Genomic DNA, 144,179 nt, shown 5'->3' with positions numbered 1-144,179 from the left:
AACAAAAGCAAACAACAATAACAACAATAAAACCCAACATGGTATCTTCAGGGTCTCTTTTACTTTGCTCCCCGATCCAACCCTGCCCAGGCAATCCATTAGCTCCACTGTTGATTCCACTTTCAATATAAATCCTGACTATTCCAATTCTTCATGCTCCACCCCCCAGTGTAAACCATCATGTCTCCCCTGAAGACAACTGTGATCTCCTAGCTGCCTTTCCTACTTCCACTTTTGCTCCCTGCAGTCTTTTCTCCCAAAGAGAAGCCGGATCCATTCTCTTAAAACACGAACCAGATCATTTCCCTGCTTATAATCATTGACTAGCTTCCCATTGAACTTAAAATCCTAACCACCTACAATGACCTTCACAACTCCACGCCCTAGCTCTTACTTCCTCTCCAGCCACATCTCCCACTACTCTCCTCCTCATTCCTATGTTCCAGCCCCTTTCTGCTGCTCCTGGAGCTCATTCCTGTCTCAGAGTCTTTGCATTTTTGTTCCCACTACCAATGTCATGCTTCTTCCCATCTTCACCTGGCTGATACTTCTTCATCATTCAAGTCTCAGCACCATGCCAGCTCCTCAGAGACACCTCCCAGATACCCTTGCTAAAGCAACCCGCATATGCTCCAATCACTTTATCATATGACTCCATCTTAATTGTCTTCGTTGCACTTACCATGGCCTGAAATTATGTTATTATATATTTGATTAATAGAATGTAATCCCCATGGACAGCAGAGACTTCTGTCTTGTTCACTGCTTAAATTCCCTGTCCCTAAAACCACGCATGGAACATCCTATAAATAATATCAGTCTAAGCAAGTCTAGATTTCATGCTCATTTTCCTCTTTGAACTGAGGTATCAGCTATATGTCCTCACAGTCACAGGACTCTTCATTACCTGGTCTTCACCTTGAATGAATACTGGACATCCAGGAAAGAAAGAGAAACATTCAGAAGACTTGGAGAGTGTTTCAGAAATTGATTTTTCGTTCAGAAATGGAAAATGGGAAAGCAAAACCGATGAATGAGTCTGCAAATTTCTTCACACACATGGTGATAGAGCATAGGCATAGGCTGCTCTGGCCAGAGGAAGGGACATGCACCTAGTGACAATCATCCTTGCCTTTGATAATAGAGCTTGGAACATAGGTAGTCAGCAAGTACTGACTGGACTCAATGTCTGAAGGCTCACACAGTTATAAGCCATTTTGCTTTGTGCCACATGGCTAAAACTCCTTCAAGCCTATTTCCTCATTTGCAAAACTAGAATTATTTCCACCTCCTAGGGTTGTTTAGAGGATCAAAATGAAATAATCCAAGTGCTGTTAGCAGTGTCAAGCACATAGTATGTGCTCAATAAATTTGAGCTGCATTCCTTCTGTATGTGGTCCACGGGAACTGGAAGAGCTTCTGTTCTTACTTTGATGCCTCAAGCTTAACAAGAAGGCTGAAGTGAGAAATGACATAAAAGCTGAAATCCTATCCTTTGATGTACACTTAATGGCAACCATCTGTGCCAAACTTGACCTCCATCAGTGATGAGGAGATCCCCAACAAAAGGTCATAAGCATATTGGAAATCGTCTCATCTAATCGAGTGTGCCCCCTTCGAATGCCATTTATGCCTGTGGTCCTGTCTGCTTGGCTTCTTAGAGCCTGTCTCCCTGCATTCTCCACCTTTCCTCTTTAGATATTTATCCCAATCAGATTTCACTTCTTCATCTCAAAAGGAAAGACCTCCACTTCTTTCAGAAAAATGTCTTCTTCTGCAGAATCACATATCTGGAACAATTGAAGTATGTTCCATTAATGACCAAATAAGGCTTTTAAATTAAGCAGCTAACAATGGTTGTTTGGAATAAACTTGGTGTTATTCTTCTTCCTGTTGAGATATCACGTAATGGTCCTTTTGACATTTGTAGCAAGATTGCTAATGTTTGCCAATATCTGCTCTTACCTTCCTTTTCATGGTAATAGAACTCCTGATTGTTGGCTGAGTTCATGGCCATAAAAAATAAAAGTAAATAGGCTGGGCACAGTGGCTCACACTGTAATCCCAGTGCTTTGGGAGGCCAAGGCAGGTGGATCATGAGGTCAGGAGATTGAGACCATCCTGGCCAACGTGGTGAAACCCTGTCTCTACTAAAATAAAAAAATTTAACAAAAAATCAGCCTGGGATGGTGGCGTGCACCTGTAGTCCCAGCTACTTGGGAGGCAGAGGCTTCAGTGAGCTGAGATCCTGCCACTGTACTTCAGCCTGGAGACAGAGCAAGACTTCGTCCCTCTCTCTCTCTCAATATGTATATATATATATTACATATATATTACATATATAACACATATATATTACGTATATATTACATATATTACATATATATTACGTATATGTTACATATATGTTACATATATATTACATATATATTACATATATATATATATTACATTTCCAAGACCCTTTGCAGATAGATATTGCCTTGTGTCTAAATTCTGCATATGGGCAGATTGGATGTGGCTTCTGAGTGTGTAATCCTCTTTCTTGTGGCTGGAATGTGGATGTGGTTGTGCATCATCTTTGACTAGATGGAATAGGGTGTTGACCCTAAGGAAAGTGGAAGAAGAAAAGGGACCTGGATTCCTAGCACTGTGGATCTTCAGTACCAGCCTTGAGCTTATCACACTTGAACAGTTTTGTGAGACAATTAATTTTCTAAACTTATTTAACCACTATTATTTTGTGTATCTGTTCCAAAGCCTAATATCCTGCATGTAATTAATGCAACATAGATGTGCCAAGGTGTTGTGAAGACTCTGGGCCACTGTTTAGCTCAGTTGGTCAATGCACAGTATAAGATGAGGATTATCACCCCTGCCTGGGACAGGTAATTCCATACTGTTTTCAACCACCTCTTACGACTCTGGGATGCAAATGAGAATATGGATAGATCTGGGTAAATATATTCCCACTGCCATCAATGAGAAGATTTTAGTGACTATACCACCTACAAACATTGGAATTACATAAAAGACACACCTAAGAAATGGCACATGGTCCCACAACATAGTGAAAGTTGGTTAAGCTATTTTGGAGGACATTTTGGTGGAATATATTAAAGTTAATAATGCTCATGCCCTATAATCCATCAATTTCAATTTTCAGTATCTACCCTAGAGACAGACTCATAGGTGTATGATGAGGTGTTATAAAAGAGGAAGGTATTTGCATGGATAGTCATTAGGCAACACTGGTTTTGTAGCACAGTGACTATCTCTAGTATATAAATGCATACTTTGAAACTTTGTGCACCTATTTTTTTAATGAGGTGGATTCATTTGTACTGACCTGGTACAAGACATACATACATGAGACATATTGTTCAGTGAAAAAAATGTTGCAGAATGACATGTAAAGTATAACATCACACATACTTCTATGAAACACATACAGACAGAAATTAGTTTCAAAGCTTCATATATGTAAATACCTTAAAAAGAAAAAATAGGCCAGCCAGGTTCAATCCTAGCTGGTGACAATGACTCCCTCTGGAATAAAGATAGGAAGCTATAACTATTCTCTACAATGCCTAAATATTTCACAGTGGGAATTAATTAATTTATTACTTGGAAGTTAAAAATAAAAATATTTTTAGAAAAGAGGACACCAGTACCATGTGTCTATTGCGCATTGTACAGATTCCAAAAATATGTTGCTGCCTTCTAATTAGAATAAGTAGGGAAAGAAAAAAGAATTTTCAAAGCAAATATATACCTGAAAAACATAGAAATTTGGAAATTTGCCTCACCCAGTAGCCAAGCCTAATTTTTTAAAAAAATGTTTGTACATGTTTTTCTCTCAAAGCTAAGCTCTCCAGAATGATACAATCATCAGACCACAAATTATCATTTCAGTGTTTTTTCTAAACATACTAGGGTTTATGCCCTAGATTCCCCTGAGTTCATGTGGCATGACCTTGACTTCCAGTCACAATGCTTTGATACAAAGAGAGAAAAGTGAAGTCTGGCCATACGGTGAAAAGCAAGTGATTTTTGATGTTTAGAAATTTCAAAGAAAAATCCATCTACTAATCATCCAAATGGCACAAACTTGATCAACGGGTTGCATAACCACAAAGCCTACCTCAACTACCTAACTTTGACTCTCTTAGTCCAGCATTGACTGTTTTTGTATGTAAATAAAAATGGAAGCTATGGGTCCCTCAGCCTCAAATGTTCTCTTCCTCCCTTTGTTGTCACCACCTCATGTCATTCAGTTCTATTTCCAAAAATGTAGCTCACTTTCTTCTGGTAGTCATCCTGGAGATGATTTTAGATAGTGCACGGATGAACATTTTTCATTTTTTCAATTACATACATATATACGTAATTACATATATTATATAAAGTACGTATCAAATTTGTGACATATAGCATATCAAATAAGTAATTTTACAGGTACTATTGACTAGGACAAGAGTAAAGTAAGAAATTAAATGAAAAGCATGATTTGATATTACATGAATATGACAAACATAAGGAAGTGTCATTTGAATGAGTTATGTGTGAGAGAAACTGGCCTTTAGCATCTTACAAGTTTTGGTGCTCTGTACCAAACATTTTTCTTGTGAAAAATGTTTTTCATATGTCCATCTTCTCCATATTTTGGCATGGATTATCTTGCGTGATGACTACTGTGCATAGAACCTAGTGCATACAAGGTTCTTCATGAGATAATGCCTGGGAACTTGATGACAGTTACTTGGCTTGACTGTGTGCATTGTAAGGTCAGCTTTCTTAGGGACAAACAGCTCCCAGAAAGGTTATGGTGGAGCTGACCCACTGCTCTCAAGGTTGAGTGTTTCTCATCCTTGACTGCACAGAAGAAACACCTGGGAGCTTTGAAAGTCCTCCATGCCCAGGCTATGCCCCACACCAATTAAATCAGAATCTCTGGAAGTAGGACCCAGGAGTTTTATTTTTCTAATTATCTGGGTGCTTTCAACATGCAGCCAAGGTTGAAAACCACAGGGCTGGGTGATAAAGTCACCATCAGCTAGCTAAGTGACTGAGAGCCAGTTAGTCACAGAAAACGACAGCATCAGTGGTCTTATAGACCATTAGGGCCTTTGCTCTAGAAATGTTCTCCTTGCCTGAATGCTTCTCCGTCAGATATATGCTTGGCTGACTCCCTCATATCCTTCAGGTCACTGTCAAATCTCACTGACCACCATATTTCTGACTGTGTTCTGTCCCCAATCTCCACCTAATACCATTCCTATTTCCCCTTATTCTGTCCTACTATTTTCTTTTCCATAGTGCTTATTATCCTCTAACATATACAATTTCCTTATTAAATTATTGTTATTGTCAATGATTGTCTCACCCCTCTAGAGTGTGAGCTCCTTGGGCACAGGGAACTTTGCTTTCTTCTCTAAGTATCTCAAGAGCCTAGAAGAGTGCTAACTACATGGTGAGTGCTCAATAAATATCCGCAACATAAATAAAAATTCGAGCTGGAAAAAGCCTGCTAGATTGTTTCTAAATCCAACATTCTCATTGAACTGATGTGAAAACTGCAGCCCAGAGAGGAGAAGAAATGCATCCGGGGTCACAGAGCAGTGCAGCGACTGACCCAGCACTAGACCCCGACTCTATGACTCCCAGTGCAATGCCCTTCCACTCTAATAAACAATTTTACTGTTTAGAAGTGTGTGCACAAATAGTTCCAAAGAGCAAAACTTCAAGCAGAGCCTTTGTCTCTGCCTAGGGTTTTCAAAAATCCACTCTTTTTTTTTTTTGAGAGGCGTTACTATCATTAGACCTTGATGAATCCAATTCAAAATTTGGCAATACCACAGTGCTGTCTCTGGAATCGCTCAGAGCCTAGAGACCATATAGAGAGATTGATTTTTACCAGCCCATTTTTTTTTGGAGCCATTTTTGTTTGTTTTGTTTTGTTTTCCCTAATCTGGGCTTAAATAAAGAAGCTGCAAGATCTAGGCTTTGAATTTTGTAAATGAGCCTGCCGCTCATTGCACTTTTCAGCAAGATAAGGCCCGAATGGCATTTGCAGAAATGCCTCCCTATCTCTCCAGCAATCCAGCTCCTCTGCGGGGCCCTTGGTAACAGCTTGGCAAATCTGCAAAAGGAATGCGACTATATAGTTTGTGTGTGAACCGTGGAGTTATTATGGTTTCCAAATTGCCTAGCAGGTCATTAATCATAGGCCAAGATAGGCCATCGCAGCGGCCTGGAGTGAAAGCGCCCAGCATAATGCCAGCGAAATCATGTTTAACATGCAGCTCTTGCCGGCACAGATATGGAAGGGGAGAGGGAAGGAAAAAAATCATTCCCCTTTTAGGAAAGAAAACTTCTACTTATCTTTGATTTGCATTCAGTCCTCCCTCAATAGTCCTTAAGCCTGTTATTTAATTCATTTTGGTGCCAGGGTTCATCACAAAGCAAAAACCCTAAGCGAGACCTATGCAGTCTGTGACCTCCAAACCCCCTGTCTTTTCTTGTCAGTTCTATGTCATTTGTGCAGTTGAACTCCACCAATTTGAAATGCTGACCTCTTCCATAGACAACCTTATTCTCCTCGAGTGAAAGAAAGGCCCCAGGGCCGACAAACCACTCAAGCGGGAGATGGCAAGAAAAGAGAAAAGTGGTTGACTCGTAAATCAATTTCCACAGCCCACCCAAAATCCACACACACATTGAATTTGTATAAATTTTTTTTAAAAAATTGCTGAATGGGTTTATAAAGAAGGGGGCACCAAGAACAAAAATAAAAAGTTATGAATTGGGGCCAGAAAGAAGGGAAGTTAAAATCCTGCTCCCAGTGGGCCAGAACAGCTCTTAGGGCCCTCCTCTTTTTTTATACCTGGACTCCCTGAGGTTGTTTGAAAAGAAAAGTTGAAAATAAAATGCAGGAATAAAGTTCCATGTCACTGGCAAAGGCAACAAAAGAGAAGAGGGTGCTGAGACTACCAGAAAAAAAACAGGACTTAAGCTATAGAGTCTAGGAGTTTCTAGGCCAAAGCTTGGGATACATATGACCCATCTGCATGGTGCTGTACATGTGCACATATACTCATATTCCCCATTGCTGGGCCTATGTCCTGCGTGCCCAAAAATGTAAAACTCAACAACACTGTAAGACCTGTCATTTTACATAGCCAATGTTTTTTTCCTACCATGTCTGTCACCTCTCTTAGATTTTAGATTTTTTCCCATCAAAACCAGTCATCAACTATACAATTATACTACACAATTTTTCCCAAAAAACAGTCATCAACTATACAATTATTTAATTGAAATCTACATTTATTGAGCACCTACTATGTTTCTGCCCTAGGCATTGGGAATATTAAACACAGTACTTTTCCCAAAGCCCCAACAATCTAGTGTGAAAATAAAACATAAAAGTTCCCTCATATGGAGAAAAAAAACAAGAGAATAGACACACAAGTTTCTGCTTTCCCACATGAATCGGTTTTGCTTAGATTTTTCTCTCTCCACCCCCATTTTCTTGCTACCAAGATTTTTTAGACTGAGAAAAAAGTCCCAAATCCGTTTACATTTTGCTGTAGACTGTTCTTTCTGTTCCCTAGACCTCCTGACACCTAAAGAGAACAAAAAGAATAGTTCCCTTCTTGTGTTCTGAAAATTGAGTTTCTCCCATTATGAAGCACACACTAATGAACCCTTTTATTTCAGTTACTTTCAAGATTCATGAAACATTGTTAGACAATTAATGAGGATTCACAAATTGTCATAGCTGAGTGAGATAAAGCATCATGGAGTTTCCTGGTTACTTTTCTTTAGCGCTATTGTTCTCAGAGCTACAGAATGCTCATTGTAACTCCTGGTGGTCAATATGAAAATTTTCATCCTTTCTCTTTTTGATATAGCAGAGTCTACTTAATAAAAGTGATTCCAGGAATTCTTCTGAATTCTAAATACAATTCAAAGTTATTTTGTTTCAATAAGCTTTTTCACTCTAGGAAAAAAAGGAAGGACTATGCACAAATAAATAGAATATTGTGATGAGGGTAACTACATAACAACAGAATACGGTCATCCCTTGGTGTCTGTGGTGGATTGGTTTCAGGAACCCCTGGGATACCAAAGGCCACAGGTGCTGATGTAATAGAATCCCTGATATAAAATGGCATAGTATTTGCGTAAAACCTATATACATCCCCCCTTCTACTTTAAATCATGTCTAGATTACTTATAATACTTAATACAAGGTAAATGATATATAAATAGTTGTTATATCATTCAGAGAATAATGACAATAAAAAAATCTGTCCATGTTCAGTACAGATGTAATATTTTTTCAGATATGTTCAATCTGAAATTGGTTGAATCCACGGATGTAGAACCCATGGCTATGGAGGGCCAACTGTGTGCAAAAGTTCCAGAGAAAAGTGATTAATCTGTGTAAAGTGGGATCAAGGAAGGCCTCCTGGAGGAAGTGATGACTGAGACACCAGAGAAACAAAGAGGTCATATGCAAAGATACCAAGATGAGACAAAGCAGAATGTGTGCAGAGAAGACAAGCAGTTTGGCATTGCTGGGGGATAAAGGTCAACAGGGTGACTGGAGATCTGGGTGGGGCTGAAGACAGAGGCTAGGTCATCAAATCTCTTATCAAGCATCCATTAGAACAGAAGTTCCAGATGAATAGCCAGCACATCTGCCGTATTCAGCATCACGTTGACTTTGCCTATCATAGTGCTGGCACATTGTAAGAGCTCCATGAGTGTTTGTGGGGTGAAAAAAGTAACTGCTATCATGGGCAATGGGGGAAATGATACAAGTGTTTTAAACAGGAGATATAAGATCATACTTTTAAAAGATCACTTTGGTGGCAGTGGTGTGGTCTGTGTATTATTTTAAAAGTACTCTAGTGGCCACAGAGTGGAGGACGGACTGGAGTGACAAGAATAAGAACAGTATTTAAGAGGTGAAGGTCCAGGGAGAAATGATCAGGTCCTGAACAAAGGCGAAAGCCATGGGGTTGAGAAGGCAGGAGCTGAAATGAAAAGGGCATATAAAAGGTTTGGAAACAGAAAAAAATTATGTCTAAATTGTGCATCAGTTACATTTTCAAATAACATTCTCAGAAGTTTCCTCCAACCTCAGGACATCTTTACAGGCAAAATATCTCTAAATTTAAAGCTTTATGGATCTAATCATTAATTGGGGGAAATAGTTCAACAAATCACTCTAATATTTCCCAGTTTTCTAGACTTTTAAGACATCATATAGAATCTTTTAGATTTATTGATGCTCACTAGGATCTGGTAGAAGAAGATGAGGAAGGATACAAACTACTCTTGGGTTTCTGGTTGAAAATATTGTGGGGAGGGGGGGTGGCAATATCACAAACCAAGATTTGGAAAACAAGTTGGGCATGCTTTTTCAACCAACATTTTTTTCAGAGCCTAAGAAGCACTTAATGAGAGCTAGATTGAGGCCCTTAGAGGTTCTAGGAATGGAAAAAAATAGGAAGGGCTGGAAATGTAGTTGAAACACCAATGCCAGTGCTGTCAGCTAAAATGTAGATCCCAGTAATGAAAGGAACTAAATAGAGAAGATTCTGCCTGGCCTTGATGGTTTGAAATTTTTGCAATCTTGAAATCTAATTGAGAAAATGGCCTTTTGAGGGAACATACTTGCCATTCTCTCCACGTTTTTTAATCTTGAATCTCCCAGTTATGAGTGGTATCATCTTGGGTGAGTCGTTTAAAAATTTTTTTTTTTTTTTTTGAGACACAGTCTCACTCTCTCACCCAGGCTGGAGTGCAGTGGCACGATCTGGGCTCACTGCAACCTCCGCCTCCCAGGTTCAAGCAATTCTCCTGCCTCAGCCTCACAAGTAGCTAGGATTACAGGCACCCACTACCACGATCAGCTAATTTTTTGTATTTTTAGTAGAGATAGGGTTTCACCATTTTGGCCAGGCTGGTCTTGAACTCCTTACCTCGTCATTTGCCCGCCTTGGCCTCCCAAAGTGTTGGGATTACAGGCTTGAGCCATCGCACCCAGCCTAAGTCATTTAATATTTCTGAGCCTCTGTTTCCACCGTCTGTAGCTCAGGGGGTTGAAGAAGGAGACCCCTAAAGTACTTTTACTTTTAAACATTCAGGGATTCCATAAATGAAATTGATGACACCATGTTGGGAAATCTGACCCTACTGTTCAGAAAACTTAAAAGTTCAGACAATTAAGGAGGATGAGAAGTATTGGGAGCAAATGCCCAGCTCATGGGTGGGACCCACAAATTCTGGCTTAAAAAGTAAAACTCTAGCCACATTTTAGAAGACAGCAGCTTTCAGCTGGCCTGCTCTTTTTCTCTTTATCCTTCCCCTTCTTGCCTAGAAAGCAGACATTATCTGGAGATGGGGCAGTCATCCTGGGACCACAAGGCAACAAGTTAAACACTAAGGATGGCTGGGTGGAAAGCTAGTTAGCACCTGCGACCCTGAAAGCACTGAGAGCCATCATAGTAACCTCAGTACATTCCTACATCCAGACTTCTTGCTCGGAGAAAAAGGAAGAAAGGAAAGAGGGGAGGGAGGAAGAGTGGAAGGAAGTGAAGGAGAGAGGAAAAGAATAAGAGAGACAGACAGAGGGAGGAGAAGAGAGAAAGAAGGAGAGAAAGAAGACAGGCAGGAAAGGAACAAAGGAAGGAAGGAAGGAAAAAGGGAGGGAAAGAGAGAGGGAAGGAGGGAAGCTGGAGAGAGGGAGAGAACAGAGAACGGGAGGCAGAAAGTAGATAGAGGAGGGACTGAGAAAGGAATGAAGGAAGGAAGGGAAAGAGGGAGGGGGAAGGATGGAAGGAAGAAAGAAAGGAAGGAAGGGAGAGGAGGGAGAGATTGAGGAAGGAAGAGAGAGGAAGGAGGGAGGAAAGGAATGAAAGAAGAAAGAAGGGAGGAAAAGGGGGAGGCCATGGGAGGAAGGAAGGTGAGGAAGGAAGGAAGGAACAAAGGAGAGAGAAAAGAAGAAAAGAAAGGCATGAAGAAAGGAAGGGAAGGAAGGAAGGAAAGAAGGAAGGAAGGAAAGAAGGAAGGAAGGAAAGAAGGAAGGAAGGAAAGAAGGAAGGAAAGAAGGAAGGAAGGGGGGGGAGGAGGGAGGAAGGAAGGAAGGACGACGGAAAGAAGGAAGGAAGGAAAGAAGGAAGGAAAGGAGGGGTGCCTCCGTAATTTGGTTTTACTATCATAGGTTGGGTTTTCTGCACCATCAACCTATTTCTGATAAATATGATGACTGACCTCTTTCGTTTAGTGATGAATAAGCTCATTTCCCTGCAACACTTAGTATGCTTGGGAGCTACAGATATAATAAATGACTGCTTCCAGTAAAACATCTTGACTACAAAGAGGAACAAAACTAATTGTATGTCTTCCAGGACAGAGGCCACATTTTATACATCTCTAGCCCTATTGCCCAGTGTAGACATGACATACTTTAGAACCACAATTCCTATGGGTTAAATAAATGATGGAGAGAAGGAAAGTGTCTTTTTCCATCAAAGAGTTATTCTATCATTTTGACAGCAAACATTTACATGTGATGATTCATCATTAGATTAATTCTTCCTCCTTCCCAGGTCAACTAAACCAGTCTGTGGGAACATCACATGGAAACCATAAGAAGTTTCTGCTGAATTTCACCAGTGTGGCATGACATGCCCTCAGGAAGAAGGTAATACCCAGATTCCTCGGGTAGATGAAGTGCCCTTGTGCTACCATCCATGGCAAGGAAATATGAAACTTGCCCCAAAAGGTGTAATAATGCATCAGGGCTGAGAAGAGGAGCACTTGGGAGCCTCAGAGCAGAGCCTGGGTGGTCATGCAGGAAGGCATAAGGTAGGAGAAGGCACTTCTTCTCCCTGTTTGTTCTGCTACGCTCCCCACCTAGAGGAGGTCTCAACTAATGCCCAGATCTGAACTGAAATTATGTTTAAATGCAAATAGTTTACATATTGTTAACTCCCTAACTGGGAAACAGTTTTCACAACAAAACCAACAGTTACCAGGGGCAACATAACCGAATGAGAGAAAACATCTTGCTAGTGCACAGTTCAGTGAATTGCTAGTATCTCTGCCAGCATCTATTTCCAGCCACTCCTTGAAGGACAGTTTTAAAGTTCACCTAGTTGTCACCATCATCATCACTCTAGAGCAAGAATCAGCAAAGTACAATCTGGAATCAAATCCTATTGTTGTAGGTAAAATTTTATTGGAGCACAGCCACACTCATTCATTTACATATTGTTCCTCGCTGCTCTTGCACTACAGTTGCGGAATTGAGTAGTTGCTCATGAAGCTGAAAATATTTACTATGTCACCCTTTACAAAATAGTTTGCAGATTCCTGATCTAAAAGACAATTGTATTTTCTTGTTGGTTGTTTTGTTTTATTTTTGCCTGCCCAGTATCTGAGTACACTTCCCTTGGGTATTCTTAAGCATTTTGAGAAAAGTTTAAAAGCAGACAAGGCCACTCACTTTCCTGGCCTCCCTTGCATCTATGGCTCAACCATTCTGAAGCTCTCACCATAGATGTGGACCTGACGACTAGTGGCACAAAGAAGCAGGGGCAGAAGATAATCTGTTTTTGTCCCAGTGGTACCTGGGGCTATGGCAAACCAATTTCCAGGCTGTGGCACCATCTGCACCAGCAGGACATCCAATGTCTAGACCTGGGGATGGCATCAGTACAAACAGTGGGAACCAGAGATCAGAAGCAGTGGTGGTTGCAGCCTTATCCAACTATTCTGGGAAATGGTTTTAATGACGGTTTTGGCTACTTCTCAGCCGCACCTTTTCTAGTCCATGTTCTGATTCTGGAATTAGCCTTTTTAGTAATTTTATGAACTACCCAAAGCTCCTTCTGTAACTTTCTTTTTTGTTTAAATTGACCAAAGTCTATTTCTGTTGCTTGTAACTGAGAGCTCTGACTGATAAAACCACCTATTTTTTTCATTTGTACATCAGTTGGCAGTTTACAAATCACCTTCATGTAACTGTTTTTGTCTTGTGACAACCCTGCAAAGTGTGTTTACGCCCACTTAACAGGTGAAGAAACTGAGGTTAAGTGAGGTTGAGCAATCTCATTAGGTCAACACTGGGATCTCTTTTGATAAAAACAAGGAATCTCTTTCCACTATGCCAAGCAGGCAGAAGTCCTTTTATAGCATCACGCTTACTGGTTTTACTTATAAATTAAGCAAATTGCATCCCCTCTTCAAAACCAGCACAGTCCAGAGCTCTGTTAATGCTTACCAGCGTCTTGTCATTTATTTGCCTCCTTTATTCCCATCCAGGTGGCTTTATTTTTCATTTGAAAATGTCATTGCCAGGTCATTAGCAATGCACTGTTACCTGACAGTAGGAATAAGTGTCCCTAGGCCATATGGCTGAGTTTAATCTACATGGTCACGGTGTAATCCCATTGAAATGGTTTCCCTTTGCAATCAAAACCGAATTTCACACTTTACCAAGATGGGGGCAGCTCTTGTCTTCCCCAGAGTAATATAGATCTCCCCAGGCAGCCAAGGCCAATGGAAATGGCTTTCTTCTCTGGGCTAGCAGCAGGTGGGGGGCAGGGCTGAGAGGTCAGCACAAACGGGAAGAGACTGGAAAGGAGAAGCAAGACCACTGGGGGAATCAGAGTCCAAAGTAATCCTCTGCATTCACCTCCAGTAGATTACCACTGGGGACATTCAACCCGTGTAACTTGGGAGAAGTAAATTTAGAATAAGCCCTCTTTATGGAATTAGAGGCTTTATCTTATCCACAATTGTTATTTCTAAAGTTTTCTATCTGATTTATCTCCCCAGAAAGGCTAAAATTAAGAACGATTGTCTACAAACTAGCCTTATATCAGAGCAACCTCAGTTAATTAGAATCTCCAGAAATATGTATTTTAAGCAAACCTCTCTCCATTTATTATAATGCTACCAGTCTTAGTCCAGCGTATGATAATCATTGCTACAAATACATAAGAAAAGAAAAATTGAGTGTCACTAGTGATGTAAGCAGAATTTTAAATCTGAGAAATCACTTTTAAGAAAACTTACCAATTGGTAAATTTGTTGATTTAAAATATAATAAAACTTAGTGAGACCGTGCAGAAATTTATACTCATATCACTGACCATGGAATCATAACTGATTGAATCTTTCTGAAGGCAATTAAGAAATATTAAGCAAAAAGCCTCCAAAAGACACATTTCCTCGGGCAAAGCAAGTCTCTTTCTGTAGCTCTGTCCTGAGGATATAATCACGGAAGTGTGTAATTGTTTGGTTATAATGTTTTTCATCATAGAATTTATTCACTAAGGGCAACGTATTTTTAAAAAAGAAATTCCCTTGTTTAAAAATACACAGATTTGTTAAGATGTTATTGTACCTTCAACCAACATTTTAACATTTTAAATCATGTTGTAGAAGACTAATGATACAGAAACATGTAACTGCTAGATGTTTGAGTTTCTGTCTTATGGGATGACATAAACTGTAAGGTCTGGGACCATATTGGTCTTTTTCACTACTGTATCTTGAGGGCTTAAAACAGGACCTGGGAAAACATTTGTTGAATAAATAACTAAACTAATTAATATTCATATTTTAAGTAGAAAAGTGAAAGATCTGATGCTATTTTAAAAAAAATAAATAGATGAAAGATAGATGATAGATAATTAAATGTTGACTAATATTCTCTGGTTGATAGAATTATAGGTGATGGCTATTTTCTTCTTTTCATTTATGTATATCACAGATATATTTCTATGGTAATAAACATAAATCTGCATCGCCATTTAAAATTCTGCACAATATACTATTATATGAGCTTGCAAATATTAATCTATTTATCTATTTATTGAGACAGGGTCTCTAGCTCTACCACCCAGCCTGGAGTTCAGTAGCATCATAGTGGCTCGCTGTAGCCTCAACATCCTAGGCTTAAGTGATCCTCCCACCTCAGCTTCCTGAGTAGCTGGGACCACAGGTGTGCACCAGCACCTTCAGCTAATTTTTGTAGAGACAGGATCTCACCATCTTTCCCAGGCTAGTCGCAAACTCCCACACTCAAGCAACCCTCCTGCCTCAGCCTCCTAAAGTGCTGAGATCTCAAGCATGAGCTGCTGTGACCTGCATGCAAATACAGTATTTATTTGAACCAATACTCAAGATTAAAGTTTCGGGTTGTTTTGGCTTTTTCACCATTATCTTAAAAAAAAAAAAATACTACAACAAACACTCCTGGCTCTGTATCTTTTCAACTTGTCTGATTTTTTTTTTTTTTGCCTTACAAAAATCCCTAGAATTAGAATAGCATGTCTGTTTTCATCTATAGGGGATCTCCAGCAACAAATTAGCTGTTCGTTGAAATGTATACCCTGTTTAGACACCACAAAATAAATCCCCCTCATTTCTGTGTCCCAGTGAAACAGGGACGTTCCTGAGAAAGAGGAGATGGATGTAAAGCAGGCCTCTTCCTGGCCACCCCAACAGGAGAAAGAACATGCCCTACACGTGTTGCTCTCTCTTCCAAACACAGCTTCAATGTCCTCAGGAAGTGGAGACATGAGTGGTCTGAATGCTGAACCTGGACTAGTCTAGCCAGATCATCCTCCCAAGGCTGAGATATCTGGTATTATATTTTCATGGATTTTCAAGGGAAAAAATATCATCATTAGTTTACATGAACCACCATTGGCTACATCTCTGTGGTTATACCAACTCTACAGTTTTTATTTCAGCAGTCCGATATTATTTGCTTATGTGGGGCAGGCTTATGATTGTTTCTAAATCTGTCCTATGTATCAAATACTATTGCATTCTGAACATATTTAGACAATGTAATATTTTCATAAAATATCTGAAAAGTAGACCTTGTGTTTACATTTTTGGCCTCCATTATTTTTGGCCAACGGTCCATGAGGTAATTATTATATCTCAAAAACATAATCTGTCTTCTGGAAGATAAAGAAGGTTGCCCAGAGAAGGAAAAAAAAAACAGAAATGTGGGAAAGACAAAGAGGGACATATGGAAGATCATCCCTGCTCTCCAGAAACGAAAACATCATACAAGGACTCAGTGAAAAACTAATGACCAAGAAGCTGACCAACTTTTGCAGGATTATCAAACATTTCTGGGATTATCAACCATTTCTGAGATTATCAACAGCAGTTTTTCTTTTTTTTTTTCTCCATTTTTAAAAAATTGGTGTTTTGGAACTGAATGAGCTGATCTGTGGGTAGAAGCACAGGGAGACAGTGACAGCAATTCTTGGAAGGTTGAAAACTGAAGCAAATTTTAATAATTTCACTAGTGTCCCATGCAATGGAAATAATGACTATCCCATGAATATGAATGGTTTTGTGAAAATGTTCCTTCTAAGTCCTGAGGAAACCAAAGTTCTGAATCATTCTGGAAAGCTCAGAAGATATGTCTCCTGGAAGGAATCTCAGTGGCCAATTTTAACTTCCAGTGTTTATTTTTTTCCTAGCAAAGTAGTCACATCTTGGGGCTTCATTTTTCTGTTCCACAAAATGGGGTGATAATTTCCTACCTGCTTCATCAGGGAGAAGTAACGCCCACATCATTCTGCTCTTGCTGGAAGATGACGGCTCACTGCTTGGAACCCTGAAACTCTTCCACAACACAAGGCAGTCTTTCCTTTTTCCTTCTTTCCACAAGTTTAGACCTGTGAACATGATCTCTGCTTTACCTCATTCTATCTTGGTGGCATGAACACCACAGAACAACAGTATTAAAAATTCCCTGAGGACTTAGCTATGGCATAGCATTTTTGTTTCACAGATGTAAGGCATGTGTGATATATATTTTCTTGATACACAAAAATAAAAGACTAATACCTATTTCATTTTCAACTGGATTTTCTTGAGCATGTGTTGGATATCATGCTAGGAACTTTTGCAAAGTTAATCTTATTCTATCTTTATCATTACCATAGAAGGTAGTTATTATTATCTCTACTTATGCAGATGAGAAAACAAAGGTTCCACTCCCGAACTACTCCCGAACTAACTGATGGTACATAAGAATCCCAACCAGATCTCTTCATGCAAAGTTAAATATCTTCCAGAACAAAATAATGTTCAAAGGAAACCAAAAGGACCTTTCTAAGGAATTCCTCCCTTCCTCCTTTTTTTCCTTTCTTTGTATCTTCCTCTTCCCTTCCTTCCACAAGTTTATGAGTGTCAAGGACATGCCAGATAATGTTCTAAAAGAATATTCATGGTAATACAAAGAAGATGGCAAAGAACACACTCGAGTATTGGCAATGCTTTCAGAAGCAAGCAAGCATAGAGTTGGTGTCTGGATCTTATTGGAGAAACTAAGGGCTGGATTATGGTGGAAGGCAAATGAAATTTGGAGTCAGGCAAATCTGAGGTCCAATCCTGTCTGCCACTACTTAGCTGTTACAGACTCTCATTTTTATTCACCTATAAGATAAATATAATAATACACCACCTTGAAGGATTGCTCTGATTATTAACAATATAAGATCCCTGGCACTTGAAAAATGCTCAGCAAACAGGAGATAAGGATGTAGCCATGTGTATATATTTTACCCATTTCCATTGTAGGAAAAGGTCCTGCTATACTGCCCCGGTCTGGGTGGTCATTCATCTGCCCATCTGCAGTACTATCTTTTATGACCTTTCCCAGGCATCCAACACAGCCAAGCCTCAGAAAGCAGAAGCTGGGGGCATCTCGGTGCATCAGGACACTGCGGAAATTGCACTAGGGCAGGCTCCATCTCCTTTGGCTTGCAAATCCCTGCTCCTTTGGCTGGCAGGCACTTCATGGGGTGGAGGGCCAATTCGCCATGGCGGTTTGTATCTGCAGCAGGCCTGACAGGCTGGGAGAGGAAGGCGTTAATGTTTTCTGACAGGCGACCCCTAATTGTGGGAGCTTTTCTTTTCGGCCTTTCTGTGAAATTCTGACTTAGGCGAGCAGCATAACCAAGTGGTAGGGCATTCAGCATGGCTTGCACTACACTGAGTTGGGGGGGTGGGGTTTGGGGGGGTGGAGTGGAGGAGGGGGGTGCTGGCCCAACATTATTCATGAAGACTTTCAGCTGTTTTTGTCTTTTAACTAACCTTTGAGTTTGATCAGAAGGCTGGCTGGCCTCCCTTTTGCCAAAGGCCCTGCTGGCACCTGGACAATGGAGACAGACTGTTTTTCCTAGTAAAGAGAGATAGCTGGAGGAACCTAAAAGCTGTGTGTACTGGAGGGGGGTGGCTGGGGGAAGGACACGCCAGCTTTACTTCTGTCTGGTCTTCAGGAGAGGGGTGGTTATTGACAGAATTTCCAATTCCCCCAACAGAAGCAGCCGCCCTCTGACTGCTGACCCTGCAGGCTCAACAACTTCATCCAGGCAAATGCACACAGTGGGCTGGTTTTTTCATTCGATTTTCAAATGTCACTCTCTTCCCCCAGCAATACCTTTCTTCTGCTCTTTCTCCCCACTATCCTCCCTCTTTCCAAAGAGTCCACCGGCTGAGCAGAGCTCCAATCTAGAAGTGTCTGGGGTTTTGTTAATTGTAAATAATGATGACAAAAAAGAAAGAACAAATGAGTGAGAAAGAAGAGGGGAAGGAAGAAGAAAAGGAAGAAAGAAAAGAGAGGCGAGAGAGAAAGTGACTCAGATGACAGAGAAAGACAGATCCAAAGAAAGGCAGGCAGAAGTGGTTTGGTTCAGAGAGGATGCGGAGGGCGGGGCTATGCTGGGGTCGAGTCCGGAGGCGGTGGGGCTGGCTGCCCTGAACCCGGTAGTGCAGGCTTCCCGGGCCCGCGGGGGAGCAGGGAGCGGCGAGGGGGAGGCTCTCTCTAAGGTCTCGCATTTGGCAGGTGCAGAGCTTTTGTCCCCTACATCCACTTCCTGCTTCGACAGCCCGGACCCAGGGCCCAGTCCTCTCCAACGCACTTTACAGAAAGTGACTCCCTCCAAGGAGTGTGGGTTGGCGGCTTTCCCCCATCTCGTCCCCAAAATAGCCCTGGTAGCCAGAGCATCAAAGGCGGCTTTGTAAGCGGCCGCCCGCTGGCTGCCTAGAGGGGGGCGCACGCGGGACGTTCTGGGAGCGCGTCCCACTCCTGTCTCCAACCTCTCTCTATGCTCTCTGTCATTTATTCCCCTATCCTCGCCTCTCCTTTATTCTTTCTCCCTCTTGTTTTTCTCGTCTGCTTTCTCCATCTTTTCCTCCCTCCTCTCTCCCACCCCGGCAACCTACGCTCGAGTTTCTCTTCCCTTCTGTCTTCTCCCTCCTTCCTTGCCTTCTCTCCTCCTTTCTCTCGGTCTCTCTCTACTTTTTCTTTTCCCATCTCCTCTATGTCTCTCTTAATCTATCTCTGTTTCTTTCTCACCCCCTACTCCTACCTGTTCCTCCTTTTCACACCTCTCCCCTCGGGTCCCCACGCCTCCTCTTCCTCCTCCCAGCTTCAGGTAGCCTGGAGAGTTCCCGGCGCGCGCAGCTGACAGCGGACGCATGCCTGCAGCCAATCAACGCCCGGATGCGCTACAGCTTGAATAAATCATTAAGCCTGACACGCGCTCAGGACCCGCGCTCCGCGCTGCAACTTGCTTCCTGCCATTAACCTACACACCCTCTTTTGTAACAACCTAATCTTGCATACAAAGGAAGAAGGAATATAACTTCAACCTGCGCTAGATCCAAGCCATTCGCTTTCGCAGTGGGTAAACAACCTTAGTGTCAGCGAATCCACTTCCCTCCTTACCGTTGACTCCGGATAACCTGGAGCTTCTCCGGAAGTCCGAAAAGAACTATTTCTTGGCTCAGGAGTGGAGAGAGGGAGAAAGGAATTCAGAGGCTTTTCAGCAATAAGTAAAAGGACCTGAGGTTGCGGACGATTATTACACCACAAAAGCATCCACAGTGTTGTTGTTGTTGTTTTTTTAAAGAAGTTGCAATAACTGATGCTTCTTGGAGAGCACTCTCTAGAAAATACAAATTAACACAACTAAGTTCTAGAAATGTTGACCAGATTTAATACTTTGTCCTTCCCCTTTGAAATGAGTGCATAAATTGCAGAGCGAATGAATAGGGGAAAGAAAGTAGGGGTGGCTTCCAACAGCAGCAACAGCTTTGCTGATCTTAACGGCAAGTCCCCAGTACCACCCCACTACCTGGTTCAGAAAGATCTTAAGAAGCACGTATCTCTTGCATTGATATAGCCATTGGTTGCTCTAAAGCCCTTTCATTTTCTGTTCATCTGGTGATCTATAGTACCACCCCACTACCTGGTTCAGAAAGATCTTAACAAGCGCATATCTCTTGCATTGATATAGTCATTGGTTGCTCTAAAGCCCTTTCATTTTCTGTTCATCTGGTGATCTATGCAAAGGAAGGTATCATTTTTCCCATTTTTCCAGAAGAGAAAACTGTAATTGACTTCACTCCTGGCTCAAAAAGATGAAGCGATGTTTCTAGAGTTACATGTTGTATGGAGTTGGGTTCACCCATACTCTAGGATTTTTCTTACTCAAAATCCCAAGAGTCCCTGAAAAATCTTACACAAAACTAGTATATCCATGAGATCCTATGGGGAAATGGCCTGTGTAGCAGACAGAGTCGGCAAGAGACATGATGGCCCAAGGGTAAATGACAAAGTTTAACAGAAAGACAGAGATATTGGTGAGGTTAACAAAAATGATGCTGCACCCAGAGACTAGGAACAAGGGAGAGCTGTTACCAGCTCTGGGCCTTAATTAAGGGGCAAGAGAAGCGGGTTGTTACTAGACTTCAGCAAGAGCTGTATCTGCGGGAGAGAAGCCTCCTGACAAGAGCCCTAGCCTTAGGACAAGGAGTAGAGCCACTGTCAAAGCAATAGGGCCTAGGCAGGGATGCAGCAGGGATAAAAATATCCCAACCTATCTCCCCTCCTACTTTGCCAACTCCTGCTGGTGTCTCCCACTGGCCAAACCCAAGAGGAAGCCAGAAAGTCACACAACTCTTGTGATTAATTCCATAAAGATAAGCCTACCTCCTGAGACAGAGAGAAGAGCAGAGAAGGGTGGAGAGTGCAAGTGGAGGGGAAACGAAGAATGAGAAACACAACTTTCAGCGAAGCAGAGAAAACCATCCCCATTTGTCCATTTAGTCAACAAATACCTATCTTCCCAGGGGCAGAGGAGACAAGACAAGACAAGTAATGTCTCTAGCTTCAGGGAGGTTACAATGTAGTAGGGGATAATTGACAATAATCATATAACCAAACAAAGATACAGCATTTTCAGATAGTGGTAAATGCCAGGAAGGAAAAACAGGGTTAATGGACAGTGATTGTAGCAGATGGAGAGCTGCTTTAAAGAGAGTGGTCAGGAAAAGCTTCCTGGAGGAGGTGGCACTTGAGGTAAGGCAAACTGGGCTTCTTAGAAAAATCTCCCTTGATTCCACATCTACTATCAGGCTTTTTCTACGTGGTTTGTGGGTAAGAATCCAATTTGGGCTGTGATCTAGATGCATCTGACCAGTTCCCAGGAAAATGAGCTACAGGACTGGAAGATAAGAATAGCAACAACAGCAGGGGATAACATTTACACATAGCTTGTAATCTCTGCCATCAAGCCTTTTCTTAACTCCTTTACGTGGCTTCACTAGCTGCTGTGTATATCAAGGAACTGGTCTGTTACTTCTGTGTTTAAACATCCCCAGCACTGCAAGAACAGTGAAGTGGAAAGGCACGTTCTATTGCTCTTTCTTAAGACATCTCAGTCTTACTCCTTTGAAGTTCTTTGCAAACCACAGAATAGTTTCTTCTCTCTTCCTTGGTGGGTCCTGCCTGATGTGAACTTGAGATAGATTCTTCTTGATGCATCTCCTCCTACTCTCAATTTAAAATGTTAAAAGAACTGTGTCAGAGAGGTGAAACCTGTGCACCAATAGCTTTCTCCCAGCCTCTGATGATGTGTGCCATTCAACAGCTCTGCAGCCGCAGCAGGTCTGTATTTTCTTTCTCTCCCGCACTCTCCGCTCCTCCTCGTCGATTTCGGGCGTGTCTTCAGTCTTAACTCGGTGGTCTCCAAGCCTTTGTTGAATAGGTGAGATTTCTCAGTCAATAAAGTCAACGCAGTTTTCTACCCCAGCATTCCCCTCCTCTCTCTTTCTCTCAAAAAAGAAAAAGAAAAAAAGAAAGAAAGAAAGAAAAAAGGAAAAAAGAAAGAGAAAGGAAGGAAGAAAGAGAGAAAGAAAAAATAGAAAGAAAGAAAGAAAGAAAGAAAAGAAAGAAGAAAGAGAAAGAAAGAAAGAAAGAGAAAGAAAAAGAAAGAAAGAAAGAAAGAAGAAAGAAAGAAAGAAAGAAAGAAGAAAGAAAGAAAGAAAGAGAAAGAAAGAAAGAAAGAAAGAAAGAAAGAAAGAAAGAAAGAAAGAAAGAAGAAAGAAAGAAAGAGAAAGAAAGAAAAAAGAAAAATGGGTGGGGGCTAAGACGGGGGAGAGCTACTATTGCTAGCCTCTGGGGTCTACATTTTGTATTTCGCTGACAGCCCAGGGCCGCTCCAAAGCCCGCCGCGCAGCCAATGGGCAGCGGTGATTTATGGAGCTGACTAACGCGCGCTGAATGCGGCCTGTCAGAGCTCTGTGAATGGCTTCCCTCCGCCGCACAAGCCCCGGCTTTGTGTTGCTAAGCGATTAGAGCAGATGTAATGAGATTTTGCCCAATCCTCGCTTTGCCCTTTCCTAGCTTCGGCAAAATTGTGTGTGTTTTTGTGAAATTTTCGAGTTTGCATTGTGGCAAACAACGACTAACTTTGCCTCGAGTTTAAGAAGACTGGATATTTCCCATTCAGAAGTGAGTAAAGAACACCTGTCCTTACAGGAGAAGGAAAAAAAAATCCCCTTTTATGGGGGCTGAAACATTATCCTAATGTTATATTCATAGCCATAAATGACTTGCTACACTTTCTTTGCATACCTTATCTGGAAACTTGCAAAGGAGCTAAATTAAAGGAAAGAGAAATGGAGAGTGGGGGTGGAGCCCATCTCTGGTCCTACAAATGAGAAGATAAAAATAAAAGCAGGCATCACAAAAGCATTACTTCTCTCAAGTAAGCTCTAAATTGGCCCACTGCTGGCAGAAAGTCCGATTATTTATGGCGATGAGGAATTTACTGATTTTTTTTTCCTTAATTACGCTCATCTCTTTGAAAGGGACTGAAGCCTCAATGTGCATTCTATAGAGGGTCATTTAGCAAAATGACATCAGACGCTGTGGCGTGCTCCGCGCATCGTGGCTTTAAAAAATGATTATTCTGTGCCACTAAATGGTATAGATGTACCAACACAGACTAGATTTTTAACTCTGGAAGACGTGCTGGCTACCCGTTCTTTGTTGGGTTTTGTAAGATGCATTTTGCGCTCGGCTTTCCGCTTGGCTGGAGACACGCAAACTGAATCTGCAAGTAATGCAGGCGGCGAGCGAGGAGCCGGCGAGAGGCCGAGTAGGATTCTAATCACGTCCTTGCTAACTGACAAGAAGCAAGCCAGCCAAAAACCCACCAATTTCTTTTTGAATCTTGGTAATTGGGTACTTTTACACGCAGCTCACGCTATTCGGATAGAGTCACAAGCTTAGACCAGTGTCTCAAAGCGACCACACATTTCTAATGCGTTTTTTTAATTAAAATCTCAATCCGTTTGGAATGAATTCATATCATATGTGCCTCTTACTTAAAATCAATATAGCAAGTATGTGTATTGGAGAAAATGAGTAGAAAATGTATGCCTGGAAGTGAGGGAAGAGAAACATACTCACCACTAGGAGTTTGTATGTGGAGAGGGATGCCTCTCCAACCCCCATCCCAGAACCACCATCCTCCCTACCCAGACCTAGTCTCCATTATTTCATCCAGCCCTACCATAGTTTCACAGGGAGGAACTCAGAATGGAGTTGAGAATTGGAAAATGGTGGAGGACCCTCTCTTTCTGATTCACTTTTTTGGGGGATTTAAATTTTGATCAAAGGATAATGCAGCCATTAGTCATCATCTATTCTTTTGGTGGGCGTGTACATTTGCAGCATAGGATAGAAAGAAAACAGATATACATGCACACACACACACACACACACACTCATTCATCATAAAGTAAACATTTGGATGGGACTGGCCATAGCACTTATCATTGTCATTTCTGCCACTTAGCATGTTTTGCAACATTTTCTTCTCCATCCACCTCTTCCCTTTGACATTTTCATAAAAGTGGACCGGGACATCAGAGTCAAAGAAAGCTTAGAGTCAGCTGATTATTTTCATTTTAAAAAAAGGAAAAAAGTTTTATTACGAAACTAGTTTGTATAAAACAGGGTTATACATATTTTTGTAAGTTTGTAATAAAACAGTAAGAAAAAAAAGGCAGTAATAGAAATCTCCAAAAGGCAACCTATCAAAACCAACTGGCTGCCACTTTGAGTTTGGACAGTAGCTGCATAAACTTTGTTCTTCTTGAACAGTATTTAATAACATCATTAATACATTAACAACATTTCTATAAAGTAAGACACATTGGTGCTGAAGTACAACTGGTGGCCTCTTGATCTCACCTATGAGGAGAGTTCTTTACAAAACCACATAGGGAAAATGGCAGTTGTAAGGTGAACTACACATCTAAAATATGCAGAGGTAATAGCATTACATGTTAAAGTATCAAGATATACACATTTTAAACCATTTGTACAAAACTTCTATAAATTTTTCTCTCTCTTTCTCTCTTATGTACAAAAATATCTTAATATATCCCCAAACTGGTTAGGATAGATACAAATAGATTTTTTATAATAAAAAATTCACAAAAGATTGGAAGCATTCTATAATGAAAATGGTAGAAGAGACAGTGTGAGGGAAGCCATGGGGTTTGGGAATCGGGCCCTGGAGGAGAAGCAGGGTTTCAAAGGGCTGAGAATAGCATAGTTTCACTGTAAACCAATGTCTACAGCTTACTGGGGTGGGGGCTACTGAGACGAAAGACACCAACTCGTTTCTAGAGGGCTAAGAACTGCACTTTGAGAGAGGGCGGGGAGGTGAACGGACCCGAGCAAGAGCTTTCAGCTGTGCGTGTTAGAGGTGGTGGGAGTTACTATAATGCGTGTGCTGCTCCCTTCTGCCAGGAGCCCACTGCTTTTGCACACAAGCTGCATTTTGCGCGTTGACTCAGGTCCCAGTTGCTCTTCATATCTCCGTGAATGATTGGAGTGCAAAGATACTGTTCTGAGCGCTTCCCGTTTTCTGAAAGCCATGTCTCTCAGGCATGCCTCGCTTAGTTGGCGTTGGGGTTGGTTGACTGTTTTCGTTTTTCTCTTCTTCTCTTTTCTTCTTCTTCTTCTTTTTTTTCTTTTCCTTTTCTCCCCCTCCCAACGCCACTGGCAAGAAAGCACTAAAGTTGCAGGTTGTGCGATCACCCTATAACATAAGGAAAAGAAAAGGAGAGGTTAATTTGAACGTGTAGGCTAGTGGTAGAGGGAGATGGAGGTCTGGGGAAAGAGTCTGTCAGGTAGACATCTCTTTTGACATGTCCCAGTATTCGGTTCACCAGTATCTCTGCACCTCACTACTACCCTTCACTCCTTGGAGACCTGGGCAAAGCCATTTTCAGAGGCCAATGCTGAAACTAACAAACTAGGACTTGAAATCGACCAACTTTCACAAATCCTTTAAATAAAAATCCCCTTATCTCCTTGGAGACATCCCCACTTCCACAGACACTCAGAGGGAGGACGAAGGCAAGAATACCCACCTGCCCGCCCCAAAATGCAACCTACCTGCTTCCAAAGTCCATTCGCACCAGGGCCTGACCAGGCCGAGCCCCTCAGAACCAGTTGGTGAAGTCGAGCAGCTCCTGCTCCTCGGGGCTGAGCGGGTCGTAAGAGCCCTCGTCCGACGAGTAGGATGAGACCGGCGAGCCGGCCATGGAGTTCAAGTCGTTGGAGTAGTTGGGGGAGATGGTGGGCGACAGGACGCCAGCCTGGAAGGCGGCGCTCACCGCGTCATGCTCGTCCAGCAGCTGCTGCAGGGCGCGGATGTATTCGACGGCCGAGCGCAGTGTCTCCACCTTACTCATCTTCTTGTTGGCCGCGCCGTTGGGGACGTGCTCCCGAAGGGTGGCAAAGCCCAGGTTGACCAACTTGACGCGGTTGCGCTCGCGCTCATTGCGGCGCGCCACGGCGGCCGGCTGCTGCTGCGGGAGGCTGTAGCCAAAGCCGCTGAAGTTGAGCCGGCGTTTGCAGCGCATCAGTTCGGGCGAAGACGAGCGCTGTCGCTTGACTTGCTTGGGCGCTGACTTGTGACCGCCCCCTGAGGGCTGGCCGTCGGCCGCCTGTCTCAGCTGCGGCGCCTGCTGCTGCTGCTGCTGCTGCTGCTGCTGCTGCGCGCTTTGCGCTGCCGCTGCGGCTGCTGCGGCCGCCGCGGCTGCGGCCGTGGCAAAGAAACAGGCTGCGGGCGGCAGGAAGGGCTGCTGGGGCTGCGGCTGGGGCTGCTGGCCGGCGCCGCCGCTCTCCATCTTGGCAGAGCTTTCCATGCGCAGCGGCGGCCAAGGAGTCGCGGAATCAGAGCGATCCGGGACGCGAGGTGCGGGGTCCGCGAGGGGGACACAGAGAGGACTTGGGTGCAGGAACAGAGAGGGAAAGAAGAGGAAATATGAAGCGGGAGCCCTGAAGGAAGTTAAAAAATATATACAAAATCCCCGGGAGACTTCTTAGAGTGGGAGCAAAGAAGGTGAAAATGCTTTTTCTCCTCCCTGCACGCCGCCTCCTCCTCCCTCCCCTCCTCCCTTCGCGGGTTGGCTTCGGGAGCCTCGCGTGGCGCTCGCGTGTGAGGCTGCCGCTGGCGCCTTCTTGTTTCTAAGAAAAAAAAAAAAAGCAGAAGCAGCAGCAAAAGTCAGTGCTGAGCGCGCTCTGCCGCGTCTCGCGTTCCTCTCCTACTAAGGCTGCGCTCTCTTGCGCCGGGTCTCGGTCTGGTCTCTCCAGCCGTGGCTCAGGCTGTTTTTATTATTTTGTTAACTCCCTTTCTTTCTGATTTGCTTCTTTCACTCGCCCTCCCTGGCCGGATCCCTGTCGGTGCGCCTTCCACGTTCCCTGGCCAGAAGTGAGAGAGTGCTGGGCTGCCGGAGTGCGTCCGCCTTTTCAATGGGACACCCAGCCCCACGCGCAGCCCTGGCCCCGCCTCGCCCCCCACTCCCCGCTGCTGCAGCGAGCCGCTGCAGCCCCCACTCCCCCCTCCTCTTACCTCCTCCTCCCACCCACTCCCTAAACTCCCCCTCCTCCTCTCCTCTCCCCCCTCCCGTTCCTTTCTCCCGCTCCTTGCAAACTCTCCATTCAGCTGGGTTTGTTGTTGCAGTGCGTGCGCCTGGCGCGTGCCGGACTCCCGGCTGAATAAACAGGCGGCGCGCTCGGGGCGGGCTGCAGCCGGGGGTGGCTTTAGGAAGGGGGTGGGGGGCGTCACAGGAGGGACAAATAGGTCTAGGAATTGAGGTGTATAGGTGGAAAGATTTGCGGTGAAGCTCTCTTAGATTCTGCTAAGAACTTGAAGCAAAGCGCAGGGAAGGGTTTGGGCAGAAAAAATGGCACAGGAACGGTGTGGAGGTGAGGAGGGAGTGGGGCTCGACTTCTCCTGTTTTCTCCCTCTTCTCACTGCTGTTCTCTTAGCGTTCTTCGGTGACCCTAGGAATTGGAGCAAATTACGATTGAAGTTTAGAAACATGGGTGGGGGAGGGACTCCGTCCAGAACAGGGAAAAAATAGTGCTGGACTATGTGAAAACGTGGGTTCTAGTCCCAAGGCGTCCTCTCAATGCTCTGTGGCTCCTCGAAGTGGCATCCTCTCTGAGCCTTCGCTTCCTCGTCTGCAGCCACAGAACATGGTCTCTAATGTCCCATTCAGCTCTAAAAACTAGGATGTGCTCCCCACAACTGAGCAGGTGTGTAGGGGGCCGAGGGGAAGCGACACGGAGGAGTGGTTGTGAGCCGTCCTTTGGATGGGTGTATATGGCAGGGACGACCCCCTAGGATGACCTCTGGCCCCCTGTACCATCGCCCCCTACCGCCACCCCCTCCCCGTAAGGATTATTTCCGGACCAGCTTAGGGGATATCATAAAGAAGGGAGTGCTCTGGGATATTCCCAGACCCTCGGAGAAGTAAGATGCTGGGCGGGGGTTGAGTGATGGCGCTTAGGGCACTGGTGGAGCTTCCTGGTTGTTCGGCGCCGCCGCGGGCACCTCGGCGGCCTTGGCGCAGCCACCATCCCGCCCCAGGCGTGTGCCCGGCGGGCCGGTGGCAGGCGACTGGGAGCCGAGCCCGGCGGGGCCGCGTGCTGGCGCCGCGAGGGAGGGGGAGGCGCTTGCAGCCGTCGCTCGACCGCTTGGACAGCGCCTGCCCAGGCGCCCTTCCTGGGCCCTTGGCCCTGGCGCTCTCTGGCCAGAACCCCGTCCAGCTTCAGGACGTCTGGGGACGCGGCGCGGCGGAGAAAGCAGACCGAGCAATAGGCCCCATCTCTTTAAGGCTCTGGTCCGGAGAGAGGCTGGGGCACGTCTCGGGTCGTGTCTACATAGGCAGAATGAAGTGGAGGGCAATCATCCATTTGATTTTCCAGTAGAAATAATCCGAGATCTGGGTACAGGAATGATTGTGGTGAATTATCCGGATAATTGGTTCTAATTGAACTCCCCTTTGTGGAGGTGGATCTTTCTAAAGGGCCAGTGGGATGACCCACGGAGCTGCTCTTGGTATGTGGGCTGGCTGAGTGTTTCTGGAACAATAGTGATGATGGTGGGCAGTAAGGATGGGCGGCTCCCGAAGTGAATCACCTCTCTTCTCTGCCTCAGTTTCATCTTTGCAGAATAGGTAGGCTTCAGAGGTATAGGACCAAATCGTGCCAACAGAGGTCAATTCTGTAATCTTTCCCAGCCACACAGCCCCTTCTCCCCACAGTAACCTGTGGCTTGATGGCCTCACAGGACTGGCTGAACCCCGTGGGACTCACACCTCAGGCCTTTCTCCACATCCCCGACCAAGGAAAGGGCCTAAGAGGTCTCTGGAAGTATAGGAGGTGAGCACCCAAAAGCAGAGTCACAACACAGCCTGGGCACCCTGCACCTCCCAGCCAGAGTGAGCCTCAGACCACTTGCAGAAATAGGAATTATTCAGGCACTCCTTACCCATCTCCCACATGACCCAGCTGTGTCCAAATGCTCCATTCACTCTATTTCAGCCAAATAGTTGAGTGTTGGGGATGGGAGGGAGTGTCGCAAACATGGAAGCATCTAGATGTGTTTTCTTTTACATTAAGCTGAAACATGAGCCCAAGACTCCCTACCAACTTGGACTCACTTCACAAAGGTCCAGAGTCTGAGCTCTACCACAATGATGCCCTATAATCTTGAACAAGTCCCTCTGCCTCTACTGGCCTCAGTTTTCTGATCTACACAGAAGGGATGTACACTAGTTACTTTTGAAACTTGTATCTAACAGCTTAGAAAATTTGCTGGTAGCCAGCACGTGTTCTCAGTTTCCTTTTCCAGAATGCATACACAGAGATCTCAATACCAGGGATGTAGAGGACAGAACCTCCTCTCCTCCTCCCCCCGCCCCCTACACACACCATGAAATGGGTGCCCAAATGGAAGTGCATTGTAGTGGAGAAGCCTTGTCTTGTAGTGGCCTTACTCATTGGCCTCAGGCCAGGAGAAAAGACAGTTGTTGCTGGGATCCTTCTGGCCAAAACCGCCAGAACATTTGTCCCTATTCTCCCTATGCCAGCTCCGAGCCTGTCCTCACTCTTCTCACCCTAGTATGCTAAGGTGAGAAGCATGTAAGCTTCCTTACATGCTTTGCAAAGCCTTCCAAGAACCGAGGCGTTCTCCTCCCCCTACTCAAGTAAACCTGGAGTTTGCACCTCAACACTATCATCTCCACTTTCTCCTCCAACCCTAGGGTAGAACAGTCTATAATTTTTCTTTAGAGGTTTGCATTTCTATCCTTGGGGATTCTACCAAAAGAATTTTCCATTGATATTGGCTTTCTGGTTGTTTTCACCAGTGTGAAGCCAAAGATGGGAGGCTCAGGAGCCAAAATTAGAACCCTGCCTCTGACTCTGTGACCTAGATTATAATCCCTCCTCCCGACTTGAGAGAACTCGCCACATGTTCTGCTCTCCTAGGCCCATAGAATTCCAGGTAAAGCAGGCTGATTTGACTTCGTATCTAGGCCCCGTTACCTGAGAGCTGTGTGACCCTGAGACACTCTGGGGGTCTCTATTTCACCTATGCCAATAATTATAGTATCTACCTCCAAGAGTTGTGAGATTTCAATGAGATGTAATTAGAGCACTCTAGCCCAGGTCTAAAGAGAAAGGAATTAATAAGGAAGTCATGCTCACACAACCCACCCAGGAAAGGGTGTGTGGCAGGAGGAGCCTCAGCACTTGGCTTCCTGGAACCACTCTGTGATCATCACTCCAGCCAATGGAGATCCAGTGCCACTCTGTCTCATTGTCCCAGCACCTAGGGGTGAGTCATTCCTGTCATTTTTGAGAAATGGTGGTGATGCTGGCATATTAAGATGATGGAGATAGTAACCCGATTTTTAGACATGAACGGTAGCAAGTAAGACAGACTATAGAGATGTTCTGTGGCCTCCACATGCAAGGGGCTTCAGCAGAGCCACTGGGCCCTGCTTTCTGTGGCTCTCTTGCCACACATTAGGCCTGATTCTGAGCAAGTCCTTAGGGTTTAGTTGGCTAAGACACTTGAACAATGTCCCATTTATCTTCACATGAAGGGAGAAGTAAACAACTCGCAAAAGGGTTTGATACCTTCATTCATAAATGAGGTGGTAGTACTCCCTTTGCCTGTATGTCAAGGGTGTTATGAGAATTAAATCAGATGTTGTTGGGTAATTTGCTTTGCAAGTATCTCCACATATCAGAGATTGTCTTTTCGCTTTTTCAAATAGCAGCATTCGAACAGTGTTCTGTCTTGTCATGGGAGTGGGAGAGTGGGAAGGGCAAAGCACTGATCCCCTTTGGTGAGTATCACCCAGAGTACAGACATTGCAGAAAGGTGAAAAGGCTTCTCTTTCTCCTCCAATACAATAAGGGACTTAATTTCTGCACCTTCATGCCCCTTTCCTATATCAGAACACTCTGGAGCTGAACCATACTTCAGATTAGACTTTATCTTCATTCAGCATCAGGATCTGTAGGGGGAGATGGCTTTCCTAGTTGCCACAGGGGTCTGCTGCCCTGAGATCAGAGACCCTGTGCCCTGAGTCTCCTGCCACCTTAATTTCCATTCACAGCTGAAGGCCAGGCCAGTACCACCTTTGCTGAAGCTCAAGACCTATATATGTTCTCTTGATTGTGTGTTGTCTCTCTGTAAAAAGAAGATATGACTCATCTCTTTGAAAACCAATTTATGCTTTCTCTTTGGGGAGAGGGATTGATATTAAAAGTGAAACTAGGATTTTCATTGGACAAATAATTTAATAAAGTTATATTTTTAACTTTAGTTAGATTCTGAATCAGGGCAAAGGGAGTACAAAGATAAACACAAGTCTTGGATTCTGGATTTTGTTACAGGATTTTAAGTGTAATCCTCAATTTGGGGGTGACTTGAGTTCCAGAAGCAATGGATGCTTTGAGAAAAGTGAGTGTGCTTGGCATTCACAGCCAATATTCATCTTCCAGGAGCTATAATTAATACAGGGCCTCCGTCCTGCTGGGATGTGTGCTGCTCTAAGGCTGTGCTAGACACTTCTACCCAGGGAAAATGAAAAAAACATTACTGCACAATCTACTGCCTCTAAGAATACCCTACCCAAGGTAATTTCAGAAAGGATTGCTGCCCAGCCTGCATTGACTCTGCACCAGCCTTGGAGGGCCTGCTCAGGGGGCAGAATAGCACAAACCATGTATTTGGCTTGGCTCAGCTTCCTGGTCACAGCAGCCAGGCTTGCACCTGCATTAAGGAATTCAGCCTTCTAACAAATCTATTCACTTTTTCAATATGCTTTAAAAAGAAAAAAGTTTGAAAAAACAAAACAAAAAAAGCACAAACTATATTTTATTGTGGCTTTTGGGATAAGGAGGGAATGTGGGGTGGGGTGAGGAGGTAATTTGCAGCCACCCTCACAAGTCCTTTTGAAGTTCTCCAAATAAGGAGAAGTAACGCTAAGTCTTTATATTTTTCTAAAGCCCCATTTACATTATGATTAAATACCTTCCTTGGATGAGCATAAAGAAAGTCGTTAATCTATATAGCTCTCCAAAGAATCAATACATTCTAAACTTTTGTAGGATTTGTTACACTCTATTTTGTTACAGTAGGCCAGCTCCTCTCTGTCTAGGCACATGGCTTTCCTTCCCTCCTCCTCCCCACCTCCTCCAAGAATGAAAATAAAGTAAAGGTCTTTCACGGTAAACAAAACCAGCTGATTCTTCACAGAGAACCCCTGAATAGCTGGAGAAGAAAAAAAAACTTACAATAAATGGTGCATTTTTTTCTCTGCTGGGTATAGTATTCAAGGATCAGGGCAGTATTCAAACAGAGGTCCATTTTTTGCTCAGCAAGAGAGTTTAGAAAAGAAGCGTGGAGTCCATTCAGAGCTCTCCCCCTTCGCAATCGAAGGGCTCTATGAAACCTATCTTCCATGCCTTGTCAGAGTGCTTCTGAGGACCAATTAGTGCTTTGTTGCACGGCTTCCTTGCTGAATCTTTGAGCCGCAAGAAAAAGCGCTCTTGAGTCTCCCCTTATTTTGACCATTTCAGTCATTACTCAGTGTAATAATTAATATGACAACTGGACGCTGGAGTTTGTATAGAAACACCTCAGCTACAGGAGCAAGTGTGCAGTGGGTGGTAACGAGCCGCACATCAGCCGGAGAAGCCACACACACACAAAAGAATGAATGGCAAGAGAGAAAGAGAAGGAATAAAGATAAAATAGTTGGCACAACGCAGGGGAACATAAAACAGACTCAAATGAGAAGAAGGAGGGGGAAAGGGGGGACAATTAGAAGGGGAGGGGGAAAAACTCCCTACAGAGGTTAACTTATTTTGAAACTGTTTTCTGAATAGAACCCTGGACCTGAGTGACCGGATTTCAGGCCATCAAATCTCCCACCCCCACTTTGTGGATCCTCTTGGAACTCGGGGGTGGGGAAGAGGGCTCCAGCAAACTTTAGGTTCTCCCCAGGGTTCTTCTGGAAGGTGTACTCAACATGCTACTCAGCCCAATTCCCAACCCTTTGCACCAGGTTTGGCTTCTGTTTTTATTTTTGCGAAGTCTGTTCCTCTTGGCTCCAACTTCCGTCTTTGGAGTTGTTAATGGAGAAGTTAGGGCGCCATGTAGATTCACCAGGCGAGTGCAGTACTACTACCCTGGGGATGAATGTTGGTGAGAAGCCATTCCAGATAGACCCCCAACAACTCTGCTTCGTTGACCCTCAGAACAGTGCCCCGTGGGGTTCCTGAGCCGTAAGGGGTCTCCCTGGTAGCTCGCAGCCGGGCCAGGCGCTGTGCCCTGGCCCCCGTGCGGTGCCCAGCTCTGCAGGTTCCCGAAAGTGCGCCCCGGGGTGGGGTTGCAACCCGCCCCGTGACGGCATAATAAATAATTAGAGGGTTTAAGCGTGTTAGCCACAGCTCATGCTAATGAGCCAGATAAGGGCTCACGCTAACCCGAAGTGACAGTTTGCATATAGGAGGGAAGAAGAAAAAATCCTGCTTCCTCCCCACGCACAAACTTGATTGCTCCTTCTCAAATTCATGTCCCCAAAACCCTTCCCCCATTCCTCGGACTTCCCTCTTCTCACACGCCCCCACTTCAGCCACACAACACACACACTATCCGTTTTTGACCCTTCCTTTGCCTTTCACCGGGCCCGACGGCATTGTGACGTCACAAAACCCCTGGGTGCCTATATCTGACCTGCGCGGGAAGTTCATTCTGAGTGCGTCCTGGCCAGTCTCAGCCCCCAAGCGGGTGGAACGCACCAAGGGTCTCATCCACGAGGAAGTGCTTTAACGCTCAGGGTCAGGGACCTCTGAGAGCTCTTGGGGACTTGTGCGCCCTTGGATGCTCTTGCGTTCAACAGGGTTAGGGGACTACCGGCTGGGGCGAGGAATGCAGGCGCCTAGAGCCTTGGAGCTCCTGAAATGTTCCTGCCGCCTCCGGAAAGCAAGGGCAGTTTACCGAAGTGACTGAGGTCAGTCGTGTGTCCCCATTGTGTGGCCACGTGTCCTGTGTCCATCACCACCTTCCCAAAGTCCAAGCTCAGCCCGACTCCTTGCGGTGCGGCCTGGGAATGCTCTGCCTATAAATCAGCTTCGTGGCTGGAGCTGTCTCCACCACCGGGGCAAACCTGGACGCTGGCCCCAGGGCAAAGGGAAAGTGTACTCCTAACAGATTCAGGAGGAAGCAGCCGCAGCCTGAGCGCAGCATCTGCCAGGGAAACTGTGCGCCCCAGGTCAGCTAGTTAACTATTTCATCCCTCCCCACCACTCTTCCCCAGGCCAAGTATTTGCAACACGGGCAGGGGAAGAGAGGAAGAGAAGGATTTCTAATAGTAGATATTCACTGTCATGGACTCTTTAGGAAACAGCAACAAAGACAAGATTAAATAAGTTGATATTTGTAAAATGCTGACAACAGTGCACATAGTAAACACTGGATAGGTGTTAAATAAGTACAAACAGACAGAAATAGATAACAGGAGGTATATGCTAATCATCTAAGATGTTAGAAAATGCTGTTCAGATCTAAAAATGATCAAGGTTGACATGCTCATTGATTCATCAAATAACTATGAAACATAATCAGGAATAAGACACAATGAGTGCCTTCAATACATTTGCGACTTAGTAGACATTAAAGGAGATGTATAAGAAAGTCCATTAAAACATGCAGTGGGGGCAACCATGAAGAATCTTCTTCCACATGCTCCCTTCTCTTTGGACTCCCACCTTCCTGCATCTCCCACCCCAAATAAATACACAATCTAGGTAAAAGTGGTGGACTTGTTATGCAAACACATCCTAGTGTCATCCAGCCCCTCTTCCCCAACCAGATGGTCACCTCTAAGCTTCTCCTATATAACAATTCATGAGCAGACACTAATGATTTCAACATACACACACCCTTTGACACGTTACTGTTAGGTGCAATGAAAAGGCAAGTCACTTAAAGAGACAGATCCCAGAAAATCCTGGAACTTTCTACCTCTGTGACCTCTGGCAAGTTGCTCATCGTCTCTCAGGCTCTATAAAATGAGAGGGTTGAGCAAGATGCCTCCCCTCTGATTTGGACTAAATAGAGAATACAGGCATGGACCACATGATCCTCTAGTGGCAACCATTCCTCTCTTTGAACAGACAAACTTGTTTTGCTGTTCTTCTCCCACTGCCCTTCTGCCACAAGAATCTTCAGGAGGCAAATGATGTCATCAGTGAGACCAGTCCTTGCTGGTGCCAGGATTATGGCTCTTGGTAGCCAGAAGGCAATGTCATGGGGTCAGCATGACTTTAGCCCTGGGGACTAGGGCAAGAGATCCGCCATTGGCACATCAGGATGCACATGCAAACGGATGAAGCTCACCATTGTCGCCGACAGCACTGCTTGGGAAATAGGATTCTCCTCTACTCCTGGGCAGTTTTGGGTCTAGAAATTGGGACCCCGAGAAGCTGTAATTTCTGCGAGTTGTGTGGGTCGTTCGCCACCTGCCGGTTATTTCGCAAACTGCAGCTGGGACTGTGAACATATGCAACTTGATTCATTCAGGACTACTTGATTCTATTCCATTAATTCTTCTCCATGCAATTTGGTTCAACCATAGAGCATCGTGTGGACTTAATGACGTTCTCCCCTGATGCTTCCATTAGGGATATCTGAGATGTTTGTTAATATTCAGATTCTGAAGCTTTATCCCAGACCCACCAAATCAGAATCTGGCAAATTAGCTCTTTTAACAAGCTACTTGGTAGTGCTTTTGTATACTAAACATAAAGAACTATTTCTCTAGAGGTATTCTGGGTGATAAGACAGTCTACATTACTCGGGCTCATGAAGAACTAATATATTCTGATAAAGAAGTTAAACTAGCCATGTAAATATGTTAATACTTCATTTGGGTAAGAGGATGCCCTAGTGACTTGAGGGGGAGGAGAGGCTCAGTTAAGTTATTACAAAGATGGCCTTTGATACTGACCCTGAAGAATGGTCAGAAACTTGCAGTGGGAAGAAAAGAGCCACAGGAACAACCTACCCAGCCCCGGAGCCTTTCGCTTCCTTGACTTTCTCCACTCCAGTAGCCTTAGCCTCCATTCCTCTTCAGCCACCCCTTTCAAGTCTGCATCTTGGGCTTTGTCTTTACCCAGAAGAGCCTCACTTTGGAAATCTTAACTTTCCATTCCCACGTGTAGCCTCATCCTCTGATTCTTCCTCATCCTCACTTCTGCCCTACCTCTCTCCAGCCTCCTTTCCTGAGCTCTGTTTCTTCCCAATCTGGTCTCCCTCCAACTCAGGAAAGTTTGATTGATTAACTCATAAACCTATAACTTATAAAATGTGTACCTTCGCATCCTAAAAAAAAGGCCGATACACTCTTTGACCTTGTGACCACCTTTAGCCCTCTGCCAAATTTTTTGAACATTAGTCAACACCCACAGTTTCATTTATTTCTTGCTCTTCCCTCTGGAGTACCCAGAGAGTGTCTGTGGGAGTCTTTCTGGATGAGGGGGACTGAGTAAAGGTTGTGGGCAGGCCTCATCCAATCTGTTGAGGGACTGAGGATGAGTGAGGGAGAACTTACTCTCTCTGCCTGTCTTAGAGCTGGGGCACTAGTCTTCTCCTAACTTTGGACTCAGACTCATACTGGAACTGTAGTCAGGGTCCACAGTTTGTCAACTGCAGATCTTGGGACTCAGCCTCCATAACCACATGAGCTAATTTCTTGAAATACATGTCCATCTACATCTAATCTCTTCCTGGTTCTGTTTTTCTGGAGAACCCAGACTAATACAGTCAACCCCTGACTCTATTTTGCTACACCCCCGAATCTATTTTGCTAAAAGATACATCAGGTCCTACTTTATTTGATCATCTCAATGCATCTGGCCCTGTCGATCACTCATCTCTTGTTGAGATTCTCTCCTCCTTTGACTACCATGGTTCTTATCCTTCCAATCCTTTGTTTCTCAGTACTTAGTTTTTTTAGTTTCTCACCCCCAGTGCCAAGTTCTTTGATGACATATGCTGCCCTTAGAGTTTAGCTTCCACCTCTTCTGCTGATGACTCTCAAATTCTTCGTTCTGGACCGACCTTCCTGGGATCTGAAACTGGTGTGATCAACATTGCTACTGGAATATTCCATGGATTTATCAAGGGCAACATATTTGAAACTGAGATCATGCTTACTCCCTCAACTCGTTCCCTCCTTTTGTGTTCTATATTTCAGGGTTTAGCACCATCCACCCACACAGTCAAACCAGAATCCTGGGGTCATGCCACACTCTCACCACTCTCTCACAGCCACTCCACAACCACCAAGTCTTAACAATTATACACACATACAGACACACACACACATATACACACACAAACACACACATTTAGTATGTATATAATATAAACAAATGTACATAATGAAAAATCCATCTGAATTTAAATCATTTTCTTCCTCCCTATTACTATATCATTGCTTTACTTCAGTATTGTCCCAGCTGGTATTCATGCTTTTAGTTTAATCTCCCTCAAATACCTTTTCTTCACTGCCACCAGAATGATCTAACTAAATGTCACAGTCACACGTATAAAAGGCATCAGAATGTTAAAAAAAAAATGGAACTTTATATTACAGCCCCAGACAAAGTGATCTTTACAAAGTATCACATACCCTATTGCTCCTCTACAAAACCTTTCAGAACAGGGGAACAGGATGGCTGAATAGAAGCCTTCACCTATCATTCTCCCCACAGGAACACCAAATTGTGTGACTATCCACACAAAAAAGCATCTTCATAAGAACCAAAAATCAGGTGAGTGATCACAGTACACTATTTTAGTTTTATATCACTGAAAGGGACACCTAAGAAGGTAGAAAAGACAGTCTTGAATTGCTGATGCAACTCCTCCCCCATCACCCCAACACTCCAGCAGCAGTAGACGCATGGCATGGAGAGAGAATCTGTGTGCTTCGTTAAGGGACAGCAAAGGGATTGTGGGACTTGGCATTGTCTGCCCTGCCACAGTGGAAAGCAACACCAGGCAGAACTCAGTCAGCACCCACAGAGGGAGCATTTAGACCAGGCCTAGCCAGACGAGAATTGCCCATCCTAGTGTTCAAAAGTTTAGTTCCTGCAAGTCTCATCAACATGGGCTAAACAGCTCTTGGGTACTAAATAAACTCAAAAGGCAGTCTGGGCCACAAAGACTGCAATTCCCAGGCAAGTCCTGATGCTATGCTGGGCTCAGAGCCAGTGGACTTGTGGGCCACATGACCTAGTGAATCCCCAGCCAGGCTGGCCAAAGGAGTGCTTCTCTCACCCCTCTTCCAACCCCTGGCAGCACAGCTCACAGCTCCAGGAGAGACTCCTTCCCTCTGTTTGAGGAAAGGAGAGAGAGGAATAAAGAGGGCTTTATCTTGCAATTTGAATATCAGCTCAGCCACAGTAGAATAGGGTGCTAGGCAGAGTCCTGAGGCCCCTATTCCAGGTTCTAGCTCCCAGACAACATTTCTAGACACACCCTGGGACAGAAGAGACCCCACTGCCTTGAAGTGAAGGACCCAGTCGTGGAAAGAACCCTTGGGCCCTGAATGATCAGCAACAGTAACCAGGTAGTATATTCCATGGGCCTTGGGTTAGACGCAGACATGCTGGCTTCAGGTGTGACCCAGCATATTCCTAGCTGTGATGGCTATGAGGAGAGACTCCTTCTGCTTGAGAAACAGAGGAGGAAGAATAAAGGGGACTTAGTCTTGGAGCTTGGGTATGAGGTTGGCCGCAGTGGGGTAAAATAGCAGGCAGGCTCTTGGGTTCCCAATTCCAGGCCTTGGCTCTTGGATGGCATTTCTGGACTGCCCTGGGCCAGAGAGGGCCCACTCCTCTGAAGAGAGAGTCCTAGACCTTGCAGCATTCACAACAAACTGCCCAAACAGCCCTTAGCCCTTGAGTGAAGATCAGTGATAGCCTGGCAGTACTTCCTGTAGGCCTGGGGCAGTGGTAGCCAGGGTGAGACATCCCTCTGTTTGTGGAAAGGGGAAGGAAGAATGGGAAGAACTCTGTCTTGTGGCTTGGGTGCCAGCTCAGCCACAGTAAAAGAGAGCATCAGGTAGGTTCCTAAGGTTTCCAACTCCAGGCTATGGCACCTGGATGTTGAAGAGTTAGGTGTTTAATACCCTCCTTGCAGTATGGGCTTCCATCTCTGGACCAGCCTGGGGCTGGGGAGAATGTGTCACCCTGGCTGGCTTTGCCACCTACTGATTGTAGAGCCCTAGGGCCTTGAGTGAACATAGGCAGTAGCCAGGCAGTAGTTGCCACAGGTCTTGGGCTAGATCCAGTGCTGTGCTGGCTTCAGATCTGACTCAGTGAAATCCTAGTGGTGGTGACCACAGGGGTGCTTGTGTCACTGCTCTGCTCCCCCAGCTCCAGACAGCTCAGCACAGAGTGAGAGACGCTACTCCTCTGGGAGGAAGTAAGGAGAAAAAACAAGAGTCTCTGCCTGGTAATCCAGATAATTCTTCTGGACCTTATCCAACACCACCAAGGTGGTACCTCTGTAAGCTTGCAAGAAGCTATAGTATTACATGGTTTGGAGTTTCCCCTGTTGCAAATACAGCTGCAATGATCAAAAACTTGGATTACAATATCCAAATTTATTAGAATACCTAGAAATCCTTTCCAAAAAGGACTACTACAAACAAGCGCAGATGGTGAGAACTATATGAAATACTAACTCTTCAATGCCCAGACACCAATGAACTAGATGGCCAAGTATCAAGACCATCTAGAAAAACACGACCTCACCAAATGAACTAAATAAGACACCAGGAACCAATGCTGCAGAGATAGAGATATGTGACATTTCAGACAGGGAATTCAGAATAGCTGCTTTGAGAAAAATCAACATAATTCAAGATAACATAGAGAAGGAATTCAGAATTCTATTGGATACATTCAACAGAATTTAAAATAATTAAAAAGAATTAAGCAGAAATTCTGAAGCTGAAAAGTGCAGTAGACATACTGAAGAATGTATTACAGTCATAAGATAATTGACGAAGCAGCAGAAAGAATTAGTGAGCTTGAAGACAGGCTATTTGAAAATACACAAAGGAGACAGAAGAGTAAAAAAAATGAAGCATGCCTACAAGATCTAGAAAATGGCCTTAAAAGAGCAAACCTAAGAGTTGTTGACCTTAAAGAGAAGGTAGAGAGAGAGATGGGGGTAGAAAGTTTTTCAAAGGCATAATAACAGAACTTGCTGAACGTAAAGAACAATATCAATATTCAAGTACAAGAAGATTATAGAACATTAAGCAGATTTAACCCAATTAGGACTACCTGAAGACATTTAATAATCAAAAAAGGTCAAGGATAAAGGAAGGATGCTAAAAGCAGCAAGAGAAAAGAAACAAAAAATGTGCAATGGATCTCCAATACATCTGACAGTAGACGTTTCAGTGGAAACCTTATAGGCATGGAGGAAGTAGCATGGCATATTTAAAGTGCTGGAGGGAAAAAACTATTTTTTCTTTCCAACTTTTATTTTAGGTTCAGGGAATACACGTACAGGTTTGTTACATGGGTAAATTGTATATCACAGGGGTTTGGTGTACCAATTATTTTGTCACCCAGGTAGTGAACATAGTATCTGATAGGTAATTTTTCAATCCTCACCCTTCGCCCACCCTCCAACCTCAAGAAGGACTCAGTATCTATTGTTCTGTTTTTTGTGTCTATCTTCACTCAATGTTTATTTGGTTTTCTATTCTTGCATGAATTCACTTAGGATAATGGCCTCCAGCTCTATCCATGATGCTGCAAATGACATGATTTCATTCATTTTTGTGACATAATATTCCATGGTGTATATGTCGTACATTTTGTTTATCCAGTCTACCATTGATGGGCATCTAGGTTGATTACATATCTTTGCTATTGTTAATAATGCTGCAGCAAACTTGTCCACGTGTGTATCTTTATGGTAGAATGATTTATATTCCTTTGGGTATATAATATAATGCTGGGTCAAATGGTAGTTGGGTGTGTGTATGTCTTCTCTTGAGAAGTGTCTGTTCATGTCCTTTGCTCATTTTTAATGTGGTTGTTTGTTTTTTGTGTATTAGTTTAAGTTCCTCACAGAATCTGAATATTAGACCTTTGTTGGATGCATAGTTTGCAAATATTTTCTCCCATTTTGTAGGTCTTCTTTTTTCTCTGTTGATACTTTATTTTGCTGTGCAGAAGCTCTTTAGTTTAATTAAGTCCCACTTGTCAATTTTTCTTTTTGTTACAATTGCTTTTGGTGTTTTCTTCATGAAATTTTTGTCAGGGCTGATGTCCAGAATGGTATTTCCTAGATTTTCTTCTAGGGTTCTTAACGTTTTAGGTTTTACAAATTTTAGGTTTTTAAAGTTTTAGGTCTTTTAATCATCTTGAGTTGACTTTTGTATATGGTGAAAGGAAGGAGTACAGTTTCAATCTTCAGCATATGGCTAGTCCTCTATCCCAGCACCATTTATTGAACAGGGATTCCTTTCCCCATTGCTTATTATTGTCAGCTTTGTTGAAAATCAAGTAATTATAGATGTGCAACTTTATTTCTGAGTTCTCTAACCTGTTCCATTAGTCTATGTGTCTGTTTTTGTAACAGTGCCATGCTGTTTTGGTTACTTTAGCCTTGTGGTATGGTTTGAAGTTGGGTAGTGTGATGCCTCTGACTTTGTTCTTTTTGCTTAGGATTGTTTTGAATACCTAGGTTCTTTTTTGGTTTCATTTGAATTTTAGAATTTTATCTTCTTATTCTGTGAAAAACAAGTCATTGGTAGTTTCATAGAAATAGCAATGAATCTGTTTTGGGTAGTATGGCCATTTTACCAATGTTAATTCTTCCTACCCATGGAGATGGAATGTTTTTCCATTTGCTTGTGTTGTGTCTGATTTCTTTCAGCAGTGTTTTGTAATTCTCATTGTAGAGATCTTTCACCTCCCCGGTTGGCTGTATTCCCAGGTATTTTATTATTTTTGTGGCTATTGTGAATGTGATTGTGTTCTTAATATGACTCCCAGCTTGGATGTTATTGTGTACAGAAATGCTACTAATTTTTATACATTTATTTTTTTTATTCTGAAACTTTGATGAAGTTGTTTATCAGATCTAGATGCCTTAGAGCAGATACAATAGGGTTTTTTCTTGGTGTGGGATCATAACATCTACGAAGAGAGAGGATCCTATACCAAGAGGATCCTAACATCTATGAAGGATATAACATCCTCTCCTATTTGGATGTCTTTTATTTCTTTCTCTTGCCAGATTACTCTGGCTAGGACTTCTAGTACTATGTTGAATAGGAGTGGTGAGAGTAGGCCTCCTTGTCTTGTTCCAGTTCTCAAGCTTCCAGTTTTTGCTATTCAGTATGATGTTGGCTGTGGGTTGATCATAGATGGCTCGTATTATTTTGAGGTGTGTTCCTTTGATGCCTAGTTTGTTGAGGGTTTTTAACATGAAGGAATGTTGAGTTTTATCAAAAGCCTTTTCTGCATCTATTGAGAAGATCATGTGGTTTTTGTTTTTAGTTCTGTTTTTGTGATAAATCACATTTATTGATTTTCCTATGTTGAATCAACATTGCATCCCAGGAATATAGTCTACTTGATCACTGTGGATTTGCTTTGTGATAGTTTCCCACTATTTTTGTGTGGCTTTCTAAGTCTTTTTGTAGACCTCTAAGAATTTATGAATCCGGGTGTTCCAGTGCGGGGTGCATATATAGTTAGGATACTTAAGTCTTCTGGTTGAATCGAACTCTCTATTATTATGTGATCCTCTACTTCATTATTTTTTATCATTGTTGGTTTAAAGTCTGTTTTGCCTGAAGTAACAATATCTATCCCTGCTCTTTTTTGTTTTCCATTTGCTTGATTTCTCCATCTTTTTACTTTTAGCCTATGGATGTCATTCATGTCAGATGGTTCTCTTGAAGACAGCATATAGTTTGGTCTTGCTTCTGTATCCAGCTTGCTATCTGTGTCTTTTAATTGGAGGGATTTAGCCTACTTACATGCTAGTTTAATATGGAAATGTTCAGATTTGATCCTATTATTGTGTTATTAGCTGGTTGTTATGTAAATTGTGTAGTTGCTTTACAGTGTCAATGGTCTATGTACTTATTGTCGTGGCCAGTAATGGTTTTTTGTTTCCATGTTTAGCACTCCTTAAAGATCTGTTGTAAGGCAGGTTTGTTGGTAATGAATTCCATTGGCATTTGCTTATCTGAAAAGAGTTTTATTTCTTCTTTACTTTTTGAAGCTTAGTTTGTCTGGATATAAAATTCTTGGTTGGAATTTATTTTCTTTAGGAATGCTGAATATAGATCCCCAATTTCTTCTGGTTTGTAGGGCTTCTGCTGAAAGGTCAGCTGTTACCCTGATAGGGTTTCCTTTGCAAGTGACCTGCCCTTTCTCTCCAGCTGCCTTTAATATATATTTTTTCCTCACTGACCTTGGAGATTCTGATGACTATATGTCTTGGGGATGGTCATCTTGTATAGTATATCAGAGGTTCTCTGAATTTTCTGAATATGAATGTCAACCTAACAAGATTGGGAAAATTTTTGTGGACGATATTTTCAAATATGTTTCCCAAGTTGCTTGCTCTCTCTTCCTCTCTTTCAGGGATGCCAGTGACTCACAGGTTAGGTCTCTTTACATAATCCCACATTTCTCAGAGGTTTTGCTTATTTTAAAAATTTTGTTTTTCTTTATTTTTGTCTCACTGAACTAATTCAAAGAACCAGTCTTTGAGCTCTGAATTATTTCCTCAGCTCAGTTGATTCTGCTGTTAATATTGTGTTATGAAATTCTTGTAGTGAGTCATTCAGCTCTATTAGATCAGTTTGGTTCTTTCTTAAAATGGAAATTTTGAATTTCATCTCTTGAATCTTTTACTGAATTCCTTAGATTCTTTGGATTGGGTTTCAGCTTTCTTCTGAATGTCTATGATATTCATTGCCATCTAGATTCTGAATTTTATGTCTGTCATTTCAGTCATTTCATTCTCCTTAAGAAGCATCACTGGAAAGCTAATGTGGTCTTTTGGAGATGAGAAGCTTTGGCTTTTAGAATTGTCAGAGTTGTCATGCTGGTTCTTTCTCATCTGTGTGGGATGATGTTCTTTAACTATGGTGTCATTTCAGCAGTCAGTTGGCTTCATTTCTAGATGTTTTCAGAGGGCCAGGCTTTGTGCAGGGTCTGTCTTTGTGGCTGAATTCTTGCTCATGGTTTCACAGTGGGGTGTATTAGCAAAGTATTTTTGCTGTTGTAATTTCAGCTGCAGTTCAGTAGATGGCACTTAAACATAAGGGCCATTAGATAGGTTCTCACTCAGTTGCATGGCTCCTCTGTATTTCCTCCTGCTTGCCTCCATCTTCTCAGTGCTCTGACAGTGCAGGCTCCTCTCCCAATCAAGTGCTGGCCACAGATCTTGGCTTGGCACTCCCAGGCTGCACACTGCAGCCCTGGGGCAAGCTTGGGCTTTTGTTTCCTCCCTAGCTTAAGGTCTGCAGGGGCAGAGACCTTGGCAGTGGCAATGGCAGAAGGCCTGTCACTTGTACCTGGGAGCTCCACCCCAGAGAAATGCACAACCATTGCCAATTGGAATCATCACCTACAGGTGGGGTGGCTGCTTTGTAGTCCCAAACTGGGGGCCCTGCATGGTTAAGAAGAGCAGGGAGTCAGGGTCTCACAGTGAAGAGAGACTGGGCTCCTGTCTATATGGAAGCTGCATAATGAAGCTGTGAGCAAAACGATCAGGGTCTTTGTTCACTCCCCAGCCCAAGAGCAGCAAGGGCAGGTACCATGGCAGTGGTAGTGCCAGAGGGGTTGTCAGTTGCTTCTAGGAGCTCTGCCCTAGAGAAACACAGAGCTGCTGCCAATGGGAACATTTAGCTGAAGGTGGGACAGCGGTGTTGCAGGCCTAAGCCAGGGGGCCCTGCCCGGTGAAGAACAAGGTGTGTAGAAGGCTCTGGGGGAAGACAGTCTGGCCTCTTTTCCACAGGTCTTCTGTGGTGTGCTGGAAATGCGAGTAAAGCACTCAGGCTCTTTGTTGTTCCTTTCCCAGCCAGAAGACAGCAGTGGTAATGGCAGAGAGGCTGTCAGTTGCTTGGGGGAACTCTACTTGAGAGAGACACAGGGCTGTCAGTGGAAACGTTCAGCTGGAGGTGGGATAGTTACTCTGCAGGCCCAAGTGGGGGTTTCTGCCTGATGAAGAGCAGGGTGTCAGGAGCTCACAGGGAAGAGAGACTGGGCTCCTCTCTGTATAGTGGCTGAGGCATGTTGGATATGTGAGCAAAGCAATCAGGGTCTTTGTGCGTTCCCCAGCTCAAGGGCAGAAAGAGTTGATATGCTGCTGTGGCAATGGCAGAGAGCCCGTTAGCTGTCTCTGGGTATTTCACCTCACAGAAATGCACAGCCACCACCAACTGAAGTGAGAAGATGGCTGTGGTTGGAGCCCAGGTTGGGAGGCCCTGCTGAGTGAAGTGTCGCAGGGGCAGGGACCAGTGTCAAGAATAATCTGGCTCCTTTTCTGTATGGCATCTACTACGGCATGTTGGAGGCTTGAGACAGTATTTGGGCTTTTCACTACCTCCCTAGCCTGAGGGAAGTAGAGATGAGGGCCAAGACAGCAGACAGCATGCAGCAGCAACTGAGGGTCTGTCATTTACCTCTGGGAGTTCTGTCCCAGAGAAATGCAGAACTGCTACTGGCCCAAGTGCTTAGGTGGGAGTAGGGTGGCTGTTCTAGGGTCCTGGGCCAGTGGGCTTTGCCTGAAGATATGAAGCAGAGGTGAGGCTTGCAATCTGTCCCTTCCTCAGCACTGCGGACACAAGCCCTATCCTGGGGGTTAGCAAGAGAGCCTGGCATTCCTTATTGGTGAAATACACACTTACAGCAGGTGGTGTCAGGGTGCTCAGGGATCCAAGACCCTTGGGGATCCATGTGAGCCTGAGTGGTAGCTCTGCCCAGACTCTAGGCAGCTGTCCATGTCACTTTGGAGGCCTGGGAGGGAGGAGTTGTGGGGAGGGTCACAGGGAATATCCTGTGCCCAGAATTGCAAAGATCTATGGGAATAGTGTGGTCACTGGGGCCTCTTGCTCACTCACCCCTTCCCCATGGTGGGGAGACTCCCTTGCTTCCATGCCAATCCTTGGTGGGCAGCTGTCCTGCCTCATTCCTCTCTGCTCTCTGTGGTTCACTGTTGCTTCCTTGATGAATTCCAACATGGCTTCCTGGACAATCTTGTTGAAGAGCAGTACTAAGGAAAATTTATCGTGTTTACTCACAACTTTATCTCCATTCCATGAGAGCGGTGCACAGTAGCTGCTTCCAGTCAGCCATCTTGGCACCTCCCCTCTGGAAAAAATGTTTATCCTAGAGTAGTATATCCAGCCAAAAAGTTCTTCAAACATGAAGGAGAAATAAAAGTTTCCCCAGGCAAACAAAACCTGAGGGATTTTATCAAAACCAAACTTATCCTACATGAAATGCTAAAGGGAGTTTGTTAATCTGAAAGAAAATGATGTTAATGAGCATTAAGAAATAATCTGAAGGTGAAAAACTTACTGGTAATACTAAGCACAGAGAAAAATATAATATAACAACATTGTCAATATAGTGTATAAATTACTCATATCTTGAGTAGAATGACAAAAAGATGAGTAAATAAAAAATAATAACTACAACAACTTGTCAATACATTGAAAGTACAATAGTATATAAATAGAAATAATAAAAAGTTAATCAGGGCAACAAAGTTAAACTGCAGAGTTTTAAAATTAGTTTTCTCTTTGCTTGTTTGTTTATGCAATCAGTGTTAAATTGTCATTGGATTAAATTAATAGGTTATAAGATATTATGTGGAAGCCTCATTGGTATCCTCAAATAAAAAACCATACAACAGATACAAAAAAAAGTAAAAAGCAAGAAATTATAACATACCACCACAGAAAACCACTTTCACTAAAAGAAAGACAGAAAGGAGGGAAAGAAGAAAAAGACCACAAAACAACCAGAAAAATAAGCAACAGAAATGGCAGGAGTAAGTACTTACTTAATAATAGCATTGAATATAAATAGACTAAACTCTCAGTATTAGTTCTTTCTCACACTGCTAATAAAGACATGCTTGAGACTGAGTAATTTACAAAGGAAAGAGATTTAATTAACTCACAGTTCTGCAGGGCTGGGGAGGCCTCAGGAAACTTACAATAATGAAGAATAAGCAAACACATCCTTCTTCACATGGTGGCAGCAAGAAGGAGTGCCAAGCAAGAGGGGGAAAATCCCCTTATAAAATCATCAGATCTCCTGAGAACTCACTCTATCACAAGAATAGCATGAGGGTAACTACCCCCAATAATTAAATTACCTCCCAGCAGTTCCCTCCCACTACATGTGGGAATTATGAGAGCTACAATTCAAGATGAGATTTGAGTGGGGACTCAGCCAAACCATATCACTCTCCAATCGAAAGACATAGGCTGTCTAAATGGAAAGAAAAAATAAGTCTCAATGATCTGTTGCCTACAAGAAACACACTTCACCTATAAAGACACACACAGAATAAAAATAAAGAAATAGAAAAACATACTTCATGCCAATGGAAACCGAAAAAGAGAAGGAGTAGTTACATTTAGACAAAATATATTTCAAGATAGAAACTATTAAAAGAGACAAAGAAGATCATTATATAATAATAAAGCGGTAAATTCATCAAGACAATATAATAATTGTAAATATATATGCACCCAATGATGGAGTACCCAGATATACAAAGCAAATATTATTAGAGCTAAAGAGAGAGGTAGATTCCCATACAATAATAGCTAGAGACATCAACACCTCACTTTCAGCATTGAGCAGATCACTGAGACAGAAAATTAACAAAGAAACATCAACGTAATCTGCACTATAGACCACATGAATCTAATAGATATTTACAGAACATTTCATTCAATGGCTGCAGAATATACATTATTCTCCACAGCTCATGGATCATTCTCAAGAATAGACCATATTTTAGGTCACAAAAGCATCTTTAAAAGTTCAAAAATTGAGATTATGTTAAGTATGTTCTCTGACCATAATGGAAGAAAACTAGAAATCAGTAACAGGAGGAATTTTGGAAACTACACAAACACATGGAAATTAAACAATATGCTCCTGAATGACCAGTGGGTCAATGAATAAATTAAAATAGAAATTGAAAAATTTGCTGAAACCATTGATAATGGAAAGACAACAAAGCAAAACCTTTGGGTTACAGTGAAAGCAGTACTAAAAGAAAATTTTATACCTGTAAGCATCCACATCAAAAAATAAAAAAAATTCAAATAAACAAGCTAACAATGCATCTTAAGGAACAAGAAAAACAAGATCAAACAAAACCCAAAATTAATAGAAGGAAAAAAAATAAAGATCAGAGTAGAAAGAAATAAAACAAACAAACAAAAAACAATACAACAGGTCAACATAACAAAAATTTGATTTTTTCAAAAGGTAAACAAAATCAGCAAACCTTTAGCCAGACTAAGAAAAAAAAGGGAGAAGATCAAATTAAATAAAATCTGATATGAAAAAGGAAACATTACAACCAATACCACAGGAATTTAGAGGATCATTAGAGGCTACAATGAGCAACTGTATACCACTAAATTGGAAAACCTAGAAGAAATGGATACATTCCTAGATACATAAAACCTACCAATATTGAACCATGAAGATATCCAAAACCTGAACAGACTGACAACAAGTAACATGACCTAAGTCATAATGAAGTCTTCCAGCAAAAAAAAAAAGCCTGGTACCCAATGGCTTCATTGCTAAATTTCACCAAACATTTAAAGAAGAGATAATACCAATACTACTCAAACTATTCTGACAAATAGAGGTGAAGGGAGTACTTCCAAACTCATCTACAAGGCCATTATTACCCTGATACCAAAACCAGATAAAGACACATGAATAAAGGAAACTACAGGCCAGTATTCCTAAAGAACATTGATGCAAAAATCCTTAACAAAATACTAGCAAAAGAAATTCAACATCACGTTTAAAAGATCATTCATCAAGACCACGTGAGATTTATCCCAGGATACAAGGATGGTTCAACATTTACATATCAATCAAAGTGACACATCATATCAACAGAATGAAGGACAAAAACCATACGATCATTTCAACTGATGCTGAAAAAGCATTGGATAAAATTCAACATCCCTTCATGATAAAAACTCTCAAAAAACTGGGTATAGAAGGAACATACCTCAACACAATAAAAGCCATATATGACAGACCCACAGCTAGGGTCATGCTGAATGGGGAAAGACTGAAAGCCTTTCCTCAAAGACCTGGAAAATAAGAAGGATGCCTACTTTAACCACTGACGTTCTAGTTAGAGCAATCAGACAAGAGAAAGAAATAAAAGGCATCCAATTTGGAAAGGAGAAAGTCAAATTATCCTTATTTGTAGATGATATGATCTTATATTTGGAAAAACCTAAATACTTAACCAAATAACAGAACTGGCTAAACAAATTCAGTGAAGTTTCAGGATACAAAATTAACATAGAAAATCACTAGCATTTCTATATGCCAGCAGCAATCTGAAAAAGAAATCAAGAACATAATCCCATTTACAATATCCACAAATAAAATAAAATATCTAGGAGTTAACCTAAGAAGTGAAAGCTCTCTACAATGAAAACTATAAGACATTGATGAAAGAAATTGAAGAGGATGCAAAAAAATAGAAAGATATTCCATATTCATAGACTGGAAAAAATAATATGTTAAAATGTACATACTACCCAAAGCAACATACAGATTCAATGCAATCCCTATCAAAATATCAATGACATTCTTCACAGAAACAGAAAAAAAAATCCTAAAATTTAAGGAACCATGAAACACCCAGAATATCCAAAGCTATTCTGATCAAAAAGAACAAAACTGGAGGAATTGCATTACCTGGCTTCAAATTATAATACGGAGCTATAGTAACCAAAACAGGATGGTACTGGCATAAAGACAGACACATAGAGCAATGGAAGAGAATAAAGGACACACAAACAAATCCATATATCTACAGTGAACTCGTTTTTAACCAAGGTGCCAAGAACATACACTCAGGAAAAGACAGTCTCTTCAATCAATGATGCTGGGAAAACTGGAAACCCATATGCAGAGGAATGAACCAACATTCCTATCTCTCATCATATTAAAAAATCAAATCAAAATTTAAGGCCTAAAACTATGAAAATACTGAAAGAAAACATTGGGGAAACTCTTCAGAATATTGAACTGGGCAAAGATCTCTTGAGTAATATCCCACAAGCACAGTCAACCAAAGCAAAAATGAACAAATGGGATCACATCAAGTTAAAAATGCTTTTGCACCACAAAAGAAACAACAAAGTGAAGAGACAACCCACAGAATGGGAGAAAATATTTGCAAACTCTACATCTGACAACCAATTAATAATGAAATATATAAAGAGGTCAAACAATTGTATGGGAAAAATTCTAATAATCCAATTGAAAAATGGGCAAAAAATCTGAATAAACATTGTGAAAAGAAAACATATAAATGGAAAACAGGTATATGAAAAGATGCTTGATATCATTGATCATCAGAGAAATGCTAATCAAAACTGCAATGAAATATCATCTCACCCCAGTTAAAATGCCTTATATCCAAAAGACAGGCAAAGGGGAACCCTTGTATGCTGTTTGTGAGAATGTAAATTAGTAAAACCGCTATGGAGAACAGTTTGGAGGTTCCTCAAAAATTGAAAATAGAGCTACAATATGATCCAGCAATCCCACTGCTGGGTATATACCCCAAATAAAGGAAATTAGTATGTTGAAGAGAAATCTGCATGCCCATGTTTATTGCAGCACTATTCACAATAGGCAAAATTTGCAAGCAACCTATGTCTATTAACAAATGAATAGATATGCAAAATGTGGTACTTATACACAATGGAGTACTATTCAGCCATAAAAAGAATGAGATCCTGTTGTTTGAAAAAACATGGATGGACTGGAGGTCATTATGTTAAATGAAATAAGCCAGGAACAGAAAGACAAACTTTGCATGTTCTCACTTATTTATGGAGGCTAAAAATTAAAAACATTGAATTTTTGGAGACAGAGAGAAGAACAATGGGTACCAGAGGCTGAGAAGGATAGTGTGGTGGTGAAAGCGTAGATGGTTAATGGTACAAAAATATAATGATATAGAATGAAAAACATCTAGTATTTGACAGCACAACAGGGTGACTATAGTCAATGATAATTTCTTGTACATGTTAAAATAAAAGAGCATAATTGGATTGTTTGTAACACAAAGAAAGAATAAATGCTTGAGGTACGGGATACCCTATTTTCCATGAGTATAAGCATGCAATGTGTAACGTGACTATTAAGCATTGCATGCTTGTATCAAAATATATCATGTACTCCATAAATATACACCTACTACATACTCACAAAAATTAAAAATTAAAATCATGAAAAACCTTTCAGTAGCCTCCCATTGTTCTTATAAGAACCCACTGCCTTTGAAGTTCCCATAGGAGTGAAAAACCTGCTTTGCCTCCTTTCATGAACTCAGCACTCATTGTGGTGTCTCAAAAAAGGCAGATGTTCTATACACACTTGTTGAAGAAGTGAATTGAGTTGGTGGTACCAAAGCTGCTTACATAATGTAAGATACATGTATATGTAATACAGGAAGTGGCATGCAAAACACTTAATTTAATGGTCTCAGAAAAACTGTCCTTCTCCTCTTGTCATCTATGTAGCCTCATTTATTCCTTGGCATGGGCTCTCTAGGATCACCAGCGATCTTTTTATGTGAATATCTTCCTAGCCTCAAGCAATTGGGTCTTCTCTCCAAGGAGCCCACAGAGTTTGGTGCTTATTTATTGAATAGCAGGCATTTAATAAATGTTCATTGTAGTTGATATTGATGGTTTCACATAATCAGGTTGTTAACTTGTCAAAGTCTTGTGCCATTTCCTTCTCATAAGCTGTAAGTATAAGAAGGGCACAGTGGGAAGAGCAGAGGCCCTGTACTGGTGGGTCCTAAGGGTTTGGGATGGTTGGGCAGGGTGGGCTTGGCTTTGGGAAGCCTTAAATGACAGACAAATGGTTTGGTTGGGATGTCCTGGGAGATTTTTAAGCAGAGAGGTAACACAGATGATAAGTCTGAAGCAATGGAAGGGGGATTGGAGGAGACAGACTCTGACTACCTCAAACCCCTTTCCTAACATCACTTTTTCTGAGCTTGTTCAGCACACACACCACCATTCATTTATTCTTTCAACAGACACTAGAATGTAAGCCCCCGGATGGCAGGAGCTGTGTCTGCTTCCTTTACCAGTGGTTTTTTGGTGTCTAGTACAGGGGCTGCCAGATGATAGGAGCTCAATAAATATTACTGCATCAACATTTATTGGATACTATGTACCAACAATGTAGTGGGTTCTAGGATGCAAAAATTGAAAAAAGACTCAGTCTCTGTATTGAGGGAGTTAACATAATATTCTTTTTTGCAAGAGGGCAAGGAAAAAGGCTGAATGCAAAACCAGAATATCAACAGGGTGCTGACCAAGACCAATGGAAGGGGCAACTGACTCTCCCCAGGGAAGGTAGGCAAGGAGATTGAGGGAAGTAGCAATGAAAGGAGAGCGTGCAAAATGAAGTCATCAGAGCTTTGCATAAGAAACAATTCATGGACCTTAGATCAAGTAGTGAGGATTAAAACTATGTTTATGTGAGGCTTTGGCTAGTCTTTCTACCTAAGACATCCTTACCTCTCCTTTCCACTTGGGAATAATCTTCCTTTCCTAACCATCATCATCAACCCTTAAGGCAGTCAGGGGCATCTGTGGTGCTTTCCCACAGCACTTGGCCCCACATAGCCAAGCTCTAACACCTACCCACCCCACTGCCATTTCCCTCTCATAAGCTTTAAGTTGTGGGGGAGCAGGGTATTTTGTCTGATTCACATAGTTCCTGTGTGGGAGTACATACAAATTTTGGAAGCCTGTGGCTTATAAAACTTTGGGGCTCTATTTAAGGAAAGGAATACAAAATTTTGAATATAAAATTTGATAGAAAAATGAATATGTCTTTAGAACAAAAACCCAAGTAAATTCCACCTTATTGAAGGCTGGCAAAATGCCACAAATTCCAGGTAAATTATATACTATTTTTATTAATAAATTATCTAATCAACCTCTAGAGTAACTGTTTCTGTATTTTTGGTGTACACTGATTATCTCATAATTTTTACTTTCATTATCTTCAGAGAGAATAAACAGATAATTTTTTTCTATAACATGATTGAAATTTGTTTTTTTATTATTGATACCATAGATACATAAGACATATCACTTCACACCCAAATATACTGCAATGTGTAGTTGTAGAACTACTAAAGATTTGTGCCTTACAAACACAGGAATTCTCATAAATTGATTTCACACAATTCTCAACAGAAATGGGGAAGAAAGGGTATGTGATTTTGCTTTATTATCAAGTATATTCCTGACAAGGAGAGAAATTCTGTTTTGATCAGGCATTAAAGAGAACTAGACCCCATATAACATGATAACATGCTCTCCAAACTTCTTCTCAAGACCTTAAGACCCAGTAACTCAGCATAGTGGACAGCAGGGGTGTTCCTGGAATCTCTTCTTACACTTAGACAGCCAGCAAAACAACTCTTATAAAGGTAGGTGCAAAAAGATGTCAATATAACCACTAACTATGCACAAATTAATTTTCATCCTACCTTGTTCTTATCTGGATCTCAAAGATGTCTGTGGCCACTGGCCATGAGAAGAAGCATGATGGAGAGGATGTTAATGTGGGAAGAGATGGCAGTCATACCTAACTGTGGTTTAACTATCTTTGGCAAATTAAAAAAAAAAAAGATGAAAATATGTAACCAGACAAACTCATTTCTAGGGTTCCTTTAAGAGCCTCAGAGCTTATGTAGATGTGAGGCTCTAAAGCTTTAGTTCATTAGCTACATGATGAATCTGCCTCTGCTGCCTCTGAGTAGGTGGTAAACACATACTGAATGAATGAATGGCAGAAATAAAATAAAAGAGCATTGAATTTGGACTCAGAGAGCCTGTGTGACTTTGAGCAAGTTACTTAACTACTCACTTTATTTCCTCATTTTCAAAATGGGGATAGCAATCTATATCTTACAGATAATATATTTGAAAATACTCTGTAAATCAAAATGTAAAATACAAATAGAAAAATAGTTTTTAGAAACATAACACATAATAGAAGGTCCCTAACTTAATATCTCAATGAGTCCCAGTTCCACAGGGATCTTCTCAATGATTAGACTGAAGAGCACAACTCAGTAGATCTCTTTGTTCCTTCAAAAGCAGAGATGGAGCTATCTCTGAGAATGGCGTTCTCTCCATCTACTTAGCAGCCTAGGAGTCATCTTTGACCTGTTTCTCATGCTGGCTCATATCTAAACTGACTCCTCTTTTTAAAATTTCTAAATTTTTCTCAAATTTATCCTATTTTCTTCGTCTCCACCCTCAGTACCACTTTAGTTCAAGGCATTATGGCCATTTCTCACCTGGACAAGTGCAATCACCTATTAACTGCTTTTGATCCCCTCCATTCCACTCTCCACCTTGCAGCCAGAGTGGTCTTGTCAAAATGCACATTTAATGGAGCCACCTCTGATTATACACTTCAAGGGCACTCCACCTCTCAGGATAAAGATAAAAGTTCCTTGCCATGGTTGACCTGGTCTACCCCAAGGAGCTTTCCACTTGCATCTTCAACCAAGTTCCCCATTGCTTCTGCAACATGACCTTTGCTCATGCTATTCCTTCTGCCTGGAAGGTTCTGGAAGTTTCCAGGTTCTTCCCTTCCCTTTTCATCTAGATATTTCTACTTTGCTCTCTGAGATTGTGAAAACTTCCTAAGGAAAAGTTCTCAGAGCATTATGTATATCTCCTTCATGGCACTTGTTAAGATTACAAATTTGAATTTATTCCTGTGATTTCACTAATGTCTGCATTAGTCTGTTCTCACGCTGTTAATAAAGACATACCCAAGACCAGGTAATTTATAAAGGAAAGAGGTTTAATTGACCCACAGTTCTGCAGGGCTGAGGAGGCCTCAGGAAACTGACAATCATGGTGGAAGGGGAAGCAAACACATCCTTTTTCACATGGTGGCAGGAAGGAAAAGTGCTGAGCAAAAGAGAAAAAAGCCCTTTATAAAACCATCAGATATCCTGAAAACTCATTTATTACCATGAGAACAGCAGCATGGGGGCATGAGAACACCCCAATTTGGGTGGTGGCACAGCCAAACCATATCAATCTCCATTTCCTAAAAGAAACATAAACTCAGGAAGGCAGTTATAACCATGGAACCTAAAAGAGTGGCTCTCTTGCGGCAAAAGCTGAACAAATATTTTTAGATTGAGTGGATGAATCTCACGTCTAGCCCCCCAAGTGTCTCCTTAGCCCTAGACCTCAGCCACCTTTTTCCCCTGGTGAGACAGACACAGAGGAATTAGCAAAAGAATTTATATCCACGATCAGGTCTGTGTCTTAGTAGGAAACTGAGCACCCCATGGCCTAATGGACTGTGTACCTCAGAATATGTGCCTCCAAAATTTTTTATTAGGTGAGTAATGACTGCAGTCTCCAAAACTCATGCTTTCAAATGGTCAAACCTACCAAGTCCCTGCAAGGGTCAGGGGTCTCTAAGTCGATAGGAGTGTTTAGACCACGCCGCTTCCACTAAACATTTTGCTTCCCTTGAGAACCAGAGGGAAAAGATAGTGGGGACTTTCTCCAGCCCTGACATCACCATACCTGATATTTTGCTTTGTATCCCAGAAGACTACAATATCTCAGACTCCTCATCCACACAATGAGAATACTAAAAACCTATCAGTCAACAGTAATTTATTGTACATTTAAAAATAACTAAAAGTATAATCGGATTGTTTGTAACACAAAGAAAGGATAAATGCTTGAGGTGACAGATACTCCATTTACCCTGATGTGATTATGACTCACTGTATGATTCTATCAAAATATCTCATGTACCCCACAAATATATACAACTATAATGTACCCACATATATTAAACATTAAAAAAATTAAAATAAAAGCATATCTCATTGGACTGTAGAAAGTATCAAGTGAGATAACCTTTCCAGTGTGCCTGGTACTGAATAACTAAGTGCTGAATTAATTTTTGTTTCTCTCTCTTTCCAGAAGGAATGAAATAGAAAGAATAAAGCTGAAGGATATTTCATTTATGTTCAACTAGAAATCCAATATAGTTTTAGGCAAACTATATTTTTCCTTGCAACTGTACTTCCTTACATACATGTAAGTGAGAAAGAATAAATGTGACAAACAAAATATCACTCCTGATTCCACAATCTAAACAAAACACTGCCTCTTTCTAGGTTTTGTTTTTTGATTTTTGTTTGTTTGTTTGCTTTTTGGCATAGGGTTGAGGTGTGTGCTTCTTGACGTACCTACATAATGAGGAATACAAGGCTTTATATCTTTTATCAGTAATTATTCATAGCTTAATTGTGTAAATTGTAAAATATCACACTTTTATAATCTTAATTTTTTTGTGGCTGCAGCTATTATTTGAATAAACTGTAATTAATTATTTTCCCTGTGCTGAAGATTTCATTTCTCCCCACGTTATCTGGAATCATGTTGCCCTGAACATACTTGTGCATATTTTTCTACATTTCTGATTATACTAGTAAGCATTGAACACATAATGTGCATCAGGTACCATGCTTAGTCCTGAGGATTTAGAAATACTAATATTTGATCTCTGTCCTGAGAGTTCTTAGTCCAGGAGAGGAGACAGAAGAGTGGAAGCAAAATCACAAGAGAGTGTGTGAGTTTGCAGAGAAAACTGCCAGGCAGTATCTGGGCCAAGGAAGGGTGCCCACCTCTGACTAGGAGCAATGAGTCAGAAAAAAAAAAACAAAAAACTTTTTTGAACATGTAGTGTATGAATTGACCAGGTGAGTGTTGATCCTTACTCGTAAGCCTTCCATTTTGGCAGCCTCCCCTAGCTTTCACCTTGAATTTTTCTTCAGACCAAGCATACCCTGATAACCTTGGATTTGATGTCCCTTTCTCTGTTATCAATGGCTGAGCCTTCTCTGCCCCTAAGTGTCTTCTATTCCTAATGACATTGTTGCTCTGTCCTCTGAGCCATCAGACTTCAATCCAGTCCTATTTGTGACTTTGCTACCATAATAATAGTCAGTGAGGTTGCGGTAAATGTTTAGCAACCCACCCACCCAAACAAACAGTGTTTGCTAATTATCATGATGAAAAGACTCACTCTATGACTGACTTCAAGCTACCAACATCATGTGACTGAACACAGAATTGGGAAGAGAGGTACAGTAGCATATTATGTCATATTTCTGCCACATAGATACAATGGACGTAAAATAACACTAAAAGCATAGATAGTAATAAAATGCAGTAACATAATTAGAAGTAATCTTCTTGGAGTATTTATTACCTTTGTTTTTAATACAATTGATTCAATCACAAATTTACATAATTTAGTTTTTAAGTGTGGTTCTGTTTAGAAATATGCTCACAAAATTATTGATAAGTTCTTGAAAAATAGTCTCTGGAATGTCTATGTGAACTATCAGGTTGGTGCAAAAGTAATTGTGGTTTTTGCATTTTTTTAATGGCAAAAACTGCAATTACTTTTGCACCAACCGAATACTTTTAGCTCACAACTGGCTATGAACCAGTTACATGAATTTGTCCTGCCTACTTCTCCAGACTCAGCTTACGCCTCTCTCCTTTTCACTCTCTTTACCCCCACCACAACTGGCTTATGTATGCTCCTCAAAAAAGTCTCATTTACTCATATATTAGAGATTTTGTATAGATGTTTCCTCTACCAGAAATCCCTTCCCCCAGCTCTTTGCATTTGGAGCCTTTCCATAATTCAGTTCTCGGCTCAAACATTACCTTGTTGAATAGATCTTCCCTCAGCACCCAACTTAAACCAGTATCCCCCAAATAGTCTCTTACCTCTTTTTAAAACTCAATGTCTTCTTGGTCACTGTAAGTACTGAGTTTATCTTGCCTTTTTTGTCTATTTATTTAATGTTCATGTTTCCTAATAGGATGTGAAATTACTTTGAGTAGACTGTCCTGTTTATCACAAACAGTGCCTGGCACTTACTACATCTTCAACAAACGTTTGTTGAATAAATGTGTGCATGAATGACAGCACCTCAGTGATCTCACTCTGATGTTGCCGAGAAGGGATGCTAATGCAATGGCTTCAGAGTCTTGAGATCGAACATATAATGTATATTATATATATATATTGGTTTGTACTTAAACTTGGATCAAATGCACTTGATTTACTAACTGACTTTATTATGACTCAATGTAAAGTCTAAATTCTGCTAAGAATTCCTGGAATAGCCTGCCTGAAATCTTATTTTGATGAAAACCATGACTTCATACCTTAATTGCATTGGGTTTATGTGGGCTTTGGCTGATCTTTAGATTTCTGGGTTGTCTGTGAGGGAAAAGTTAGACTAAAAAGAAGGATGCCATAGAAACAAGGTTCTGAAGAAGTTTGTGAGCCATGCTGACTTTTTAGGAAGTCTCCTTTTGTGTTTGCAATGAGACATTGCATTTTTCTCTGAAGTCTGATGAAGAAAGAATAGTTTTAGGACAAGTAAATCCATCTTAAATATCAATCCATGTCTCTTAGATTGTTGCGATTAGATTTGATTGTGAGTGACAGAAACGTCAAAAAAAATGAGTTTAAAAAAAGTAGAAGTTAATTTTTCTCATCAAATTCTAAGTCAGCAATCTAAGGCTGCTGAAGTGATGCTTTATGGTATCAATAACCACAAATGCTTCTTCTATCTTGAACCTTTCCTCCTTTGCTCTGAAAAACATGTCTCCATTCCTAAATTAGCCTTATAATCCAATATGGCTGCTCCTGCTCCAGTCAGCATATCTGCATTCCATCCTGCAAGAAGGAGAAAATAAAAGGAGAGGAGTGTGCCTCCTCTATGGGCACTACTTAGATATTGCACAGACTACTTCTCCTTGCATTTCTTTGGCCAAATATTAGACCTGTAGTTACACTCAGCTGCAAGAAAGGCTGGGAAAGGCAGTTTTTTTTCTATGAAGGATTGGGGAAAACTAATATTGAGTTTCCATTTCCATGAGAAAGGAAAGAAAATGGAGAACTTAGCTGTATATGCCACAGGTCCCTTTCTTTCCTGTCAAGTTGCCAAGCAATTCCTGAACATCAGTGTAACTTCTAGGCAGACTTTCCACACTTTCATAACATTGGTAAATGAGTAAACCAGGAATCCAAATGAATTTACACAGTTTATTGTTCAGGGCACAATAGGCAACATGAGGTCTATATTTTCATTGATTCTCCTTGTCCCCCAAGTCCATGGGTAATGCAGAGTGGATCCAGGTGGATGCTGAGCATGCAGTTTCACAGCCGAGGAACACTGAGCTTAGGACATTCTGATCCATACAGAAGCTGATGGCAACTTCCTCATCCTCCTCTTCAAAGATAGGCATTATCTTTACCTCGGCATGGAAACAAGTTTTCTTCTGGTGAGAGGTTGAAGACTTTATTATTATGGAATGTCTTCAGAGATGGAGATGTTCTCTCTAATTATTTTACTGGTCAATAAATAATTCTGCTGTCTGGCCCAAAGGGACAGACTAGCCTCTAAAGCTCTTTGCTGTGCATATATCCTTGAAAAGGTAGTCCAAGACATGTAGAAATGCCATGGAAATTGTCTCTAACATCCCCATTTCCTAAATTCTGTACAAATGCATAAAACTGGTTAAATATTTAAGGAAACAGCTTAATTAAAAAAAAAAACCCATCAGTCTAGTTGCTGCTAATAGTACATTGAATGTGATTGTTTTGTTTTTGCTGCTTTGGAGTTTGGGACTTTCTATACAGGACATGCACGCTAAGAGATGGAGAATCCCATTTTGCAGCATTAGATTCAACACTCACCGTAAGGATTTATAAGGACAAACCAGAAGACTAAAACAAATGGCTGGAAAGAGAATTTCACTAGAGATGTGTCAATGTGCTGTGACATTTCTCTTTCGTTTCCACTGGAAGGGGAGAAGGGTTCCCTCCTCTTTACCTTACACCAAGTTAGGGAGGTTAAAAAGAACCTACCAGAGAGCTTGGCCTACGTCCTGTGGACTTTGCAGGTGTAGAAACTGCCTAACTCATGTATAAAGGCAAGAAACTGGATAACTTCTTTGAATATTGAGCATAGACAGAGAAGAAGTCCAGAGAAGAAGCTGGACTCCACCATTGGCAGGACAAAGGTATGTTTTTCTTAAAATAGGCTGCACGGTGAGATAACCCCAAAAGACAATTGATTGCAGGATGGACCTCTTTAAGTCAGGTGGTATTACCTGGACTGTGAGATCATGTTGAAAAGCCTCTGGGAAATCCCCAAGACAGGTACAAAATATCCCATTAGAGAAATAATCAGAATTTAGACATCTTAGGTATACATGGTTCACAGAAATGACAATAGAAATTACTTTTAAATATGTAAAACATTGCTCAAAATAAGGTACATTCTAATTTAAACTATAATAGGTTTTTCCCCCTCTAGAATGGTGAGAATCAAAAATTTTGGTAAGTTCTCATGGATGGTCTATAGGCCACATGCCTGGGTACCTAACATTTGTTCTGGTCCCACAGCAATAAATTTATAAATGTTCTTGGTTCAAGCAGTTTACATTAGCATGAAGAGCTTGAATATGATTAATGAGAAATTTGTTCAGGCATAAGCGTACCCTGTGCTATATCCATTTCACCAAACTGTGCAATGTGTGATTAACGTGTTATGCTGAAACCAAGTGTGTTGTATACAGTCAAGCCCCTGTCCAGAACTGCTTTAGTCTCATGCTCATCAGGCTGTGTGTGAAGGAGGAGCTGAGCTTCCATAAGGTCTAGCATATCTCTCATTCACGCAGGCATTATCATCCACAAGTGTGTACCCCCTGCTGTAAACATATCCTGCTTGTTCGTAGGTGATACTGATGATCTTTTTGCTGTGAATCTTGACTCAGCAGACCTCTTGATTTACTCAAGTGATGTCTGGTCTTTCTGTAAATCTGAACTTACTTGTTGATATTTGCCCAGTGGTGAAGTATACAATGTCACATTGGGTTGAAAACTATAGGGAAAGTGGACATTCTTATATTTTGTTGGTAAAGTGTAAGTTGGTAGAACTCATATGGATTGATAGACCATACATAACCGTTTAACGGAGACAGTTCAATTTATATCTGTTTTTTTTTCTGTGTAATTATAACTAGTACCTCCTTTCACTATCAAAACATTCCAACATGGATAATAAATTATATGGTCATCCTTCTAGAGGGTAATTTGTCAGTATCTACTAAAATGATACATTCTTATGTCCTTTGACTCATACATTCAACTTAATGTATTATTTCACATAGATATCTTCTGACATATGTGTGAAATGATACATACGAAGTTCTTCATTAGAGCATTACTTGTAATAGTGAAAAATTAGAAACAACATAAATGTTAATACTTACCAACAGAGTACTGATGAAATAAATTATGATAATCCACATAAAAATACAATGGAGCCATTACAAAAGAATAAATAAGGTCTTCATGTAGTAAACAGTGTGACCTCAAGAGATATCATTAAGTTTAAAGTTTAAAATGGCAAGGTTTAGGGCAGGGCGCGGTGACTCACGCCTGTAATCCCAGCACTTTGGAAGGCTGAGGTGCGTGGATCATGAGTTCAGGAGATCGAGACTAACCTGGCCAACATGGTGAAACACTGTCTCTACTAAAATACAAAAAATTAGCTGGGCATGGTGGTGCGCACCTGTAGCCCCAGCTACTAAGGATGCTGACGCGGGGGAATCACTTGAACTTGGGAGGTGGAGGTTGCAGTGAGCCGAGATCACACCACTGTATTCCAGCCTGGCAACAGAGCAAGACTTCATCTCAAAAAAGAAAAAAAAAAAAAAAGGTAAGATTTAGAATCATGTATAGTATGCTACTATTTGTGTAAGAAAAGGAGGGAAGGAATATATACATATACACTATCATAAATATTTGCTTAAAAATCTCTAGAAGAAACTGACAACATTGGTTATCTTTGGAGAAGAGAATCAGGTGCCTGATGAACAGGGGAATATGAAATAATTTTCACTAGGTTTTACATTTTGATGTTTGAGCCATATGAGTGCTCACCTCCTCAAAAGTAAATGAAAAAAATATATCTAAAAGGAAAAAATTATATAACCTGGAGCAAAAAAAAAATATAGCAAAAAAAATAAAATATAAGGGATAACTTTCAAATCAGAGAAAGAAAATTTGACCTTTATATCTAGCAGAAAGTTAAAATAGGCTCTATGGTGAGAAAATCCCAAAAGACAATTGATTGTGGGATGGGCCTCTTTAAGTTAGGTGGTATTACCTGGACTGTGGGACCATGTTGAAAAGCCTCTAAGAAATCCCCAAGGCATGTACAGGTATATCTACAATGCAGGTAGATTAAAGATCTAGATATGAAAGATCTAGATGATAGACAGAAGAGCACCTCTTTGGAACTTTGGGATGGGGAAGGACTTCTTAAACAATATAGTAAAAACCACAAACATTTTTAAAAGGATGGGCTTATTATTTCAAAATTACTTGTTTTATTGTTTAATCAAGGAAGGACACCAGTTGACAATTAACTGACAGTGATACATTGGGAGGCAATGTGTTCAGTGACTGAGAAGGGCACAGAGCTAATATTTGGACACAGAGCTAACAGAAATTATTGCAACAAATCTACAAGACAGGAATCCTAGTAGAAAGTGGGTAGAGAATATGATGATAAAGTATTCATAGCATGGGAAATCTAAGAGGTATAAGTATATAAAGAGATGCTCAAACTCATGAGTTCTGAGAGAAATTCAAATTAAAAACAACAAGACACCAGCTTATGCTGATCAGATTGGCAAAAATTCTGACCTTTGGAGAATACCACATATTAGGTATACCCACCAATAGGAACTCTTTTGCCTGCTGGTTGGTGTGTAGACTGGTCCAAGCCACTCTAAAGGGCAATCTGGCAGCACTTTGTTAAAGTAAGAGTGCATATTCCCTGTGATTCATAATAGCCCCACTCTTCTATCCCAGAAAATTTCTACCCCAGGCCTATAAGAGAAGAAAGATAAGGAAATTTATCACAGTATTTTTTGGGGTGGTGAAAAATTAGAAATGACTTAGATGTCCACAATTGGAAAATAAAGAATTCAAATGTGGCAGATACACACTGGGATATTCTGAACCAATTAGAAAAGCAAAGAACTAGATATATATATTCAGCAGCATGGCTAGATCCTAAGAACACAGTTGAAAGAAAAAAGAAACTATGAAATCTATACTACATCCATAGATAATAGTAAATCTATAGTGCCACATCACGTATCCATGAAAAATACATATATGTACAAACATTTCTACGTATTTTACAAGTTCAAGGCTAAACACCATATTAGAGAAGTTGCCTCTGGGGAAAGGCAATGAGAGTGAGGAATTATGATAAAAGAGAATGAATAAAAAAGCAAGAGAAGGGTCAGGTAGGTTCTGTTTCTGTGCCATGAACTCATGGATTATGATTAACTCAACCTTCTGCACATGAAGATAAACAAGAAAGAACTGATAAACCTGCAATGGTTGGGTAATCTTCAACTTCCAAATCAGTGAAGGTCAGCTCTAAGTTTGCCAAGTACACAATTTCTCATCTTGCGACATGTTCCCCACCTCTGTGCAACGTTAAAAAATACCTCAGTGGTCTACTGACTGACTGTGGATCCTTCTTCCAGAGTGCCTTTTTTTCCTCAGTTTCCTTAGCACCCAGCACTGCTCTCATTATAGAAGCACACTGCATTCCAACCAAATTGAACAAAAAGGTAGCTTGAAAATCATCTGCAAGTTTAAGACACAAGCAATCTCTTATTTTTATCTTAGTGCATAAATAGATTTTTCCTTTTTGCCAGAATAATTTTTTTTAAAGAAGCGATTAGTTTTTCTTCTCTGAGGTAGCAATGATGTGCTTTCCTCTCAGCCTAGATTTAGGGCATTTTTATGTGAGATAGGATTAAAAATTCCATTTTTGTACAACCACTATGGAGAACAGTTTGGCAGTTCCTCAAAAAACTAAAAATAAAGCTACTATATGATCTAGTGATCCCACTGCTGGGTATATACCCATAAGAAGGGAAATCAGTATATCAAAGAGATGTCTGTTCTCTTATGTTTGTTGCAGCACTGTTCACAATAGCCAAGATCTGGAAGCAACCCAAGTCTCCATCAACATGGGTTTTAAAAAAATGTGGTATTTTAATACACAATGGAGTACTATTCAGCAATAAAAAAGAATGAGATCCTGTTATTTGCAATAACGTGGACAGAACTGGAGGTCATTATGTTAAATGAAATAAGCCAGGCACAGAAAGCCAAACATCACATATTCTCATTCATATGTGGGGCCTAAAAATCAAAACAATTTGATTCACGGAGCTAGAGAGTAGAGAGCTAATTACCAGAGGTGGGGAAGGGTAGTAGGGGCCTGGAGGGGAGGTGGAGATCGTTAATAGGTACAAAAAAATATAGAAAGAATGAATAAGACCTAGTATTTGATAATATAACAGGGTGAATATAGTCAAAATAATTTAATTATACATTTAAAAACACCTGAAAGAGTATAGTTGGCTTGTTTGCAACACAAAAGATAAATGCTTGAGGGGATGGATGCCCCATTTTCAATGATGTGATTATTACACATTTCATGCCTGTATCAAAATAATGCACATACTCCATGAATGCATACATCTACTATGTTCCTAAAAAAATTAAACATTAGAAAAAAGAATTGCATTTTCAGCTGTTATGGGGAGAAGAAAGAAAAGCTATCATTTAGTTGTCCTAAAAATTATGTTGTCCTCATTTCAAACAGGAAAGCAAAAGTATTTGAGAGCCAATGCAGTGCCTTGGTGTTGGGTGAAACATAGATTGAATTTGGGCCATTTGTTTAAACTTCCTGGGCCTCAGTTTCTTGCCTATTAAGAGGGAGTGCATAATTCACGGGATTGTTAAGAAGAAGAAGTGAAACCATGCACGTGGAGAGCATGGCACAGTGTCTAAGACAGAGTGTGCATGCAAATAAGTATATAACATTCTTTGCTTTTCTTTATTGCATGCCTGTAATATTTTTGGAGCTGTCACATTCATTGCCCTCAAATAGCATCAAGGGATGAAATGATGTTTGTAAGAAAATCCTGAGGCTGAGGAATACAACATGTTTTATGTCTACTACACTGAAAAATACCGGAGTCAGATAAAGAATACAGATTCTCCTGAAGATGGAAATCAAGATCTTCGCCTTCAATATTTAACAACATTGAGCTTCCAACTTATTATGGGAAATATTCATCAGGCCCCTAATGGTTCCTTTTGTACAGAAATTGCACTTGCTATATCTGTATTCTTAGCAGACAGTAGACAGCCTGGCACATCATAGAGGCTTAAGGAATCCTAAATATCCCTTAAAATTCTCATTTTAAAGACAAAAAAAAAAAAAACAAAACTGAGGCATGGGCTTGACCAAATCAGTGGTAGAACCAAGAGTTAAACCACTTGTTTTGAATCCTAAACCTGAGTTTTGTTTTATATTTATTTATTTATTTATTTTTTGTCAGATGCTTGGTCAAAGAACAGTGGGAGGAGAGGGATGGGCTTCCAGCAACCTTTATTATTGGCTTACTTTCTTACAGCCCATTAATTTCTCTTGGGAAAATATTAAGCAGGCACTCAAGGCTTGAGGCCCCTGAGTTTTCACATCCTTTCTGAACCTCTGAACCTGCTTTCCAGCATTCTTTTATACTTTGTTTTACCTGCTGGTCAGTAATGCCTCACCCTCAGTCTTCTCTAAAAGTGTGGTCAATGACATTTTCCTGACTATTTGAAGACCACTGGCCAAAACCCACCAACTCACTCATAGACCATCCCCCTACTTTACTTTCTTCAAAAGACTTAGCCCTACCTAAACTTATTTATATATTTATTTTCTGCCCACCAGAATGGCAGCATGGCTGGGGAGGCAGAGTCTGTTTTGTTCATTGCTGTATTCCCAAAGACTAGAACACCACCAAGCACACGGTACAGGTCTCAGTAATTATTGTCAAATTTATGTGGATTTGCTTTTAAACAATATCTTCCATTTACTGAGTGTTTATGTGGAAGAACTGTACTATATTTTAATGCATTTCTTTATTCCTATTCTTAAAACCTTCCAGCAAGGTGGCTCTACCACCCTCTTTCCGAGCTTCAGGAGCAGTTTTGCGAATAGCTGGAGAACACCAGGCTGAATTTAAACCCAGATCACTTTTACATTTGCTCTTTACCTGCTGTGCTCAGCGTTCACGTGCCCTCTAGCTGTAGTTTTCTGAAGTCAGCGCACAGCAAGGCAGTGTGCTTAGAGGTTAACAGAAGGGAAAACAACAACAAAAATCTAAATGAGAATCCTGACTTTCAGCTGGGGGTAAGGGGGGCGGATTATTCATATAGTTGTTATACCAGTTGGTCGCAGCCTTAGTCCAATTGCAGAGAACCCGCTTCCCAGGCTTCTGAGAGTCCCGGAAGTGCCTCAACCTGTCTAATCGACGGGGCTTGGGTGGCCCGTCGCTCCCTGGCTTCTTCCCATTACCCAGGGCGGGCAGCGAAGTGGTGACTCCTGCGTCCCCCACACCCTCCCTCAGCCCCTCCCCTCCGGCCAGTCCTGGGCAGGTGACCTGGAGCATCGGGCAGGCTGCTCTGGCCTCCTGCGTCAAGACAACGCCCACGAGGGGCGTTACTGTGTGGAAATGCACCTCGCAAGAGACACCCTTTGTAACTCTCATCTCCTCCCTAGTGCGAGGTTAAAACCTTCAGCCCCACGTGCTGTTTGCAAACCTGCCTGTACCTGAGGCCCTAAAAAGCCAGAGACCTCACTCCCGGGGAGCCAGCATGTCCACTGCGGTCCTGGAAAACCCAGGCTTGGGCAGGAAACTCTCTGACTTTGGACAGGTGAGCCACGGCAGCCTGAGCTGCTCAGTTAGGGGAATTTGGGCCTCCAGAAAAAGAGATCTGAAGACTGCTGGTGCTTCCTGGTTTCATAAGCTCAGTAAGAAGTCTGAATTCATTGGAAGCTGATGAGAATGTCCAGGAAGTCAACAGACAAATGTCCTCAACAATTGTTTCTAAGTGGGAGAACATCTGTCCTCGGTGGCTTTCACAGGAATGAATGACCATGGCTTTAGAGGGTTGGGGATCTGGCCTCCAGAACTGCCACCAATTAGCTGTGTGTCTTTGGACAAGTTACTGTCCCTCTCTGTTGTCTGTTTACTCTTCTGTACACTGAAGGGGCTGGTCCCTAATGATCTGGGATGGGATGTGGAGTCCTTCTAGATTTCTTTTGTAATATTTATAAAGTGCTCTCAGCAAGGTATCAAAATGGCAAAATTGTGAGTAACTATCCTCCTTTCATTTTGGGAAGAAGATGAGGCATGAAGAGAATTCAGACAGAAACTTACTCAGACCAGGCGAGGCAGAAACTAAGCAGAGAGGAAAATGACCAAGAGTTAGCCCTGGGCACAGAATGTGAAAGAACCCTAAATGTGACTTGGAAATAATGCCCAAGGTATATTCCATTCTCCAGGATTTGTTGGCATTTTCTTGAGGTGAAGAATTCCAGAATACATTCTTTAATGTGACCTATATATTTACCCATGGGAGGAAGTCTGCTCCTGGACTCTTGAGATTCAGTCATAAAGCCCAGGCCCGGGAAATAATGTGAGTCTGCAGGCCCCTGTCATCTGTAGGATTAGAGAAAAGAGTTCTCAGTAGAGAATAGGGAGGCTGGAGAGAAAAGAATGGTTAATGTTAACGTTAATATAACTAGAAAGACTGCAGAACTTTGGACTGATTTTTTTTTTGAATCCTTAAGAAAAAAAAACTTCTTATGAAAATGGTGCATGGCTCTTAGGAGACAGAACTTATTGTACAGAGGAACAGCGTGAGAGTCGGAGTGATCTCAGAACAGGTCCTGGCTCCATCCTCCACATAGTTTTGGTGCTGCTGGCAATAGGGTCCCCACAACTGTGGGAAGGGGTTAGGGGTAGGGATCTCATCAGGAAAGCATAGGGGTTTAAAGTTCTTTATAGAGCACTTAGAAGATTGAGAATCCACAAATTGTATTAATAACAAAAGTAATGTCTTGTTATATAGTAAATGTGAATTTGCAGACACGTTTAGGGAAAAGTTATAATTCAAAAAAATAGGCTGTATATATATCAATGGTTCCAAAATTTTCTATGGTTAAGAATCACCTGGGATGGTTTTGAAATGGCAGATTCTAAGACAACCTGATTCAATAGGTTTAGGTAAAGCCCAGAGAACTGCATTATAAGAAGGAATCACCTGTAATTTTGGAGTCAAGATCCAAGGAACACTCATTGAGAAACACTGATTACAAAGTGTATGGAGAGAATGGAGCAAGTGAAGGGGGATCAGCATGGTGAAATATAGGCTGTTAGGAGTGGTATTGACTAACTGTCTGGTGACTGGACCAGAGTAAATCTTTTTACTTTGCAAGAAACGGAGGACTAAATTCCCATATTATGTCCATAGCAAAGGGAATTATATAGAACAATTGATAATTAGGAGCCTGAGTTCTTGACCAACCTCCACTACCTATGTGGCCTCAGGTGAGTTATTTTCTCCCTTTGGCTCTAAGTTTTCCCCATCTGTAATGTGAGGGAGTTTAACTAGATGAGCACTAAGGACAAATCAATTTCTGTGAGTCAATTATTATGAAGTACCATGTGGGCATCAAATGCCAAGCGGAAAGCACAGATAAAGAAGTGATTGTGCACCTGGGCTGAGGGGAACAAACATTTCCTAAGAGAAGTGAGACCCAAAAGAGCCTTTAAGGAAGGTGAGATCTTGGAAAGGGAAATTTCGTGAATACTCTAATGAGGAGCTAAAAAGGCAAGAAAGAAAGCAGCTTGGCTGGAAAGGAGGTTCCTGTAGGTGGGCCTCCAGAGATTCGGTACCACAGAAACTGCCAGACATCAGCAAGAAGCCATGGGGATGGAGCATTTGAGGGATTCTAAGTTGAAGGACACGAGTAAAAATGTCAGGCTGGATCGATGCAGGCCACTAAGAAATGGATTCAGGTGATGGCAGTGGGAAGAAAGGACCTGATGCCCAGAGGCATTTCTGGAGAAGACGAGATCAGACTCGTGATTGGCTGAACACACACTGGAGTGGGGTGGGGGTTGGGGGGTGACTCAACTTCAAGCCCAGGTACATTCAAGTCTGAATTGCCCTAGTCAAAGGTAGCATCTGTGGACGTGTATCAGAAATATCTTACTTTTCTTGGAAGCCAACAGGAGAAAAGAGTGCTGCCAAGTGAACTAGAAACAGGAATATCTTTTGTCATTTCAAGGAAACTAGAAAGAAGAAGGCTCAGTATTCTTTGGTAGGAAGAAGACTTAAGTCAGAGGCTCATCTGTACCTCTCTGGCAGGGTTTAAAAGGGGGAAGAGGAATAGAGGCTGCAGGACATTGTGATTCATGGACAGTATGCAGAGATCAAATGACCTGGGTTCAGATACTGGCTCCACTGCTAACTGTGTAACTATAGGCAAGTCACTTAACCTCTCTAAGCCTTAATCTCGTCATCAATAAAAGGGGGCACTTGGTGCCTAATAAAACCTACCTCTTAGGTTGTTGCCAAATTACATGAGATAATCTAAATCAAGTGCTTATTATAATACCCAGAAATTATAGGCTGTAAATAAATGGTACATTAACAGTTTTTTAGGAAGATAACATCATGATCAAAATAGGGATATTTAACAGTTTAGTCTTCCATTTCATTTGAAGCTCCCTAAAATTACTCTTGCTGATAAATTTGTTTTTTTCTTCACACCTCAGTTTCATGGGATGTTTTGGCAAAAATCTGAATTTTCTGAATTGAAAGAATTTTTTGCTAAGGGTCATCAGTATTCATGCAGGGCTTGTTATTCTGAGTCACTAAGAGTTTCCTAACACAGCCTTCTCTCATTGCGATGATGTAACATCCATTCCATTAATTTCATTAACTTGCTTACAAGAGAGTAATTGTTCTGCAAATTTTTTTCTTCCCAGTTTTAGGTACCTGCTGCTTATTGTGGACACACATAGAATTTTATGTATTATTTTTCAACTTAGGCTAATGTTTTAGCAAACTCTGGAATGTCAGCCCTAACCCCGGCCTTGGTTTTCTGTCACATGCATGTAGTAAGTGCTAGATCCTGGACATTCTTTGAGATTTAGTTTAAGACTAAGTTTATTTTCCGATAGGTTATTTGTGTACTTTCATGGATTTTGTGACTCTTTTTCAACAATTTGATGTCTTAGATCTCAGCATACGGGAGCAAGTTAATGCTTCCTGAGATCTTTGCCAAAGGTCAAGAGGTCATTTTTGTGTATTTATAATATTTCCATCATTTTCATATATATCTCAATATTCTTTTTAAACTGTTCTTTTCCTTTTTTCATCCTCTGAATACTGTTTTGACAGAGCTTGTTATGAGCATGCTTTCACGGATGAGAAAACTAAGAAAGCTGAGTGATTTGCCCAACGTAGTCCACCTGGAAAATGAAAGCGAGAGGATTCCAATCTAGGTCTTAGGATTCAAAAGCCTGTGCATGTTCCATTTTTCGTACTTTCCACACTGTATTTCTCAATGTCTTTCTGGGACATTTTATAAACCATATTATATCACCTCTAAGGATCTTTCAGTTTGTTATATATGTGTCTATTAAGTTAGATTGTGAGCTCCTAAAAGATAGAGCATTGTCTTATTCATCTTTAAATTTCTCAGAGCCCAAATAGTGCCTGGAACCTAGTAGGTGCTCAATAAAAGGCATTGAATTTACAGGATTGAATGCTGACATCAATGAATAATTGAAGATTCCTTAAGTTGATAACTGACCCAGTAGCATCATTGATCATTTAATTGCCCTGGACTTACTTATTTTCTACCACACTACATATTTCTGTATAGAATATATATAGCTCGTTGTATTGCAAGATTTAACTAGAAGAAAGAGTTCATGCTTGCTTTGTCCATGGAGGTTTCATAGGAATGAATTGCTAAACTGTGGAAAATGTTTTAACCAAATGCATCTTATTCTGTAGGAAACAAGCTATGTTGAAGACAACTCCAATCAAAATGGTGCCATATCACTGATATTCTCACTCAAAGAAGAAGTTGGTGCATTGGCCAAAGTATTGCACTTATTTGAGGTCAGTGCTACAATCATGTTTGTCTTGGATAATGTCGTAGCAAACTTCCATATTCTTTTCTAGTTAGAGGCAATGAAAAGCACACAGGATCTGGAACAGGCAGATTTGAATTTGAGCTCAAGTTCTTACATTAACCAACTGTGTGACCTTAGCTAAGTCATTCAATCTCTCTGAGCTTCAGTTTTTCCATTCATAATATAGTGCTGATAATATGTGCCTTGTCAGTTTCAACAGGAACTTTGTAATGAAATAATGTGTTTTGTAAAATGCCTAATCATATGTGTGATTAGGCATGATTAATTATAATCATGTGACACATGTGATTACATTTCACATAACATGTAATTACATGTGTTACATGTGATTACAGTTAAAGACTAGACAAAACAAGAAATAAATATTATTTTATTCACTAAATTAATATTGTTTGTCTTCTATGTGTAAGTGTAAAATAATATGCAAGACACCGTCCCTTTCTTCAAGCAGCTTAACCCAAAACTATATTTTAGAAAATAGCTAGTGTTCTTCAAGACATTGGTAAATGTCTTATGATTAAAATGGTTCCATAATTAATAAACTTGGGGAACTTGGGCATATTATTTTACCTGATCTCTTTATTATAGGACTTTTAGAGTCTCTAAAACTAATTATACTAAGTTGTTTAAAGAGAGAAATGTATGTATCATTTTCCAAACTTACTTGACTGTGGATCCTTTTTATTTTAAGAACATGTATTCACATCTCGGAACAGAGTTTAGGAAATGTTGATTTGGCTGTTTTCTGGGCAGCCAAACTTCACAGAACTCCAAATAGGTTTCCTCATCCAGATTCCTCCAGAGTACTATGCTAATATTTTTGCTGGGATTTTGTCCCACCTGAAAATGCATTGCTTTATACTAAGATTCCTGTGACCTCTCCAGCTGATTGGGAGGCAGGGGTAGCACATTGGTCAGGGCTGTGCACATAGTTAGTACTTAGTGTGTTTGGGCATGCAACCAACAAATCCTTTTGGGGCATGACTGGATACGATTAGATACCTTGTGAAAACCTATGATGTTCTCAGCACTATGGGTGTGGAGGAAGATGGGGGACACATAGAAGTTGTAAGGAAGAGAAAGTGCCTCCTTTAGGATCTATAAGAGGAAGCAAATATTCTGAGTAGCTGGGGAGGGAAGGCAGAGCATGAGAGGTTATCTCAGTAAATGGTAGCTTTATAGACATGATCTTATTCAGTCTTATGAAAACAGCATAAGGTAGGAGCTATTTCTGCCCCCATTTTTCAGAGATAGAAACCGAGGCTTAGGGGGTTAGGTAAATGTGCCCAAGGTCAAACAGCTAGTAAATACTGAAGAAATCACTTAAACCAAGCATTCTGAGTCTAGAACCTACATACACTCTTAACTGCTATTCAGTACTGCCCCAGATAGAATGGGCTTCATGGCTTGCAGGGCCCAGTGCAAAATGAAAACGTGGGGTCTCTTCCTCAATAACAGGAAACAATGCTGTTAAAAGTACTAAAATATATAACTTTGTCCTTTCTTGTGTGGTCTCCTCATGTCCTGTTATGGTGTTTTTGATTTGCCATTTAGTTGTGCTCTCCTCCCGTGGGCACCTTGGCCTTCTAACTGCTGGGTTCCCTCTCCAGCCAGGGCTGGGCTGACAGCCAAGCCCCTACCAAGGATGGGGAAATCCATCTTCCATTTCCGTGGGCCTGCTGCACCAACCACAGTGATGAGCTATCCCCCAAGAAATTGTAACCTCTGGTTGGAGAATGGAAAAGAGGCTTGCCTGAAGCCAAATCACCCGCCAAATCCCCTGCCAGATCTCCCAGGGTTAGGGGAGAGTAGCAGCAGAATATGAGCTTCCCCCCAAAGCCCATGCCTCCTGGTCATGACTCTGGGCAAAGGGCAGTAGTGGTGGTGAGGTAAGACCAGGGAGGGGAAGGCTGCGTGGGTCCAGAGGGCCAACGTGCTTGAAAGCAAGCCCCTTAAAACCATGGCTGAGAAGGTAAGGAGAGGGCAAATGGTGTGATTACACATGAGCTGAGTCTCCAAATACCCAGCATGTGCTTCATTGTCCCATTGGACTTTGCTTATCAAACACAAATTCAAAAGTTGTTATTAAGAATTTCAACTCACGCCCATAATCCCAGCACTTTGGGAGGCCGAGGCTGACAGATCACAAGGTCAGGAGATCGAGATTATCTTGGCTAACATGGTGAAACCCCGTCTTTACTAAAAATACAAAAAATTAGCCAGACTTGGTGGCAGGCGCCTGTAGTCCCAGCTACTCGTGAGGCTGAGGCAGGAGAATGGCGTGAACCCGGGAGGCGGAGCTTGCAGTGAGCCCGGATCGCGCCACTGCACTCCAGCCTGGGCGACAGAGCAAGACTCCGTCACAAAAAAAAAAAAAAAAAAAAAAGGAATTTCAAGGAGGTTTCAAGAAACCCCAAGTGTGATTCCTGTGGGACGACACTGGTTGCACATCCCAGAAGCTGGCCCTGACCTCAGACCTCTTTTATCAAGCTTTCCTTGAATTAATTACGATCTTCTCAGTGTTCCCAAAGCACTTCTTACTTTTAACTGCAGCACTTCCTTGCGTGCTCAGCGTATACATTATGTCTAGCCCTGAGGATGTTTTCCTCAAGAAGGGAACCTTGTCTCAGTCATGTTTATATCCTCAACAGAACCTGAGTTTTATATACGTTGTGTTCAATTAAGAATGAAATTCAATCTAAAGAAAATTTTTTTAACTTAATAAATTTTTTTAAGTTAAAAAATATTTTAAAAGTATCTTTTCACTTTTTGAGCCAATTAGTTTTTTTCTTTTTCTTTTTTGTTTTTTTTTTTTGAGATAGAGTCTTACTCTGTCACCCAGGCTGGAGTGTAGTGGCACGATCTCAGCTCACTGCAACCTCTGCCTCCCAGGTTAAAGTGATTCTCATGCCTCAGCCTCTCCAGTAGCTGGGACTTCAGGTACATGCCACCATGCCCAGCTAATTTTTATAATTTTAGTAGAGACAGGGTTTCACCATGTTGCCCAAGCTGATCTGGAACTCCTGGACTCAAGTCATCTGCCTGCCTTTGAGAACATAAAGCTACACAAGGCAGAGATTTTTTTTCTGCTTTTCCCACTGTTACACTCCAGCACCTAGAACAGTGGTTAACACAAAAAAGGTGCTTAACTGAATGAATTATTGAATGGTCCTGTCTATTTACCTAAGACCAATGATTTAGGGCATTTTTTGTAAATGTCTTTAATGTTGTCCCTAGCAACCTCTGAAATAGGCCAGGACATAACTTCACTTAAGTTTACTGCAAGACAACAGCACATAGTGGTCCAAGAAGTTCTCCCTTGCCAGTTTATTCTCATCTCAAAAGATGCCTAGGCGTTCCTTCTTTGTGAAGTGTGCTCTCAAAAAAATAAAATTAAAAAAAGAGCTGAGAAAGCTTTAGGGTAAAACAAATATTGAAGGATAAAATGACATATAAAATGTAATGTGCTCCATCTTTCAGAGAAATGCATATCTATACCAAGTTGAGGAGGCAGAGTATAAGGAGTACCTACTGAATATCTATTAATGAAAACAAAAATTGTTAGGTGCAGACAAAAATTGTTAGGTGCCTTTGCTTTTTTAAACTCTCAATAAGCTGCCAGGTAATATTATCATCTTTATTTTAAACACAGAATATCAACTTCAGAATGGCCAATTAATATATATCCAAAAGTAGTGAGTAGCAGAACCAGGATTTGAACTCAGCCCACATACTTGCAAGATACCATTCTCTCTTTTCAATGAATAAAATAGAGGAGGAGGAGGAGACGGGGTGCCCAGTATGCAGTCAAAAGAAGATCCAGAAAGACAAGCCGACTTTTCACCATTGTGACCAATCCCCCTTTAGAAAAGCTTTCTTAAAGGATAGGAGAAGAAAGGGGTTTCTGGTGAATCCTTAGAAAAACTGGTGATTCATTTCACCTTGCCTATATCTTCTGTTTGAATCCTGATTAAGCAAGGTTTTATGCTGCCATCTTTTATGCATAAATTAAATTAAATGTTAGACAAATCGTGAAATTGTTTTTGAAAAGTTCAAGCCTTTATTGCCTTCCCCTAGATGTCCACTTGGAGTAATATCAAGAGTGCTTTCTTTATCCCTCAGCAGAGATGTGGTGAGTTGACATGGGTCATTTGTAAACCTACACAGACCTCTTGTTGAAAAGTAAAAATTCATTTGTTAAAGGTATGATCCTAATCAGGCTTGTAAATTAACTTTTGAGGCTCTCTTAGCAATCAAAATTATTGGTTTCCAAGGATCCATACTAGTAAATTAGAAAGACACCAATAAGGAAATTACATGCCAAACTGGAGGGTTATTTATTAACAAATTGACTCAAATGGGAAAGAAATGATTTAAACAATTCAGCTGTATGTTCAGTGTGTAATTAACCAGAAACTTCACTCATATAAGACTTTTGCCAAGTAAGTAGCAGTTACATATAATCTCATCATAACTCCTACACCCCACCCCCCATTTGTTAGCCTGGGCACAATTTTTTAAACATTTTTTAATAATCACATACCTATATCTATCATAAATATTACCCAAATGGTTATCATTATAACCATTTAACAAATTAAGTTTTCATTATAAAAGTAGTAAATGTGGTCGGGTGCGGTGGCTCACACCTGTAATCCCAGCACTTTGGGAGGCTGAGGCAGGCAGATCACGAGGTCAGGAGATTGAGACCATCCTGGTTAACATGGTGAAAGCTTGTCTCTACTAAAAATACAAAAAATTAGCCAGACTTGGTGGCGGGTGCCTGTAGTCCCAGCTACTCGTGAGGCTGAGGCAGGAGAATGGCATGGACCTGGGAGGCGGAGCTTGCAGTGAGCTGAGATCACACCACTGCACTCCAGCCTGGACGACAGAGTAAGATTCCGTCTCAAAAAAAAAAAAAAAAAAAAAAAAAAAAGCAATAAATGTTTCTAGGAAAGTTGAACTATGATTTTAAAAAAAGAGAAAGAAGGAAACAAAATCATCCCTAAGCCCTTCATCTGGAGACCACCACTGCACTCGTGTCTTGAAGTGCTTACTGACACATTTTTTAATACATGTTGTTGTTTTTGTTACTCACTTTTTAATGATTGCCTAATCTTCCATTGTGTGATTATACCACAGTCCACTTCATCATTCCTGTATTATGGGAGTTTAGTTAGCTTAGAAGTTTTGGTGAAATGCTATGTGAATTTTCCCATAAGTTAAATTTCTAGCACTAGAAAAACTGAGCCATAAAACATAAATTGTTTTATTGTTATCCTCAAAGCTAGAAGCTTCTCTGTGGACGTGGATGCTTCCAGGGGTGGGGTATGAGTGATGAGCACTGTATCCTATGGTCTGCTTCCCACAACTTCTTCTCTGCTCCCCTCCCTTCCCAAACTCTCCCACAAATAAGCGTGCCAGAGGTGTGTCCATTCTCGGTTCTTGGATTTGCTGTGCTCTCAGCTCTACGTAAGGCAGTGATTGGTTATGTCGTCTTTTGAAGTTTCATCTTAGGTAAATAGTAGGTGGAACCTACCCATTCTCTTTATTCCTGAGCCAAGAAGGATGACATTGCTCTTTGCTTTGTTTAACAAGTAATCTCTGTTTGCCAGAGAAAGCCTCAGACCTATCGCTGTCTCTCTGGCATTACCTCCCCATTATTCTCTCTCTCCCTAGTGGGGGCCCCTCTGTGGGTTTCCCTAGCCACAGCCCTCAGGGGTGTGTTGTCTGCAGTTGGAGCCATAAATAATGGATGCACCATGAGCCTGTTTGAGGTTACTTATTGTACTTACTACACCCAGAGGTTTTAATTATTTGTGTTTGACATAATGGTAGTAATAATAATAAAAGTTGATATTTGTGGAGTGCTCACTGTATGTATGCCTGGCAGGAAAGGCAGTGTGGTTAAAAAACTAGTGACTCTGAAATTAGAAAAAAAATGGGCCTCACTCTCTAGCTACTTACAGCCAAGCACCTTCATCTCTGACTTTATTTTTTTATGTCTCCCTTAACCTTTTCAAAGGATTGTTGGGATGGTCACAGAAAAGAATTCTATACTATAAAGTGATACTTAAATATGAAAAGGCATCACCACAGTTCTTTTGAACCTTATACCATTAACAATCAAGGCAAAAGGTACACCTCTTCAACTACAAGTTCAGTGAATTTTAATTTTTTGAAATTTTAGAGTTATTTAAGTTATATTTTCAGATATTTTCTGTCCATTTAAATATTGGAGTAACCCCTATTATATGTTTATTTGTTTTAATAAAGTGTATATAATACTCCTTGGTTTTCTCCATAATAGCATTACTAAGGAAATCACGTACTTTCTGACTAAGTAACAGATGATTTGCTGGGCATTTATGTTAGAGGACCAACTAAAATAAATGACTTTGTTTTTGTAATAACCATAAGAGCTAAAATATCACCATCTAAAGACATTGAAATTGAGAAGCTGTAGTAAATAATCATTATTTTCACATTTTTATGGCATTTAATGAAAGCAGCTTCCCAGCTCTTTGCACGAATGTGGGAGTGGGATGTTTCCATGCTTAGCAAGTGCTTCCAGCAGGAAAACACTGATGACTGCAAGTTGAAATCTTTGTACTGGGGGTTCAGTGTATTTTAGTAGACTTTGCCAAGTGTTGCTGCTGACCAACATTCATTTTTTAGTTCATTTCTGCTTCAGAACCAGTGTAAAGAGTCCAGGTTTTACAAGAAAACTATGGCATAATTACAAATGAGCTCTAGTCCCCCACAGCCCATTCTTGGAAAGGGACAAGACAGATGTAAATAAAACTCTTGAGTCATCCAGCCTAATATTTTTTAGAGGATGCATTCGGACAAATTATACAACCCACCTTGTGCTTCTTATTTATGTCTGGTGATTTTGCACCTAGCACTCAGCAGATGCCATAGTAATCCAGACGAATCCAAGGAATTTGGTTCTACAGTTAGGGACATTTGAGACATCAAGCAAATTCTGATACTCAGACAGTTATTGCCTTTGAGAAAGAAGTTATTGCCTTTTTTCTGATAATGCATCACAGCTACATTCCTTAAAAGCTCTAAGACTATTTACACTTGTGATGTTCCAACATTTTTTGAGAGCATTTTAAAAATTGTTTTTTCATTGAGGTGTTTAAGAATAGTCAAGAATAAATGTCAGTTTGAATTATACACACACACACACACACACATATATATGAGAGTTAATATGAAAATATAAACAATTATTACAAATCAGTAAAAAAATCTCTATAATAAGAAAATGGTATGAACTGATAATTCATAAAAGAAATGCAAATGGCCACTAAACCTAGGAAAAATGTTTAGTGTCATCAGCAGTTAAATAAAAAATTGAACAATGAGTTATTTGCTGTTTTCACCTGTCAAGTCAAGAATACTGAAAATCCTTAAAGGTAGTACAGGTGAGAAACATAGATCCTCTAGTGAAAAGATAGAAGAGATGAGTATAGTCTTTCTGGAAGGCAATGAGACAATATATAAAGAATATTTAAAGGGTAGTTTCTGATTAAGCAATTTGACCCCTAGGCATTTATTCTGAGAAATCAGTTAGACAAGTAGGCAAAACTTTATGTATAATGCTGACCGTTATTTCTAGTGGCAGAAAAACAAGAAGCAACATATCCATCACCAGAGTATTGGTTAAAGAATTTATGACCACGTCTATGCAGCGGATCATCAGGCAGCCATTAAAAATGGTCTGATGAGGGTAGGAATGGCTAATGTAAAAGCGGGAAATATCTTATTCAGCCTTGCATTGTCCAAGTACCTAGCCTGGCCCATGATATTTGATTTAAAGACGATATTCCTCAGGGAGATATGATGTGCTCTTTTCTTCCCGTTGGATCCCTGAAATTCTCTTTATTTAGCCACGTAGTCACCAGAGTAATAGTTAAATCTGAGGGTGGCATGGAATATGATGGACTTTTTTCCATTTTCCTACCCACAAACTCTTCTCATATCCTTGGATAATTTTGATCCTTTTGAGGAGATTATAGAAGATGTCCTGAATGTAATATCTTCTTACCATTTCCACTCCCACCAACATGGACATAGCCACCTTCACGTCTTGTCTGCATTTCAGCAATGGCTTCTTGAAGGCCTTGCTTGGTCTATCTTATCCCTTAAAGTTTATTTTCAACATAGAAGTTAGACGGTCCTTTTAAGCCTATGAGATCATATTCTTCCTCTGCTCAAAATCTTGCAAAGATCCCTATTTCTTTCAGAATCAAAACCATAATTCTCAAAATGGCCTGCAATGACCCTGTGATTATTCTGACACTGTCTCCTGTTATTTTCCCCTTGACCTCCTCCACTCTCATTAACCCACCTTGTGGCTGTCTCTTCAACAGGCCAGGCATGCTGCCACCTTCCGGCCTTCACCTCTCTCAACTCCTTTAGGACTGTACATAAATCTTGCCATCCCAATGAGGCCCCATGTGCCTGCCCTATTTAGTCCTGCAATCTGCCCTCACCCTGCCTCGGGAATGCCCATTTGCTTCCCCCTGCTCTGTGGTGCATTTTTGCCTTAGCCCTTCTCATGATAACATGCACAAATGAGTTTCTGTTTGTTGTTTGTATCCCCTCAACTTGAATGTAAGCTTTATAAAGGAAAGCATCTTTATTTTTTTCACTGATAGATCCCAAGCTGCTAGAAGGATGATTGGTCACTGTTGGGTGCTACAAATGTATATATTTATTGAATAGCTTGAATGGAAAGTAATTATATATATATATATATTTTTTTTTTTTTTTTTTTTTTTTTTTTTTTTTTTGAGACAGAGTCTCACTCTGTTGCCCAGGCTGGAGTGCAGTGACGCGATCTTGGCTCACTGCAACTTCCACTTTCCTGGTTCAAGCAATTTCCCTGTCTCAGCCTCCCAAGTAGCTGGGATTGGGATTACAGGCACACACCACCATGCCTAGCTAATTCTTTTGTGTTTTTAGTAGAGACGGGGTTTCACTATGTTGGCCAGAGTTGTCTCCAACTCCTGACCTCAGGCAATCTGCCCGCCTCGGCCCCTCAAAGTGCTGGGATTACAGGCGTGAGCCACCGTGCCAGGCCTATATAAATATATTAGTGGTAATTACATTAGATAATTTTTACTGAGCATTTACTATGTGCCAAGTGGTGCACGTGTATCATAATATCCAACACTCCCAATGAACTTATGAAGCAGGTATAATTAAGACCAGCAAGTTACAGATGGTAAAACTGAGGAATAGAAACATGAAGGTACATTGTCTCACAAGCAATAAAATTAGGTATTAGATAAAAAGCAATAAAATTAGGTATTAGATATAAATCAAATAAGTCTGACCCCCTATTCAAGCAGAACAATGTTGCTTCTATATTATTTATTTATTGTAATTCCATAGAATTTCGTTTGGAAAGTGGGGGGGTTTCCTATGTAAATATTTTTGGCAGCCACTGTCCTAAATATTTTAACCAAATCAAAATCTTACAATTCTAGGCCTTTAGCAGATTTTCATTTGATTAAATTGTGACACATGAACTAACTGCCCCACCTCCTGCCACTTAGTACTTGGTTTTAAAGAAGAAAAAGTAAACAACTTTTGCAAATTTAAGGACTTTTTTCTACTCTTATAAAAATAATTGTATTCTTGAACTCTTCATTTTGTTGTGTTAGGTTTTCTTGTTCTGGTTCTGTATCTTTGGCCTGCATTATTTCCAGTGACTGTCTCCCTCACCCTCTCCATTCTCTCTTCTAGGAGAATGATATAAACCTGACCCACATTGAATCTAGACCTTCTCGTTTAAAGAAAGATGAGTACGAATTTTTCACCCATTTGGATAAACGTAGCCTGCCTGCTCTGACAAACATCATCAAGATCTTGAGGAATGACATTGGTGCCACTGTCCATGAGCTTTCACGAGATAAGAAGAAAGACACAGGTAAGAATTAGAGGAATTTTGCAACATAAGTAACTCCACACTGTCTTCATAAAATAACAGCAATATACATATTTAACAGCATATTTAAATATATGTATATTTAATATATATTGCTGTTGTTTTGCGGAAGCAAAATAATATATATGTATTGGAAATAATGCCTTGGAAGACTGTTTGGGGGATTAAATGGGTGGATGTAGGTTGGGGACCCAGGCACGTGCCTGGTATATTTTAGACATATAATGAATTTTAGTTATTTTTCGCCTTCCTAAAGATAGCTATTTCTTTTTTTTCTTTCTTTTTCTTTTTTACTTTATAAGCTTTTAATTTTTATTTATTTTTATTTTTCTCTCTTTTATTTTCTTTTGACTTTTATTTTAAATTCAGGGTTATATGTACAGGTTTGTTACATGGGTAAATTGTGTGTCATGGGAATTTGGTGTACAGATAATTTTGTTACCCAGGTAATCAGCATAATACCCAATAAGTAGTATCTAATTTTCAACAAAACCCATGAAAACAAGCAATGAGGAAAGGAATTCCTAGTCAATAAATGCTGCTGGGATAACTCGAAAGCCATATGCAGAAAATTGAAATTGGACCACTGCCTTTCACCATATACAAAAACCAACTCAAGACGGTTGAATGGATTTTTGAATCTCTCCATTCCAACCAGAGGGATCTCCCCAAGTCCTTTTCATAACATGCCAATTCCAGAGCTGGAGCTACCTGGCTCCTTGTTACTAGCACTTTCATTGTCATTTTCCATCTTCTTATCTGTCTCTTCTTCTCATACAATCTCCTTGTGGGCAGGTAGACTCTCTTACCTATATTTGTATTCTCAGAGTTTAGCACACTGCTTGGTACACAGGTGCTCTGCACATATTTCTGAGTGAATGACTAATATAGGAGTTGTCAAAACTTGCATTGTCCCATTATTTACATACTGAAATGCTACTCATCCTCTGGGGAGGAAAAGGGTGATAGAGTGTAGAAATTATAAGTGTGGGCTTGAAGTTGAATAGACTGTGATTCAAGTCCTACTTCTTCCACATATTGAGTTTGATACCCCTGACAAATTGCTTTAACTGCCCTGACCTCAATTTTTCATAGGGCTTTTGTGAGGATTAAATGAAGTCATACATAAACAGCGCTTAGAACAGTGCCTGGTGCACTGTAGGGCTGGACAAATGATAGCATGTGGTTGTTATTATGATTATGATTAGCCTGAAAGCAATACAGAGGAGGAAGGTGACTGCTTTTTAGGGCCTCAAGCATATTCAAATGAACCATTTTTTAATAGACTTTTTATTTTATTTTTTGTTTTTATTTTTATTTTTTTAGACAGAATTTCACTCTTGTTGCCCAGGCTAGAGTGCAATGGCACGATCTCAGCTCACCGCAACCTCTGCCTCCTGGGTTCAAGCGATTCTCCTGCCTCAGCCTCTCGAGTAGCTGGGATTACAAGCATGCCCTACCACGCCCGGCTAATTTTTGTATTTTCCATACAGATGGGGTTTCACCATGTTTGTCAAGCTGGTCTCAAACTCTTGACCTCAGGTGATCCACCCACCTCAGCCTCCCAAAGTGTTGGGATTACAGGCATAAGCCACTGTGGCTGGCCTTAACAGACTTTTTAAAAGAGCAATATTAGGTTTACAGAAAAACTGCACAGAAAGTACAGAGAGTTCCCAGGTCTTTCGTCCCTACCTCAGTTTCTTCTATTAACATCTTGCATTTGTGTGGTATTTTTTTCTAGAATTGATGAGCCAATATTGATATATCATCACTAACTGAAGTCCATAGTTTACATTCGGGATCATGCTTTGTGTTTTACAGTTTTACTGGTTTTGACAAATGCGTAACGTCATGTATCTACCATTTCGATGTCATACAGAATAGTTTCATTGCCCTAAAAATGCCCTGTGCTCCAGTTATTCATTCCTTCTTCTTTACACACTCCTTCCAGCAACCACTGCTCTTTTTGCTAGCTCTATAGTTTTGCTTTTTCAAGAATGTCACATAGTTGAAATCGTACAGTATGTAGCCTTTTCAGACTGGCTTCCTCCATTTAGCAATACATATTTACACATCCTCCATGTCTTTCTGTGACTTGATAGCACATTTCTTTTTGTTCCTGAATAATATTCCATTGTCAGGATGTACCACAGTTTTTTATTCATTCACCTATTGAAGGACTTCTTGGTTGCTTCCAATTTTTGATGATTACAAATAAAGCTGTGAATAAACATTTATGTGCAGGTTTTTGTGTGAAGATAAGTTTTCAACTGATTCAAGTAAATACCTAACAATGTTATTGCTGAGATTAACTTCTTTAAAAAATTATTTTTTTTCTACTGTAAAATCAAGTTTCTTTCCAAAACACTTGGAAAGACTTTGGGTCAAGAGGAGTTCAGGCACCATAGCTGAAAGAAGCATTTGAATAGGCAGAGATGCTTTAAAACGAGACAAGATCCACCCCATAAAACAGGCCACTGAAACATTTCTTAAAAGGTAGCTCCATGGCCTTTCTAGGAGACTTGTCTCTGCCTTCATTCTCCTGTAGGTATAACCAAGGCAAGGAAAGCCCACCCCAGTGTTCTGGCCTTGCAGAGAGTGGACAGCCATGCAGATGGGCTCAGGTCCCTGGAGGGCAGGCACTTGGAATTCCTCCCTGGATCAGTCCTATGTGCCTTCTTGTTAGCCTCCCAAGCTGCTTCCCCAATAACTTCCCTCTCTTGCTTTTTTCCGGCCACCTGCTCTCAACAGGAGCTGCAGACCCTTTAGACAAAGGGCCTGCCAGATCCTGGGGCAATTCAGCCTCTGGTTGGAGCAGGTGGAGGCTGGGCCAGCTGGGGCCGTGAGGAAGGAAATCAAAGCAATTGACAGGCAGACAGCCAGCCCCTGGAGGAGCCAAGGAATATATGGTAAACCAGCTGGAGAGCCGGCAGCCTGAACCGGAGGCTCAGAAAGGAGGTTCTTAGCGGGGACATAGAGGGGGAGTTAGGAGTGCAGATTCAGGAAGCATGGCGACCACACTTGGTGTGACTTTGAGTAAATCATTGACCCTTGCAGTCTCCCACTGTATCAAAGGGGAGTCACAAGAGCCTTTGCCTTATAGGATTGGTGAAATTACACAAGCGAAGCACTGGGAACAGAGTAGAGCATGTTTAATTAAGGACTTAAAGTTATTCTCTATTCTTACCATTATCATCATTATTATTATAAACACTGGCATGGGCACAAGAGCGACCGAAATGCAGCCTGTACACAGCTACTTTTTCAGAGAGTCTGGCAACTGGAAAATGACATGAGAGATCATGCAGCCCTACAGACCCCTTCATTTCTCATTGTAAAAACAGAGGCTGTGACTTGCCTTAAGGCAAACAGTGGGTTCTTTGGAGTCACGGGCAAGGGTGTACTGAGAGCAGCTCTGTGCCGGGCACAGTGCTAGGAGAGAAAGGGTCAAACTGCCTGTTCTTAAGGAGCTCACAGCCTGGCAAAGGAGAAGACACACTCAGGTAAGTAGAATAGAGGGACAGGTGCCGTGACAAAGACAGGGTTGGTGCGATTCAGCCTGTTCTCCACTTGTGTTGAGCTCTGAGGATCCAGGAAGTATGAAAGTAAAAAAGCTAATGTTTTCTTTTTTTTGAGATGGAGCCTCACTCTGTCGCCCAGGCTGGAGTACAGTGGCACAATCTCTGCTCACTGCAACCTCTGCCTCCTGGGTTCAATAAATTCTCCTGCCTCAGCCTCCCCACGTAGCTTGGATTACAGGCGCATGCCACCATGCCAGGCTAATTTTTATATTTTTAGTAGAGACGGGGTTTCGCCATGTTGGTCAGGCTGATGTCGCACTCCTGACCTCAGATGATCCGCCCACCTCGGCCTTCCAAAGTGCTGAGATTACAAGTGTGAGCCACAGTGCCTGGCCTAAAAAGCTAAAGTTTTCACATAGAGGCATCGTGTAATAAAAGTTGGGCTTACTGGAGCCTGGAGGAAGCACAGGTTCAATTCCCTAGTGGGGCTTCTCACGTCCTTGCTCAAAATGGCAAGGTTGTTGATATTTGAAGTGGGATGACATTTTCCCTAAGGAAGAAAACCGGCTAAGACCAACCCTTTAAAACAATACGTGTTTTGTGACCCCTATTTCTTCAGATGATTGGTCACCCAATCCCATAGTGGCTGCCCCTCCTGACCTTACCATACCTGTAATGAGAGAGCTGATGCTGACATGCCACGACCTGGCATCTGCCAAGAAAGACTTTGGGTTTCTATGGTAGTTTCCGTGAAGTGGGGTCTGGGCCAAGAAACAGGTCTTTTTAAGGGGAACAACCACTCCTTTGCAAAGTTGCCCTTTCTGTAGGACTCAGTGGGAGAACAGTCAGAGGAAGAAAAGCATTGTAGTAGATCTGAACCTTTGATTCTTTCTCTGGACAAAATGCCCTTTTTATTGAGGGGCTCAGATCTCAGAAGCGAGTCTGACAGCAGGTTCAAGTAGGAGATCTGAATCTCTCAAATCAATTATGCTAAACCACTTTCCACTCTAGTTTTTAAACCATTCAAAAAGCCATGTGGGTGATAGAAATAGAAGTTTTTCAGTTTCTTAATTGCAAAAGTTCCCCACCCAAAACAGCTTAAGAGAAGGTTAATTACGGCGACATGGTAAAGAAACCCCAACCTTCTCAAATGCCTCCTGGAGAAGCTGATGTGAATTTAATAGGATTTTAATCCAGAGAGTCTTTTGAATACTTGAGGTCTATTCTCCTGCTACCCTCTTTCCTGATGACTTCAAATCCTTCTTCAACCCAACATGAAAGAGCATTAATATCTTTCATCGATCAATCTACTAATCCTTTTACCTTTCCCTTTGAGTCGACTGCATGACATTACATTTAGCGGGGGCTAGAAAATTCCTACGTGGAGACAGATTGCAGCCAAGAGAAGCAGACAGACACAATGTCTTGGGTAGACAGAGGTTAGGAATATCACCATTTGAGAAATATGTTTGCAGTTATTTTCCAAGAACAGATACATATCTATTGGGTTTTGTTTAATTTATGGTGATTATAAGGGTCCTGGTGGGGAAGAAAAGTGAGTTCAAATTGCCAGAACAACTACTGGTTCTGTGGAAAGCAGAGAGACCTATCTGCCTGTCTATGTATGTATGTATGTATGTATGTATGTATGTATCTATCTATCCATCATCTATCATCTATGCCTGTCTATCTATCATCTGTCTATCTATCTATCTATCTATCAATCATCTATCATCTATCTATCTATCTATCTATGTTGCCTGGGGACACTTATGATTACTGTGAGAAGACAAAAGCAACATCATTATAGTCATTCCTTCCCTCTTGTTGCCCCTCCTTGCCTTCTTGAGTTTCTTCTGCTTCAGCATTGCTGACCTGAAGAACAGTGCTGAGTAAAGCTGACATTTCAGATCAATTGGGGTTGAAGGGAGGATAGGATTCCTTAGAGGGCTCTGAAAAGCCCCTGGGATTGTGGGCAAGGTAGTACACGGGTGTGCATGCTTATTTTTTAGGAGACAAGATTTTTCAAAGTGGCTATGGTTCCCAAAGAGTTAAGAATTTTTAGAGAGAAGCCGCTTAGGGCTGGAAGGGAATCCATCTGGTTAGAGTTTTTCCCCACTCCCACCACCTGCACTTTTCTTTCCTCTCTCCTTTCCTCTGCTTGGCTTTTTTGTCTCCACCTTCCCATTGCCCTCTTCTCAGTTCTAAACCTTCTCCCGTGCATTTCACTTTGTGCATTCCATGTGTGCCTTTCACAGCTGTAGATGTATGTGGCTCTGTGTCTGCAGGAGACCAAATACCTGCATGTTTGCAAAAACACACAGGATTGGCTGCCTTTTTCAATCTTTACCTGTATGCTTGCTGGATGCACTGATGTAGCACTAAGTCCTGGCAGCTGGAGAGGTCACTCATGTCAGCAAACTGCCTCACTGAGACAAGCAGACTCCAGCTGAGAGGATCAGCCCATTCAAGGGGAGATGACACCAACCCAGGAGTGGGAAGCAGAGTCCCTTCATGTCCTTGGTAGACTGTCCGCTCCCTGCAGTCAGTCACAGGCAGCTCTATTCATTGGCAAAGGAAGATCCTGAGCAAATGCTATTTCTGCAGCCCATCTAGTTTGCCAGGTCACAGAGCTTCTAGCTCAGGAAGATTACAAAATTAAAAGGAGGCTCTCATTCTAAGAGGAATCCCTCAGTGATATGCCACATACAGTGTTTTCCAAATTCTTTCGCATTAGGTTATCTCATTTAAGCTTTGCAACAACCAACTCAGGCAGCTAAAGCAAACATAGTATTATTCTTGTTTTCAATATTAGAAAACAAGTCAGAAAGGTATAATTAAAACGTTGCATGGATTTTGCAGTTCAATTCCTAGGCTGTAGCTGTTTGGCCAAGTTGCTTTCTCTCTTTAGGCCTCAATTTTCTCATCTGCAAATGAAGAAATCCAGGTACCAGTGTGGTTGTTTGGATTATATGATATAATTTGCATAAAGTGCCTAGCATGTAGGGCCTATGCAAAAGGTTACAAGTAAACTTACCCTTAAGTCTCTCATAAAGATACACAATGAATCTTAGGGTTACGCAAGTCCAAATTCCCAAAACTCCTGAAGTTTGATAAACAAAGGCAACCGTGAAATGCTATTTGGGTCAGTCCAAAAGATTGTGAAAGGTAGAAAAAATTAGACTGGGAATACATTTTCTCTGTGTGACAGGTGTGTTCCCTCAATTGAAGAAGGAAGTAAAAGGATATGGAATGACTAACTAAATGTCACTTTGCCATCATGCTGGATTGAGGGAGTATTGTCGTGATGCACTAAGGGCCATGAATTTAGAGTCAAGAGCCAGGATTTGGGTCTCCATTTTGTACACTACTAGCTAGGTTTGAATTCCATCTGACACCCTTCCAGATGGATGACCACTTCTCCTTCATCTGTGAAATGGAGCGAAGACCCACTCTCCCAATTCCTGTGGCTCATGGAGGGGATTATGTGGATACCCTGTGCATTAGGGTGCTTGAAAGATCAAATTGAACTTGCTTGAGTTGAATAGGCCCTTGATCTTAGACATCCTTAAGTTTCAATAGGGAGAGCTCTCTATGATCTATAACCCCAGCTAATAACAGGTGACTTGTCACCACCAGCTCCATGGACATAGACACTGACCAGGCCGATAATAATATATAAGGGGTTGGTGGCAGCCACCACCTCATTGAAGCCAGGCTTACCTAGCAGCCATGGAGACAACTTCATGTGTGGCATTGTATAGGGTCCCTGTGAATGATCTCTCGTTTCCAAATATTTTTTGTGCTTAACATCATCCACTTGACTTTGTGGTATATTGCACATGGCACTGGCATATGAGATATAAGGTCAGCTTTTCATGCAGCTTTTCTTTCTCCTTCCCTTCTTTCTTCCTCGTTCCTTCCCTACTTCCACCATCCTCTTTCCTCCTTGCTTCCTTCTTTCTTCTTTCCCTTTTTTCTTCTCATCTTCCTTTCTCTTGTACCATTCCGACAATACTCAAAACCAATAGCCTCTTTTTTTTCATCATCTTTGACATTTTTGTAGCATTTGACACAAACATCCCCCAGGAATTCTCTCTTTCCTTAGCATGTTATGAATTACGTGGCCCTTACTTTTTAAAAATCTTGACTGTTGGGATTTTCTTCCTTCTGTTACTACTCCTTCTCAAACAGCACAGAGTCAGCGTTGCCAACTTCCTCTCTCATTCACATCTATCTCCTAATTCAGTTGATCATTTATGCTACCGATATTGATTGAGTGCCCACTCGGTGTCAGCCACATGATAGGATGCAATAGTGAAAAAGACAGACATGGTGCCTAGACCCATGCATTTTGTAATCTAGTACATTGTGGCTACATGGCATAATACATGGCAGTGATAGAGAAGATGGCATGCCTCAGTAGTCTTAGGAGGTGCTCCAAGGCACTGAGCCCAGGCATGGGTTCAGTTGATGAGAAGAAGAGGAGCAGGGCCAAATAAGTGCTCCTGGATTGACATAACCAATACATGGAGGAGGCTTTAGATGTCTTCTGTTTGACCCAATGTTGCTTGACCATAACTAGGGTTGTCAGTGACAGGTAACCAGATCTCAATGCAATGGTGAGCTCTCAGAAGACAGAATTAGATATTTGGGGATATGGGGGCCAGTCTGCCAATGGATAATGTTTATGAGATACATAATATCTTAAAAAGGATATTGGGAGGATAGTTGTAATTTAGGTGGGTGGTTGGAATAAATAGCCCTACAGGTTATTATTTTATTTATTCATAATTTCACTCATATCTATTCACTCACTCCCTCTGCTTATTAAGCACAGTTTCACTCTTTACTTCATGTGCGAGATCCCTTTTATTCATCTGGTCAGGGATTCTTATTTTTCCATGTGAACAGAGAACAGATGCTTTGTCCTAAAATCACCACTCCTGACTTCTGACCACTGCTGTCTCCAGGAGGCAGAGGGTAAAGCTGGGCATCATCAGCCAGCCTTTGGCTCATCATTCTTGCCAAGAGCTTCCTGAAGAGCATTCCTTCTCCAGAAAGAAAGTAGAAGCTACTTGAAAGAGAAAAATACAACCCTCAAAAGTCTTCCTCCTGCAGGATGTTGGCATGCCATCTCTTCTCCCTTTGTGGGAGCTGTGGAGATCAGCACAGAGGGACTGCTTCTCTGCGGGGCTGGAGGCCATTGCCTAGGAGGAGACATCCGGGAGCCGGGGAGGGGGTGGCGAAAACAGCCTTCTATTTCAGACCCAAGAAACCAGGATTTATTGCTCTCTCTGAGACAGGCTGGAGGCAAGCCTGGGTGCCTTGCCGGCTAACCCGGGTGCCTTGCCGGCTAACCCCTGGGGCTGGTGAACATCGGGTGGAGGGAGGGGGTAAGATTGGACTTAGCCTGTACCTTGAACTGCTGTAAATTGAATGGGCCTCCTCTGACCCACTGGCCAGGAAGCAGTCTCCGGCCAGGCCTGGGGGGTCTTTTGCTCAGTGGCGCTCCTAAGCCAGCCACCCCTTGGCGTCCTGGCTGAGCAGTTGACCCCGACTTAATGGGACCACTACGTGGGTGTCCAGGGCCAGCTCTCCAGTGGGCTGCTTCCTTTGGAGCCAAATCAATATTTATTAATGATCTGCCCCCACCGGGTGCCTCCGCTCCACAGAGGGCCTCTGTTGCCCCAGCCTGCCCAAGTCATTCATTAACCGCGGAGCCCAGCCGCCCGCTGGAGAGGCTGTTGAGGGGCTCACAGAGGCCAGCCCACCGGCCGAGGTATTTGGCAAGGCCATTAATGAGCTAATCTGATTTAACTTTTCAAAACGGAGGCCTGGGTCACTGGGGTCAGTCTCTATTTCCAGCTTTGTGACAGAGACCGGGTAGGGGGAAGGGACCTGCAGCCTTCACTAAAGAACATAAGAGGTATGTGAAGAGAACTTAGGTTAAAAAGTGACTATCCCTAAATCCAGGGATGCTTAGGATGGGGCGGACTCAAGGCTGTCCTAGGGATCTTCTTCAAGCACCTTTAGAGCTCTAGTTTGTCACACTTCCTTTCCTTCTCAAGGTGGCAGAAAAAGAATCTAAAATTTAAAAGCACCCCTTCACCACCACCACACCTTTCTTCTAAGCCCAGCATTGCTTTTTGGTGAAGGGCATCGGCTGCAGAATTGTTCTTTCAGCTCAGCTAGCTCAGTGATCTTGAGCAAATCACTTTATCTCTTTGAGCCTATTTGCTCATCAGTGAACGGCAATAATGTCTACCACCTGGGACTGTTTTGAGAATTAAAGGAGATGATGAAAGTAAAGCACTTAGCACAGTATCTGGTGCATAATAAGCGCTCAAGAAAATGTAACTTTAGAGGAAAAAGAGTAGCCCTACCTTTTTGCCTGGGAAAAATCAGAAGAGCCCAGGTGCAGAGGTTAGAGACACAAGCATGGACTGGCTTGGCCTCTAGTGGCCTCTGGGACCACTATCTTAGTCAGACAAGCAACACTGGAGTTTATTATGAGGCTCAGGTGCAAGGACTGATGCCACAGATGCACCTGTTTTGGGTCAGTTTCTTCCCACCCCAAAGAAGGAGGCAGGCAAGTGCTCAGCACCTTGCCCACTTCACAGATGCAAAGCCAGAGACGCAGGAATTAAGTAGTTTGCTCAGACTTCCATGTTGTGTGGGTGGGAAAGATGAGACTTGAACTCAGACCTGCTGGCTTCATACCCAGGATGTGCACACCCTTCGCACAGTGTAAAGAGTCAGCACGTGTGCCAAGGCTCGGCACCGAGTTTGTCTGGGGTCCTCTGTGGTCTCTCCTGAGGTCCTCACACTGCCTGCTTCGCAACTCTGCAAGCTGGGAAGTCAGCCACATCAGGGATCGACACCCAGTCGCCAACACCCAGCACCCAGGTGCCTCTCCCCGGTCTTGTTCCCCAGGCTTTGTCCCTGCTTTCCAACATGACAGCTGGTGAATTTCTCTTAATGGTTAGGCCTGACCTGGGTCCTCATCCTACCCTAGAAGACAAATAGGCTGCACCCAAGGGCATTAACTTTACATGAGGGAATAGATCACAGGTGGGGCTGGGCTGCTGCCTGGAGGAAGTGAGCACCAGGCCTTCTCACCCTTTCTCACTTGTCCTTCTATAATGATAATAATACCACTACCAGATACTTGGAAGCACTTGCTGTGTGCCGGACACCATTCTAAGAACTCTTCATACATGAGTTCATTTTAATCCTCCCATCAACCCTCTGAAAGACATACTATTATTATAGCTATTTCATAAATGGGAAACTAGGGAACAGAGGGATTAAGTAATTTGCACAAAGTTCCAAAGTTGAGATTGGAGCTAGGCGGTCTGCCTCCAAAGTGCGTATGATGAGTCCCCAGGCTTTGCCACTTCTCCAGCCTGGCTGTGTTTTGGACTTTTTCTTGAAGATGATGGGGTCCCGAAGCCACCAAAAGCCCCTGGACTCAGGTGAGCACCCTGCAGCCTCGCAGTGCTACCTCGGGGTCCCTCACAGCCTCTGCGACAAGGTGCAGAGCTCAGAGGTCTGGGATGTGGTGAGCTGTTTTGATCTTTGTCTTCTTTTTGCAAAGACTTGAATCCTCTGAGTCTTGGCAACTTTCTCAAGTTCTTCTTCAAATTTTTTGTTTTCGTTTTGTTTTATTTTGTCTTGTTTCTCCGACCAAGAGGGGTGAATGAAGCCGGGTGGCCCAATAAGAATTTTCCTTTGGAGAAGGAAAAAAAGAAAAAAAAAAAAAAAAGTCACCCAGTGCTGGAAATATGCTGGTTCTGCTGCCCTCTGGCGTTCACTGGGCGCCAGCCAGCCCACGCAGCCCCGAGTCAAGGTGGTGCACCCTGACTGAGGTCTGTGGGAAAGAACGTTGTTTCTCTGGAGGGAGGAGAAAGGGAAATGAGGCAGTGCATTTGGGAGCTGAGCAAATGTAGTGACTGTACTTCTGAAAAATAAATGAGGCTGACACATTGATTGAAGTGGAGCTGACTTTTCAAGTATCATCTGGCCAGTCTCAGTCCTTCAGAGGATCCCACAGGTCTCTGAATATGCAACTCAAAAGGGTTTGCCGCGCCGATGAATCTAATACCCACATGTTACAGAAACTGAAGCCTGAGATTAGAAACCTCTTAATATCAAAGCTGGACAGAGAACCAGCTTCCTGATCCCAGTCTCTGTTCTTTCCTCCTCCCTCCTCCTCTTCTTCCTCCCCCTCCTCCTTTAATCATCATCATTAAAATCTTTGTCATATTAATGGTTAACACTGATAAAGCACATATTATGGGCCACTGTGCTAAGATGTGTCATATTGCTGCAGCATTTAATTCATCCAATAATACAGAAAGATCATTTTAATTCATTTTGTGAATAAGGAAATTAAGGCTCGAGGAGATAAGATACTTGCCAGTTACACAACAAAATAAGTGGTAGAGACTTTCTAGGCTTGCTGGAAAACTTTCCACTCTGCTCCCTGCTATGATAAGCTAAGGATAGAGTAGAAAAAAATTAGAGATATAGATATAGATATAGATATAGATATATATAGTGTGTATATATATGCATATATATACAGATATATATAGTATGTGTGTATATGTGTATGTGTATATATACATACACACACATATGTAATTCACAGCTGAGCAGTAATACTGTCTACTATGTGCCAGTATTGTTTTCCATAAATCACGCATATTAACTCATTTACCATCATGTTGTTCTTATAAAGCAATACTTTCCAGTACTACTATTATCACCATTTCAAAGATAGGAAGAGTGAGGCACAAAGAGATTTAATAACTTTTCCTGGGCTCATAGATAGTAAATGCAGAGATAAGATTCAAACCTGGGCTGTCTGGCTATTTTAAGACTCTTAACCATTGCTGGACTGACTATTCATGACACACATAGGAAACCAACTCTGGACTAGGGCTAGATCCTGACTATCCCAGATCTCACTGAGCCACGCCAAGGCAATGTCAAGTCACCAGGGTCTTCCCTCTGGGGTCTAGAGGCAGAGGATGTCATAGTAAATAGCATGTTGTCTTTAACCTCAAAAAGACAAGAGATAAGTGTTGGCAAGGGTGTGGAGAAGAGGGAACCCTTGTACTCTGCTAGTGGGGATGTAAGTTGGCACAGCCATTATGGAAAACAGCATGAAAGTTCCTCAAGCAATTAAAATATAGCTACCATACTTTCCAGAAATCCCATGTCTGAGTGTATACTCAAAGGAAATGAAATCAGTATGTCAAAGAGATATCTGCACCCCCTGTTCATTGCAGTATTATTCACAACAGCCAAGGGAAACAACCTACATATCTATCAACAGGTGGATGAATGAAGAAAATGTGATACCCCCCTGACACACACACAATGGAATATGATTCAGCCATGAAAAAAGAAACATTGTCATTTGGGACAACATGGGTGAACCCTAAGGGCATCATGCCAAGTGAAATAAGCCAGACACAGAAAGACAAATACTGCAATGATTTCACTTATATCCGATTCAAAACATGTTGAATTTATAGAGGCAGAGAGTAGAATGGTGGTTGCCAGGGGGTAGGGTGATGAGAAAAATTGGGAGATGGTCAAGGGTACAAAGTTTCAGTCATAAGATGAGCAAGTACTGGGGGTCAAATGTACGGCATGGTGACTATTGTTAATCACACTTTAGTGGGTACTTGAAATTTGCTCAGAGAGATCTGAAGTGTCCTTGTCCCACTCCATACCCACACAGGAAAAATGACTACATGAGATGATGAATATGTTCATTAACTTGATCATGGTAACCACGATGTATGCATGTATTAAATAATTACATTGTATATATAATTTTATAATATAAATACATATAAGTGTTATGTAAAATATATGCAATAGGCCAGGTGCAGTGACTCACACCTGTGATCCCAGAACTTTGGGAGGCCGAAGTGGGCAGATCATGAGGTCAGGAGTTCGAGACCAGCCTGGCCAACATGGCGAAATCCTGTCTCTACTAAAAGTACAAAAATTAGCCGGGTGTGGTGGCATGTGCCTGTATTCCCAGCTACTTGGGAGGCTGAGGCAGGAAAATTGCTTGAACCTGGGAGGCGTAGGTTGCAGTGAGCCAAGACCGCGCCACTACACTCCTGCCTGGGTGACAGAGCAAGACTGTCTCAAATAAATAAATTAAATTAATAAATAATAAAATATATGCAATAGATACAAATATAATTATGTATATATAAATTATACAATTTTATACAATTGTAATTTTATATTATAAATATATATACATTTTTATTGTTCAATTATACCCCAATAAAGATGGAATTTTTTAAAAAGAATTTAAAAAACAGCATCCCCATCACTTTCCATTTCCTTATGCTGCTTTATTCTTCTTCAAGAATTTCCTGACATTGTCATGTATTTACATTTATTTATTGCTTATTTCGTGTTGCCCCTGCCAGAATGTAAGCACCACAAGGATGGAGACTCCCTTGTACGCACCCCACAATGCTTTGTGCTTGGTATGCAGGAGGTGCTCAGTACATATTTGTGGAATCTCCTTTGGTGATTCTAAAGGTCCCCTAAGTAAGAAGGGGGTGCAGCAAGAAAGAACTTGTTCTGCCTTATTTCTGGGGGCAGCAGTTACTGCCAGAATTATGAACGATTCCTAGGCAAAAGAGAGATGATGAATGAGTGGAGACAGGCTACCTCCACAGTGCGGGGATGGGGTTATCCATGGTCCTGAACACAGAGGAAAGGGTCAAGCCCCCTTGTCCATGTGGGTGCCATTCATTGAAACCCCTCGGTGGCAATGTCCTGGAGAAGCAAGGAAGATCTTTTAGAAGATCTTGAGCCCTGGGTGACTCTAAAGTGCTGATTCCTTTCTCAAGCCCTTGCAAACCTGGGTGGGAAACAACCCCCGTTCTTGGCACTGACAACAGAGGTTCAGTGTACAATGCAAATGCTGGACCCGCGGAAGAAGGAGAGCTTGGGGAGGAGTGTAGGTGACAAGGCGGGAAGCCACGTTCCTCACCAAATGAACAGAGCATGGTATCGAGTCATTCGAGACTCCAAAGTTTCAGCAGTTGGGACCAAGGAGGTCTGTCAAGAGACTTGCCCTCATTGTTCCCCAGTTCATCTGTAAAATGGGATAATAATAATACCTACCTCAAAGGACTGTTGCAGAAATTGAAGGGGGTAGCAAATGTGAAATGTTTAGGGCAGTGTCCAACACACAGCAAGTACGACAGAAGTGTTACCTGGAGTGACGGCTGCAGCATCTGCTTCTGTTCCTGCTGTCCATAGGGAGCCAATCTAGAAAAGAGGGCTGGGCTTTAGGGGCATGGAAACTTCTGGGCAGGAAATCTGGCTTCAGAGCCAGCCCTCCTTATCAGTATGCTCTGCCACCTTCCCATGAGTGGCAAGAGGATTGACGATCAAGACCAGAGGGCAGAGAGTCAGCTGGACCTGCACTTGAATCCTGACTCCACTGTTTCTTAGCAGTGTGTGTATTTGAGTTTGCACTAAACCTCTCTGTACCTCAGTGTCCTCATCTTTAAAATGGGAATATTAATAGTACCCCCCTCACAGGTAAAATATTTAGAACACCATTCAGTGTTAGTTTTATTGCTAACATGGGTGATAGAGAGCCTAGGCTCCTCAGCTCTGCAGAAACAAGGGTCTAAATGGACCTTTATGAACTGCTGGAATCAGCTCTCCTTGTTTTGCTGGAATGCAGCTGCTGCTCCTCCTGAGGCTCCTGTTTGGATCACGGACGGAATTTCCCCAGATTGGCCACTAGATGGCATACATGCTCTTTCCTGCCCCATCTAAGGGCAGAATCATGAATAATGGGTGTCAGATGGAAAGTCATGTTTTACGTGCCAGACGCTGAGCGGCGCCCTTTGCTTGTTTCTCATCACTGCCTACAGCAATCCTCAGATTCAAGTAGCTACTCCACCAGAAATGCTCCACCAGAAGTGCTTGGCACGTAGGAAGGCTTCAAAAACACGTTTGCTGTTCTTCCTATAATTGTGTATCCCGGAGTAGGAACTGAGACACAGAGAGGATAAGTAGGCAGATGGAACCCGGATTCTAAGCCAGACCGCATGCTGATTGGAAGTTCAGCATCTTCCCCTCAACCTCATTTCAGGGGAAGTTCTGGAAGCCTTGCACTCACTTCAGGGTTCCCACCATGTCTATTTTGGCTCTCTGGATTCTTTTTGAATCTGCCACTTTCTTACTCCTGGTGTGATCTTAAACCAGCTATTTAAGCTTTTAGAGCCTCAGTTTCTTACCCGTGCAAGAGGGGTTATCATGCCTTCCTTATTTTGGAGGTACCTCAGAAATAGCAACTGTACCAAGGCAGGCACTCTGGATGGTGGTTACTGCTGTCAATACCTTAAATGTTAACATAACCAGGGTGAATCCATTACTTCCCTCCTTTCTTCCCTCTCTTTCTTTCTTCCTTCCTTCCTTGTCTTGTTTTCTCCCTCCTTTCTATCCTTCTCTCCCCTCCCTCTCTTCCCTCTTCCTTCCTTGTCTTGTTTTCTCCCTCCTTTCTATCCTTCTCTCCCCTCCCTCTCTTCCCTCTTCCTTCCTTCCTTCTTTTTCTCTTTATGCCCGGTACAACAAAGTACCCATGGTTTCTGCCCTCATGAAACTTACAGTCCAAAATGCCCTTGTCTCTGTTCATTCCTGGGAAAATTTCACCTGCAATGTATCTTGTTTCCTATAACCCACAGGGACGTCAGTGCTGCCACCTGCCCTTCTCCCTGGGCTCCTCTCTCTGCAAGACCCAGGTGTTGTAGTCCACCCCACTCAAGCCCAATCCCTTCTCCACTACACTGGCTCAGAAGCAAGTCTGAAACCCTTTAGGTGCTGCAAGGCATCTTCAGATCCCAACTACCTGACTCCGTTCACTCTGCTTCAACAATGGCTTTCTAACTGGCTTTGCGATCGAAAGATTTTGCTGCAGTGCCTGGGGCCTTTGGGAGGGAAACATATAATGGGAAGATGGGATCTCATGAACTCATTTACAGTAGAACAGTCTGGTTTTATATAATTTATATTTTGGGCCTATATGTAATATTCTGCTGCTAATGGCTGGATGCAGTGGCTCATGCCTGTAATCCCAGCACTTTGGGAGGCCACGGGGGTGGGTCACCTGAGATCAAATTTTGAGACCAGCCTGGTCAACATGGTAAAACTCTGCCTCTACAAAAACTACAAAAATTAGCCAGGCATGGTGGCGCGCACCTGTAATCCCAGCTACTCAGGAGGCTGAGGCAGGAGAGTCGCTTGAACCCAGGAGACAGAGGTTGCAGTGAGCCGAGATCACGTGCAACTGTATTCCAGCCTGGGTGACAGAAGGGAAAAAAAAAATTCTGCTGCTAAAGAGAACCATCAAAGAAAACCACCTTGACGGGTGGGAGGGAGATGAGTTTTGAGATAATTCAGAGAACATCTTCAGGAAAGAGAATGTATTTGGGAATGGGTTTTAAAACTGGTTTCTAAGGAAAATGGAGTTTAACTTTTGAATGATAGTAATTTGGGGGTTATCTGGAAGCCAGCCCACTTGCCATCACCATTGACTGGGATCCCCACTTCTGATCTCAGCAAGGCCTTTGGCCATGTCCTGCCAATCTGTACTCAGGACTTTGCCTTCTCTGTGTTTCAGTGCCGTGGTTCCCAAGAACCATTCAAGAGCTGGACAGATTTGCCAATCAGATTCTCAGCTATGGAGCGGAACTGGATGCTGACCACCCTGTGAGTCCATGGCCAGTAGGATGAGATTATTTCAGTGCCTCTCCTCCACTCCCCTCCCTTCCTCCTACCTCCTCTACTTGGAGCAATGTGCTTGTTCACTTGTTCAACAAACACTTATTGTGTTCCTATTTACACGAGGGCTGGGAAAAATTAGCAAGACATTATTGTCATCATCATTATCATGGTCATTATTTTTGTAGGAGCAAATATAAATCATTGTCCAGAAACTATTGTCTCTATATACTAGATCTGTGTATGCACAAACACACACACAGATGCCAATCATCATTGTTTCTGCCTGTGTACATCTATGGAGGTTTAAATCAAGTGCTTGGTAAACAGCAACCTGTACTAACAACTCTGCCAACTGCAGGGGGCAGCGGGGAGTGGCGACGTCGAAACTGGATCTTAAAAACTGAGTAGGAGATGCTGGTCAGATAAGGAATGGAGAGGGCTTGTGGCTGAAAGAACAGTATATGAGAATAGCGAGAGTCTTGGAAGCATTCACAATATTGTGGGAACGACTGGTTGGTGCATTAAGTATGAGAATGAGAGATGTGGCTGGGGCATTGGGTTGGGATCAGATTGTAAAAGGTCTAATGGACCAGAAAGAGGAACACGGACTGGGCCAGTGTCTTGCAGCCATGGGGGCAGGTCCTTTAATGGTTTTTGAGTAGAGGACTGGGGTGGGGGATATTTCATCATTCCCTCTACTCTGGGGCAGAGGGTCTGGGGAGGAACAGCCCAGGCTGCGGTGGCTCAGGGCCAGGTCTCACAGCCTCCATCAGTGGGAAGGGCCACCATCCTGTTGCCTGCCCTTTATTCTCTGCCAGGCAAATGACTCCTTCATCTTTAAATGACTTGCAGCCATTTACATCGGTGAAGGTTTAGCAGAACCCAAAGGAAGCATCTACACTTCCACAGGAGTCTGTTTTCTCCTCACATTTATGTGGGTCTTTATAATCAGCAAAGAATGTTCGCGAAGGCACTTTTAAGGAGGCAAAGCAGATGCTTCCATCTTACAGAACTAGTGAGGCCCAAGGAGCCTGATGACTTTTCTAAGGCCCTATGCTAAACTGTGAATCCTGACCGCTCATGGTGCCTGAAGACAAAGGCCTAGCTAGTGGCAGAAATCCAGGCTCTTTTACAGAGGCCAAAGGCAAGCTATTTCAGGGGCAAGCTGGCCTTTTGAAATATGAATGATTGATGCTTCTTCTAATTCAAATTGTAAAACAAATTATAGTGGGCTTGAAAACACAGAGGGGCATGAGGAGGAAAATGAAAAGCAACCATAATTTCAGTTATTTCTATTTTTCTCTCTGGACAGTTCTGCATTTTTTAAATAATGAGAAAGCATATATCAACAGAAACAAAGGTGAATTTCCTCCAATCTCCCAGACTTCAAAACAGAAAAAAAAAATCACCTATTATCACACTATTCTAAAATAATCAATAAATCAATACTAATATTTGGGTGTGCCTCATCCTTCCTCCTTTCTCTCTCTCTCTATATATATATGTATATATATATATGGTGTATATATGTATATATATGTGGTGTGTATATATATATGCACATAAATATGTGTGTGTGTGTATTTGTGTGTATTAACTGCCACAACTTACTAACCAGCACCCAGTTGCAAACGTGTAGGAAGTCTGAGTCTCACCTATGCATTTTCATGTGAACTTCCAATGGCTTCCTTGAATATTAGTTGTGAAATTAAACTAAGTTATATTTAAACTAAGGATAGGAATTAAATTTAAGTCTTCTAGTATATATTACTTAAATACTCTCTCCCCGAAAAGTAAAGGTAAATGTGGGGACTTTTGACCCCCGTTCCATCCTCCTATATACCATGTAGCCTACTCCCAGGAGCCCTGGGGTGCCAAGGTTGCTCCAGGTAGGATTCTGTTCTGTGTACCCGTTCAACAGGTCTCTGTCTGGGGCCTCTTAGCCATCAACTCTGTCAGCAAAGCATCTCCAAAGATACTGGTTCTCAGAAAAGCTGTCTGTTCACCTCTGACCCCATCCAGGGCGTTATTCTCCTCTTAACTCCTGTCTTCCTGCCCCAAACAGGCATTCTTCCCATTGGTCTCACTCCCTTTTCATTTGGGACAGTGGAAGACGCCAATGCAAAGAGATGGACATTTTTTTCCCTGTATCCTCAAGTCCCCTCCAAAGCAGCTGGCACTGGCTTTAAAACTCTCTGGAATGCATTGGTCTTTAAAAGCCACATCTTTGACTCCCTGCCCTCTCAATGTTATGAATTTTATTGTAAAAATACAACATATCAGGTACACAGTTCCCTGAAGACGAGGTGCCAGGCTCTCTCTGTTCCTTTGGTTTCTCATCAGATCCCAGGGACGTGGGCCAAGGACAAAACAAACCCTCCAGAGGGCTTTCCCAGAGACCCCGGGGCCCACAGGCCTGGCCTCAGTGTGTGACTGCAAACAGACACCAGCACAAGGAGTGGCACAGGCAGTGGGTGTTCTTCTCAAAAGGACCCTCTGTTCTCTCTGTCCCGTTGCGTCCCGGGTGATCTCTTCGTCCCTGAACCCGGCCCTTGGCAGTATGCATGGATGTGTGACCCAATATCTCTCATCAGGTCCTCCAAAGCAGTCACTTTGAAAAATGAAGTAAAGGAAGGATTGTTTCCAAGACAGAGGGAAAACAGCCTCTTCCTTTCAGTTTTAGCTAAGTGGGAAAATGAAATAGGAAAGCTAGATTTCCCGGTGACCATCTTGCCTCCTTTCCCCTTCTTTCCCAGTCTCCTTCCTTTCCCCTTTCCCACCTTGCTTTCTTTTTTCCAAAAGCTTTTATTTAACTAATGATATTAGGAGCTAATGCTTCTTGAGCATGGGCTGTGCGCCAGGCACAATGCTAAATGCTTGGCATTCCTTTTTTAATTTGAATATTATCACCACCCTATGAGGGCTGTAAATCTCATTTTCAGATGAGAAATCTCAGAGGGAGAGGGCTGTGTAGCATCACCTGTATGTGAACTACGTCTCAGGCCATATAAAAGAAAGGGGGTTGAAGTGATAGATGACATGATCCCTGCCCTCCAGGGGCCTGTGGTTGTACAGTAGAGAGAGAAGGGGTGTTGATTGTTCTCAAAGCAGTGCAGGAGGGAGATGGAATAGCAACTGCAAACTTGGCAGGCAGAATCTAACTGGTTCTATTTAATTTCCATTTCCAAAATTTACTCCCCTTTCTGCCCATGTTGTTCCCTTTACCTGACATGGTTTTTCTTGCCAACCCACCTGTTATTTCCCCACTTGAAAACCTCTATTCATCTGAGGTCTAAATCATATATGTTGCCTCCCTAAAGCCTTCCTCCTGTCTCTTCCCAGGCTTAAGTTTTTCACACTGTTACTATCTCAGAGATGGCAACTAACTATCACATTGTGTTTTATACTTTGGGTACAGGGTATCAGATCACAATAAGTTTACTTCTTCATGACTTATAACCTCATGGGAGGCACAAGATATATATATATGCAAGTGAAAGGGCCATATGCATGTTTCCCAAACTGTAGTTTATGAAAAATATCCCATGATCAAAGAGAGAAACTCTGTATTCTGTAACCCTACTTTAAGTATGCAGATTCCATTATCTCATTAGAAACTTTGGAAAATCCTGCAAAAATGAAACCCAGTCAATGTAATGTTTCCTTAAACTTACCCATGGAACTCTTTTTAATGAAATACCTAGCAACATTATCTTGAGTGGTAGTTTTCCATGGAATACAGTTTAGATAATAATTAAATAATAACTCAAAAAAGTGCATAAATGCCAGGTTTCGTGAGTCAGATAGCATGTGCTATCATTTCTAAGGTCGCTGTGGACTGGAATGCTTAGGGAGGACTTCCAGAAAGAGGAAGATCTGAGTCTATCCCTCTAGCAACCAGAGCAGGCTAACTGCTTAGCAAACAACCCCCAGATCTCTGTGGCCAACCCAATAAAAGTTCACTTCCAATGTGGGTCAGTAAGGAAACTGCTCCACATGGTCTTTCAGAACCAAGGCTCCCTCCACCAATGGCTGTACCCTCCTTCAACTCCTTGGAGCCCACTCATTCTGCCAGTGGATGGGAGAAGAGAGAGTGAGAATTGCTTCTGGGAAGTTTTCATGGGCCATGTCTGGAGATGACTCACATCCCTTCAATCAAATTCCATTGAGTAGAGCTCAGTCACATGCCCACTACTAACTGCAAAGGAGATGGGGGAAAATAGTTTAGCAATGTTCTCTGAACAAAGGAGAGAGGACAGATCTTGGGGAGCACCAGCAGCCTCTGCCACACAGACCCCAACTCCAGAGCTACCTATTCCAGTTTACCTGGCAGCTGCACTGGAGTCTAGGCTACAGATCTGCAATAGAGAGGGCTTCTTAATGAAGAAAATATCAGCCAACACAACTGTCCTTCTGTGGATATTTCTACTTCTTGACCCAAGTCTTTGAAACTACTTTTTTTTTTAAATGGAGTTTCACTCTTGTTGCCCAGGTTGGAGTACAATGGTGCAATCTCAGCTCACTGCAACCTCCACCTCCTGGGCTCAAGTGATTCTCCTGCCTCAGCCTCCCACATAGCTGGGATTACAGGTATGTGCCACCACACCCAGTTAATTTCTGTATTTTTAGTAGAGATGGGGTTTCGTCATGTTGGCCAGGCTGGTCTCAAACTCCTGACCTCAGGTGACCTGCTCACGTCAGCTTCCCAAAGTGCTGGGATTACCGGCATGAGCCACTGCGCCAGGCCTGAAACTGCTTTTTAATCTTTCAAGGTGTGGACATCAAGTTTTCCTGCTCTCCTGTAGGAAAATTGTTCTCCAGCAAATTGCCCAAGAACAAGACTGTATTTTTCAATACTTTTCTCCTTTTCTTTTCCATTTGCCCACCTAATTTTCTCCATCTGAGGCCCTGTCAGTGTTCATTCTAAGAGTCAGTCAGCTAGTTGAGTCATCAAAGACTTGTTGCATTCTTACTAAATTGCTCTATCCAAGCATAATTTGTGAAAAGTTAAAGACATAACTCTCATGCAGGTATATAGTGAACACCTGTCAAAGATCCATTTAACTCATTATTGAGGGAACCAGCAAGATGACAAAGATAGGGCAGAAAAGATACAAGAGACCGAAGTACATGTGATCATTGGAAACTAGAAAGCCAGAATAAGGTCACAAAGATGGATGCACAAGTGATTAATGTTCCATAAGGCAATAAAGCCATAATCTTGTGTCTTATCCTTTCTACTAGACAGAAACAACTTACAATTTGATCATCAAATGAATATTTTGCAACTTATTGGTCTTCTAAAGAGCCAGCATCTACTTTGAAGTGGTTGTAACTTTATAAGTAGTAAATATATGTCCCCTTAGAGCACAGAGTGAGCTTGTGAGACAATGATCTCATATGACATTTAAAAGGCACACAGTAACTTTTTGCCCTAGGTTTTGCATATATATATATATATATATATATATATATTTTTTTTTTTTTTTTGAGATGGAGTTTTGCTCTTGTCACCCAGGCTGGAGTGCAATGGCATGATCTCAGCTCACTGCAACCTCTGCCTCCCAGGTTTAAGCAATTCTCCTGCCTCAGCCTCCCGAGTAGCTGGGATTACAGGCATGCACCACCACACCTGACTAATTTTGTATTTTTAGTAGAGACAGGATTTCACTATGTTGGCCAGGCTCGTCTTGAACTCCTGACCTCAGGTGATCTGCACACCTTGGACTCCCAAAGTGCTGGGATTACAGGCATGAGCCACTGCACCCGGCCTGTTTTGCATAATTTTTGAATAGCTTCTACTTGGGGATATGCTGAGTGTGCTGTGCCCTGAAAATCCAGTGATATGTAAAAGAGTTTCCTGAGTTTAATCATTATTAACATATGTGAGACCCTCTGAAAAGAGAAACATACAGCACACTAAGAGAAACCAATAAACTTTGGAAAAATCCAGGAAGACAGAAAGAACAGACAGTGACTTATTGGTCTAAACGAGTGGGGAAGAGGGTCTCACTCAGAGGGTAGAACATGTGTGAAGGCCTTGATGTGGGAAAGAGCATGGTGTGTTTAAGGAATTAAAGCAAGACCAGTGCACTCTGGAGCATCATAGGAAGGCCAGAGTGAGTCAGCACAGGGCTGGACACATAGACAGAGCTGGATCATGTAAAGCCTTGTGGACCATGCTAAATATTTTGGACAATAGTCTACTAGCAATGAGAAGCCATTGAAGGGCTTTTGAGGAGGCAAGTGGCATCACCAGACTTGCACTTTATAAATATAATTTGGGCTGAAGTGAAGGGGGTGAGAGGCCACTTACACAACAGCTACAATAGTCAGGCAAGAAATGGTGGTGGTCGAATGCAGGTGCAGCAGTGAGAATGAAGTAGGAAAGACAGACTCAGATGTTTGAATGGTAGAATGGGCAGAAATTGATTGCTGGATGTGAAGGAAGAGAGAAGGCGGAAGTAAAACAATAACTGCTAGCTTATGGGCTTGGGCAACTAGGTACATACATTTTTCCAGAATAGGCTTCTTGGCCAATTGTAGGGTGAGCAAAGGGATTGGGCATGGTCAGTGTTCCCCTAGTCTACTGTTTGCAAGTTCTCCTTGACCAATGTCTATAGGATGGGAATGGCAGCTACTTAATAAATGCCAGCTTAAAACCTTTGTCTTCTGTGTTCCATCCTTCCCCCAGTTGTCATGAAACATTATGAAAAATGCAAAAAGCCTCTTGTTATTGGCCTAGCTGAAATATACACAGCAAGGTAAGAATTCTCTAGATGTTGGTTTAAAAGCCCTTGTGGCCGGTGGGGATCACTGACTCATTCCAGAGTATATCTTTTTTATATTCTGAGCCAGACTTCTCTGTCTTTGGATTTCCTGCCATTTTGCACAAATGCATCATGCTTTGAGCAACTACGATGTGCTCAGAATTTTGCTTAATGTGCTGCCGACGTTACCTGACTTAAACTATACAACACTGTGAAGCAGGTAGGATTGACAGTCTCATTTTACTGATGAGGAAACTAAGGCTCTGAGAGATAAACTGGCCACTCCCAGGCCATGCTCCTAGTGAATAAATGAATTAGTATTCCAACACAGCTTTTCTGACTTTAAAACCTGCGTTCTCGCTAGCCTAAAGAGAGTACTTCTGAGGTTTAACCTTAGCTATGATATTAGGAAATGATGAAATAAATATCTCAGTCTACAAGAATACTCAAGACTTTTCCATATATGTAGTTACCCTCTCCCCTAAACCCACACACACACACAAATTATACCTCTCAATACATGCAGACTTCAGTTGATGTCATGACTTGCATCCTGTAGAACTCTCTCGACTTTCTCCCATCTTCTCCTATCCCCTCCCCTCCCCCTTACCACCCCTTCACCAACAATATATTTTCCTGTCAAAACATACTTGGTTACATGCAGTGCAACCAAAATTGCTGCTATTAGTCTAATTGAGACAGGGTGATTATAAATAAATTACATGCAGTGCTACTGAAATTGCTGCTATTAGTCTAAATTGAGACAGGGTGATCAGTCATCACCAACTGTGATTTGATTCAGAATGTACTCCACATGGACGGCTACAGAGGCCCTGTGGTCATCTGGTAGCCCAAGGAATGCAAGGCCAGATCCCCAAGAGGCTGGGCGTCAGGCCACAGAGCTCTCTGACCACTGGTAACTGAGAAAGCAAAACTCCTTGCAACCTGGTTGGTTGGGGCCCCTTGGAGGCTGATAATGAACTTCTTAGAAACCAGGAGCTGGAAAGGGTCATGGTTAGAAACCTTCCCACATGGAAGATCTGTATAGTGCATTATATGTGTGTGTGTTCCTGTATACCAATGTGTGAATCTCCTGCTACTTCACTAAAATGATTTGAGATGGATGTTTAATACTATTTTCTTTATTTCTTATTCTAAAAGAAACCCATTTTCACATTCTCACATGAATCTCCTGCTACTTCACTAAAATGATTTGAGATGGATATTTAATACTATTTTTTTTCTTATTCTAAAAGAAACCCATTCTCACATTAGAAAACTTGAAAAGCATAAATAGTTTTCAAGAATACAACTGTTAGTGTTACTAATTTTTCCCACTACCTGGAGGTAACATTTGTTAGAGTTTGGTGTATTTCTTCAATAATTTCATTTATATACTTACACATTTCCTCTGACATAATTGATATATGACATAATTGACATAATTGATAATATCAACTGGGTATACAGTATTACATTAGCTTTTATTTTCACAAGTGGAAAATCTTTAAACCACCTAGGCAAGGTACATGAAAGATAAACAATAAAGGCAAATGGGGGTAAGAACTGTTCATGGATATCTCATTCCTAGAAGCAGCATGATGAAGTGGAAATCCACGGATTGAAGGAATTCTCTTTTCTTCCTGGATTCCTACTTCAGTGCTCAAATCTCAACTTGCCAGCCTAGGCAGGACCACAAAATCCAAATGGAGGTGCTAGTTCTATAGTTTAGGGCCTTTAGGCAAATGGCTCCATGGGCTTTATATTCTTCAAGTCTAGACCAAAATATAGAAATGGACCTTTCTCCAAGGTGCCTTACAGGGTCAAAAGTCTACATATTATCCTTAGGGCCTGGAGAAAAGCTATTCACTACTATTAAATAAGAATGGCAAGTGAGAATGACCATAACAATCAAACCTTAATGACTGACCAATATTACCTTTTTATTTTGAGCCCTGAGTATGGAGATGTGGACAAATAAATGTTCTTTGTTTAGTCCAGTAGACAGGTGTCTTAAATGGTGTGTTATTGATGTTTGGAAAGTAAATCATGGTGCCCAGTTTTATTTTTTTTTAACCACATCATCTCAAACCAACTTATCTTCACCCAATAGAAACGAGGCACAACAGTAGTTTTAAGTCCTCAGATTCCTAAGCTTTCTAATATGTAATTAATGATTAAAAACCATTCAGTGCTCTAGGGAAAGGAAGAGTTATACTTTTTAATAACCATGTTATAAAATCTTTTCTAAGCAGAGTAATCACATTATTTATCTGGGATTTAGCTTTGGAGTAAAAAAAAAATATGTAGTAGTTTTACTTCACTTTTCAAGTGTGAAACATTTGGATGTTTCTATTTTTCAAAATATATTCCAGGAAATAAACTAATTAACTCCTTTCCTCCCTCCCTTCCTTTCTTCCAGCAAGTGTCTGTAGTTTTTTCCTGTGTGCCAGAATCAATGCCGCAGATTCTCAGAAGAAATTACATTATATTACATTGCCCCCTGTGTCTTTACAATTACTGGTAGGCCCTGATATATATATATATATATAGAGAGAGAGAGAGAGAGAGCGAACTCTCCCAAAACAGAAATTCAACCAATCAAGCAACCAAAACAAAAACAATATCTAAAAATCAGGGAATATTTCTCTTTTTAAAAGGCTCGTTAAACATTACACTCTGTGATATAAGCTTTTGTTTTGAATTCACTACTGCCTTGGTTTGGAGGGACAGTGGAGCAGAGAAATTGTGAGCTAAAGTGGTGGATGGCGTGGCTTACTGGGAAAGGCTTGGAAGAACCACAGCAGAGTTCTACGGAAATGACATCAGTCTCTTGTCTTACCAAAATTTAGACTGCAATCAACTGTTTTTGGAAAATTGTCTTTCAATCAGTTGGAATCCCATTTCCACCCCAAACACTCAAAGACACACTTAGCCTCTTTTCACTCGGAAATGTGCTGCTTACAAATCATTGGGAAAAGGCTGCCTGTGAGTCAGCTTCAGAGGAGATGCCATTATCATCCTTTTTAAGTCCTGAGACAGACTCTCAGTTAGCTAGGCCCCTGCCAGATTGTAAAGGCTGACAATTACTGATGGTGATCCAAATCCCAGCCTCACCTTCACTATGGCTCCACTTCTCTGAACCACCATTTATTCCGGAAAGAACAGGATAATCATACTTGTCAAACTTGCAAGTTTGTTGTGAGAATTATATGTAAAATCAATTCCTAGTACGCACAAACTGGCACATAGTATGTATTTAATCAATGGTATTTTTAAAAATTGCAAGAGCAATAAGCAAGTGCCTGCTTGTCTATCAAGAAATTGAAAGGTAGAGCTAGACACAAACCTTAATCAGGAATTAAATGGATATTGTATATCTTCATCACAGACATCCATCCTATGAACTTTGCCTAATTTAGCAAGTGTGTCAGTCAGATATGCTGTAGATAAGGTTTCTTTAAGAACAGATCATGCACATTGGAATCCACAGGAAGGAGGCTCATGCTAAATCAAAGGAGTTACTAATAAGGTGTCACTCACAATATCTGATAGGAGAGCTAAGTTTAACTGAGACTTTAGTTTTAGAGTATAACCAAGGGAAGGAGACATGCACTGTCATGGCTTGAGAGCCCCCATTCAAAGCATTCATAAAGGTACCAGACCTCTTCCTATGAAGCCTTGAAAAATCAGGTGTCTCTTTTCTCCTAGGGTTTTAAAGATCCTGTGTACCGTGCAAGACGGAAGCAGTTTGCTGACATTGCCTACAACTACCGCCAGTAAGTCTGCCTTGCTTGTTGGGGGGGAAGAGAGAAAAACACACCCCTAGCCTGCTTCTCCCTTGCCCTCATCCAGTTGAGGATGGAAGATACCAGCATGAAGAGTCCTGCCTTCTGTGTGTGCATGTGTTCACGTGCGTGCGTGTATGTGTGTGTGTGGGTGTGTTTAAACCCTCCCTTTAATAACACACGATAAAAAACGATTGCTGCTAGACAAAACAAAATTACCCACTGTGATGGGGCCCTGCTCTCTCCCAAGCTTTGTTGTCTAATTACGCAGTGGTGTCTGCAGTAATTAGAAAAGGCCTTGGTCCTGAATAAAACAGCCTCCGGTCTTCTCTACATTAAACAGGGAAGAAGGAAAAAGAGAATCATTTACATTCAAGAAGGAGCTGGCTGCTTTACTGAAATAATGAATCATTCAAGATTTCAGGCCAGCCAAACTTCAGCTTTCTACTTTTATCTGATCTGACCCAGCTGTGAAGGACAATTTTAGGATTTTTTTTTTTTTTTTTTTTCCTGTCTGGGGTTCTGTGTTCCTCCCCTACCCTATTTTAGCCAAAAGGAAATTCAAATATCAAACATGTTTGAGAAGACAACAGCTTTGCTCCTTTGAGTCTTAAGGAATTACAGAAATGCCACCATGGGAAACTTAGTATTTTGACAAGTGCTGTTACTGAGTTAAGGGACTAAGAAAAGACATGCACAAGAAGAAACGTAAAATTTGTCCAGAATGCTCATGGCATAGTACTTTGACAGCTTTGATAGAATCTCAGGGAGATGGAGAAGATGATGGGCCTTTCTATACTGAATACAAAGTTACTTTCAACATGGAAAAACCTCCAGAAAAAGAGAGAGAAAGTTTTTTTCTGAATGACTTTTGGTAGTAGAAGGATTCAAAAATGTGCTGTCTTTAGTCAGATCTAAGCCCACCTGGGCCTTGGATCCTGCTGAGCAGGATTCACAGAAGACGGTGACCTCCCTCTCCTGACCCCACCTTTGCCCCAGCACAGTCAGGTGGACACCATCAAAGTGGGTACAGGCAAGAGTCCTTCAGATAGTCAGCAATAACAGATCATACTTATTATCTTCTTGCTATGTGTCTGGGGGCTTTGGTGAATGCTTTGTATATATCATTTTGTTTAGCCTCAATAATAATAACTTCTCATTTTTCAGATGGGGAAATCAAAGCTTACAAAGGCTAAGTAAGTTGCCAACATCATGTAGCTAGTATGTGACATAATCAGGTTTTAAACTCAGGTTTGTTGAATTCTAAGGGTATTTTTAGCCACTCTTCTGAGTGTCTGGGGACTCCTAGAGTCTAGAGACCGCACTTCATATAATCAAGGAGGAGGTGCTTAGAAAGTACATTCACTTACTTCTGGGTTGCTGGGGTTTGGGGAGAGCGGAGACAGATCCTCCTCAACCTCCTTCTCACAGAAATGTGAAACCTTATGAAGAAGAGTGAAATTGGTGAATCACCTCACAATCCTGGATGTTAATCAGTTAAATTGGTTATTGAAAATCATCTATAGATGGCTGGACTCTCAGAAGTACGTTAAAATTTTTTAGTCAATTTCTCAACTTTTATAGATGAATCCCACATGATTAACTAACTGATGTGCCGAAGGTCATGTAGCTAGTAAAGGGCTCGCCTTTTTAAAAAATTCAAAGCCTATTTCAGACTTTACTTTATCTCATCTCATTTAAGCTTTCGGTGCTGTTTTTACCATGTCTTTCTTCTTCAAAATAGACTCTTACTTCAGAGTCTGGTATAGTTCATCTTTGTTTTTTTTTTTTGCAGATTCTATTTTGTGAATTTGCCTACTTGTTAAGTGTATTTGTGACCCCAAAATCGATACTCACTGGACATTTTCACAGAGTGAAATTTCCCAGACTTGCACAGAGAGGAGAAAAAATTTGATTCTACTGAGGTGTATATCTCCAACTGAGGTCAAACAAGGCAACACTCCACCTTTCTGTTTCTACCCTCATTTTGTCAATATGTGTCCTTTACATGGTCGGTTTAGTGTCACATTTTTAACATTTTTGTGCTTTCATTTGTGATTTTGCTTTTTAAAAATTGACCAAGGTCTCACTCAGTTAGGAAGCGGCAGAGTTAGTTAGTTAGTTAGTTTTGTTTTCCATTTGCTTGGTAGATCTTCCTCCATCCCTTTATTTTGGGCCTATGTGTGTCTCTGCACGTGAGATGGGTCTCTTGAATACAGCACACTGATAGGTCTTGACTCTTTATCCAATTTGCCAGTCTGTGTCTTTTAAATGGAGCATTTAGCCCATTTACATTTAAGGTTAATATTGTTATGTGTGAATTTGATCCTGTCATTATCATGTTAGCTGGTTATTTTGCTCATTAGTTGATACAGTTTCTTCCCAGAATCAATGGTCTTTACAATTTGGCATGTTTTTGCAGTGGCTGGTACCAGTTGTTCCTTTCCATGTTTAGTGCTTCCTTCAGGAGCTCTTTTAGGGCAGGCCTGGTGATGACAAAATCTCTCAGCATTTGCTTGTCTGTAAAGGATTTTATTTCTCCCTCACTTATGACGCTTAGTTTGTCTGGATATGAAATTCTGAGTTGAAATTTCTTTTCTTTAAGAATGTTGAATATTGGCCCCCACTCTCTTCTGGCTTGTAGAGTTTCTGCCGAGAGGTCAGTTGTTAGTCTGATGGGCTTCCCTTTGTGGGTAACCTGACCTTTCTCTCTGGCTGCCCTTAACATTTTTTCCTTCATTTCAACTTTGGTGAATCTGACAGTTATGTGTCTTGGAGTTGCTCTTCTCGAGGAATATCTTTGTAGCATTCTCTGTATTTCCTGAATTTGAATGGTGGCCTGCCTTCCTAGGTTGGGGAAATTCTCCTGGATAATATCCTGAAGTGTGTTTTCCAACTTGGTTCCATTCTCCCCGTCACTTTCAGGTACACCCATCAGACGTAGATTTGGTCTTTTCACATAGTCCCATATTTCTTGGAGGCTTTGTTTGTTTCTTTTTACTCTTTTTTCTCTTAACTTCTCACTTCATTGCATTCATTTGATCTTCCATCACTGATACCCTTTCTTCCAGTTGATTGAATCGGCTACTGAAGCTTGTGCATTCATCACGTAGTTCTCGTGCCATGGTTTTCAGCTCCATCAGGTCATTTAAGGACTTATCTACAGTGTTTATTCTAGTTAGCCATTCATCTAATCTTTTTTCAAGGTTTTTAGCTTCTTTGTGATGGGTTCGAACTTCCTCCTTTAGCTCAGAGAAGTTTTATCGTCTGAAGCCTTCTTCTCTCAACTCGTCAAAGTCATTCTCTGTCCAGCTTTGTTCCGTTGCTGGCGAGGAGCTGTGTTCCTTTGGAGGTGGAGAGGTGCTTGGATTTTTAGAATTTTCAGCTTTTCTGCTCTGTTTTTTCCCCATCTTTGTGGTTTTATCTACCTTTGGTCTTTGATGATGATGACGTACAGATGGGGTTTTGGTGTGGATGTCCCTTCTGTTTGCTAGTTTTCCTTCTAACAGTCAGGACCCTCAGTTGCAGGTCTGTTGGAGTTGGCTGGAGGTCCACTGCAGACCCTGTTTGCCTGGGTATCATCAGCAGAGGCTGCAGAACAGAGAATATTGCTGAACAGCAAATGTTGCTGCCTGATCATTCCTCTGGAAGCTTCGTCTCAGAGGGGTACCTGGCCATGTGAGGTGTCAGTCTGCCCCTACTGGGGGATGCCTCCCAGTTAGGCTACTCGGGTGTCAGGGACCCACTTGAGAAGGCAGTCTGTCTGTTCTCAGATCTCAAACTCCATGCTGGGAGAACTACTACTCTCTTCAAAGCTGTCAGACAGGGACATTTAAGTCTGCAGAGGTTTCTGCTGCCTTTTGTTTGGCTATGCACTGCCCCCAGAGGTGGAGTTTACAGAGGCAGGCAGGCCTCCTTGAGTGTGGTGGGCTCCACCCAGTTCGAGCTCCCCGGACTTTTAAAAATAATGACTTTTAAACTACAGTTTGCATCAGAGTCACCTGGGGAGCTTACTAGAATCCATATACATGAGACTTCCCTTCCCCAAGAGATTCAGGATCTATGTGGCCTGGCATATGTACTTGAACAAGCTCAGTGTAGAGAAGGTATAAGGCATTTTATACCTTAGCATGGATTTATATATTTATTTTCTCTCCTTCGTTCCAATATTTATTTATTGTCCTTGATCTAGAACTTATTTATTTAGTTTTTTAATTGACAAAAATTGTACATATTTATGGTGTACAACATGATGTTTTGATATATGTATACAATGTGTAATCTTACTTAGCATGTATTTAAATACCTTTATAACTTCCCAGGAGCAGAAATATCAAGCCCAATAAGTGCATGCCTACCAAACAAAGGGGATCTCAGATTCGTGGCCTACATATTAAATCCAGTTTAGCCCACTGGTATAATTGCTTTAGTTAACACCATAAAAATACACTGTGTTGCTTTAACTGAACTTAGATGCCCTGGTTTAGAAAGGGAATGTATTCTCCTGCCAGCTCCCATTCTCCTTATTGCCAATCTCTGCAACTTTACAACTTTGTGATACCTGACTTGCCCATGCAGGTAAGTGAATTTCCACCCTAGGTAAGCAATTAGAGAATTAGAAGAGTAGAAAAACCAAGTGATTTCCTGAAAGTGAGAGCAAATCCTCATTTCAGCCTGTATCATTGCTTAACCAAATAACTCTTTCATGTGGGAAATCAAAACAATAATGTTTCCTATATCAAGATGTGGAATTTTTCTCTTTCAAATAATGTATGGAATTCACTGTAGCAAGTGATGGCAGCGCACAGGTTCTGGTCCCCGACTCCCTCTGCTAACCTAACCCGCATTCTGCTGTGCCCCTGCCCTGCTTGAGACACCTATTTTGTGCCTGTATTCTAGTGGGCAGCCAATCCCTCGAGTGGAATACATGGAGGAAGAAAAGAAAACATGGGGCACGGTGTTCAAGACTCTGAAATCCTTGTATAAAACCCATGCTTGCTATGAGTACAATCACATTTTTCCACTTCTTGAAAAGTACTGTGGCTTCCATGAAGATAACATTCCCCAGCTGGAAGACGTTTCTCAATTCCTGCAGAGTAAGTCCACATCAGGGTCAATGGCCCTGCATAAAGTTGGGGGAGGATTGAGGCAGAGGAGAGGGAAGGGAAAGACAAGTACGTGGAGGCAAGTATGAAAGCATGTGCTTGTAGAAATGCAGGTTGATTCCTCCAGGAAAAACTCAGTTTCACTGCGCTCTGCCTTCCCTCCAGCCTCTACTGTATTTATCCACTTTCATTCAATCAAACACCTGAGGCTGTGGATTTTGCTGTGTACCTGTCCCTGAAAAGTATTTTCTTTCACACTTAAAGCCCAAGGCGCTTCACTGAGGTTTTTTTTTGTTTTGTTTTTTGTTTTTTGTTTTTTGTTTTTTTTTGCCCTGTAGTTCCTGCTGTGTTATGAGTTAGGAGTGTGTGTTTGTGTAAGAAATGTGCTATTTTCAGGGATGGCGCCAAGAGCCCTGAGCTCTAAGTCTGTGCATCTGGTATGAATCCTGCCTTCGATCCTCTCCAGCTGAGTAAACCTGCCTCAGTTTTGTCATCTGTCAAATGGACACTGTATCAACTCTTTAGCTTTTCCCATAGGGAAATTATGAGAATGAAGTAAGGTGCTGCATATGAAAACAACCAGCACAGTCTTGCATATACAGCAGGTATTCAGTGAATTTGGACTGAATTGAAATCTGAGTAGCTGAATAGATAAGTACATTGAGTCGCAAGCCTCTCTGCACAGTATATCCAGGTGAAATGGGTGTTATTCTTTCTGCCAAGAGGATGGTAATTTAGCAAAAACAAAATAATGAACTAGCACGTATTGAACACCTACTGTGTGCCAGGTAGAATAAGCAGAAGTGGGGAGACAGACTACAGGTTACAAAATTTTCTATATATCAGAGCTGTGCAGAGATGGACCACTGTGGGGGCAATGAGCCAGGGAAATTACTTGGCAGGAAGGGAAGATGTAGCCCAGACAGTTTGGGGGTGAGCTAGATGACCTTTTGGGTCCCTTCCATTAGAAAGTCTTTGCTTCTTAGATAAAGAATGGAGTAAGGGTCCAAGCAGAGTGTGCTTCAGCCTGAAGACACAGAGAACATGGGGGCAAGAGGCAAGGGGACCTCAAAGGCTTCTGTAGCTAATTACTTCCATTGCCATGGCCAATAATAAGAATAATAAAACAGTAATACTTGCAGTTGGGAAGCTACATAATAGTAATTAAGAGAACAGACTTTGAAGCTAGACTGCCTGTGGCTGTGACCTTGAATAAAACCTTTAACCTATCTGTCCCAGCTTTCCCATCTGTAAAGTGGGCATAATAAAAGTGTCTACTTCACAGGGCTATTGTGGGGATTAGTAGCATATCTAAAGTAGCTTAAAAGAGTGTCTTACATACAGTAGGTCATATATAGTGTTAGCTATTATTACCATTATCACTGTCATTGTCCTTATCCTCCAAAGTTTGGAACAAATTGAGAGACAGATAGAGGAACCATAGAGATGGTGATCAGAGGTCAGCTTTAAAATTGAGCGATTTAGAGAATGTGACATAGATGTGCACACAAATGGACTTGCTAATATTTTACCCCTTAATTAGGTAAACTTACCTGCCAATTCATGGAGCATAGTCCATTGCATGGCCAAGAGCAGACTGGAATGAGGTCCTGTGTGAGCAATCAAGAGAGAAAGGACAGTACAGAAAGAGTTAAATTGACAATATTCATGTTCTCTTCCCAAATGCTCCAGTCAGACAGGTCACTGCTACTCATGGGGTGGACTGTGTGAGGTGCAGTACAGAAGCTGGAAGCACTCTATCCATACTCTTCCCTTCTGGGAAATGAGGTACAAATACCCTCTTCACTCTAGAAGCAGGAGAAGTAGGGAATAATTGTTCCACCCTAACAAATGGTAATGAAAGCTAAATTTATTGCATGTTTCCAGTGTGCTAGGCTCTGTGCTAAGTACTTTGTGTTCATTAGCTCTTTTTATTCTTGGAACATCTCTAAGAAGTATCTATCCACATTATGCAGATGAGGAAACTGAGGCTCAGAAATGGGAATTTACTTGATCCAGATCACCTAGCTAGAAAGCAGCGAGGCGGACATCTGAAGCCAAGTCTGCCTAGTGTCAGAGCCTATGTCCCTGGGCAGTTATGTGTACTACTCCACTACCTGAAGGTCTCCTAGTGCCTCTGACTCAGTGGTGATGAGCTTTGAGTTTTCTTTCTTCTTTGCATCCCAGCTTGCACTGGTTTCCGCCTTCGACCTGTGGCCGGCCTGCTTTCCTCTCGGGATTTCTTGGGTGGCCTGGCCTTCCGAGTCTTCCACTGCACACAGTACATCAGACATGGATCCAAGCCCATGTATACCCCCGAACCGTGAGTACTGTCCTCCAGCTACCAGTTGCCAGGCACAATGAGCGCCATCTTTTCCTGCTGCAGGAATGAGGTTTGGGTTCATTGCTGGCTGGCCCACAGGACTAGTTGTCTAGATTGTTTCCTGGTAGTACTAAAAACAACTCATCTATCCTGGAGATTTGCTCCATCCAAGTAGATAGACTAGACTGATTGGAGATTTGGGCATCCTGTGATCCAATAATTCAGAACTCCCTTGGCAGTAAGAATGAGAGATCCCAATCAAGTTCCAAAGTCAAAGCTACGAAGTTGCAAATGAGAACAGGAATGGGTGGCAGCCAAGCTATCTCAATAGCTCCTAAGTATACATCTAGATTACTCTTATCTTTCTTTGCCTAGATTGTGTATTGGGTAGAGGTAGAGAATTGCAGCCATTATGCTTCTTACTTGGGTGTTTCGTTATCCCCTTAGTCTGATAAAATTTATGCAACTTATAAAAAATTTTTTAGAACATCCAAAATTGTTTTTCCTTGCCCATAAAGTTCATTGCCACAAATCCAAACAGACCTGTCCCAAATGGACATAGAGCATAAAGTGTTAAATAAATGTAGGTTTTCTTCCCTCACTGCTGTCCACCTCCAGACTAAGAGAAGAGCAGCACTGTTTTTGTTTTAGTTCCCAGTGGAGTAGCTGAGCATATTGTATCTGCCCAGGGAAGTCAATACCAGGGAGAAGACAGGATGAGAAGTGTTCATGACTCATAGCTCACTTAGGTATATGGGAGCATGTCCACAGGAATATTAGCTCTTCTACCCTGTACCCCACTGGTCATACTCTTAAGACCCTTGGCTGCTGTACCCTGCCCTGTACCTGTCTCTTTTTTTTCCTTCCTTTTCTTCTTTTTATCTTGTACCTTGCCTTTTCTGATCCCAACCTCTGCATATCACTTATTCCTGGGAGATAGATCATAAGCCTAAAAGAGTTATTTCCTTTCTTTCTGCCCATTCCTCATGTAGAAAGACTGAGTCTGCCTTGGCTTAAACCTCCTCCCCTCCAAGCTCTCTGTGCTTTCTGTCTTTCAGTGACATCTGCCATGAGCTGTTGGGACATGTGCCCTTGTTTTCAGATCGCAGCTTTGCCCAGTTTTCCCAGGTAAGGAATGGATTTTTTAGCCTTCTAATTATAGGTCTGTGACCTGAATTTCTCAAATGAGCTGAGCCCAGGGAGGGGCCCTCATGCCCTCTGCAAGAGTGGAAACCAGGTACAGTTCTATGATCCCATCTGAAATGGGTGTGTAGTTCTGGGAAGCTAAATACCCATTTCGGAGATCAAGCATGGGGTTGGTGAATCACTCATCCTCTGAATCATATGTGTGTTCTTCAATGTACTAATCTCATTTTTCCTGCTAGAGCCTTTCATCCATGAAAGCCTTCCTGATTCCCATGCAGGAACTACCTCACCTTCTTCCAATCTCTTAGTACATTCCCCTCACCTTTTCAGGGCCGTTGCAACTTTCTACCTTGCCAGGCAGTTATTTGTGTATACGCTTGAATTAAGTGAGGTGACATTTGCCAAGAATCCAATGCTGATACCCTGACTTAGTTAACAAAGAAAAAAAATGCGCTGAATATCTTATCACCATCATCAAAGCTGCAACCCTGCAACCTAGAATTTCATTCATCTTTCACAGTGGTTAACAAGCTCAAAAGCTTTTCTTTTTCTTTTTCTTTTTTTTTTTTTTTTTTTAAGGCAAGGTCTCACTCTGTCACCCAGGCTGGACTGGAGTGCAGTGGTATAATCATGGTTCACTGCAGCCTCAGACTTCTGGGCTCAAGCAATCCTCCCACCTCAGCCTCCTGAGTGGCTGGGACTACAAGCACAAGCTTTCATGCCTGGCTGATTTTTTTAATTTTTGTAGAGACAGAGTCTCACTGTGTTGCCCAGGCTGACCTCAAACTCTTGGCCTCAATTCTCCCACCTCAGCCTTCCAAAGTGCTAAGATTACAGGCAAGAGCCACCACACCTGTCCAAAAGAGAAAGTTTTGGGCTGAGTAAAATAATGCTACTAATTCTCTCCAGGCACTGAGAGGCAGCCTAAAACCATGGTTTGGTAGCTGGGATCATGAGAAGGTTGAATGGTGTTCTGATGTACTGAGGCTCCAACCCTGCCACTAACCAGCTGTGTGACCTGGGGTTACATTATCAGCCACCCTGTGCTTCAGTTTTAATAAATGTGGATCAGTCAGAAGCCCTCTCCACCAGCCATCTTCCTCGCAAAGAAGCATGAGGATCAAATGGAATGACCTATGAGCAAATGCTGAGCCAAGTATTGGGATTTCAGAATAATGGGATTGTGTGTGAATTTAATGGGCATTTTCCCTCAGCTGGAAGAAATAAACATTCCCACTGTCAAATAAAGAAGCTACCACTAAATATTTGAAACAAACAAACAAAATGTGGAATTTATCGCTTGCTAAGTGAGGGAAAACTGTACTTGTAAGATGCAGCCTCTCTAAACAAAAGGAAAAATTACTTTTATGTGAGGTTTGGGGAATTATGGAGTTCAAAGATCGTTGGACTTTTGGAAGTGGAAGTGTTTAGGGATTAGTTGAACTTTAACTGTAGAAGCATCACCAATGACATTCAGAAGTGTGGTTACTGCTGCCAAGATATCTTTGATTGCTTGGGACGGTTTTAAAATCTGGATTTGTTCCTATGGCCAAAAAAGAATCAGATTTTTCCTTGAAGAATAGGAACCTTTTATTCTTACCACCAGAAGCTAGTTTACAAAGTCAGATGCTAAGTGGCAGTCCTCCTTAAGCCATTTCCACTTTGGGGAACCCCACAGAAGAGTGGACAGTTGCTCAAGTCAACAAACAGGAGCTCCTGGGGCATCAGTGTCACATGGTTCCAACTTTGATCTGGACAGTTCCAAGGCAGTGAGTCATGTTGAATGTTTCCTGAGAACATTCCTTTTTGATCAGAGACAGGACTTGCTTCCCACTATAGTACAGGATGGAGTGGGGCTGGAGCACAGGGAATGTTGGGCCCCCCTTGTTGTAGGCAAGCTCTAGGCTCACGAAGAATGGTGACTAAGAGAACAAGGCGCCGTTTTGGTCTTGGATTTATCAGTGGTTTCTAGTTGAATTTAGAGAACAGATCCAGGCCAAGAATTTGAATTTGGTTCACTCTAAATCAGAAAGTATTTTATAAGCCTAATCCGAACCAGGCTCTGGACTTGGCCCAGGGAGTGATATAGAGATGCAGACCATGTAGCTTCTTGCTTCAAAGCGGGTCTAACCATACTCTTCATCCCTGTCTAAACCCACTCCTCTGGTGATCTCACTCAATTTCATGGCTTTAAATACCATCTCTACTCTGATGATGGACACATTTTTACATCTGCAGCCAAGACTTCCATCCCCAAATTCAGACTTACATATTGAACTGCCTATTCAACATCTCCCCTTGGATGTCTATGAGACATCTCTATCATCCTGTCCAAAACTGAGTTCTGGATCTTCCTTCCCAAACCTTCGCCAGCACAGCTTTTTCTACATCAGTTCATAGGAACTCCGCCCTTCCAGCTGATCAAACCATAAGCACTTTGGGACATTACCAACTCCTTTCTCTCTTAAGCCCACAACCAATCTTTCAGAAAATCCTGTGTGTTCTACCTTCAAAATATGTGTAGAGTCTGACCATTTCAATTATGTCTACTGCTACCAATTTGGTCTCAGCCACTATCATTTCTCATCCCGGTGACTGCGGTAGCCTCCTCACTGGCCCCCTCTAGTAGTCTCTACCCTGGCCCCCTCCAGTCTCCTGGTGTCCTGTCTACCCTCCACCTCTCCAGTCTCCTGGTGTCCCGTTAACCTTCAACCTCTCAGTGCCCTGGTGTTGTGTCTACACTCAGCCTCTCCAGTCTCCATGTGTTCTATCTACACTCAGCCTCTCCAGTCTCCTTGTGTTCTGTCTACCCTCCACCTCTCCAGTCTCCTGGTGTCCCGTTAACCTTCAACCTCTCAGTGCCCTGGTGTTGTGTCTACACTCAGCCTCTCCAGGCTCCTGGTGTCCTGTTTACCCTCTACCTCTCCAGTCTCCTGGTGACCTGTCTACCCTCAACCTCTCCAGTCTCCTGGTGTCCTTCTACCCTCCGCCTCACCAGTGTCCTGGTGTCCTGTCTACCCTCCACATCCCCAGTCTCCTGGTGTCCTGTCTACACTCAACCTTTCCAGTCTCCTGGTGTCCTGTCTACCCTCCACCTCACCAGTGTCCTGGTGTCCTGTCTACCCTCCACATCCCCAGTCTCCTGGTGTCCTGTCTACACTCAACCTCTCCAGTCTCCTGATGTCCTGTGTACACTCAGCCTATCCAGTGTCCTGGTGTTCTGTCTACCCTCCACCTCTCCAGTCTCCTGGTGTCCTGTCTACACTCAGCCTCTCTAGTGTCCTGGTGTCCCGTCTACCCTCCATCTCTTCAGTCTCCTGGTATCCTGTCTACCCTCCACCTCTCCAGTCTCCTGGTGTCCTGTCTACACTTAACCTCTCCAGTCTCCTGGTGTCCTGTCTACCCTCCACCTCTCCAGTCTCCTGGTGTCCCGTCTACACTCAGCCTTTCTAGTGTCCTGGTGTCCCATCTACCCTCCATCTCTTCAGTCTCCTGGTATCCTGTCTACCCTCCACCTCTCCAGTCTCCTGGTGTCCTGTCTACACTTAACCTCTCCAGTCTCCTGGTGTCCTGTCTACCCTCAACCCCTTCAGTCTCCTGGTTCCCTGTCTACCCTCCAGTCTCCTGGTGTCCTTCTCTACCCTCAACCCCTACCATCTCTTGGTGTCCTGCCTCTACCCTCAACTCCTACCATCTATTCTCACACAGCAGCCAGAAGGAGCACTTGATAACACAAGTGAGATCATGACCATCTATCTGCTCATTACCCTGCAATAGCTTCCATTTCACTGAAAGGAAAAACTCAAGCCCTAAAACATCTAAAAATATTCTACATGATCTGGCTCTGGATCCCTCTTTGATATCACCTGCCACTGCCCCCTCACTAATTCTTCTCCAGCCACATTGGTTCCTCCCTGTTTCTTGACCCAAACAACACTGCCTTTTCTTGGGAAAGAAATACAAGCTTTTGCACTGGCTATATGCTTGGTCAACAGTGTGCTTCCCTTATGTGTCAGTATAACCAACAACCCCACTTCCTTGAAGTCTGCTCAAATATCACCTTCTCAATGATGCTTACCCTGGAACCCTATTTAAAATCGAAGTCTCCCCTCGATCCCCTGGAGCTCTTAGTCCCTCTTGTTTATTTCTCCTTTTGTTTCTTCTTTCCAAAGAACTTATATTCTTCTAACATAGTTATGTATATGTTCATTATTTATTGTCTGTCTCCACTAAAATTCACAAGATATCTTTACTGATTTTATACACTGCCTGGCGCATCGAATAAACTTAATGAATATTTTGAGAATGAATTAATGTATACAGTAGGAAAGACACAAACACACAAGGCAGGCTGCAGTAAGTGCTGTAAAAGAGACAAAGAGACAGTAGAGGAATTCTGCAACAGAAGCTGTGGTAAGAATTAATCTATGACGTGTTAGACTCTCCAGCTATATATATGCCTGGACTGATGTCACCACTTATCTGCAGTTCTCCTGTGATGTTTCCAGGGTACATGATTAAGACTCATTTAACACTCCAGGAATGTTCTGCTGATGAACAATCACTGAGTTGGAGGCAAGAGAAGAAGCTTTAGATACTAACCGACCCTGTGACCATGAGCAAGTCACTTCCCTTCTCTGTGCCTCAATTTCCTCACTTATAAAGTGAAAACAAAGGGCCAAGTGAGGGTGAAAGTGTCCCCCTGCCCTGGAGATCTGCGATTCTATAACATATGGGCAGGAAAGACTTGACACCACATTCAGGGTCTATGTGGGCCGTTCTGAAGGCATCTGGCCACCCATCACCTTTTTATGGCTAAGTACCAGGTTGGTTCTGTGGGTGAAGCTTAAAGATGGCCAGACACCAGCTACTCCAGTGACTCTGTTTTCCCCCAATTACAGGAAATTGGCCTTGCCTCTCTGGGTGCACCTGATGAGTACATTGAAAAGCTCGCCACAGTAAGTCCCTTCTCTCCCTGGGTGGATGGTGGGAGTGCTATAGGCTATGGCCCTCAGGTCTTTGAAACTTTCCTACTCCCCTGGAAGCCAGGTTATCTGGGGAAAAAAATCAGAATGTGGTGGGTTACATTTGCACAAGTGAAACTTCACATTTTGATAGATTTCTCCTTAATAAATTTGATTTTGAAATCAGCTACCTGCAGATGTTTACATCTCTTAAATTTTAAGCAGTATCTTGAACCCACCAACAGGCTATAATAGTAGCCCTTGAAAACCCTTGGCATAAAGTGTGTGTATGAAGTAATGTGGATCCAGAGCTTTGAACATGGAATGTTTACATCTCTATTTTTCACACCAGAGCATACATTAGGATCTTTTCTTTCTCAGACTTGAGGGAGAAATGGTGGTGGGCTTTCCCCTTCTTGCTGAACACTTTCCTCTCCTGAGTATATCTGATGACACTTGTCCACTGGGGCTATAGAAGCAGCAATTCTGCATAGCAGGTGATTTCTTTCCTTCCCACTCGTTTCTAATTTTAGTACATCCCACCCCAGCCACTAGCCACATTACCTGTCCTAGAAGTTGAAAAATAAACATTTATAATTGAATTATGGACTGCCAATGAGTGCAAATCTATTATTAAGATATATCAGTTTAGAAGCTTATGAACTCGTTCCATCAGAAAGGCTAAAATCTCCCAGAAGGTTATTTTCTCACTGACAGCTGCTTTTAGGCCCTGAACAAGTGGCTTTTTCTTCCTCATCTCTAAAAATGGGATGCAATAGCTCATATCTTGCCCATCTCAAAAGCAACTAAAAATTTAACTATTTAAATTGAATGATTTAAATATTTGTGAACATGAGTTTTTAAATGCCAGAGGCTACAGAGATACAAGGAGCGGCTTTCAAAGAAGTTACAGAGCTGGATAGAATTTCTCATTTCTACAAAGAAAATAAACGGAACTCAAAGCATCATGTTATCTGCCATAACAATATTAAAATGACTTATCACCAATTTGACTTCTCTAAAAAATTGTTACTGATTGACAAAATGTTACTGATTGGTTGGGGAACAGTCCTGGATTCTTGCTGCCCTTAATTTGCTGCGTAACTACATGCATGTTGCCTTACCTTCCTGGGCTGAAGACTCCTCACCTGTATGTGAGGAGGTCAGACTGACTGAGCTCTGACAGCCCTCCCAGGTTTAACATTTTCTAGTCCAATAACAGATGTAACTAATAACCTACCCCTAATTCCCCAAAACTATGACTGTCTCCAGCAGCTAACTGAGCTCTGGGTTACTCTTAGCCCCAGAACCCCAATATTCTTTTTTTCGGGCCAACTCTTTAGGACATATTGAACTGTCAGTTATTGAAAGAAAAATACTTGGTTATTGGGGAGATAAATGCAGTAGTTGACTTCAGAAACATCCCCAAGTTTAGCATGGATTATGGGATATTCTCCTTATTGATTCTACCACTACCTAATCTGCTACCTCCCACTATTGTGCCTGATGAGCTCTACCAGCTTCAGAGCATCTGAGGAACATCTCAGTCTAGTTGACACCACAGAGAAAAAAACAAAAGAGATGGAGGAGTTCCTGTCATATGGAGAACAAATTGTTGGGGGCCTCCTTTTGGGTATTCTTAGTACCTCCTGATATTTTCCATCATGCTTTACATTCAGCCAACACTCGATTCAACAGGTGACTAGATAGAGTGAGACACAAGACACAGAGACGTGATCACAGGTCATGCTGATTCAGAGAACAAACCTGCACAGGCTTCTACCTGGGCAATCCTGTCCATGGCACTGGGGCAGTTGCTGCCTTCTCCTTCTTTGGGGTGTGTACTAGTCAAAGATCCCCAGAGAGAAAGAACCAGTGAGATATATAGACAGAGAGAAAGAGAGAGAGGGAAATCTGAGAGGGGACTTATAAGGGGAATTGGCTTACACAGTTATTGAGGCTGAGAGGTCCCACGATATGCTGCCTGCAAGCTGGAGAACCTGAAAAGTCAGTGGTGTAGATTAGCCAAAGTTCAAAAGCCTCAGAACCATGGAAGTTGATGGTATAACTCTCAGTCTGAGACCAAAGGCCTGAGAACCCCTGGGTGGTGGTTGGGTGCGAGTCCCAGAGTCCAAAGGCCGGAGAGCCTGGAGTTCTGATGTCCAAGGGCAGGAGAAACAGGGTGTCCTGGTTCCAAGAGAGATAGAATACGAATGTGGCTTTCCTCTGCCTTTTTCTTCCATCTGGGATTCCAGCCCATTGGGTGGTTCCCGCCCACATTGAGGAAAGATCTTCCCCACTCAGTCCACTGACTCACATGCCAATCCCCTCCAGAAACACCCTCATAGACACACCCCAAAATAATGCTTTACTATCTATCCAGGCATCCCTTCATCTAGTTAAGGTGACACATAAAATTAACCATCACAGAGTGTGCTCTCAGATTGACTTTCCATTCCAGATTTACTGGTTTACTGTGGAGTTTGGGCTCTGCAAACAAGGAGACTCCATAAAGGCATATGGTGCTGGGCTCCTGTCATCCTTTGGTGAATTACAGGTATGACCTTAACAGGAACCAAGGATGGATTTAAAAGTGATGGGTACAGAAAACCGTTATTTTGCTTTCAATATTGTTGAAACCCTGTTTGTATCCATTTTGACATGCAACCTGGGAACTCATTCTCTAGTGATTGGTACCTTAGCAGCTATGATTTGATTATGGCTGTGGGTGTTACAGATAGAAATGGAATTGCAAATACACATATCTCTGGGGAGAAGGGGCCTCCTGATTCCAAGGCTGACCTATGCATGCAGCCTTGTGAGTATGCAAACACATGCCAGAAAGTGTGGTTGGCTCCCACGTGATCTATTGACCACCTTACTTGAAAGTAATTGGAATGAATTACTCCTTTCTCCCTTGGCTGTAGGTTTTAGATGAGCTATGAAGGGTAGAACCTAGTATGTGCAAAGTAATTTGGCTCACTGCATTTGGGCTGTGATGTAGAAGGAATCAGGGTGAGATGAGAGAAGGGGCACAAATGGCCTATGGGATGCAGCAGGGAATACTGATCCTGATTTAACAGCGATAATAACTTTTCACTTGGGGCCTACAGTACTGCTTATCAGACAAGCCGAAGCTCCTCCCCCTTGAGCTGGAGAAGACAGCCATCCAAAATTACAGTGTCACGGAGTTCCAGCCCCTGTATTATGTGGCGGAGAGTTTTAATGATGCCAAGGAGAAAGTAAGGTGAGGTGGTGACAAAGGTGAGCCACTAGCTCTGGGGGACTCCTGACTGGTGCCACTCATCTGTGGGTGGTTGGCCAGGAGAGTGGATTCCAATGCCTACAGCAACTTTGTACCATAGACAGTTTCTCTCCCATGTTCTCCACCCTCCTTTTCTTCCATTCTCTGTTGGAAGGTTGGGCATGCTGACCTTTGCACACACCCCTGCCACCTGGTCCCTGTTCAACGCAACCACCAAGTTAAGATACTGAACCCTCCTGCATACAGAATGGCCACAGAAGTCTCCCCACAAAATCAAACAAGTCTTATAACCTAGGAAGTCCTTTCTTCACTTTCTTCTCCCAAACATCTACAAAACATGCTTCCTCATTTGTATCTTTTCCCAAATTTAATCTCTATATATCTTTCTCTAACCAACTTATTTCTACTCATCCCTGCCACCAGTGCTTCTGTAATACTTATTAACTTGTAATATATTATATAAGGTAAGCTCCACGAGGGTAGAAATTTTGTTCTTTCTATTTTCTGTTTTTCCTCCAGCCCCTGGAACAATACCTGACACAGAGTAAGCACTCAATAAATAATTGGTGAAGGCATTAATCTCAGAGGCAGTTCAGCAAGAGGCTGATGGAGTGGTGCTGGGACTCTGAGACTGTTGGCCCTCTGAGTGCACAGTCCCTGCACCCAAGCAGGAAACAGACAGGGCAGGGGGTCCACCTGGACATGAATATCCTAATACTCACTGTACATTACCACTTAAAAAAATCTTATCAGTGATGGATGACAGGCATGGTACATACTGGCCTTTGGGAGTCTATGAAGCTGGGTATGTTAGCTTTCAACCCTATCTGTGGCCTCTGAGAGGTCAGAGGAATGGAGGGGAGTGGTGATAGAATAAATGACTTCCCAAGGAAATATACACTTTTGAAAAGAGAGACATGAGGGAGAAAAGAGAGACATAAGGGAGAAAGTCAAAGACATAAATGAACATACATCTTAGTCTTTCCTTTCTAAATCCAAATTCCATCCTCCCCAGACCCCTCACAAAGAAAGGTAAAAATTATCCCTTTGACAGCTCATTCACTTACCTTCCATTTGCAAGGTAAGATTGGGGGACAAGACAGGTCCAGCTAACATTTGTTTGAGAACACTTTGGAATAAAGAGACTTCAAAGAGGACTACGTTTCTTTCTTTTAAAATAGATATTCCTTAATTTATGTCTAATATCTTTAGATAATTTAAGGTAAAATGCTGGCCCACAAATCCACTTGGTTTGGCCTAAAATGACTATTTCTCCAGCTCTGTCCAGAGCTCTCAAGTCCTTCTGGCTCTGCTGTTTTAGTTCTCTCCTAAACTGGGAGCCTAGCCTCCTTCCAGCATCATCCCCCTCTCCCTCCAAGACCCAAGGTTCGGACCCAGGCACTGGGGCTTAGAGGCAGTGCTGATGAGCACCCTGTCATACCAAGATCACATTTGGATGGGCCCTCCTGGAGACAACTCTCTAACCAGCAAGTGATCTGTCCCAGCCCAGCAGGGAAGAGCTTGCCAGGACACAGGCCTGTCAGTACCGAGGCCTCAAGGGAAACAACCATGAAAACCCCATTCTGCTGAGAAGTGGCTCAGAGAATCAGAGAATGCTAAAGAACAGGGTTCAAAACAAAGCATCTTCACATCCCTTTGGATTCCCTCAAAGCATCCCAGCCAAGAGAAACCAATTCTAACCACTTGGAGTTTCAAGATTCAAGTTGTAGGCAGAGATGTGATTGGCTGAGCATGGTTCACATGCTAACTCCTTGCCAGAGGAGGGCTGGCACCGAATACTGACTTCTGGACTGATATGCACCTAGTGGCATAGGGGTAAATCACCCAAAGCAAAAACAAGCTGCTTTATGGGAAGAAGGAGGAAGAGGTGCAGAGCAGGCAAAATCACGGATGTGTAACACATGGCTCATGCCACCAGCTGGGCTGAGACAGCTCCTTTCAGAGAAGAAGAGGTGGAAATATATACTTGGCCATTTGTTCTTCATGAAAGATAGCAACTGACACTCATGGGGCACTCACTCCATAGTAAAACAGCATTTGCTGCAACCCCCTGGGGCAGGTACTATTATTGCCCCAATTTTACAGAGGAAATTGGGGTACAGAAGAGTGGTCCCCTGTGCCCATGGTCACAAGGGCCATAATAGACAGAGGCAGGGTTTCAGCCCAGGCAGCTTGACTTGGAACATGGGGAGCCACTCTTGCCAAACTTGGAGGTCCCTACTGTCTCCTGTAACATTGTATTTTCAGTACAGCAGCTTATATGTTCACCAGAGGGCAACTTAGAAATTTGTGATTACTTTGCAACATCTTGTTAATGGTATTGCATGATGTCCCTCTTAGAGGCCCTCATGGTGGATTTCTCCCAGATCCAGGAGTAAGGCACTGGGAAGGCACAAAAGCAAAGGGTCCAGGCCAGACTCAGACTGCCTGGGTTCCTTCCCAGCTGCATAACTTACTGACAGTATGGCCTTAGTAGTCACATAGCCTTCCCAAGCCTGTTTCCTCATCCATAAAATGGGTATAGTAATGGTGACTTTCTCCTAAGGTTTTTGTGAAGGTTAAATAAGGAAGGATATTTGTAGACAGCATTGGGCAGTTAGAACTTAACATAGTTCTTGGTACATAGAAGGTACTTCATCGATGTTAAATTTCATTATTAACATAGTGCTTTCTTCACCAGTTGAGAGCTATTTCCCTCTGCATTGATTGTCAAGCATTTCAGAGCTTTTTTTCCTCTATATAGCATTCTTTAGCTACATTTTACTTACTCTTGATTTTATTTAATGATAGGAGTTTGTGGCTTTATTGTATTCAGCGCTTTCATCGTAAGCTATCTCTGTCTTCTTGGAGCTAGGTGACTAAATAAATATGTGCATATATGTGTTTGTACATACACATACACACACACAAAGGCTTCCCAAGAAGACTCACTAAAACTCCATTCCCCCCCTCAGCCCTGACTGTTGAAGACCCTGCTATAGGGAGGTGTCCGTGTTCCTAAAAGAGAAGTAAAATGCCACTGAGAACTCTCTTAAGATTACCTTTTTCCAAATGGTGCCCTTCACTCAAGCCTGTGGTTTTGGTCTTAGGAACTTTGCTGCCACAATCCCTCGGCCCTTCTCAGTTCGCTACGACCCATACACCCAAAGGATTGAAGTCTTGGACAATACCCAGCAGCTTAAGATTTTGGCTGATTCCATTAACAGTAAGTAACTTACACCTTACAAGGCCACTCGGTTTCTCAGTAATAGAAGACTGTCTTTCCCTACCATCGCCACAGGAAAAATAATAAATTTATTGAAATATTTAATTAAGGAGAAAAGCACCTCCATGTAAGCCATGGGTTCATTGATGGAGAAGAACTTCACAAAAAGGTCAGAATTACCCTTGTGTCCTTTTTCCTTTGACCTTCCTAGATTCTACTCCACCTCCCACCATCATTCCACCTTTCCACACTTGGCCTGTCACTGCCATGTTCCTTTTTCTCCTTTGCCTCTCCATCCCTTCTATGCAAAGTGTCCAGTTGGCATCACTCTGCCTGGTTCTATCCACTTTATAAGCTGTCCAGTGGCTCATCTGTTGGCCTTCCACTCTTCCTTCCTAATGAGAATACTATAATAATTTCTCTTAAGAATATCACAGGGTTACCTCATTTATCACCTGATTATCTCTCTAGCCCTTCATACTCTCTTCCAGCAACACTGATCAATTTTTAGTTCTCATGCTCCTTCCTGACTCCTAACCCTTGCCCATGCAGTTCTTTATGTTTAAAATATTCTCCTTTCCAATCTCATTTACTTGGTATGTGAAGACATGGCATAAATGGAAGGCTGCATCACGCCTTCATCCAGAGATCTTGCCATCTAGACTGAGTTATCTGCTTAGACCATAGATTCTAAAATTTGAATGTGCATCAGAATCAAATGAAAAGCTATCTAAAAATTAATAGCTTTGAGTCATAGCCAAGGCTAAATTTACCAAATTTGTGATAACTCTTGGGAGTTTATAGACCTCAGGTGATTCTGACACTAGAGTTTTTTGTGAACCATACTATTAGGTTCAATGATTTCACTTCTTGAAGCATCTGTAGATGGTAATGTAAAAGAGAAATGGAACAGCTAATGATTTGCCTGGGGAGAGACCTGTTAAGTCCTTCCCTGGGAAGTGACCTATGGAAAAGGGATGCTGATTACATTAATGGCTCTGGCATTTTCTAAAACATGCAAGTAGTTATACCATAATGAGGCTGTAAGCTCCTTGAAAGTTGGGGTGGCATCCAGCTTATCCAAGAAGCCCACTTATCCCCTAGTGCTTTGCATTGTGGACACTTGAAGAGTGTTTTTTATTATATAAGTGGCCCATTTTGATGGTGTTTTTCTTTGTAGGTGAAATTGGAATCCTTTGCAGTGCCCTCCAGAAAATAAAGTGAAGCCATGGACAGAACTTGGTCTGTCAACTGTGAATCTGTTGATGGAGATCCAACTGTTTCTTTCATCAGAAAAAGTCTGAAAAGCAAACCTTAATTTGAAATAACAGCCTTAAATCCTTTTTAGAACAAGATGGAGAAAAAACAAATAAGTCAAAATAATCTGAAATGACAGGATATGAGTACAGACTCAAAAGCATAATGGTAAATCTTTTGAGGTCATCTTTGATTTAGAGACGATAATCCCATACTCTCAATTGAGTTAAATCAGTAATCTGTCGCTTTTCATCAAGGTTAATTAAAATTTGGGACCTGCTTCATTCAAGCTTCATATATGCTTTGCAGAGAATTCATAAAGGAGCATATAAGGCTAAATGTAAAACACAAGACTGTCATTAGAATTGAATTATTGGGCTTAATATAAATCGTAACCTATGAAGTTTATTTTCTATTTGAGTTAACTATGATTCCAATTACTACTTTGTTATTGTACCTAAGTAAATTTTCTTTAAGTCAGAAGCCCATTAACATAGTTACAATAATTGAACTTCTTTAGTATTATATTAATATAAAAACATTTTTGTATGTTTTATTGTAATCATAAATACTGCTGTATAAGGTAATAAAACTCGGCACCTAATCCCCATAACTTCCAGTATCATTTTCCAATTAATTATCAAGTCTGTTTTGGGAAACACTTTGAAGACATTTATGATGCAGCAGATGTTGACTAAAGGCTTGGTTGGTAGATATTCAGGAAATGTTCACTGAATAAATAAGTAAATACATTATTGAAAAGCAAATCTGTATAAATGTGAAATTTGTATTTGTATTAGTAATAAAACATTAGTAGTTTAAACAATTTCACTGTTTCAGTTATTTCCTGGAATGAAATATTTCTCTCACTGCCTTAGAAATACATTAGCTAGATAATTTTGTAACATGAGAAAATGGCCAGAGGCTCATATCTCCAACCTTTTGCAGGGGCTCCTTGTGACACTCAAAGTCATGCCTGGACAGTCAATGGACTTTGACTTTTGTTGATTGTGTGTTTGCCATGAAAACATGAATATCTGAGAAGCAGTGGGGAGAAAAAAAACAATGTTTTTGAAGCTATGATTTGAAATTCTCATACTACTTTACATTTTATTTTGGAAATAGTTAAGTCTTAAAGAATTTGCATAGTGTTTCTTTGAGTTTAGTTCTCAGAACAGCTGTAGTATCATCAACAGCAAATTCTGGGTACCTTCCCAGCTCCACCCAATTTGAATCTCTAAAGATAAGGCCCAGAGACCTGTATTTTTAAGTACCCCAATTTTTTTTTTATTATTCATAGCCAAATTCTATCAGGTACATTCAGTTTGAGAAAACCTGACTCGTGGTGGTCGGTCTGCCACTGCCAATGATATCAATGTGGATAAGCTGTTTCCCTTCTTTAGACCTCAGTGTCACTCTAACAATGAGGGAGTTAAACTTTATAAACCAAGGACCATTGCAGCCTTGAAATATGATTCAAATCTTCACATGTGTCTTTATATAGCTATCCCTGATCCACTAATGGGGTGTTACAATATCTGCTTACATATGCCAGCTGGGAGGAAAGAGGAATTTACTGAATGTGTCTGAATTTTCATTGTTTTGAAGTTGGAATTTTATGCCTGTATCTATGTTTATGCCTTTGTAAAACCCACTGATTTTAAAAGTGAAAATGGACTTTTTTCTCTGGTGTTACTATAAACACAAAACAATCCCTGCAAAGGGATTATTCTGATGTTTCTTTATTTCACATGAAAAGTTAATTATTGACTCTGGAACTTAAATATTAGACAATATTTTTGACAATATTGAAGAGTGAGTTTTAGTCCAGTAAAGATGTTTTAATGAGCTTGGAGGCGAAGTTTTGGTTAAGTTATGATTTTCACAGGAAGTTACATACTGAATGAAGGATAATATTTGTAGTTTTGGTAATGTGCTACTCAGTTCTTAGCTCTTTTTTATCCACATATAAAATTCCAGTCTATAGCAATGGGATTTAATACATTTCCAGTATGTAAGTGTTTTTATTTGTTTAATTTCTAGTAAGTGAGCAATATTTTAGAAATAGTATCAGTCTTTACTGACAGATGATCTTGCTGAGTATAATCAAAATGAATACATAAAAAATTCCAAGTGCATGGTATTGATGTTTAATAAGTTTCTGAAAGTAGGAATCTGAATTTTAACTGTAGGTTTCTAAGTTATATAATTTTGTTGTGTTTCAAAAAATCCACCAATAAAATGTCAGCTTTATAAAAACAGAAACCTTGACTTTATTTTCACCTCTGAAACCGTTAGCACCTAGCACATCACAGATGCTCAATAATTTATTTTAAAACAATTGTGGAGTGAGCTGCATCACAAGGAAGGTAGCGAAGATTGTTTATCACAAATAAACTATTGTGTAAGAAAAGTTTAGAAACAACTAAATTTGTAATTTTTTCCTCTAAAAGTTATTGAAAATTTATAAATTAGTCAAAATTGTGATTTTTTTTTCTGAGACAGAGTCTTGCTCTGTTGCCCAGGCTGGAGTGCAGTGGCATGATCTCGACTCACTGCAACCTTAGCTTCCTGGGCTTAAGCGATTCTCCTGCCTCAGCCTCCCAAGTAGCTGGGATTACAGGCATGCACTGCCACACCTGGCTAATTTTTGTATTTTTAGTAGAGACAGGCTTCTCCATGTTGGCCAGGCTGGTCTTGAACTCCTGACCTCAACTGGCTCACCAGCCTCAGCCTCCCAAAGTGCTAGGATTACAAGTGTGAGCTACTATGCCCAGACAAAATTGCATTTTTTTTAAAAGAAAGATATTGCCCCTTATATCCAGTTTAGACTGGATTATGGCTAGTTTGTATTTATGCTGCTTGGATAATAACTGCACTATGGTAAGTGCTTAATAAATGTTTGTTGATAAATAAAGATAAGATAAAAAATTATACCAGTGAAACTTCACAGGTGTCCATAGTCAGGCTGAAATGCTCAGAAAGCATTTAGTGATTTCTCTAACATTTGCAAAAAAAAAAAAAAATCATCGAGGAAACAAAATTAAGAAAGTATATAAAAATGTATTTTGCAAAGGAAAGATTAAAAATATGTTTAAAGTATCTTCTCCCCAGTAAAGTGTGCATGCAACCTCAACACACAAACACACATACACATAAACACACACACACACACACACACACAGATGGTCACTGCCTTTTAATAGATTTCCTGTGAAGTTTCAAAAGTAAAATTGCTTGAAACTTGAAAGTTGCTAAGAGTAGATTTTAATGTTCTCACTCCCCAAAAATATAAATATGTTACATGATGGATATGCTAATTACCTTGATTTAATCATTTTATAATGTGTGTGCACATATATGTATATGCATATATGTATTGCACATATATATATATATACACACCACATTATACACCATAAGTATATACAGTTTGGATTTGTGAATTTTAAAACTTTCTTTTAAAAAGATATTCTTCTCTGAGAGATGGGATTCTTAAGTTTCCCAGAAAAGAAAACATTACTAAAGAAATCATTACAGCCTGTTAATTTTTTAATTTGCCTAAATGAATAAAAGATAAATGGCAATTAAGCTTGAACTGCAGTGCTTATTTTTCTTTAGATCATTCTTAGGTGGTACATGATGTCCAGAGGAAGTAAGTGGATCAGCATCTTTCATTGACGTTATTAAAATTTGTCTATATTTTAGATGCCTTTAATTTACTATTCCTAGAGGCAGACATAAATTAAGGAATATCTATGCTAAAAGAAAGAAACTTAGTCCTCTTTGAGGTCTCTTTATCCCAACGGGTTCTCAAACAAATGTTAGCTGGACCTGTCTTGTCCCACAATCTTACCTTGCAAATGTAAGGTAAGTGAATGAGTTGTGTCAAAGGGATAATTTTTATCTTTCCTTGTGAGGGGTCTGGGGAGGATGGAATTTGGATTTAGAAAGGAAGGACTAAGATGTATGTTCATTTGTAACTTTGAGTCTCTCCCTCATGTCTCTCTTTTCAAAAGTGTGGATTTCTTTGAGAAGTCATTCATTCTATCACCACTCCCCTCCATTCCTCCGACCTTTCAGAGGCCATAGATAGGGCTAAGTTGAGGACTTCATCAGCAAAGGCACAGAGCAGCTGGCCCTTTCCCTAAGACCCACCCTGCCATATATTGGAGTAGAACACATTTTAAAGCTGTTCATTAGAGAGTCACCAGGCATCAGAATAATCCCAAAGCAAAAAATTAGCTTGGAACAACTACTTTGCTTGCAAAAGGTAAGTGTTGGTCTAGAAAGGCTTCCCAGCTCTGGCAGCACCCAAATACTGCTTCTGCCCACCTTCTCCATATCTGAGAAGATAGATAAACTCTGTTTCCTTGGCCTAACAAAATAAATCAAGTTTCAGAGTGAAAAAGGAGGAAGCAGAAACTTTCCCAAACTTTCTGTTCCTAGAATGTCCTTGGGAAAGCCAAGGAGGCAGGAGGCTGTCTTTGAAGTCACTCTTGTGAAAAATAACTACTAATTTTCCCGCATGGAGTGCAGCCTGAAATTACACAATAGAGGTTTTGTGACTGTGAAGTGCCTTCTAAGACAAGCCCTTCAGCCTGGGGCAAAAAGAGAGAGTAGCATACTATCCATGCCTTCCAGAGCGGAGACTCTTAGCACCGAGGACAGCACCCACATTTGTTGCCAGTACTGAGGGCAGGGAAGTGGGTGGTAATCCTGAAAGCCTTTATTTATTTATTTATTTATTTATTTATTTATTTATTTGAGACAGAGTCTCGCTCTTGTTGCCCAGGCTGGAGTGCAGTGGTGCGATCTTGTCTCACTGAAACCTCTGCCTCCCGGGTTAAAATGATTCTCCTGCTTCAGCCACCCAAGTAGCTGGTATGTGCCATGACTCCTGGCTAATTTTTTGTATTTAGTAGAGATGAGGTTTCACCATGTTGGTCAGGCTGGTCTAGAACTCCTGACCTCAGGTAATCCACCCGCCTCCGCCTCCCAAAGTGCTGGGAACCAACATGCCTGGCTGAAAACCTATCTTTTTATGGAGCAAGAGTCAGGCACGGAAAGAGAATGAGTTTGTACAAAGACCAGGAAACAAGATTATGACAATTATTTTGCTTACAGGAAACTTTGAATAAATTTTGGCTGCATAAAGACAGAATGAAAAAGTGTGTCATTTATCTCCTTAATGACAATGTCCAATGTCTTACATTTTACACAGACAAAAATCAGGTACCATTTTTTTTTGAAAAGCAGTACACTCCTACATGTTACAATTTGGGATAGAGATAGAAAGATGTAGCATCTTTCAGGAGACTGCTCTGGTGATCCCAATTCAAATGGCAGTTCTTCCATCAAGCTGAACCTACTTAAATAGACTCCTAATCTCCCCAAGTCTCAATTTTTTATCTGTAAGGTGGAGAAGATGCATGTCTATCTTATCAGGTTGTCACAAAGATTGAACAACATATTGTGTATATGGAAGCTCTCAATCACTTCCAATATTATCTAACAATTTTAAATATTTATTATTCTTATTTAAAGCACAAATGGGCTCTAATAAGTGTTGGTTATTATTACTCTGATCATCTTGGTCCAGCAACATAATCCCAATTGACCACTCTTTCCAAAGAGATGACAACTGTAGAGAAGCTTCCAGTTGAGAAAAGAATTTTAATTAAAGTAGAATTTAAACCTTTCAACACACACTGCACATGCACACACACACACACACATACATGTACACACATGTGCATGTGTTATGAACAATAAAATAATAAAATTTGCATCAACTTGAAACTAAAATTATCTTGAAAATGGCAACTTTAGAGATTGAAATTGAAATTTCCCATTGAAGCTTAAGGCAATAGACCTTCATTCTTTCACCCTCCTTTCTGACATCGTTCTTCATTTTGCAGCCTCCTTTCTCTCATGGAGCTGCAGCATTACCAGACTTGTAGATCATAACATTCAAAAAGTCAGCATTTGCTTTATTGCTAAAGACATTTCTTGAAATGATCTGTCTCTGTGTCCCTGACCAAATCACATTTTGAGTCCAAATTGTAATCCCCACAAGTTGGGGGAGGGATCTCATGGAAGGTGATTAGATCGTGGGGGCAGTTCCCCCATGCTGTTCTCATGATAGTGAGTGAGTTCTCATGAAATCTAATAGTTTTATAACAGGTTTTCCCCCACTTTGCTCTGCACTTCTTTCTTCTTCCACCATGTGAAGAAGGACGCGTTTGTTTCCCCTTCTGCCATAATTGTTAATTTCCTGAGTCCTCCCCAGCCATGCGGAACTGTGAGTCAATTAAATCTCTTTCCTCCATAAATCACCCAGTCTCAGGCAGTTCCTTTTAGCAGCGAGAACAGATTAAGACACTTCATTCAGCTGGGGGTGTTGTGCAGTGCACGCTTTATGAAATAGTTAACACATTAACATAAACAACATTGATTTAAAAAAAAAATAGATCATGCTACAGACAGGTTGTTTTACTAAGGAACCAGCACAAGAAAGCATGACTTCACTTTGCTGCCCAATTTTAAGGTAATTTTGGTGAGATCTGGGAGGCTTTTTGTGTTTCCAGGAGCAAGAAGTGGAGAACAATTTTTAATACAAAAGTCACTGGCACTGTGGCCATTTCACCCTTTGAGCACATTGCAGCCTACAGAAAAAGCCAATTTGGAGGCAGAATCAAAAATTCTTGCAAAATAGGGCAAGACAAACCAGTCCTTCAAACATGAGGAAGTGAAAGAAAGCAGCCTATTGCTCCAGGAATATTGCTCCATCTCCACTCATTAAAGGATTGTAGAATAAAAGTTGCCAAAATCTGCCACCAGGTGTGTAGTTTGACGAGGGGGAAAGATAATCCATTAATATACAAGGTTTTAAAACTCAAATTATTGCACTTTTTGGGCTTAATTGCACAAGCTTTTATTTGAAAATAAAATAAATATTTTATTTGGGCTTAGTGAAAGACTAGACACATTAAAATGATTACTGCAAGGGCGATGCAGCAGAACCTCTATTGCTCCACCCTGTGGAGTTGATTTAGGATATTAGTCTTTCTGCCTAAGCACCGCTGGATTCCTCGACCTCCTTTTCTCTTCCCTCCCCAGGAACGCTCCAACCTGAAAAGGAGCGCCTTCCACGCATCAGTCCTGGCTTAGAACCAGCTTAGCTGGAACCAGAAACATGCTCCATTCATTTCAAGAGATTCAACCCTCATCGTTCCAAAAATTTAGTTTATATTTGATGAACTTAAAGGGGCATCCCGTCAACATACAGGCGGGGACGGTGGGTTTAAAACCAGTCCCATCCCCAGTTTGCCTCAGAATCCCCAAGGCCAGCAGGACTGCTTAGAGATCAGGAGTGAAGCTGGGAATGACCATTTGGCTACTGCAGCGCTCACCTTGCGCTTTACCGCCTAGATTTGTTTGTGGGGCAGAGGAGAGAACTGGAGAGAACTGGGGCGGTGGTGGATAAATTCTGGGGGATAGGGGAAAAGAGAACACGAGACATATCCGAATAAAGTTTTCTAAGTCCTCAAAGAGAAATAGCACTGACGGAGAACCCGAAAAGAAACCTTCAGATTCTCTCCAGCAGTGATTTGCGCTGCAAAGGGCGCAGAAACGCGGCTCTCAGACCTTGCCTACGGGTGGGTTAATTAAAACCAATCCAGGTTCTGCAGCCCCCGACTCCTCCTCCCTGAGGTTTAGCAGAAGGTAGGCGGGCTGCCCCAACCCTTAAATACCCACGGGTCAACGCCGGCCAGAACCACGGACAGCTCCCGCTCTGTGGCCCTTGTGTCCTCCCAGCGCTGTGCCGTCTGCAGTTTCACCCGGAGGACAAGGAGTGTGGCTGCAGATCGGGTCGGCCTGCCCTTGCTCTGCTTCTTCCCCACCCACACTTGGTGGGTGTCTTCTAGGCTGTCTAGCCTTGAACTAAGCACCCCAAGAGGAGTCAGAGCCAGAGAGATGAGAAAGGGGCGCCCGATGAAGATCTAGGACCGTCCCACTCTGGGAGCTCAGCTACTGCGCCCGAGAGGCAGCGCTCAGACAGCGGGGAGGAGGCGGCCGCGGAGCCCCTGGAGATGGAGGGTGAAGGCCTGCTTTCAAAGTATCCCACATCGTTCAGTTACCACTTCCTTTGAGAACTCTGTTTGCTCACAAATGAGAGAGAGATCAGAGACGTGTCAGAGGCCTCACTGTACAGTGAAACTGAGGTTTCCCAGCATAATAAGAGCAGTCCTCATCCACTTTCCCTTCCCCATCCCTTCTCCACACTCTTTCTAACTTGGTTCTTCGAGGAAAGAGGCTAGCCAGATGTGAAATTCACTCATCCATTGTGCTTCCCCTTTCCCCAACCACTGGGAGGTCTTCACACTCCCCATCTCCCTTCTTCCCAGACCTGCCAATCTTCAGGTCCCATGGAGAGAGCTGAGAAGAAGATTGAGTCTCCAGGGCCCAGATGGGTTGGGACCTGGGGGTTCTCTTCTTCTGGTGGGAGGTGGAGAGGGAGTGTGAGATCCTTCTGCTTCAGGTTGGTCTTTTCTACTGGCTTCTGTTTTAAGTGCAGGGGAGAGCTCAATGAAAAAGTCTGTTTCTCCAAGACTGAAGAAGCTTTTTGCAAGTGCAACCTTTGTTCAAAGAGTTGGACCTTTCTTTGTGTATGTGTGAGGAGGGGTGTGGGGGGATAAGTGGGGAATTCTGGGAAGCATATTTTAATTCATTTGATCAATAGCTTCCAAGTGTTTCGTCTCTGTTAACCCCCAAAGGACTCAGGGCTGGTCCTAGAGAGAGTGGGAGGCTGGACTAGGCAGTGGAGAGAAGATAGAGGAAGGTGGAAGGTGGCCACCAAGTTTTCTTCTTGGTTGGGCATTAGAATGGGAATGCAGACATTCTGTTGTTTTTAAGGATTTAGAATATAAATTATTGCTATTGGTTATGGGCATTTAAACTAGAATCAGAAGCAGGAAGTGTTTGTAAAAGAGTGTCTGGAAATCTGAAAACTAAATATTCAGTTAGGCTTTACCTACTTAGTTGAAGAGAGAAAAAAACAACCACCTGATATCTTCAGGCAAGTGCTGCATGCTCTAAAAAGACACTATTTGGGGAGTATAAAAGAATACACCAACATGATCTCTGCAGCAAATATCGCAATACAAGCCAAGTGCCCACTAGTAAGATTGCTCAGATAAATTATTATCTATGCAACAGAACATTGTTCAAGAGTTCAAAATAAAATGAAGTAAATCTACAAATAATGACCTAGGGAAGTCTATGAGGTATTTTTAAGCAAACAAAAAGCATGACCACATTTCTATTTTTTGAAAAATGCTATTAATGATGTATATGTGTGTACATGGATATACGTATATTTGTATGATCACAGAGGATAACAGAGGCTAGCAAGTGGGAATGTTGCCAGTGGTTACTACTGGGTCTGAAATGATGGTCAAAGACCGCTCTTACTCTTTACCCCACATGCTGTTTTAAAAAGAAGAAAGATAATGTGATTAAAGGTAATTTGAACTTGTTACTGTTGCTGTTTTTATTTTTATTTTAATATTTTATGTAATAAAGAATTACTGAAATTTGAGGATAAAAAGCAAGTACGTGAAGATTTCAATTACTGATCCATCTCTCCCTTTCAATCCCTTGAAGCAAAGATTCATCATTTAGAATTCAGACCTGCCAAGACCAAGGATGCTTTGTCTCAGGTGAAAATTTACATGAAATGTAACATTTCTAAGTCCATTGTCACCATGTTTATTGATGCCTTAAAACAAGAGCTCAGATGTGGGCATGCTCACCCAAAAGAAAGAGATAAATCATTGTATTTCTCTATGCAGAGGCTCTGAATCTAAACTGAGGATGGAGATAAAGTTCTGCCATTTCCCTGGATTGGCTATGATTACAAACCTGTTCCACTTTAAAGGCAGTTCCTGGAATTGCCATGTGCCACAGTCTACACACAACTTTGCTATTTCAAACCTTTCTGAGGAGACAGCAGAACATCGTAGTTAAGCAAGGGCTGAACATGGTTTTGCCATTCACTCAATACGTGACCTTAAGCAAGTTATTCATCATCTTGTGCTTTTGTTTCCTCATTGGTAAGGTGAGAACATAACAGTATCCACCTTGTAGGTTTCCTGGGAGTGTTAAGTAAGACAAGTCTGTAAGGAGCTTAGGAGAGTGCTAACTGTAGTAGTTATTATCACTAATCCTACGTGGAAAAAATGCAAATCAAGGAGAGTGGAAACCTGTTGCAAGCAAATTGGTCCTTTTTGGATAAAAATATCCATAATGAACAAGAGGGATGGAGCTGGAGATTATAGGTTAAGGAAACTGACACTACAGTCTGCATAGTTAGGTGGAATAACATGGAGGGTTTGAGTCAGGACCCCTGGATTCAACTCCCAGCTGTGCCGCTTACCAGCTACTCCCACATGAACAAATATGTTACCTCTCTGTACTTCTTGTTAACTACAAAATGCCAAAAATAATACACACTTTCTATGCCGACTGAAAATTAAACGAATTCTAAGCATTCAATACATGTTAACTACCATCTGTCTCTTACCCTCTAAAAGCTAAATTGCTTCAGATGCTCTCAGTAACCCTACCCCCACCCTTCTGCCCTTTCCTTTTCAGTGCAGAATGGCTGGCTGCCAACTGCCAGCTCCTAAGTGTCTCTTTTTAAAAGTTTTATTCAGATGCTAAGGCACTTTCCCTTTATGGTAGACCAAAAGTTCCTAGGAATTAATAACTTCCCATCACATCATTCCTCTACCAATGACCAATAAGAGCTGGTAGAGGCTTTCTCCCTCATTGACTCTCAAAGCTTTATCAGAGGCAGTAAGCTCAGTTGCCCACAATAATAGCTGCCTGCCTGATAACACTCCATGTAATTATTGCCTTTCTTTACCTGTCTCTGTTTCCCATTTTTCTATTTTTAGTACCCAACTATACTATTTTCACCAAGATCCTTTTCTGAGAGTCTGCTTCTAAAAGACCCAAACTAGGACATATGTGCATATGATGATAATGACGACAACGATGAAGACAGTGATGATGATGATGATGATGATGATGATAGTGTGTGTTTCTCACCCAAGCTTCTGCATTGTTTTTTCCCCAAGATTCTCATCTATAAGCCCTTATCCTATAAATGATTAATTCTAATGTCTCTTTTTTCTATCTTACCTCGGATATCTTCATTTCTCCTTCTTACAGTTTCCTTGTTTCCATAGAAAAATACAAGATCTTGACAACTGCAATCACCTGGTAACAAATCATGAATCTGGTATGGACCACTTTCACCTTGTAAGTAAAATGGACTTGTTTATCTTAATTCCACCTCACAACTTATTGGTTATACTCTTTAACCTTCCAAAAAGAATATTCCAGGCCGGCTTTTTATGTGCACTGAAAATAAATGCCATCATTGCCACTATCATGCAGGAACCTGAAAGGCAGATCCCTATCTTTCCTAAGAATATGGCTAGAAATTTAGGCCAATTAATATGTTGTACTATAAAAACTCTAGCCCCAAATATATACACAAAGGTAAATTGAACTCTCTTGTTCATAGGTAACTTGGAAAGAGTAATTCCACATAGTAGAGTGAGTAGTCTGGAGTGAATAATCTGGGCTGGGTTTACATCTTGCCTCCTCTACTCCTAGCTGAGTAACCTTGGGGAATTTATTTAACCTACCTAAACTTTGGTCTTCCTGTTTACGAATTGGGGATAATGAAAATAATACATACTTCACATTCTTTTTCATAAGGATTATATATACTATATATAGTAAGTACTTAATACAATGGCATATAGTTAGTGTCCAGGAAACGTTAGCCCTTATTCCTATTGATAATAAGAAGAAACAGCAATAGAATCTTACTGAGGAACCATAAGGGACCTCATGGTACATACCGGATTTATACATCTCAAAGCTGAAAAGAGACCACAGACATTCTGCAGCACAGAAATTCCCCAACTGAGGTCAGGTGAGGTGACCTCAAAAACACGGGATTCATTTCAACAAACAAACGTAGTGATTGCTTACTGCATGATAGATATGATTGTTGATATTGGGTTTGTTATTGTACGTACTATAGGCTAAGAGGAGAGCTAGTTTTTGGAACACAAAAAGGGTATAATTTCATGCAGAATCTGTTTATTGAGATCTAGCAGGTGGCCACAAATAATACCTAACACCAGCTGAAAATAGGAAACCATTTCTCTTTTCCAGGCCAAGAATATTTCCAGGAACCAACCTGCTTTGGAAGGGGAAGTGGGGCTTCTTGGATAAAGTTTCCTGGAGAGAAAAGGAGTTCTAATTAGTATGGGCACTGAGGTGAGGGTACATAGAAACAGAGATGGGGGCAGCATGCTTCTGTCTGGCCACCCTTAGTGGGTTGATATCTTGATCAGTTGGTTGGCCAGTTCCTAGGATAGAATGAGGATCCACAGCATGTAGACCGTATCACTGCCTAGGAAACACACAGTGGTGCTTGCCTTAGGAATTTCTGCCCCTTCTTTCCAAGACCCCATATTGGAGGCTCTATCCAGAGTGAACTACTGAAATTCTTTTAGAACTTTTAACCCAAATAAAGCTGGGCTACCTTATGCCCTATTTTAGAAACAGTACTTCTTTCTAAAGAAATGTCATCATGGCAAAAAAGAAAACAAAGAAAAGAAAAGAAAAGAAAAACATTGTCAAGCAATGTAATTCTTTAGTGGAATCTTTGGAAAGGGGAACTTACAGGAAATTCCATTTCTTGCCATACAGTAAAATGCCCTGATGCGCCACAAATTGCTCTTCTCTCTTTTGCCTGTACTTTTTATCAGTCTCAAACCTCCAGCTCTTCTTTCTTTCTCATATTTATCTTCCTATCTCCTGACTCTCTGCCTTTAAAGATAACAGTGTTATGGTACACACCATGATCTCTGAAACGAAATTGGCTAATACGCTTTGAACTCTGGCACTATCATGGTTTGTTTGTGGCCTTGGAAAAGTTGCCCAACAGTGGTTGACATATATTATATTAACTTTTACCTTGTGCCAGGCAGGTATTAAGTAACTAGCCCAAAGTTACTTAGCTAGTTAGTGATAGAGCCAGGACCTGGCTCAAGCAGCTTGACTCCAAAGCCTACGTTCTCTTTTTTTTTTTTTTTTTTTTAAGCGGAGTCTTTCTCTGTCACC

At 41.7% G+C, this 144,179-nt stretch overlaps 2 protein-coding genes across 2 annotated transcripts; one reads left to right on the top strand and one right to left on the bottom strand.

Annotated features, from left to right (window-relative positions):
* Nucleotides 1–24,313: 24,313 nt before the first annotated feature.
* ASCL1 (achaete-scute family bHLH transcription factor 1) lies at nucleotides 24,314–27,183 on the bottom strand. Its single transcript, XM_003269935.3, has 2 exons — nucleotides 25,826–27,183; nucleotides 24,314–25,466 (listed from the first exon to the last, which is right to left on the bottom strand). The coding sequence occupies exon 1, from the start codon at nucleotides 26,578–26,580 to the stop codon at nucleotides 25,873–25,875; it is 708 nt and encodes a 235-aa protein (XP_003269983.1). The 5' UTR covers nucleotides 26,581–27,183; the 3' UTR covers nucleotides 24,314–25,466; nucleotides 25,826–25,872.
* PAH (phenylalanine hydroxylase) lies at nucleotides 26,387–131,790 on the top strand. Its single transcript, XM_003269933.3, has 14 exons — nucleotides 26,387–26,630; nucleotides 67,383–67,537; nucleotides 71,699–71,806; nucleotides 81,607–81,790; nucleotides 99,017–99,105; nucleotides 109,602–109,669; nucleotides 114,578–114,774; nucleotides 116,971–117,106; nucleotides 118,165–118,234; nucleotides 123,154–123,210; nucleotides 125,678–125,773; nucleotides 126,330–126,463; nucleotides 129,592–129,707; nucleotides 130,888–131,790. The coding sequence occupies exons 2-14, from the start codon at nucleotides 67,478–67,480 to the stop codon at nucleotides 130,929–130,931; spliced, it is 1,359 nt and encodes a 452-aa protein (XP_003269981.1). The 5' UTR covers nucleotides 26,387–26,630; nucleotides 67,383–67,477; the 3' UTR covers nucleotides 130,932–131,790.
* Nucleotides 131,791–144,179: the final 12,389 nt, after the last annotated feature.

This window comes from Nomascus leucogenys, chromosome 10, assembly GCF_006542625.1.
Source record: "Nomascus leucogenys isolate Asia chromosome 10, Asia_NLE_v1, whole genome shotgun sequence".
In the NCBI taxonomy this organism is placed as follows: Eukaryota; Metazoa; Chordata; class Mammalia; order Primates; family Hylobatidae; genus Nomascus; species Nomascus leucogenys.
This window is presented reverse-complemented; position numbering and strand designations above follow the sequence as displayed.

Bases quoted from the DNA above. Each gene is read 5' to 3' on its own strand.
- ASCL1 (XM_003269935.3), bottom strand. From the start codon at position 26,580: ATGGAAAGCTCTGCCAAGATGGAGAGCGGCGGCGCCGGCCAGCAGCCC.
- PAH (XM_003269933.3), top strand. From the start codon at position 67,478: ATGTCCACTGCGGTCCTGGAAAACCCAGGCTTGGGCAGGAAACTCTCT. The intron at 67,538-71,698 runs GTGAGCCACGGC...CTTATTCTGTAG, and splicing joins AACTCTCTGACTTTGGACAG to GAAACAAGCTATGTTGAAGA. The intron at 125,774-126,329 runs GTATGACCTTAA...TGGGGCCTACAG, and splicing joins CATCCTTTGGTGAATTACAG to TACTGCTTATCAGACAAGCC.